This window comes from Oryza glaberrima, chromosome 3, assembly GCF_000147395.1.
Source record: "Oryza glaberrima chromosome 3, OglaRS2, whole genome shotgun sequence".
Lineage (NCBI taxonomy): Eukaryota > Viridiplantae > Streptophyta > Magnoliopsida > Poales > Poaceae > Oryza > Oryza glaberrima.
The window spans coordinates 21,989,127-22,125,424 of NC_068328.1; the positions used below are offsets into that span (position 1 = coordinate 21,989,127).

The 136,298-nt window shown below is 41.6% G+C and overlaps 10 protein-coding genes and 1 non-coding gene across 14 annotated transcripts; 4 read left to right on the forward strand and 7 right to left on the reverse strand.

Annotated features, from left to right (window-relative positions):
• Positions 1–12,043: 12,043 nt before the first annotated feature.
• LOC127766145 (ACT domain-containing protein ACR4-like) lies at positions 12,044–15,022 on the forward strand. 2 transcript variants are annotated; one of them, XM_052291210.1, is made up of 8 exons: positions 12,044–12,346; positions 12,730–12,802; positions 12,920–12,965; positions 13,112–13,222; positions 13,316–13,395; positions 13,491–14,090; positions 14,189–14,293; positions 14,387–15,022. In XM_052291210.1, exons 3-8 carry the CDS (start codon positions 12,941–12,943, stop codon positions 14,717–14,719), a joined length of 1,254 nt encoding a protein of 417 aa, XP_052147170.1. In that variant the 5' UTR covers positions 12,044–12,346; positions 12,730–12,802; positions 12,920–12,940; the 3' UTR covers positions 14,720–15,022. The 2 variants fall into 2 exon arrangements, with proteins under 2 accessions (XP_052147170.1, XP_052147169.1); XM_052291209.1 differs by having other exon boundaries at positions 13,108–13,222; positions 14,387–15,021.
• A 1,062-nt stretch (positions 15,023–16,084) lies between these two features.
• Positions 16,085–22,975, reverse strand: LOC127766144 (uncharacterized). Its single transcript, XM_052291208.1, has 14 exons — positions 22,672–22,975; positions 22,436–22,570; positions 21,960–22,098; positions 21,093–21,175; positions 20,950–21,009; positions 19,913–20,104; positions 19,346–19,474; positions 18,377–19,042; positions 18,044–18,236; positions 17,755–17,948; positions 17,500–17,604; positions 17,278–17,420; positions 16,918–17,196; positions 16,085–16,810 (listed from the first exon to the last, which is right to left on the reverse strand). The coding sequence occupies exons 1-14, from the start codon at positions 22,936–22,938 to the stop codon at positions 16,546–16,548; spliced, it is 2,850 nt and encodes a 949-aa protein (XP_052147168.1). The 5' UTR covers positions 22,939–22,975; the 3' UTR covers positions 16,085–16,545.
• Positions 22,976–28,579: 5,604 nt separating this feature from the next.
• LOC127768337 (uncharacterized) lies at positions 28,580–30,540 on the reverse strand. The gene is made up of 2 exons (XM_052293893.1): positions 29,933–30,540; positions 28,580–29,250 (listed from the first exon to the last, which is right to left on the reverse strand). The coding sequence occupies exons 1-2, from the start codon at positions 30,467–30,469 to the stop codon at positions 28,909–28,911; spliced, it is 879 nt and encodes a 292-aa protein (XP_052149853.1). The 5' UTR covers positions 30,470–30,540; the 3' UTR covers positions 28,580–28,908.
• Positions 30,541–57,400: 26,860 nt separating this feature from the next.
• Positions 57,401–60,413, forward strand: LOC127765976 (E3 ubiquitin-protein ligase At3g02290-like). Its single transcript, XM_052290961.1, has 5 exons — positions 57,401–57,757; positions 57,918–58,196; positions 58,891–59,317; positions 59,725–59,834; positions 59,961–60,413. Exons 2-5 carry the CDS (start codon positions 58,092–58,094, stop codon positions 59,985–59,987), a joined length of 669 nt encoding a protein of 222 aa, XP_052146921.1. The 5' UTR covers positions 57,401–57,757; positions 57,918–58,091; the 3' UTR covers positions 59,988–60,413.
• A 1,448-nt stretch (positions 60,414–61,861) lies between these two features.
• Positions 61,862–63,479, reverse strand: LOC127768982 (60S ribosomal protein L15). The gene is made up of 4 exons (XM_052294655.1): positions 63,377–63,479; positions 63,100–63,266; positions 62,379–62,576; positions 61,862–62,286 (listed from the first exon to the last, which is right to left on the reverse strand). The coding sequence occupies exons 1-4, from the start codon at positions 63,378–63,380 to the stop codon at positions 62,041–62,043; spliced, it is 615 nt and encodes a 204-aa protein (XP_052150615.1). The 5' UTR covers positions 63,381–63,479; the 3' UTR covers positions 61,862–62,040.
• A 2,535-nt stretch (positions 63,480–66,014) lies between these two features.
• On the reverse strand, positions 66,015–70,603 carry LOC127765326 (uncharacterized). Of its 2 annotated transcripts, none has more exons than XM_052290195.1 (8): positions 70,449–70,603; positions 68,300–68,438; positions 68,099–68,221; positions 67,972–68,015; positions 67,774–67,899; positions 66,843–66,927; positions 66,692–66,748; positions 66,015–66,565 (listed from the first exon to the last, which is right to left on the reverse strand). In XM_052290195.1, exons 1-8 carry the CDS (start codon positions 70,574–70,576, stop codon positions 66,476–66,478), a joined length of 792 nt encoding a protein of 263 aa, XP_052146155.1. In that variant the 5' UTR covers positions 70,577–70,603; the 3' UTR covers positions 66,015–66,475. The 2 variants fall into 2 exon arrangements, with proteins under 2 accessions (XP_052146155.1, XP_052146156.1); XM_052290196.1 differs by lacking the exon at positions 70,449–70,603 and adding an exon at positions 68,568–69,174.
• Positions 70,604–72,859: 2,256 nt separating this feature from the next.
• LOC127765550 (putative disease resistance protein RGA3) lies at positions 72,860–79,980 on the reverse strand. 2 transcript variants are annotated; one of them, XM_052290465.1, is made up of 2 exons: positions 79,674–79,980; positions 72,860–75,550 (listed from the first exon to the last, which is right to left on the reverse strand). In XM_052290465.1, exons 1-2 carry the CDS (start codon positions 79,918–79,920, stop codon positions 73,008–73,010), a joined length of 2,790 nt encoding a protein of 929 aa, XP_052146425.1. In that variant the 5' UTR covers positions 79,921–79,980; the 3' UTR covers positions 72,860–73,007. The 2 variants fall into 2 exon arrangements, with proteins under 2 accessions (XP_052146425.1, XP_052146426.1); XM_052290466.1 differs by lacking the exon at positions 79,674–79,980 and adding an exon at positions 79,062–79,650.
• A 14,644-nt stretch (positions 79,981–94,624) lies between these two features.
• Positions 94,625–96,952, reverse strand: LOC127768055 (disease resistance RPP13-like protein 4). Its single transcript, XM_052293565.1, has one exon. The coding sequence runs from the start codon at positions 96,512–96,514 to the stop codon at positions 94,796–94,798; it is 1,719 nt and encodes a 572-aa protein (XP_052149525.1). The 5' UTR covers positions 96,515–96,952; the 3' UTR covers positions 94,625–94,795.
• A 1,541-nt stretch (positions 96,953–98,493) lies between these two features.
• LOC127768679 (ultraviolet-B receptor UVR8) lies at positions 98,494–105,657 on the forward strand. Its single transcript, XM_052294306.1, has 9 exons — positions 98,494–98,868; positions 99,220–99,475; positions 99,985–100,178; positions 100,264–100,311; positions 102,779–102,851; positions 103,112–103,283; positions 104,276–104,707; positions 104,833–105,024; positions 105,322–105,657. Exons 2-9 carry the CDS (start codon positions 99,223–99,225, stop codon positions 105,395–105,397), a joined length of 1,440 nt encoding a protein of 479 aa, XP_052150266.1. The 5' UTR covers positions 98,494–98,868; positions 99,220–99,222; the 3' UTR covers positions 105,398–105,657.
• A 165-nt stretch (positions 105,658–105,822) lies between these two features.
• TRNAD-GUC (transfer RNA aspartic acid (anticodon GUC)) lies at positions 105,823–105,894 on the forward strand. The gene has a single exon. It is a non-coding gene; the product is annotated as a tRNA-Asp (tRNA).
• A 1,036-nt stretch (positions 105,895–106,930) lies between these two features.
• On the reverse strand, positions 106,931–109,415 carry LOC127767421 (UDP-arabinopyranose mutase 1). The gene is made up of 4 exons (XM_052292760.1): positions 108,961–109,415; positions 107,874–108,124; positions 107,612–107,780; positions 106,931–107,484 (listed from the first exon to the last, which is right to left on the reverse strand). The coding sequence occupies exons 1-4, from the start codon at positions 109,300–109,302 to the stop codon at positions 107,152–107,154; spliced, it is 1,095 nt and encodes a 364-aa protein (XP_052148720.1). The 5' UTR covers positions 109,303–109,415; the 3' UTR covers positions 106,931–107,151.
• Between the last annotated feature and the right edge of the window lie 26,883 nt (positions 109,416–136,298).

Here is a 136,298-nt window from a genome sequence, read left to right on the forward strand (position 1 = left end):
AATTTACTCTTTGTGAAATTTATTCTAAAGATTATTATACATGCTCTCATAAAGGAAAAAAATTTAATAAAATATTGTTTATCGATCTTTCTTTCATAAATATACTGGATGTGGATTGATTTGCATAAATATACCATCGAAATCATCATTAGAAAGCGCGATACCGAGGTTCGCAACGGGAAAGTGCGATATCGCCACGGTATCGCATTACCAATGCGCGAGAGCGTGACGGTCTCGCGCGCCGAATGGGCGAGGAGATTTGAGCTGGCGGTGTCGCTTGTTGGCTATGCGATATCGACGTGGTATCGTGTTTTCATAGAGTGAGAGCGCCACGTCGTACCGATTTGGGATGGAGTAGCGCCATCGGTCTCGCTTATTGGTAGCGCGAGAACGGGATCGCTATCGGGTTTAGACGCGCGAGAGCGCGGGCCCGCGGTGTTGCACGCCCGAATCGCGAGAGCACAATCGGTATCGCTCTTTCACAGTGCAATAACAGGTGTGGAGTGGGTCCCACAGGATTTTTTTTAGTTGGGAGATCCGGCAGCCGTGATATCACACGGTGGGAGCGTGAGATTGCTCGGAGAGTCGGAGGGGAGGCGCGGTCTCGCGCGTTGGTTTTGCGAGACCGAAACTGATGTGACACTGACACCCTCCCGTCAAGCATTCACTCACACGCATTATCAATAAGCACACATGCAATCACACTAGCAAAAATGGAACACGTCAATAGTAAACCACTGCATCCGAAAAAGTTTTTCAATTAAGCGGTGTACGAAGATTGTCATGAAATAAGCTGCACACCCCTTAATTACAAATTGCTCACGCGTGATTAATTTATTTTTATACGAAGTTTTCTACGTAATTAACTTAACCTTAACACCATTAGGCGCGCAGTGGGGCTCACCTGACCGCTCTCGTGTTCCTCTAGCGCGAGACCGCGCCGTTGTAGTCAGGGGCCCACCACTCTCGTGTTCCTGTAGCACGAGACCGCATGGGTCGCAGTCGCAGCAGTTATTGGGCCCACCGGCTCGCTCTCGCACTTTTAGGCCATTCACAATGGAAGCACCGGCTATGAGGTACCACACAATGACACCTAGGATGAAGAGCTTTAGAGCCAATTTCTTCATAGTGCAAGCACCGAGTGGGACCCACCGAGTAGGACCCACGGATATCCTTCCCCCCTCTCCCTCCCCTAAAGAATTAAATTTGAAAATATACTGTTCATTCAATTTTTTCTCAGGAATATTCGGGATGCAAAAACTTGTGCAGAAATATACCATCGGTGTCGCACTTCCATTGCGCGAAAATGACGTGGGGATGACATCGCGGACAGTACCGCGCGGCGAAAGCACGAGACCGCACGGTCTCGCGCCTCGCGTAATGGAAGAGCAAGACCGAACGGTCTCGCAGAAGCCAACAGCGACACTGTCCAATGGGATCCATTTGATTAGTGATTAAGTACTTAATTAACAATTAACTAATGATAATTTGTGATTAATTATCCTAATTAGTGATTAATAAATAAATAAATAAATTAATCACTAATCAGGATAATTAACCACTAATTAAATCGGCGAGGCACGGTATCGATCTTTGCTTGAGCAATAGCGTTGATTGCTTGAGTGGTATCGCTGTTTGCTTGCGCGAGATCGTGCGGTCTCGCACTTTCACTACGCGATACCGGTCGCGACGTCATTTCCACGTCATTTTCGCGTAATGATTGTACGAGACCGATAGTATATTTATACAAAAGATTTTGCATCCCGAATATTTAAAAAAAAATTAAATGAACAGTATATTTTCAAATTTAATTCCTCCCCCAAAATCCCCAAATCACTCCCACCAAATCCACCGACGCCGGCTCTCCCCCTCTGTCCCCGGCGGCGACACGGATCCAGCCCCTCGTCTGCCGCGGCCAGCGAGCAGGACGGCGCCACCGACGTCGACTCCCGTCGCGCCATCCCGTCGTCGCTCTCCGTCCCTCCCCGCCACGGCCCAGCTCCTCGTCTGCGCGCGCGGATCCGGAGCGCCGGCGCGGGAGGACAGTGGCGGCGGCGTGGATCCGGAGTGGAGCGGCGACGGCGTCCTCGTGCTCGTGGTCGTCGTCCTCGGAGCGGTGATGGCTTCGGCGGTGGAGGTCCTCGAGGCGATGGCTCAGATCTGGACCTCGGCGGCGGAGGTCCCCGAGGCGAGCGGCAGACCCCCTCCCTCCTCCCTCTCTTTCTCCCGCGGCGTGCAGGAAAGCAGGACAGCGGCGAGCCGCGGAGCTCCTCCCTCCTCCCTCTCTCTGTTCCACGGGGTGGGAGGAGGAGGATGAGGAGGTGGGGGGAGGGGCCGCGCTCCGGGCTCACCTGCTCGTCGACTTCAAGCCGGCGGCGTCGACGGAGGGAGCTGGCGGCATCGACGTCTCCTCGCCGGCGCTGGCGTTGCCCCACCCTCCTCACCGACGATGGCGCCGCACCGTTTCTCCCTCCTCCCCATCCACCGGCGGCGTCCTCCGGGCCGTGCAGCGGCGGCGTCGATTTTGTTGCAATTTTGTTGCGATTTGTTGCCGCCATTTTGTTGATTTGTTCCGCGATTTTAGGGAAAACCTTCCACGGCCGGCGCACCGGCGAGCCTTTCCCCTCCCTCTCTGTCCGCCGCCCCTCCGCTCTAACTCCCCCACTCCATCCCGCCGCCGCCGCCATTTATGTTTCTTGGGAGCCGGCGCCACAGCGCGAGGGAGAGGGCACGGGGTGGCGAAGGCACGCTGCCCACAGCGCGCGTGTCTCGCGATTTCAGCGTCGCCCTCGACAAAGTTTCGCGTCGCTCTGTTTGGTCCCGAGTTTCTCTGTTTGGTCCCGGGTGCAAGCGCCGCATCGACGAAAATCCTAGGTGGCAAAAAGGTTCCGCTGCCACGTCCTTGCACTGTGAAGGGCCTTAGAGTGCGACACCGTGCGCTCTCGCTAATCGGCAAAGCGATATCGTAGCACCGCCTAGGCCACCACGTGCGCTCCGTCCTCGCTGACCGAACGAGCGATACTGTTCTCGTTCTCACGCCTCAATCGTGCGAGACCATGGTCTCGCTCAACGAAACCGTGACGGCGGTATATTTTTGCAAATCGTTACTCGTTCAGTATTTTCTTGTAAATTCTACAGAAAATACGTATATTTCTAAATTTTTTTCCTTATAAAGCTTACTACTTTCTCAATTCCAAATTGATCTACATATAGTTTTTTTAGGTTATTCCTAAATGATCTACATATTTGTGTTCATTTATTAGGTCTATTCGTTATTTGTGCATTGGAGTAAATGGACATTTATGCATGCATCCATGCACACATGTATTTATAACCCACATGCAATATCTTGATTTGCTATTGGCTAGGAAATAGTGGGGATGGTACATGCATTGAGTTTGTTGCTAGAGTAAATATAGTATGAGAGAGTTATTAGCTTTTCTTGGTTTGGTGTACCTATGAAATATGTAGATCAATTTGGAATGGAGGAAATACTCTATAATCAGAATTAATTAAGCTCCTATTAAAAAGGGGAATTAATTAGTCTTACAAATTGACCTGTGTTCACCAGAATTCAAGATGGCCCAGCATCAGAATATATAGTCATTTGAGCCTGCGACTATTCAACTAAAGTCTAGCAGGCACATATACGTTACTCCCTCCATGATAGTTATATTTTATCTTAGCACATAGATCAAAGATAAGTAATTCTACTTATCATACATTTAATCCCTCCATGATAGTTTATATTTTATCTTAGCACACAAACCAAAGATAAGTAATTCTACTTATCATACATTTAAATATGCTACTAGTTATTTCTCGTAAACAAGCGATTCATTAATATTTACATTTCTCGATGCCCATGTAGCCAATCTTGTGTGGAAGAATGGAGAGTCACGCATTAAATCCGAGAAAGTCATTAAGATGATAAGTTGTTGGATTGAAATATGCCTATCAAAAATAAATTTTTCAGATTTAAAAATATGCCTATCAAAAATAGACGGAGGGAGTATTGTTTTATAACACTTTCCTTAAAAGTGAGAAATTAAATTAACCTCTTGCATGTGGATTTCTTTTCTTATTGTTGTTTTCTTTGGTGTACTCCCACAATTAAAGAGCTAGCATAGATCGATGTTGATAGGAAAAAGGAAAAACATCTCGGTAGGGTACTTCCTCCCGTTAAAAATCAGGATAAGACCCGGTGAAACTCTTAAAATTCTAACCACCAATAATTTCTCAAATAGTCAGTTTAAAAATAAAAGAAATAATGTAAGTAAATGTGCCTCGAAAAGTACTGTCACCCCACATATAATATCATAAATTTATTGGAATGTAAAGTTAATTATCTGAATTTTAAAAGCCCGATTTAATCTTATCATAAACATGAAATACTTTTGACAGGGAAGAGCTTTTATTTAAAAAAAGAAGAAGAAGAAGAAGAAGCAGACTTAACAGCTGCAGATCTCAATCATGCAGATTTTTTTGGATAATGGAATATAATATTCCGGCCTTTGCTAAAAAAGAACTACAGCCAATTATTACAAAGATCCACTGCAGAAGAGAGTGTAGTTCAAGACAAGTTGAACACACCAAACAAGAGAAGAGAGGACCCAAATTGAGAAAAGCAAAACAAAATGTGGAGCTAGAAGGCCTTGTCCATGTCTAGGATTGTAGTTCGAAGCCAGTGCATAAACCAATGACAATATCCTTGCACGAAGAGGTTTCTCCAAAGCGGTGCCCCCAAGGAGGATGCGACGTGGATCGCCGCCACCGCTCGTTCGGAACTGAAGTAAGGTTTTCACCCGGAGAATATGGTAGGGAAAGGAAAGGGGTATGCTAAAACAACGCCTCCAAGGAGGGGAACGACGCCAAACGGCGTCGCCGTTGTCAGCCGGCCAAATGGCTCAGCAAGGCTTTCGCTCGCGATTCCCTGTCCAAACCCACACCACCAATTCGCACAAGAAGGATTGTCGTCGGTCAACAACATTGTCCCTTCAGCGATTCGACCAAGGCCACCGTCCACAATTGTTCCCGCTGTCGCTCAATCATGCAGATAGACCAAAGCCAACTTGTGCATTGCAGATGCAGCTATGTGCTCATGGTCATCTCTTACATTTAGTCTCCCAACACAAACTGCGTGCTCGATCTGCTCATGATCCATTTTGTTGCAAGAGTGCATGACCAATTGACCCTGTATATATACATACTCTACTACATGTTCTGTACTTTCTCCGTTTTAAAATATAAGTCATTCTATCATTTTTTATATTTATATTGGTGTTTGAATCTAGACATATATATCTATCTAGATTCATTAATATCAATATGAATGTGGAAAATACTAGAATGACTTATATTGTGAAACGGAGGGAGCAGATAATTACGGATTAAAATATGCCAGGGCGAGTGCATGCATGCAAACTAGATCAGTGGCTTGGTCTATATATATATATATATCAGCTAATTTAACTTAGCTTGGATCGATCCACTTGCACATGTGGCCCAAGTAGCTTTCTCTTTTTCCTCTGCAACATGTGTCAGCTTTAGCACACAGAATGGTGCCTGACAGGATAATTATGCAAAGAAACTAGAAACAAACACAGACACATATTCTTCCAAATCAAGAGAGTGTGCATATGCAATGGGTATGTGCTTTTCTGTCATGGTTCACTCAAAGTTATAAAATTTAAAGTTGTCCACAGCCACAACATGCATGGTATATATATAGTTAGCCATGGTAATAGATATTAATGAAGAATTAGTCATGGCGATATTGGTGATCATGAATGCATGTGTCATTTCAGGGCACATGAGAGCTTATCAACGGGGGTGAAAGGAGTGGTCATCCATGATAACTAGATAAAAATGGTTGAAAACAATATTGTTTAGAAAATTAGTCGGTTGAGAATTTTTCATATTTACCAATTTAATTATTAAGTGGTCATTGCAATACATAGCCGAAACAAATTAGAGAACTCAAATTTTATATATAAGCTAGGATCAGAAATGACCAAAAATAATATCGTTTTTATAAAAACGATGCTCGGTCCGCCAAGAATTTTCATCACCGTTTTCGACACATTAACTTCAGCGTATATGGATTTGACTGGGCATAGCGTTCACTGTGTCTCATTGTTTGGATTATGCTTATACTTATGAGCTAAACTCTAAATTTTAGAATTTAATTTTGAATTTGATTTTTTTCTTCATCGTACTTTATTTTATAATATTTGTTTTTAATTGCTAATGTCACGTATATAAAAGTTACTCATAAATGGTTTTTTATTTGCTAATAAGCAATTCGGATAAACACACATAAATAAGCGAAACAACAAAGGATACATCACTATCTATTCTTCACACGATGACAAGGGAAAGGACATGAACCGACCGGTTAATTTTTCTTTGATGCGCGGATTGGTTGACCGGCCTGCCGATGAAATACGTTTTGGAACACCATTTCCATGTCCAATCATGTCTCAGAGTTCACAAGGGGGTGTTAGTACACACCAAAATTGAAAGTTTGGTTGAAATTGGAACGATGTGACGGAAAAGTTAAAAATTTATGTGTATAGGAAAGTTTTAATGTGATGGAAAAGTTAAAATTTGAAGAATTATTTTGGAACTAAACACGACCTAAGTTCGATCGTGTCTCAAAGTTGACGGTAAGGTATACTAGGGTTGGCATGCAGACTGCCTTAACATATACTTTCTCCGTTTCACAATGTAAGTTATTCTAGCATTTCTCACATTTATATTGGTGTTAATGAATCTGTAAGTCATTCTAGCATTTCACACATTTATATTGATGTTAATGAATGTGTGAAATGCTAAAATGACTTAGTGAAACGGAGGGATTATTTACTTGTGGTTAACTATTCGATCGTGGCCATATCCTGAAGGAGGTATTTGTCAAATTAACCAGCAATGCACTACCGTTGTTAACCACATCAGTGACGGTTAGCTGAGAACTCCCGGGTGCCATGCCATGTGACAAGAATGTTAATATTTGGCAGGTAATCATTTAGAAAATTAAAGAACTCATCAAAAAAGTTTGTATGAACAAGAGTGTAGGGGGGAATATATATAAGTCGGTGACATGACGTCTAGTCTCCATTCTCTATTACTCCCTCCGTCCCATAATATAAGGGATTTTGAGTTTTTACTTGCACTGTTTGACCACTCGTCTTATTAAAAAAATTGTGCAAATATAAAAAACGAAAAGTTGTGCTTAAAGTACTTTGGATAATAAAGCAAGTCACAAAAAAAATAATAATTCCAAAATATTTTGAATAAGACGAGTGGTCAAATAGTGTAAGCAAAAACTCAAAATCCCTTATATTATGGGACGGAGGAAGTAGTTCATCCTTGTACTCTTTCTAGTTTTAATAAATGACCACCATTAACTTTTAAACTCATATTTAATTATTTATATTATTAAAATAAATTGTGCAAATATGTAAAAATATAAGTCATCGCCTTAAAATTGGTGATAAATCAAGTAAAAATAATTATGTAAAATATTTTAGATAAAATGGTAGTCAAATATATATGTATAAAGGTCAAGGATATTATGTATTAAAAATCGAAAGTAGTATATTGTTCGTTTTTGGATATGGACGTCATCTCCCATAATACTGATACATCTTCGATTGTCACTTTTTTAGAATTAGATGATAGGAAGAGTTATTGTTTAATGAATATGCAATGACATGAATATATATAAATTTCCATGATCCACTGAATTGATCTTTTCCATGTGTCATTATCAACAGTAAAAGTTTTTACGGTTTGACCATATATATGTGTTCTAAAACCATATAAACTAAAAAAGGTGCATTTTTAAATATGAAAAATATATATATTGTTTGCTCAGTAGCACATAGTACACGACAAAAGAGTTGATCAGATGTGGAAGTTGGCACGAAACTTCGATCGTGCTGCACCAAAACTGTACTTGTTAAAGTCGAATTTTGCTTGTACCCTTTTTCCTCCAATTGTATTTACTCCTACTAGCTTAGGATTTACTCCTTCCATTCCGAAATAAAGTAAACTTCAACTTTATCTTAAAACAAATTATTATTTATCTATCCATCCACTAATACTACTCCATTCTATAATATTAATTAAAGGTATTTTAGTCTTCTCTTTCTGTTTTGAACTTCACCTTATAGGAAGTCAGGAGTAGGTTTTTTAGGACAAGCAACTAGAAATTCCTAAATGTGGATAATATGAATATATAGATTAATTAGTGGGCTCGGTAACGACAGATAAGATTCTTCATCTATGCATTCTTAAAACCACCATGTCAATAATAGAATAAAAATATTAGAGTCTTATCTTTTCGCTTATGTTTATACTTATGACTTATCAGTCAAAATTTAAATTTTAAACTTTAAATTTGGAGGTAATTTTGAGGTTTCTTTATCGAAGTTTATTTTTTAGCCTTTAATTTTAGGTCGTTAAGAACACGTATATAAAATTTTTATTCACATATTACTTTTCGTTTGGAAACATGACGTTTCACTTATTCCACGAATAAGCAAAACGATGGCTCCGTTAGTTTTCAGGCCTTGCTGTAACTAGTAATAATAGTATACAAGATGGAAATTATCAGATGAAAATATGTATCCATTTTAGTAGATATCGTTTTAAATGATTCCATATTTTACTTAGAAAATAGTTTCTATGACCTTGCTGTATCTAGTAATAGTATAAAAGTAACTATGCTTTGACTACATGTATGCATTTAAAACGACATCTACTAAAAGGGATACATATTTTCTACTAAGAAATACAACTATGTTGTTTGCTTGGTGGCACTGGCGCGCGCTGGCACATATACACACGACAAAAAGTTTTGCTCGTTTTAATGGACCATCTCCCTAATAAATATTTCACACTGCTACAGAAAAGGTTCATTGGTGGTAGTCGGGACTTCTTATATGTGCCGGGTTACCCCCTAGCACAACATTTATAATAAAAAAACAGGTACTGATAACAACTCATCGGTACCGGTTCACAATACTGATGAATAATCCACTCATCAGCACTGATGAGTAGTCATCGGTGTCGGATCTTATTTATACTGGGTATTGACTGTGTTGGATGGGCGAGATACCTCTATCAGTGCCGGATTTTATCAACGGGCACTGATAGAGCGACACTAATGATAAATTTTGTAGTAGTGATATGGTCTCCATCAAAGGAACTTTATGACTTGACCATAGCAAGGTACACGTAATCACCAGTTTATCACAAGTGGAAGTTGAGCAGGAAACTTCGATGCTACGTGCTGCCAGTCCAAAACTCTCAACTTTATACAGTCGAATTTTGCTTGTATCGATCCTTAATTAGTTAGTTGTTCCTCCACTTGTTTAGTTAATTACTGCTTAAGCTTAGTTACAAGAAATGCTTTCGGTGGATGTGCACATCTAGATATTCGTGGGTTTGGTAATGACAGATAAGAATATAAGATCATGCACCTGCATTATGAAAAGCATGCTAATATCCTGAAATTATTGATTTTTATACTATAAGTAATGAGTATGACGTTTTCATATGTGCTACCTAAGTGACGTTTTTGTTTCTCAAATTAAGATGTCGTTTCCGTCGGTCAACAGGGGTTTGACTATTAGTGATGAAAATATAAATGTTTTAATACGAGTGGCACATGTACGTCCTAGGTATAATAGTAAGTTAAAGGAAATTGAAGAACTATTATAGCAAAGATGATATACTCCCTCTATGGCTCCATCCCAAACAGCTTAATTAACACTAGACAACGATGTTATTGTTATCGAGCGACCTTAATTACTACCCTACTGTTTCATTGTTGCTAAACAAATTGTCGAAAAGTCAACCTGAATATTCCTTGGCAAGTACCAAAAGGAAAGAGAGGGATTGAGATGCAACCTTTTGCTGCTAATGATAAGACTGATTACTCCAATGGGCTAGCTGGTCATATGTTTTTTTTTTTGCAAGCTTTCTTTCTTTCTTTTAGAGTAATTTGTCGTGTCGATGTGTCATCAACTTTAATTTGTCATGTACTAGTAATTAAGACTAGCTAGTGAAAGTATCTGAATCATTTCGTTCTCTTTTGATACAGATACTTGTCTTGTTCGGCAATTAGCTGAGCTCACTTGAATCTTCCTTAATTTTGGTGTTGAACGTGAGAGAGATGGCTGACTGCATTCTGACTCAGGTGTTACTCAAAAGATGATAAAGGATTTAACTGCAATTCATCATGACATCTTAAAAAAGATTGCATGCAGTGTACTCCCCCACCGATGATAATTACTCCCTCCGTCCCATAATATAATAACCTAAAACCAGACGAGATATTTTTATAAGATAACGAATATGACCATACGCATGCCCTGGTTCGTTAAACTATGAAATGTCACATCCAGTTCTAGATTGCTATTTTATGGGACGAAGGGAGTAGATATTGTGCATATGTGTCATATATTAATTGACTTGAGAAAATTTCTTAATCTGTACAAATGGTAAGAAAATGCTCACTGTAGTCCTCTAGTTTATTTTTCCCCCTAAAAGAATAATATTTGTGCCTGAAACTATTGTACACGAAAAACAAGTGCATTGATATAGTCAACGACACATGCCATTTACTAGGAAAAAAACATACGTATGTCATCAAATATTCTGTCCTCCCACTTGTTTTGGTTAGCTAGGGAAATGACATTATTTTATTTAATTTGTTAATGTAAGTCGTTTTCGATAGAATATTATAGACTCATTTGCTTGCGGAGGATATGCTGAAATAATAAGAAGAAAACTGGCTTAAATTAGCAGGATTGGAACTAGCGAAATTGACCATTGGATCAGGCTAAACATTGATTTATATATTTGAAAATATATCCAAATTATTTGAAAGAGCATTGACATGGTGGCCCACTTAGGTAAGCTTTCTCGCTCATTGCTCCTTGGCCGATGTACTCCAGTGAGAGACGAGGCAATTTCCTTTTCGTACGACACATCTGGGTGCAAAAAAAGGGGAAAAAACATTCCATCCTTTTCATATTATATGATTATTTGCCTTTTTTTCAAATTAGTTTTAAGTTTGACCAAATTTATTAAAAAAATATTGCAACATTACAAACTCAAAACAAATATACTATTAAATATTAAATGTTAGATTTAATAACATTAATCCTGTGATAGGTTTTGCTCAATTTTTCTATAATCTTAATCAAATTTTAAAAGTTTGACTAAGAAAAAAAATCAAAACGTGTAAAGTTTGAAAAGGGTAGCACATGCATAAAAGGAAGTAAATGGTGCCATGCCTAAAAAAAATGTTGCCGATTTGCCATGTTCGCCGTGCACAGCTGCATGGGCACATTCATTTCCTATTTCCCCCTCAACCTTCCATCTGTTCACCAATGCAATTTTTAGCTCAACATATCATATCTTAGTATAAAATTATGCCCACTAACTTTTAAAGCTCAATATACAACCATGCCATATTATTACCCACTAGCAATAATTACATATTTATTCTTTTTAATTATAGGAAAAAAATTCATTGCGCTCTGCCATTTTGAACTAAAAAGAATCAGAATTATTATTTTTAAAGAAAAAGTTCACAAGAAACAATTCAATCCAATTGCTAAAGAAATTAGACCTTTCAGCCACGATACTGCACGCCAAGAACCAATGTCGTTGTAGAATTTCCCGACCATAGCTATCAAGTTGTCTTGACCAGAAAAAAAAGTTTACATAAATAAAATGCATGAAAGATTACATTTTAAATTTTATTTAAAAGGATCAAAAAATATAAAAAAAACTAGAGAAAAAAAATCGGCGCTCCAAGCACACTGTTTTTGGTACTAGTATCCCCCAGTGTGAACGAAGCAGGCAAAAGACGGACAGCCTCAGAACCAAACAATTCTCCAGATTCTGTCCGTGGTTTGGTGAGCTGGACAGCCGTCCACACGCAAATCCGGAATAACCCAGGGGCGTAGGTGCAAAATGCGCAGGCATGAAAAACAACCCGTAGGCCAATCCCAGCCAAGATTTTGGGGGAACAAGGAGAGAGAGAAGAGGAGAGAAGAGGCCATTCTTCTCTTCTCCACCACCTACTCTCTCTCTCTCTCTCTCTCTATCTCTCTCATCTCCTGCCTTCTCTCTAGGATCGCCGCCATCCACCACATCCCACGCTTTTTACTGCCGCACACATAAGAGCACAGAAGGAGGAGGAGGAAGAAGAAGAGTAGAGAGAGAAAGATAGAGAGAGGAGCAGGAGAAGCATTCGTTCATCCAGGAGAGAGAGATAGAAAGAGAGGCTTCAAGTTCTTGGTCTCCTGCTCTGCCATGTCCATGGGTATCCATCCATCTCTGCTTTCTCTCTCCCTGTTGTGTTGGGCTTTCTTGTTCATGTCCTTGGAATGTAAAGTTTGGTTCTTTTTTTTTTATGGTACCTTTGTCCTTCCTTTCCTCTTGATTTCATTTAGTAACGGTGTTAGGAAGGAAGGATATTCTTTCTGCTCTGTTCTTGATTTTGTTTATCAATTTTCCTTTTTTTATGGCTCACCCTCTTTCAGATATTGCCATATCAGAAATAAAAAAATCTGATTTTTTTCATATATTATTCATCATACTAGTTTTAACCTTTTTTTTGAAAAAAAATATGAGAGAAGAAAAATCAGCATGTTTCTTGCTGTTCATCAGAAGCTGTAGTGAAATTTAATGGCTGCATGTGGACAGATGAAGGGTATGGCCCTACCTGGGACAGCGACGACGAGTACGACAACTTCATACGCAAGATGAACCCGCCAAGGTGCATTCACGTGCTCCTCTGCTCCTGCTTGTCTCAATTTTGGGAGATTACTATCTCATACTGTTATGTTATTAATTCTCGATTCTTCATCCTGCTTGTTTCCTTTATTAACTGTAGGATCGAGATCGATAATGATTCATGCAACGACGCCACGATTGTCAGGGTAATGGCCCTACTATTTTTTTTAAGTGAATAATGGCCCTACTATCATCTGCAGGATATTCCTAATCCACTTGATGAAGATTCTTGATTCATCTCTTTAGTGAGAATAGATACTGATTCGGTTTTGGTGGTAAATTGCATAGGTAGACAGTGCAAATGAGTATGGGATTCTCCTTGAAGTAATCCAAGTTCTGATTGATCTGAATCTTGTGATAAGTAAGGCGTACATAACCTCAGATGGTGGATGGGTCATGGATGGTAATAATAAAGCATATAGTTTACTAACTAGTTTACACCTACATATTCATTTTTTATTTTTTATTTTTTAACTAAATCCCTATTTGGTTTCAGTCTTTAATATAACTGACAAAGAAGGGCAGAAGCTTAAAGATAAGGCTACTATTGCGCGAATTGAAGACTACATTTGTAAGGTATACAAGAATCCTTGGCAATCTTCAGTATGACTACTGAATGATCACCCAAATTGGACTGACAACTAATGCATTTTTCTTCTGAAAATCTACAGTCTTTGGGTGCAGATTCAAGATACATACCTTCTCGCCGGAGATCAGTAGATGTCGCTGCTTCGAGTGATCACAATGTCATTGAGCTGACAGGGACTGACCGGCCAGGCCTCCTCTCTGAAGTCAGTGCAGTTCTTGCAAGCCTCAAGTGCAACGTTGTCAGCGCCGAGATCTGGACCCATAACACCAGGGCTGCCGCCGTGATGCGAGTCACCGATGAGGGCACCGGATCGGCTGTCACGGACGCCGACAGGCTCGAGAGGATCAGGGATAGGCTGTCCTACCTTCTCCGGGGAGGCAACCTCTCGCGCGGCGCGGCCATGGCGGTGTCGACGGGGACCTGCAGCACGCACACCGAGAGGAGGCTGCACCAGATGATGCTGGATGATGGCGACCATGAGCAGCTCCATCGGCATCCTCCGAATCAGTCCCAGAGGCCCAATGTGACGGTGAGCAATTGGAATGACAAGGACTACTCGGTGGTCACCATCCGATGCAAGGACCGGCCGAAGCTTCTCTTCGACACGGTTTGCACCTTGACAGACCTGCATTATGTTGTTTTCCATGCAAATATTGATGCCAAGGATAATCAAGCTTACCAGGTGAATATGCTGAACCAAACATATGTCCTAATTTGCCATATCCATTCTTCATGAGATTCAGTTTGAGAAAACATGTGACATTGGGGGCGTTTTTGTAGGAATTCTATGTGAGGCATGTAAATGGATCTCCAATGCACACTGAAACTGACAGGTTGCGAGTCATCCAGTGCCTTGAAGCTGCTATTGAACGGAGGGTGTCTGAGGTAACAATTGAATGAACTTTTACTGTCTCAACAAAGTAGAAATCAGGACCGGTGTTCACTCGAGAACATCTTCTGAATGTTGGTTGTTTTCAGGGTGTGAAGCTTGAGCTCTGCACAAATGACAAGGTCGGCCTCCTGTCAGAGGTCACCCGAATCTTCCGCGAGAACAGCCTGACTGTCACAAGAGCGGAGGTGAGCACGAGAGGAAGGATGGCTGTCAACACATTCTATGTTCGCGATTCCACAGGAGGGACGGTTGATCAGAAGACAATAGACTCCATCAGGCAAGCCATAGGCCAGAACATTCAGGTGAAAGGCCAGCCTGAGCCATCAGAGCCACAGAAGAAAGAGTCACCCACATGGTTCCTCTTCGCCAACCTGTTTCGACCGAGATCTCTCTACAGTTTCGGGATGTTCATGCGCTGATCTCATGAGCCGATCCCGAAAACCGCACTGAAAATTCTTAGCTGACGAAGAGGCCCAAGAATTCAGGAAGTTACAGAGAGGGCCTTCATTCTGTTCAAGACTTACCAGTGGAGTGGCGCAGGAATGGAATAGTAGTGTAGGGGTTGTTTATAGATCATCATCATTTGTAAATATACTCGAATTCGCCATGTCCACATTGTACATATGTAGATAAATCATGTAAATATAACTGTGGAAGATATTGTTTTATAAGAAATATGTTAGATTAACAAAAAAATATTGCTCCTTAGAAAATTCATTTTAAAAGCAGCAATTTTGGCCATTGCTTTCAAATTATTGTAGCTCACCTCTCACCTGAAGCTGGAATCTTCATGACAGCAATGGCTTCAAATTCTGTGGTGGGGCAAGCAGATGCAAGTCAGTGGACAAAAGCATGCTATTATCTTCTTACCTGAAGCTTTGCTGACAAAGACATATTGCATCAAAGCAATATCACATTAGCCTGATTCTGATAATGATGCATCAAAAGCAAATCAACTTCCTTGACTAACCTGCAACACTGTCATCAATCACATTAGCTGTTATTCGTTAACATGATTCCTCGGTTGATGACATGGCGCTGACGTCTCCGCTGAGCGGCTAAAAAAAAGAGCAGCTGAAATGGGAATCAAGAAATAGGCAGCATGAGAGTTAGTTTGGAATGTCTCTTACCTTTAGGGATCTCTATGACTTTGCCCATCACTTAGTGATGCTTTTTTGGCTCTGGTGATGATTGATTGGATGCACATATTGCTGCTATGATTGGTGACATCTAATCTAGAGAGCAAGTCATGAAAAAGGCAGCAGCAAGCACTGATCAAAAAAAGCAAATAATGCAGGCTTAGGTCAGAACTAGAGCCTTCAGAAGCAGGACATGATCACATTAGCAAACAGTAAAGCAGCTTTTGTTCATGCTTTGCACACACAGAAAAAATGCAAGTGCGTGTATGCATGCATGCGGCTCCATTAGGCGCATGCGCCTAAGCTTCTCCATGAATTGAGTGGGATTGTCTGAATAATGGGCAAAGTGGATGGACACAACACAAGTGGCCTCTCTGATTGATAAGCAATTAGGCAGATGTAAGCATCAAGATCTAGGCAGGTGCTGATGGTGATGTTGCTCTCCACATGGAAGCCATCCCAATTCCCAATTCAAAGCAGGTCAGCATTTGGGCAGATCTAAAGCACCAGCCTAATTTATCTTCTGATGCAGAACACCATCATCACCAACAGCAATAGAGTTAGATGTAATGCTGGTGAACACAATGCTTCCCTTGCAATATGAGCAAATATTTCAGAAACAGTGAACATGGCAAGGAATGGCTATAAAATGGAAGTAATGTTACATTAAGGATTTCATTGGTTTACATTCCAGTACATCTGACGAGTGCAAAAAGGAAAGGGAACACATCAAAAACTCTTGGCTGTGATACATCAAAATTGCTATTGCAGGAGTATAACACAGTAGAGCAATCCATTTCCCGATACAAGAGAAATAAAAAAACCATTGCCATGTTGGTGCTTTGTTGGGGAGATTGCAAAAACATTCTTCCAAGTAGCTTTCATGCAAGTGACGCTCCATCTCCATATTGCTAACAAGGGAGTTCTGACCATCTACTTTTGTATTTCGGTGTGTCCACAAGCTAGAAGTTACAACAGGCAGTTAAAATGGAGCATGCAAAGGCCATTCGCTGTGTCTAAATCTCCAGTACCCAAGAAAGATGGTGAACTGAACAGCATGGGGAATATAATCAATATATTTACACACACTAAATATGGAGAAAATGTTACCGCCTCCTTTTTCTGCCCTTCCCTAGCTGTCCAGATTTAAAAGCATGTTCCTGCTCCTGAAGGAAAGCCATGGCTTTTCCATACTTTTCAGCTCTCTCTTGCTCTTGTTTTATCCTCTCCTTCTCTTTCACAGCAGACAGGAAATAATTATCTTTACGCAGTTCGCGCATTGCACCCTTCTTCTCACTCTTAAGGCGTTTCTTCATTTTCTTCATTTGTGCCCTTTCCCGATCAGGGTCATAATCAAGGCCTTTAATGTAACTGCAGAAAGAGAAGAAATGGAGTCAATAAAGAATGAACAACAGAAAACCCTTCAAGAAGAATACAACATGCTGTTAACACAGAATAGAACACCAAAAAATGCATACTTCTCTTCAAATTTCGGATTCAACTGCCTGATTGGTTCAGGCTTCTGCTTTCGCATTTGGAGTGGCTGCCTTGATGCATGGACTTCATCACTTCTGTTTTTAATCAACTCAATGACTTCATGGAAAATGTATTGTAACAATCCAGGCAAGTCTGATTTATCCATAATTTCTTGCATCAAAGAAGAGATTGGCAGGAAAATTTCGGGGAACGAACATAGTTCTTCGTGTATAATAACAAATCCCCTTAAACATTCAGCCACAGATAGAAGTACACTAGCCCTGTTAGAAAATGTACGAGTGTAAGATTATGTGTTAAGTAAACCAATAATATTCAAAATGCCAGAGAAAACACATCCTCACTTGAAATTATCAGAGGAGAAATAAGGAGCATCAGAATCCATGCATATGACTTCCAGGATATTCGCTGGATTCACCTCGTGCACTTTTTCATGGATATGAAGCCATGGTTTCATTGTCTTGAGCTCCAAAAATTGATCATTGATCTATACAAAGGGTCGCTTGATATCAAGCAGTGAGCAAAAAAAGAAAAAAAAAAGTTCAATGCCTGAAACTAAAAAATACCTTTTTTCGTAGGTCAGATCCCAGGTTTCCTCCCAGAGATGTTACCAAAAGAGATTGCAGAAAAACGACAGCTTCAGGGCAGAATTTCTTAGACTCTTTAGTAGCCTGCAATCAGAGTTATTATTATTGTTATTATTATGCAGAACTGGAAGAAGAGAAAAAAGGAAATTCATGTCGAGTAAGAAATTCAGCTAATAGTTCTTCATCATTCATATAAGAACTTAATGGAACAAGATTTAGAGTTACAGAACATACCACAAGCACCATGGAACACAAGAAAGAACCAACGGCTACATCTCGACCAGATTGTATGGGGCATCGCATCAAATATTCACACATAAGCAAAAGCATTGGAGTTGCTACCACATGGCGGAAGTCAGAGCAGGGAAATATAAGAGACCATAACCGCAGAAGAAGTAATGTTTTCAAACTTGGCCAGCAGCTCTTTCCTATAAGATATATTCAAAAGCAATCACAGTAAATCACACAGTTTATTGATAATAAAACCAATTTCCTACCAAATCCAAGTTCTCAGCTCACAGACCTGAAACCTTTATATCTTCACATAGACGAGTACGTGTGTGGATAAGTCGCTGCCTCGCACAGATGGCAGCAAAATATGGAGTGTCCCCACTCATCTCAATTAAAGGCTTAACAAGGGTGTCAATTAGTTTGAATCTCACTGGACTCTGAGTAGCTAATACTGCAAAGTACTGCAGGAGAACACCATAGAAAACCTGCCAAAAGAGATCACAATACTTGAGGATACATTTAATAAATGCCGTGTGAATTGTAAGATATTTAAGAAAAAAATCAGTAAATATTTGTAGAACTATAAATACGATATTGATCTCAGTAAAAAAAAAAAGTTACATACTTGCATCTTCTTTCTATTTTCAGCTGCAAGCCTTATTGAATTGCATGTACGAATTCGACTAATAATCTCAATTATTTCAGTTTCTGACCAACCATCTAGCAAGGAGCATAGATCTTTCAAGTTACTTGGTGCTTCTATCACAAAAGGAAGATTGTCATCCTTGACTTGCGGTTCTGCATTAGACTCTTTCTTTGAATTTTGTAGATCTTTTTTCACCACTTTGCCACTGATCTTCTGTTCCTTTTGTTTGAGACCTTCCATTTCATCTTCTTCCATGGTAACCTCATCATCGTCACTTTGCTCCCAGTCTCTAGCAGACATATTACCAAAGTCATTATCACTTAAATCCTCTTCTTCATCTTCATCCTCAGCATCATCATCACCATCCTCAGCATCATCATCATCGTCATCACCATCATCATCAGATTCTTCATTGTCTGACCCTTCAGCATCTTCACCAATCTTTTTACCCTCTCTTTCATAAATTTCATCGACCCAGCCCTTTTCCTTTCTTGCTGGCTCATCAGTAGAAAAGGAATCACCAAGATCATCACCAGATATAGGTTTTGAGCTGTCTAGCTTCGTGCTGCGGTCACCCTCCTCGTCATCATCATCATCTTCATCAGAGGACTCAGCAGTTCCAAGCATTCGTTTCTGACGCTCTTTCTAGAAGACCAACCAGCATCAGAGAGATTCAATATCAGTATTTCATACGAAAAGACAACCATGATGTGATAGAATTGCAAGTATAAAATTTAATTAGATGCTTGATTAAATCACAAAACAAATGGTGCACCAGTGTTTGCATAAATAAATTGTTAAAGAATATATGGCATCCAATGACAAAGTTGATGTAAGAAGTTTTAGGTAAGACAATTGCATCCACCAGGAGAATTTGTGGCACTGGGACATTTTAAATAAACAAGAATACAATAACTGCATTCAACCCTGAAATAATATGAAACAAACCTCCAACTTCTCAAGACGTTCTTTTTCCTCCTGAGCTATTTCTTCTGGTGTTTTTGTCCTGTCTGATGGACGAGCACGTTGATCCATAACCATTTCTTTCACTAATTTATCATATGCATCTGGTTTTTCCTGGCAACAACAAATACTGATCAGACTTTACCATCATAACGTCAATAAAAAATACATCAATGTGAATTTCCCCACAGCCAACAATGAAAGTCTGTTGACACAAAAACGGAGCAAAGACAAATGCCTGTAATCTATAGGTACAAAATGAATTTATCCAAAGAAAAATGACTTCATAATGTCATAGTACCATATCCAGGTCCTTAAGGTGAACGAAACATTTAGAAAGTATATTAACAGCTAACAATATTAACCATTAACATAAACCATTTTAATCATTTGTCCATCTCATGGATATGCATGCAAAACCATTTTAACCAACTGTTGCATCCAAGTGACCGGGTGCAAACCCATTCTTCTAATAGAACATGTGTTGAATGAATAACAGTGTGATTATTAACAACATATGTAGAAGCAAGAAGCGTAGCACTAAGAACATACCTTATTAAAAATCTCCTTGGCAGTCAAACCAAATGAATCTTTCTGGACTGTACTTGAATTATATTTATTTGCATCCATTCTAGCTGATCGAGTCAAGGACAACATCGCCTGTGTCTGGGCTAACATTGCAAAGTCACTATCCAACTTGTCTACAAGATGTTCATCCTCTTCCCTCTCCTTGGCCTTTTGGGCCTGCACAAGGAAGAAATTTTGTGTTTTAAGAAACAGCTTCATCCTCTTCATGTCACACACAACTAATAACATTCCAGAAACATGAGACAAAAATACTGCAAGTATAGCGTATGTTAGTCATGTACAGCAACTTAGATCTTTTTTTCTCGAATACGCATGAGAACTGTGTATCTTTGCATTAATAGGAGGAAACGATGCATCCATGACACGGATACATGCTGAAAGAAACAAAAGCCAAAGCGCCCAACAAGGCTCTTACAACATCATAACACACACACCTACATAAGCAGGGTCCATATCAAAGATAGCCCCTTGGCCCCAACCAAATTCCATAGGCGAGCCTCCTCACTTGCTAAAAACGATTGTGTTTTAATGGGGTTTCCTCAAGTATTTCAGCTTGTTTGATTTTAGCAATGTAGATCTAATAATGAGCACGTCCAAAAAGTAACAGGATATAGTGCATATTCCCAAAATACTATAAGACCAACAGAGTATTACTGGAAACATTCAAGAATACTTTATCATTGCTTGCGACGAATACAGGGATAGAAGGTTAAAGCCAGGTTTCACTGGCCTATCTCCGAGAATGGTTCGCAAAAAGCAAGGGCTAAGCAAAAAAACTGTAAGTAGTATGATGGATTAAATCATATTAGCCCCTGGACTGAATTCAGATTATTTTTTTTGTAAAGTTTCATAGTTCAACATATACCAGAAAAACAGCAGAATGACAGTTCGATCGATCTACTTAATATTAAAACAAAATAAGGTCCTAAATGATCACACAAGAACAAAAGGACGGGTACCAAAGTAACACATATGGCATCTAATCACAGAAGATGCTGTACCTTGTAAAATTTGCTCTTTAAAATGATCTCTGACATAACTTCCTTCTTGCTCTTGTGAACCTGCCAACAAGTGTAATTAAATTGAGGTCACAGGAGACGGACTGATTAAATTTGGATCCTAATACCATCCTATCAAAACTTACATTAGTTCCTTCAGGAAGACCAGTTTCTGAAGGAACATCACCACTTTGGAGAGGTATGCGGTTCTTCGAGAGGATCATGTGACCTGAAAATTACAGAGGATTAAGCACGCTGAACAAAATCTAATCATAAATGTTGATTCATGTGGATAGGGACTCTACTTCATTTTGGAGACTACTATGATGCAAGAAAACAATTTCATGTAATAATGTCATCTTAATTTCTCCAATGGTGAAGTTAACAAATAAAATGATGAAAAGAAAACTAAAATTGGTGCATGTTTATGAGCCTATTACAGGTAAGCCATTTATTTATTATAATATGTAGTATATGCAAGAAAAAGGACTCACTTTTTATAGATAATGAACCATTAAAAATATACATACCTACATTCTACACGTAAGGGGGAAAAATCGCTACCTGCCAGTATCAACTAAAACTGAGCCTAAAAAGGGTTACGTCCTCAATTGCACAAATGATCAACAGACAGGATTTTGCAGGCCATCAATAGTTACTGGGCTAGTTTGGGTTGAAGCCTATTTTTGCCCTACTGAAATTTTGACAACTTCAATAGTATGAAATGAATGTTCGGTTTGCTACCATTTTTTGCCCACACAAGCTCAAATTCTATACTACAAAATTTGGTAGGGCAAAATTGGCTCCAAACCAAACAAGCCCACTGTTTCTTTTCAGGAACAACACAACAAATATTTAATACAATCATCATTTGAGGCAGAAAACAGAACGCTAGCTTCAAGAAACCAAAATTTCCATATGAATGTCAGAAAAGGAAGATTCACAGGAATCCAAGAAGAAAATAAGATGATTATATGCCAAGCTAAGACACTAAGACAGAGTATGGAACAAACCTTCTTCATCACTATAATCATCAAGAGGCACTTCTTCATCAAAATCATCTTTTCCTGAGAGAGAGTGAGGCAGGTGAACATCAACCTCATCTTCCTCATCATCAGATAGATTGTATTTGCTTTCTCGTTTCAGCTTTGCCTAGATAGAATTACAAAAGGGAACTCAACAAACTATAGTAATACAAGAAAACACTTATAACGATATCATCCTAAAGTTACTAACCAGAGATAAGAACAATGTGGTTACATTACAAGGCGAATATCACTAGGAACAATTGTAAGCGGAGAACAAATTAATTTTTCCTCATTGAAAAAGCTCTAAGGTTACTTCATTTTTACTAGTAACTACAATCCATCAAGTTTATTCATCTGTCCTGACCAGAGAAATGCTACAGGTGTTGACTGTTCTACGCAAAACATGCATTCTCTCTCAAAAAGAAAATCTCCAACCATGAATCCACAGCGCAGACGCGTACCATGTGCTCACGCTGCTGGCGGAGGATAGCTTTGTCGAACTCGGGCAGCGTCTCGTCCCTCTCCCCGATCCGCCGGTCCTGGAACACGGACGACTTGGCGCTCTGCTCGAACTCCTTGAGCAGAGTGTTCTCCCTCTGCACATCGCCAAAAACCAAAATCATCAGCCGATCGATTCACCCATCTAATCCCGCCCCTTCCACTAGCTGATTGATTGATCGATTGATTGACTGTTTACCTTGTGGATGGCCTCAGAGCGGGCGCGGCCGATGCGGCGCTCCTCCCCCTTGCGCTTCTTGCCCAGCACGTCGAACTTGCGGCGGGACCAGATGGCCTCGAAGGGGTTGTTGCTCCCCGACGCCGCCGCCGCCGCCGCGGCGCCGCGGGCCTTCATCGCGACGGCAGCCGGGCCGTTCTTCCCCTGCTTCTTCTTCTTGCCCTTCCCCTTCTTCTTGTCCGCCGCGGCGGCGGCGGCGGCAGCCGCCATGGGCTTCGTCTTCGCCATGGCCGGGGGACGGGGGGAGGAGAGGAGCAGCGGGGAGGCTAGGGTTTTAGTGGAGGTTTTCTCCAGCCGCTGCCTCCCTAATTTTGCTGTTGTTGATGGGCTGTCGGCTAATGGGCCTATTAGGCCCGTTTGGATTTGGAGGCCCAAAAGCGTTTAGCCCATTGACTGCTGCAGCTGGGATTGCCACTTATCATTTGATCATTTCCTGGTTTCTAATTGATCCATGGATCTTATTTTTAATTTTTATAAGTAAAATTTCATAAAACCCCATTCAAGTTGCACAAAAACCATAGTAATTTTGACACGTGAAAAATAACCTTAGGTATTATGGTCCGAAAGTTTCAGAAAACCACAATGTTAACCAATTTTACATAGTCGTATATCAAACTTTTAAAAAGCTTTAATTTCATGCATGTAATATTTATATGATGGATAAAAGATTATAAATTTAAGATGTGATGGTAGAATTTAAAATTGTGATAGATCAAACTTAAAATAATCAATAGTGCGGTTTTGTGAGACTTTCTAGGGGCTCCTAATCAGCGTGTCGGTGATATGGGCCTGAGGATATCAAGGCTAGAGGGAAGAGGCTGAACCCGGTACTCACGTGGCACTCCTGTTGACTACCAAATTTGGTAAATTGTGAATCAGGTTCGACATTGGGATTAAGACGGATTCGACAAAGAGATCGATTCGAAGAATAGAGTATGCATCGGCTGCGAAGGCATCGACTGGAGTTTACATCGGCTAAGATAGATTAGATAGAGGACAGCCAACACAGCCGATAGAGGTGATGCAGCCGATTCCGATGAAGATGGTTTCAAGGCTGTTTCTGGAATCGATCAAAGTGCTTCACAGGGATTGCCACGATGGAGATAAAGCTCTCAGATAGGCAATTATATCTATTAATTAGGATATTTCATGTAAATTCCATAGAGATATGTTTGGGCAAAAGTTTGCCGCAAAGATTTTATGGTATCTTAAAGTTTGTTAAAGATAAGTGTCGTGTCTGGCAAGGATATATGTTGTATCTTGGGTATAAATAGAGCCCGAAACCATGTAATCAAAACAACAGTTCAATACAATCTCGGCGCATCGCCACCCTTTTTACTTTCGTTTTATTTCGACGAGTTCTTGCTTTCGGGTTGAGCTGCATCGATTCGATCTTCAACTAGAGGTAAAGTTTGTTATGGCGGCTTGCATTCTCGGGGTTAATGCTTCCATCTTTATGACACTTAAATCATGTTCATGTAATCCGTCGAGTTATCATATACACGCTGTAATCTAGATTGGTTGCGCTTTATAACTTGTTATCGGCTGTTCCTTATTGTTGGGAAGTGATCGATAGGGTTATGTTACGTTACTAATCCAGTTTATATGGTGTACCCACCATCTCTTATAGGTTTTCATCATCTTGCCTAGATCTTGTACTTATTTTTATGCTTAATGCTGCATCGGTTGAGTTCGATCTATTAAGTAATATTTATTATTATAATATCTGGCTTGTTTTATGATTGTCGAGAGAGATAGTATCGGGGTTTCAGCCGATCTTACCTGATTTAGCTATTCTATATCTTATATGCTTAATTGATATGCTAGATCTGCCCTTTATATTAAGATCTTATTCGCAATAAAGTATATTAGGCTCCTGTTTGATATATTATATATGTTTTAATATCTTAATATAGAGTGGTATCGGAGTATTAGCCGATACATGCTAGATCTATCTGATCAGCTATGCTATATACGTTTATAGTCCTCATGTTAATGTATATTTTGATCTAAGTGATTTATACTGTCTCGGCATGACGACCGATCTATCCCAATCACTTGGTTTAAATACACATCGATAGAAGGATTGTATATCGTTAATATCTACAGCTGATCGAGTAGATTTAGTCTTATCTTGCTTGTTTACAACTGCTGATCGATTCACATATGACATTGGCTTGAAAATAAATGATATGTTATCGGCGGCTGGCCGATCAGCTATCGTTTATGGATTTAACCGTGGTTTTTCTTGTCTTTGTTTCTTGTTGATTGCAGGATCAAATCAACCGGCATGCTCACGAACCTAAAAGTAAGATTTTGGACCTGCACTGAAGTTAAGCAGATCTTCTAGGCCAGTGTGTGTTTTTCGCATCAACAACTCCCTCGAGGGGGGTCGGGCCCGGGGTAGAGTAGTGGCCTCCCCCTCCATGCCTGGGGGTCGGGCCCCGACCCCCTCTGCAGGACGCCACGTGTACGGAGTTAGGTGGGCGGTCTCAACGCCTACCTAACCGCATTTAAGGCGACCTGAGCGGGCGCGCCATGCCGCACTTAATGCGACGTGCTATGCGCCTGACTGGTCTATGACCAGTCGAGTGACCAATAGTACCGAGATAGTGCGCCTGCGCACTGGTCACATGTCAGGCGGCGTGCCACCTGACATGCCCCATCATGTCATGATGATTAAAGGTTTTTTAGCCTCTCATCCTAGCCGGAGTCAGTTCGTCTGACCTGGTCAACGCGGGGTTTCCGTTTCCCGGCGCGCATGAGGACCCAGAAGTCTTCATCCATTAAATGGTGAATGAAGCGGGCATCCCCCGTGTCAGCCGGTGCGATTTGATGGGCCCCATGCGCGGCGCCCGTGCTTATGGCTTTCAAGTCAAGCGACAAGACATGCATTTAATGTAGAGAATGTCCTCCCTCATCCCTAGGTAGACTTTTGGGCCCATGTGGCAGCCCCTTGAGATATAAAAGGAGGTCCAGGCCTCGTGAGGGAGGGAGAGAAAGAGAAAGATTCTTTGGCTAACTCACACTAGTGTCTCAGAGATTCAAGGGTTGTATGCCATACTCGATCAACCAAACACGTGAGTAGGCAGGGGCACAGCTACAAGGGGTGCCGAAGGGGGCCAACACCCCCCCTATCCGACCCCATGCTTATTGTACTAACTAGCGCATTAGCATGTTAATTAGTCCATTATTAATAAACATGGTATAGAAAATCAATTAATAAGAAAGAGACGGAGAGACGACGCAAATCAACTCCTCGTCATCATTGCTTCGGCTTCACACGTCTCTCTGTCCTCCCATTTCGTCTCGTTATTGAGCATGGTGTCTCAAGTCTCAAACTGTCAAACATCCAATGATACAACTAAAAAGCTAAATTCAAGCTTTTTTATGGCAGAATACATGATGTATTGTTTTATCGTCGGTATTGCTTACCTTGACTTATGACTTGTTCGCCCTGCCCACACCCCCTAGCTATAAATCCTGGCTTCGCCCCTGGGAGTAGAGTGTTACGCTTCTCAGCGGCCCGAACCTGTATAGACCGCTCTTGTCTCATCGTTCTTGAGGGGCCCGACCCCCTCTACATCACACCTTCCACCGAGTCCTCGATTCTCACCCGCTGCCCCCCGCCGAACTAACAAGGGGGGCCTTACTATCCCCCACTTGAGGAATTCACCCTCCGACACAGCGCGTTTGCGGCAGGAGCCGACCTGGTGCGCACATCACGTGCCCACGCGGGCCTAGTTACGCGCTTAGCGTTAATAGCGTTTAACATTAATTATGGTTTTGAATCATTTTTCGTAATAAAGTACTCCCTCCGTTTTTGGTTATAAGATGTTTTGACTTTGGTCAAAGTCAAACTACTTTAACTTTGACCAAGTTTGTAGAGAAAAATAGTAACATTTTCAACCCAAGACAAATTTATTATGAAAATATATGCAACTATTAATTTGATGAAACTAATTTAGTATTATAAATATTACTATATTTGTCTATAAACTTGGTCAAATTTGAAATAGTTTGACTTTAACCAAAGTTAAAACGTCTTATAACCTGAAACGGAGGGAGTAATAAATAAGAAAATCAAGTTAAAAATTTTAAATTATTAGTTGAAAGTATTCATAGCTTAAGTTGAAAGTTTTAGATTTTGAGTTGAAAGTTTCAAAATTTGGGCTGAAAGCTTCAAAATCCGAGTTAGAAGAATTCAAAATTGAGTTGATTTAAAAAAAATAAAATTGAGTTGAAAGTTTTTAAGGCATCGTATGGTATGGTTGTAATAGAATCGTATCATTGAATCCCCATAATATTTATCATTTTGAACTATTCTATTCATTTGCCTGGTCTGTGTCACTGTCCGGCCGCTTGTTATGGTGAGATATGCTTGAACCCTCTCATGTGTCAAATTCTATATGGTTTAACTTAGATCACAATATCACTCATATCTAAGGTCCATACAACTATTAGCGTCTTACAGCGACTGATCAAATTTTACATATGTTGATAGAAGTTAGTAGCAAATCCGGCAATGTGCGAAGTCCAGGAGATGCCTACACCGCTGAAATTAAGCCTAAGACCAGGTAGGTTGCAAAGCCTCGAGCCTTTCCCATCAATCCTAAAATCAAGTTCTAAAAATTTAAAAATATCTTTTGATTATTATCCAAAAACTTTGCCAGGTAAATTTTGAAAATAATGATTATCATTTTTTCCCATGCAAATATGTAAAATTTCATGTTTAGAACGTTCAATTACGCTACTCTACGTAACAGGTACATGACTAATCATCTCTTACTATAAAGTCACATTAACTTTTTAAAGCTTAACGTATAAAGATGACACATCATCATCCACTAATCTCTACTATTATAAAAATTGAAGATGTTTTTACCGATACTTTGGTAATCATCTATGTATGAGTCGATTTTATGTCCGTTCGGTTTTGGAAATACATATCCATATTTGAATCGGTTTTGAAGTTTGTTCACTTTTGAAAATACAAAAAGAGTTGTATAAGAAATCTCTTTAAAAAAAACTCGCATGCTACCTTGAGACGATCATAACTGCAACTCATGATTTTCTAATATATATATATATATATATATATATATATATATATATATATATATATATATATATATATATATATATATATATATCCAAACGAATTCATCCCACATTAAATTTCACTTTAATTAAACAGTATAACAATAATAAGATTAAAATATCCTTCACCAGTTGAATGCACGGATATTTTTTCTAGTAATTATTACATTTAAGTATCATGCAAGCATGATATATTATCTATAATTTAATAATTTATTAAATTTTAGAGATTTAAATATAAACATGTTAAATTCACATAATATATCAATATATCTCCATTATTTTTTTATATCCTATATACCTATATACTTCCTCCGTTTCACAATGTAAATCATTCTAACATTTTCCACATTCATATTGACGTTAATGAATCTACACACACACATATATATATATATATTCATTAATGTCAATATGAATGTGAGAAATGCTATAATGACTTACATTGTGAAACGGAGTGAGTAGTTCATTCTCACTTAGTTCATGCTATTTTTTTCTCTTGTTAAGTCATATCACATCAATTTTTTTAGTCCTTAGATGATTAATCTATGGTTCAAATTATCTTTTTTTTCTTCCCTCATATGGTCTAAATTATCTTCCTTCTTGTGTTCTATCACAAAGACACATTATTTTTCTTTTACATTTAAATCATCACTCTACATACTATTTGAATTTAAATCACATCAACTTATGTAAACTTATGTTTATATAAGTTTATGTTGTTTAAACTATCTTACACTTTTTTTTTCTTGTTGTTATCATAGTTAACTCTCGCAACAACGAGCAGGGTTTCATCGTGTCATATTTTTTGTTTGTAGTTTAACCGTCTCATATTTGGTATGCCAATCACTTATACATTACAGCATACTCCTCGGCTTTTAGTGCGCTTTAACCCCACCGAGTCACTGATATGTGAATTCCACCCTTCTATTACCTCGCATATCAGGGTCTTTAATGGTAGTGCCATTACTATAGAGGATATGAAACCACCCGTAAATAACATCTTCCTTATCCAGCATCATGTGAATCAAATTGACCAGTCTACACAGCAATTAGCTAGTACAAAGCACTAGTAATTAATTAAATTAAATTAATTAATTAAGCGAGGAGCCAGAAGTCCTTGTGGCGCTTGCTGGAGACGAGGTAGCCGCCGGAGCTCCGCCGCCGCACGCCCAGCGCCACGCACGGCGCGTGCTCGATGCAGTACTCCACCGTCGTCGTCGACCTCCGCGCGCCCCTCCGCCGCCAGTATTTGCTCTTCGCCGCCGCCGCCGCCACCGCCGGCCAGAGCGCCAGCTGCAGCCACCGCGCGACCGCCGCCCGCCGCCGCCGCCGCTGGCCCAGCACGAGCAGCGACGCGCCGTGGCGCCTCGCCGCCTCCACCACCGCCGGCGCGCGCTCCCGGCCGGCCGCCTCCATCACGCACACCTCCACCTTCACCTACACACATGCACAACGCCACTTAATTAGCAAATACTAGTAGAATTTCTTATATTTCTAGTAAAATTTGAAGTGTACAAAAATTATGAAAAATATATAAGTCCTTTTGAAATTCTGAATATTATTTTATTGAATTGAAACTCTGAAAAAAATTAAGTTTAGAATGTTCTTTGCTTTGAAAGGGATGGAGGACGATGAAGCAAATATCCGGATCCGGAGGCTGCATGCTTAGCTAGAATAGCTTTTGACGCCTCCATTCCGCGAAATGTGCTAAGTGGATCACTGCCTATAAGGCTATAAAGCTTTGTTTTCTTTTTATTTTTTTTAAAAAACTTTTATTGTAATGCTAATGGTTAGTAGATAATCGACTGAACTACTTATGGCCGCAACGTAAGCCGTCCAATCAACACGTGGCTGAACTGGAGAGACGATTTAATTGCATCTTTGACTTCTAATTACATGTTGGGATCACTGTTTCTTGTCAAATAGGAGTATACTCAACCTCTCAAACTTTGCTGTAACATATTTTTAGAGGACAACTTACTGTAGAAAATGTATTCTGGCATTTTAAAAAGGGGGTCTAATTGAACAGTCAAATCATTTAAGCATAGCACGAATGAACCCAAGGAGATTTAAATTACACAAGTTAACTAAGAAGTTGATGTGTTTGTTAATTAATTACCTCTGGTCTGGCTGATTCACACATGCTCCTCATGGCGTCCAGCTGCTGGTAGCACCTCGTCCTCGATATGTTCACGCAGGACGACTCGCCGCCGCCGCCGCCGCCGTCTGACGACGCGTTCGCCGCCGGCCTGACGACGGCGAGCAGGAGGACTGCGTCGTTGCGCCTGACGGCCTGCGACAGCGCCCACTGCAGCGCGCCGGCCGCCTCCGCGCGCCCGTCCGCCACCACCATCACCCGCCTCCCGCCACCGTCCTTCTTGCCGCCACCGCCACCGCCGCCGGCGCCAGCGACGGCGGCGGCGGCGGCGCCGTCGCCGTACGAGTGGCACCACCCTCCCGCGCATGGCGCGTCAGCGCAACCGCCGCCCAAGCTCGCCTTCGTCGCCACCGCCGGTGGCGGCGGCAGCTTGGAGGCAGCGTGGTAGGCGGCCGCCACCCGCTGCACGCGCTTCCTCACCCTCGTCGTCGTCGTCGCCGCGGCCACCGCCACCGTCCGGCCGCCGCGGCAGAACGCCGGTAGCCTCCTCCCGGCCATTGTCCCAGCTAGCTAGCTATAGCTAAAGTAAGAATTGAAGGAATTGAGAAGAAGCTAGCAGAAGAAGGTAGTGGCTGGAGTGATCTCTGGCTTTTTAGCGCCGGTAGGCGCACACTTATATGCAAGTGCGCGCGCAAATTAGACAATTAGTTATGCTAGAAACATTTAAATTATGCTAAAACACTGACTAATTAATTAATTAACTCAACTTCTCCTTAACACTGCTGTGTCTAAGACGTGCAGGGCGTGAAGAAGAGTTGTTAGGTCGTCGATCACAATACCTACAGAAGTTAGGATGTGCTAACAATCATCTAATTGTGTCGATAATGTTAATTAAAGATCATCAGCTTATCAAAACCCAAGTTTCATTGTTTACGGTCATGATATGGATATTAATTGATTATCGTAATTATATATATATGCATACATTTTGCAATGGCAAGAGGGGCCAATTATAAATACATACATACACCCCGCGTGCGCCTGTTATCTGAATCTCTGAAAATATATAGTGCATGGTGGTATGTCATATACTAGCTGGTAGTGGTACTAGAATTGATTAACATTTGTGCACGTATAGGTCTGGCTAATTGCCAATTGGCCAACCGCCTTTATTCCAGCGCGCATGCACACCGATTTCTCCAGCAACCAACGACCAGCCTGCGTTTAGGTTGTCTCTAGGTGGAAACAATGTTCTACTATTAGATACTACACGTTGCTAAGGAGCAAAAACAAACCCGATACCTGAAACACCCAACTCCGTCCACGTCTTTAGGCTGGAGAGGAAGAGGGTGCATGAGAAGATGAAACCACACTCCCCCTAACCAGCCCATCAACATGGTCATCTTGTAGTGGCTCACCGACACCAAAAGAGACACCAGCATGGAGAGGTTTGAAAGGGAATGGATCTTTTGAAACGACGCATTCAGGAATGTTACAACACCAAGAAAGCCACCATCGTTCGTCTTGAAACTAAGACGTGGTTTTCACTTGAAGAGATCCACCAGAAATAGAAAGAGAGATTACACAACAATGTCCTAGTAGGGTTTGATGAAGAAGTAGGTCGCGATCTTCCTATTGGTATTGGATAAGTCGATTGTGGAGCCTCAACATTGATGATCCCAAGGCTACGACCATATAGATCGAACCCCTCACAATTACTACACCACTCCTCCATTGGCTATCACCTGAGCTGAAACACGGTTAACCTCGCCGATAAGGCTATCTCCTACAAGCAAATCGGGAACACAAGTAAGAGAGTAGAAGATACAATCTGAATATATTGCGGATATAAGATGAATGTCACAAATTGGGGTTCCACAAACCGAACTAGCGACTAATCTGCAATGGCAGAATAATCGAAGCAAAACCCAACCCTAGTTCGACGATGGCTACTGAATAAATATGTTCTAGGATCGACCGATGACCCCTGGATGCGTCCCAAATGGACTCCAACACAATACATGGCCCAATGGGTTTAAAGACAATGGCGCAACACCCGGATAGATTTTGGAGGCTCTCTTGTTCAACATTTCCCATTGACTTAGAAGATGTTTTTGCCGTGAGACCAGACCCTTTAGGAAGGTAGTCCCGTTAGCTTTCAATACATATGTAAAATGTCAAAAAATGAGTTCGGATGAGCTCTGGGCAATGATTTAGTGTGGGCTGGTCCTAGATTTCAGGTTGACTCTAACTTGATATGAATTTGGCCTCCATCTTCTAGCATCTCCAAGTGCTTCCTGATCCCCCCCCTCATATGTATCCAGAGGTGTGATGCCCTCACCAAAGTTACAACGTCCATAAGTGTCGCCATTGTTAGCCTCGAATAGGCTAGACTTTTGCCATAAACCTTCTACCCTCTCATGTCAAAGCACCTTTAGCGTGGAACCATCGTGCCAGCGCCACGCCGCCAACTGACCATTAGGTAGGGCTTGACATTTGCAAGCCACCCTACGCCAAACTCACTTCCCACGTTGTTGCCGCCTTAGGCAAACTAATCGCTTCATCATCACCCCATGATGTTGTTGCCTCTTATTGTGTTGTCCCATGCCATCGCCCGCCCGCCCACCTCCTAGGTCAAGGCTTGCGCCTCTTGGCTCCCGTGTTACAATGGCTTGCCAGCCAATCTCACCAAGACAAGAAGGGGTGAGTCACACCACCATGCTGGGAGGGTCCAACTACACGTAGTCGTCGCCACCTCCCTGTGTGCCATCATCAGTTACAATATCTCTAGCCCGCATCATCGCCACCCTCTCGTCATATCATGGCACCTTGGCCATGCACCGCCACACAGTGGATCTGACCATCACCAAGTTCGCTCTCCCGGTGTCCCAAACCAGTTGCATTGGCTAGATCCTCATTGCCACGACCTCCACTAGTGCACAACCTCTATCCGTGCCACCCTATCTGCCACGTCGCACTAGCTTCATCTATACCCCCCAAGCATTGCACATTCTAGCCCACGCCTCTAGGGTTTTCCCCCCTACTTCCTTCAGAGCTCACGACGCAACTTACTAACGGCTTGCTCTAGTGGTGGCGAGGCCAGAGGTGGATGAGTTGGGGGCACTAGAGGCGGCTAGGGCCCACATGGGGGTGACACAAGTGCGAGGGGAAAAGTTACACAGTAAATAGGGAATTTTCAAACCATTCTTGTTGCCAATGCTTCTCATCGGTTTGTCATCATTACCCTCTCCTATCCTCCTGACTATCGCTTCCCTCCCCCCTCCTCCTCCTCTTTCTACGTATCATTGCCGATTTTATCGTATTAATTTTCCTTTATCTCCTTTTCCATCTCCAATGGTTTTGGCACTAGATATGCCATTGCTGCCTGTCATAAGTTACTCTCGTCTGTTGGTATTGTCCTATTGTCTTTCTTTAGCATATGACTTGGATATGGTACCATCATTTTCTTGCTGCTACTTAGGCCTTAGCAATACCTCTCTAAACCCGTCGTCTCTACCAACCCTACCACCCTCCCGTTCCATCCCTATAACCCTAGTGTGGTAAAGCCATTAGCAAGTCCTTGCTAGCTATCATTATAAGAAAGAGAAGGTGCACACTGGAGTTTATCGGGGTACAAATTTGAGGGTAAACACAACACTAGAATGCTTATTCATGCATATGCACCCTGGGCACACACTTCTGGCCACACCGGCCCAACCCTGGAGACCGATAACCGAACCATTGTTGTCTTCTCGAGTTCTCGCTCTTTCCCAACTTCCTCTCGTTCGACTCCTCATCGCCTTCACACCTTGTTGCGGTCATCGTTCCCGTTGCGCTGCTAGTGCCTGGAGTCGGTGCCCAGCCATGGTCTCCATCCCTCTCATTCTCCCTCATCCTTTCTATTTTATCCGCCCTTAGCTCATCTAGGGGTGGCATTTTCCCTCATCCTTTCTATTTCATCCGCCCTTAGCTCATCTAGGGGTGGCATTTGCCCTGTTGGGGCCGGGGATCCGGCGAGGACCTGCCTCTATGGGACCAAGAGTGGGAGAGAATTTTCACCCACGGGTGAGTAGGGGCGGGGCCCCGACTTCGTGCGTGGCTAGGGCCGAGTCAGCTTCTTCACCCGCTGGTCATACATAGGGGCCCGGAAGTATAGAAACAAGGGTTAATTTGATCCATGCCACTTCGAATTTACCCTATAGAAAAAATACCATTATGATTCATGAAATCTTCTATGTGCCACTAAAATTTTATAAAATTTGAAATGTTCCATTGCCATCAAGATTTCTATGAGCACTCCGTCCAAGTCTCTTCTTTCCCCACCTGCTAGTGGTGTCCACCGATGGCATAGGCAGAGAAGCAAGGAGACGGCGGTGCTATCCTTCCCGTTGCTACCAGTTCGTGGAGTCGTGATGGCCACCAATGGCATCGGCAGAAAAGTTGGGAGGAGCTAGGCCTCGACAGAGGCTTAGGGTCATCCTCACAGAGGAGCCAGACCACTCCTGCCCATCAGCACCCATGCCTATCATATTGGCAGGGCCTTTAGAAGTAGTGCGGGAGCTAGGGTAGGTGCCGGTGTGGCGGTGGGCGTGGCCGGAGCGATGACGAACGGCGAGACGTCCTTGGCCTCCATTTAGTCAGATCTAACGTGCGATGATGTTCTCTATTAGTAGCAGGTTGGTAGTGGTAGTGGTGCAAAAGAAAACAACAAAGAATCGCTTTGACTAGCTCAGCCGGCAAACTGAGCTCATAGGCCATGCCTTTATTTCTTTCGTCCATCTTCTCAACTACACTCTACAAGGCCAGGCGACCACTTGTAAGATTAGCTGCGAATTAAGAAAGAAAACGCTCCCGAATTAAACTACTCCCCTCATAGCATTCAGAACCTGCCGTAGCTGCCGGCCACTTCGTGCTATTCACGCCGGAGTTGGAGAAGAACAAAGGAGAGAGAATGAGGATGTGAAAAGAAAGGACAGTTTGGATATTTTTTTTGCGCTAAGACGGAGATGTTGACAAAAATGTTGACGACAATCGAACGGTTCGAATTTTACAAAATTTCAGTGGCATGTAGAAGATTTCACGAATAGTAATGGTATTTTTGCAATATGACAACTTTGCAATGGCATGGATCAAATTAACCCTAGAAATAATGTTGTCCACTAGCAGTCTAAAGCCCATCGGAAACAACCCATATGTAGTAGCCATAAAAAGCCTAGCAAGTATATCTTGTGCAACCCATTAGAGAAGATAAAATTAAAACACAAAGTAAACCCTAACCCATCTCAACAAATCCACAACGAACGTATTGTTCCCCACGGCGGCGGCTCACCATAGTGCATTAGTGTGACGCTCATATGAAAAAAAAAATCATGCGAGGCTGCAACGAGGGACACATGCGCGTCGCTCATCAGCTTCACCACACCCTGCTAGCGCCCATCGAGGCTCCACGCTGCATTCACATCACCGCTCTCAGTCACAGGCGCTCAGGTGCGTGGCTCCATGCTGCTCCACGTCGTCTCCCCCATCTCGCCGGCCGGCCACTACTCCTTGCGTTGTTCTACTCCCTCTTCCTCCGGTTGTAGGTGCCCCATGCGTTCTCCTCTCCCTCTGGCTGCCACCGGCAACTACCGCTAGCACTGAGTGTGTGGGACCCAGGATGAGTGAGGGCCCCAGAGGGGCCGGGCCGGGGACAAATTTCGCCCCATTCTTCAATCCGGGGCTACAACAGGGTTTACCTGGAACCATAGTTATTAAGACCGGACCGGTAATTGAACCGGTGAGGCTCTCGGTTCAATGGTTCACAGGTTCAAATGGTTGAACCGTTGGCTTAATCCGGTTCAATAACTCTTAAATATATTAAGCATTCTATCTATACACAAGTAACATGATAGTTTGGTGGTTGGGGTGTTTACTTCCTCCCATGTGGTCCTGGGTTCGAATCCCACCCATGCATAGTTTCGCTCATTTTCCCCCCAACAGCACCCATGCGTGTACAGCAGCCGCCAAGCCCGGTTTGAAGCGGTTTTATTCCCCGGTTTAATGGCGGTTTTTCTCCAAAACCGGGCGGTCTAACCGGTTCATTGCCGGTTCGATTGCATGTTGGTCTTTTACCTGGACCGGACCGGTCGGGCCTCTGGTTCCGGTTTTTTCCGGTCCGGTCCGGTCTTAATAACTAGGCCCATGCACATTTTCGCTCGTTTCCCCCCCCAACAGCACCCATGCGCGCGTACAGCAGCCGCCAAGCCCGGTTGGAAGCGGTTTTATTCCCCAGTTTAATGGCGGTTTTTCTCCAAAACCGGGCGGTCTAACCGGTTCATTGCCGGTTCGATTGCATGTCGGTCTTTTACCTGGACCGGACCGGTCGTGGCTCTGGTTCCGGTTTTTTCCGGTCCGACCGTCGGTCCAATCCGGTTTTAATAACTAGGCCTGGAACGAAACGGGGGTAGGGTCGTTCTTGTCCAAACCTAGCCCCGTCCGGCCCCATTGCCAACCCTAAGCTCATTCCACCATGTAGTGGGACACCCTAGCTTCTCAACCCTAGTCCTTGGGGATGCCGCAACTGTGGTGGCAGCTGAGGTTGGGAAGGCGGCAATATGGCAGCAACGACAACGGTGGTTGAGGTTGGGAAGACGGCGAAGTAGCCATGCTGGCGGTGGCAACCAGGATGTTGTGGAAACTGAGGTTGAAGACGAAGATGGATTTGAGTATTTAGATGAAATACTCTATGTCTAAACCGAAAGTTTTGTGGATTTTAGAAGAATGTTTAAGACTTTGCATTGAAAGTTTGTGTGATTTTAGGATGAAAGATTTAGATATTTAATTGAAATTATTTTCCATTTTTGTTATGAAAGTGTTAGACTTGATATAAGAGTTTTAGACTTGAGGAGAAAGGTTTGCTTAACTTAGGATGAAAGTTTTCAGACTTGATTTGAAAGTTTTTGTGATTTAAGATGAAATTTTCATATTGTTAAATTGAAAGTTTGTGATTCTTACATAAAAATTCAGACGACTTATCTTTGATGTATGAATTGAATTCTCATGGCATGAAGCCCAATGGGGAGAATTGTGTGCGCCGCGCACTACTACACAAATGATTTTTCCAGATGAGCACCCCAATAGATTGTAGATGAGCCATAAGTGTCCGTATCTACAAAAATCTACCCGCATTTTTCATATGACTGCTTAAGAGGACCGTATGCAAAAATCAATTTACGCAAACGGACCTCTTGAGAAGGACTGCATTGTGAAAATAAGGGTATTTTCATATGCGGGCCTCATAAGTCACCCGCATGCAAAAATACTCCCTCCTCTTACCATTATTTTTTAATTCTCCCCACCTCCCTCTCTCCCACCGCCTACTCCTCTCCCGTCTCTCTCTCTCTCTCTCGCACCACCCGCTCCTCCTCTCCCTACTCCACCTCTCCCCACCTCCTCTCCCCACTCCTCCTATGCCCACCTCCTCTCCCCTCTCCTCCCTCCCGACGGTAGGCTCCGATAGCGGCTGCGACGTCGAGCAAGGGTGACGGCGATGCGAGGATGACGGTGACGACGGGCGTCCCGGCCTTCCTCCTCTTCTCTCCCACTCCTCATCTCCCCTCTCCTCCCTCCTGAAGGTGATGGATGGCTCGGCAGTGAGGGAGGATGGAGGAGGCACGTGATGGCGGCGACGGCTATCCCCGTCTTCCCTCCCGACAGCGGGCTCCAGCGGTGACGGGCGATGGCGGGTGTCCCGGCCTTCCTCTTTTTCTCCCCCACTCATCTCCCCTCTCCTCCCTCTCAACGGTGGTGGAAGGCTTGGGCGGCGAGGGAGGGCAGAGGTGGCCATCCACCGCACGTATCCGGCGGCATCCACCTTCCCCCCATACGGATCCGGCGGCAGCGGCCCTCCCCTGCACGGTTCTGGTGGCGGCCGCCCTCCCCCGCAACGACGAAGTCCTCGAAAGCGATGATGATGACCTCAACGACGATGGCCTAGGTGGAGGCAGTGGGCTAGGGTTTCGATTGACGGTGGCGACCGGGTGGCGGCGGACCTATGGTTTCGAGGGATTTTTGAAATTTTTGTTATTCTTTATTATTATTATTTTTATTTTCGTAGACCCCTAGGCACAGGTCCACACGCGAAAATCTGTTTTAGTCATCTTGGAAAATTGTTTATGTACTTGTGGCGTGTGCGAGTTATATGTTCACCGCACATGCGCACGAATCAGTAGTTCCAATACAACAAGCAGGAAATATAGAGTACAGAGGGAGAGAAATTTAAGAGATACTGGTACTATGTACTCCTATATCAGTTAGTAGCAATCTGTGCATATAGTTAATTAATATCCATGTGTCAACCACCTGCGCGTACGTACGTAGTAGAGACGCACGACCAATCGTTGGAAATCAGCGTGGTCGATCTCAATTATAATTGCCCACATCTGTACCACCGATCGATCTGCACGTACACGACGATATATCACGAACAGTTTGATCAGTTGGTCAACACCGGCTCTGCAAGTACTACGTACTACAATATTGCAGACATTTAGTTAGTTCAGACAGTGGTGCTGTCTGCTTGGGCCGGATCGATTCACCGGCCGATTATATTGTCGGTCGATCGTTCTCTATTCCGAGTGCACGAAAAAATTGATATCTTTGATGGATGGAAAACGTTGTCAAGCTCTGATCAGAGGTTGAATGTATTGTAACTCACCAAAATGGTGCCAGCCTAACCCTCCCTTATCTCGATGATTAGATTACGCAGAATGAATAGTACGGTACTATAGAAGAATGTTAGCTGGTTTACAATGATAAGTTATGTTTGACATTCCTCCAACCACTTTGTTCCCTTCGTGCTAGCATTTGGTATTGGGCTATTGGCCCCTTCAATCTGATCCTGCAGCCAAGCTTAGCACTGCACATCTATAAATAATGTTGGGTTTAGAATCTCATTTTGGCAATTGATAATGGAAAAGCACAACTAAAGAAAATGGAAACAATGCTTGCGTATCATATTTGTTTTTTAATATGTGTTTGGCTAAAGAGATGTGATGGATCAGGATAAAATGAACCAATTTTCAAGGGTTTGAGGGATGGAATGGTGTAATCTCCGAAGAAGAATACTCCCTTAACATCCCGATAAACTCTCTACCTTAAAAATCCGTAAAATCTAAATCGAGAGCGCTCTTGATTTAGTCATAATGAGCGACCTTATCATCCAATCAGCCGTTGTCCAGATATGTCTTGAAGAATCATACTTTACTATAGTAATAATTGATCAAGCAAGTAGAACAAATATTCCTATCATCTATGCTTCAAATAAAATTTTCTCTTAAATTACTCATCCGATTTATAATCCGATTACACCGTTGTGTTCGTAACAATTAAATCTTTACAACAAGATCTCACATGATTATATTTTGATGAAAAATCACAAATTACTTTTATAATATATCTAAATTACTTTTAGATTTCACTAAGTTACTTCTTAGACATATAAAAGTAATTCAATATAACCTAAAAGTAATTTACATATATTATAGAAGTAACTTATAACAAAAAGAAAGTAACTTCTATAATATATGTTAATTACTTTTAAAACTTTATTGAATTTACTTTTACTTCTATAATATATGTAAATTACTTTTAGGTTATATTGAATTACTTTTATATGTCTAAGAAGTAACTTAGTGAAATCTAAAAGTAATTTAGATATATTACAAAAGTAATTTATATTTTTTCATTAAAATATAATCATGTGAGATCTTGTTATAAAGATTTAATTGTTACAAACACAACGGTGTAATCGGATTGTAAATCGGATGAGTAGTTTAAGAGAAAATTGTATTTGAAGTGTAGGTGGATAGTATTTATCATAGATGGAGTGGTAGCTAGTTTAGACAAATCAGCTACCATAGCTGTGTAGCCATGTCCTTAAAAATCTGTGGACCCATAGGCCACACCGTCTCATCTCTCGTGGCAAACAGTGGCAGGAATTATCTTGTGGAGATTATGGGTACCCCATACCCACACGGCATGGTTATCCGACTGGTTATAAGGGATAACTTATATCTATGGAATATGTAACAGATTATGACTTGGGTATTACGTTTCCTTGTATATTACGGAATGGCCTAAAGTCCTGGTTTGATAATATTGTAAAGTAGATTTAGGAAACCGATACCGTATTGGTTAAGGTTTCTATCTTGTAATCCTGTCCCCCATCCTATATAAGGTGGGCAGGAGGCTCTCTAGGGGGCATGAGACAATTAGATCGTCAGATCTATACATACCCGGCGGATTCAAACCCCCAAACAGGAGTAGGGTATTACCTCTCATTGAGAGGGCCTGAACCTGTCTAAATCCTTTGTCTCCGCATCCATCCACTTTTAGGTTTCGTGCGCTACCCCCTTTTATTATTGCCGAATTCATGTTTCGACAGTTGGCGCGCCAGGTAGGGATGCGTCGAGTTCCTCGTCGAAAAGTGCGATGGAATCAATTTCAGGAGAAACGGCGAGATCAATCTCACCGAATTCAATGGCTTGAACTTTGAACCGGGTTTGTTCGTTCCAATCTAATTTTTATTAGATTATTTTTTCTTTATCATAGATCGATCTTCTGGTATATTTTCTTGTGTCGATCTTGTGTCGGTCGGCGGAGATCAAGCTGAAGCTGTCGACGATGCCCTCATGCATCGAGACTTTCTTCGTGTTTTGCCGACGGACATGTGGTGGCTATCGCTGGTCACAGCTTACCAGGAGAAAACACTGCATGAGTTGATTCAACTGATCAACATACATGCACGATCCAATCAACATGCACATTACATCTACAGAGTTAATTTGTTTACTAGTTGATTCTAACCAGCAATTATTTTGTTGCTATCTGTCTTGCATGTACACCGCCGGCCGTATCTACTGCCGGCTATATCCGTCAGCGCCGACCGGCTTCACCGTCTCCGTAGTTGTTCGCCTCCGAGCTGTTGTCATTAGGCTTTACAGCTGCCCCGGTCGGTCATCTACATGCTGCCGACTCTCCGGGGTCGCAGGGCTGATGATGGCTTCCGCCGGCTACTGCTGATTGCGGCATTGCGACCCAAGCTGATCGACGCGCACGACATCACGACACGGCCGTCATCATCGCCTATTCGGCCACTCGGATGCCCCCAGCCGTGTTCGAGTGCTCTTCTCCTCCCTCTCACGCGGATGCCCATGCATACCATTAGTTGGGCAGAGGAACGCTCGGCCACCAGGAGCAAACACACGACATATATTGATTCAATTGACTTGCCACTGACTAAGACCTTTGCATCGACGGCCAATATGCACACAGGAGCATGCAAGCCGTGGAGGGAGCAAACAAATTAACTTGCTTACCTGCTCCCATAATCAACTACATAGATGCATTAATTCCTATGCTAACATGATCTCCATTATATTTGCTTGCAAGTATATAATCTCCGACGTCCATTATTGCCGCCGAGGACTGGTATTTTCGCCTGCACGGCTGGCCTATTATGCCGTCGCTGTTGGGCGTCTACGACTTCACCGCCGGCCTGCCTCCGTCGCCGCCGACTAGTGTCCTCGCCTATGCGGTTGGTTGGTCACACCACCATTCATGGGCGTCCACGTCTTCACCGACTGGCTGGCCTTCGCCGCCGCCGACTGGTGTTTCCGCCTGCACGGCTGGCCTATTATGCCATCGCTGTTGGGCGTCTACGACTTCACCGCCGGCCTGCCTCCATCGCCGCCGATTGGTGTCCTCGCCTATGCGGTTGGTTGGTCACACCACCGTTCATGGGCGTCCACGTCTTCACCGACTGGCTGGCCTTCGCCGCCGCCGACTGGTGTTTCCGCCTGCACGGCTGGCCTATTATGCCGCCGCTGTTGGGCGTCTACGACTTCACCGCCGGCCTGCCTCCGTCGCCGCCGACTGGTGTCCTCGCCTATACGGTTGGTTGGTCACACCACCGTTCATGGGCGTCCACGTCTTCACCGACCGGCTAGCCTTCGCCGCCGCCGACTGGTGTTTCCGCCTGCACGGCTAGCCTATTATGCCACCGCTGTTGGGCGTCTACGACTTCACCGCCGGCCTGCCTCTGCCGCCACTGACTGGTGTTTTCGCCTATACGGTTGGCGGACTCCACCGCCGTTAATGGGCTTCATCATCTACACCACTGGCTTGGTTCCACTGGCGCCGACTGGTGTTTTTGTCACCATTGATGGACTGCTTCATTCCCACATCGGCTACTTCTGCTATCACCGTGGGAATACGACAAAGCTAAGTCATCATTTATTTTATTCTTTATATGATATTTTGCCTTTTCCTTTGCCTCACTACATCAACTGGTTCACCGTTGACTAGTGAGTCGAGGGCTATAGATGTTATATCATATTTTTTAAAACAATTTTCATAATATTTATCTTGATTGCTTGCGACATAATCTGAGTACAAAAGTGCCTATCGAGTTATGGAGTTCTATCTTCTTATGCTTTCCGTTTGGTTTGTCGATGGATAGTTGCCTTTGAGCCGATTCCTAGCACCCGGGGGCTCGTTGGATGGACCGAGTAACGCAAGGTGCTAAGTATTACTCGGAAGAAATCAAAAGCATAGAGATAATATAATTTATTTTCTGCTCTTAACAATTGCAAAAGTACCCGAGTAGTAAACTCTGATCCGTGAAACTTTGTTCCATTAATGACGAACTCATGTCACTCATATGCATGTTTGGGAAGTGCCTAGGCCGACTCCCGGTGCTTGGGGACTCTGACTAGTCGGGCAGAGTGTTTAAACGCAAGGAGTCATCCGCTCGGGGAAACTGAAATTGACAAGAGGAGAAATACATATTTATAAATATTTTAAAATACTTGAATTTTTCTCGAGTATTATATTTACATCAGATACTACTCATCCTATATGTTCGTTCTGCAGGATCCAGATCCAGATATGCATAAAAGGGATTCATGGCTATAAGCTTATCTCTTACGCTCCAGGAATGGATCAGTCAGAACATCACCACCGGCTTGCCGTCGCCGCCACCGACTGGTGTCTTCGTCTATACGGTTGGTTGGTCACAACACCGTTGATGGGCATCTACGTCTTCACCAACCGACTTGCCTTCGCCGCCGCTGTCTGGTGTTTTCGTCTGCACGGCTAGCCTATTATGCCGCCGTTGATGGGCATCTACGTCTTCACCGACCGGCTTGCCTTCGCCGCCGCTGTCTGGTGTTTTCGTTTGCACGGCTAGCCTATTATGCCGCCGTTGATGGGCATCTACGTCTTCACCGACCAGCTTGCCTTCGCCGCCGCCGACTGGTGTTTTCGTCTGCACGGCCGACCTATTATGCCGCCGTTGTTGGGCGTCATCGACTTCACCGACCGGCCGCCTCGTCTGCCGCCGACTGGAGTTTCCGCCTGCACGGCTGGCCTATTATGCCGCTATTGTTGGGCGTCTACGTCTTCACCAACTGGCCGCCTCGTATGACGCCAACTAGTGCTATCGCCTTCACGGCTGGCCATGTCGCCGCCACCGCTAATAGGCGTTGTCATCTTCAACACAAGCTATCTACGTCTGCCGCCAACTGGTTTCTTCACTTCTATGGCTGCATAATTCTACTACTGTTGATTGGCCTTATCATCCTAATCGCCGGTCATCTCATCTGCTGCTGACTAGTGCCCTTGCCTCTATGGCTAGTTTATGCCGCTACCACTACTGATGGACATAATCGTTTTCCATCGCCGACTGGTTATGCCGCCGCCGACTGGTGCTTTTTTCTTCACAACTACGCGTCTTCGCTACCGGTTTGCTTCTGCCGCCGCTGACTGGTGCTTTTTTCTTCACAACTACGCGTCTTCGCTACCGGTTTGCTTCTGTTGCCGCCGACTTGTGTTTACTTCATCACGATTATGCAACTTTGTCACCATGGTGGAGCGACTTTATCTTCATTGTCTTCTGCACCGGCAAACTCTATTGCCGCTACTTCGCAAGTTTTGCTACTTCACCAGCCACGACGTCTACAAGAGCTTCGACATCTTGGCATGCGTCACCAAATATGATGCCGTGTTATTTTATTACAACAAGTGGTGTTCCAATCTTCAATATTTCTACTCGGACATTTTCAACATGCATCTTCACTCAAGCAATGACTACTCGACGACAAGAAGCTACAGTTCTCGACTCTATGTTCAGTTGTTTCCCAACTAACCAAAGAGTCGGGGGCTATACAAATACAAGACTCTCAAAATTCGACAAGCTTTATGTCAAGATGAAGTAATCAATCAATCAACGAGTCAACTCGAGGAGTCATTATCTTCGTCTTTGCTTCGGAGCAGACGTTTTACTTCAGCAACTTCAATTATTACACCAGCAATTTTGGCTTCTTCACGCCGCCACAATCTACTTCAAATTTCTCAAGTATCATGTTTGAGATTTAATCTACATATTCGGGAGGTTGGAGTTATCAACCAATTAACTCAGATTCAACAAGTTGGACAACAACATCTACTTTCCTTCAAGTGAAGCATCTGCAATAACTATAACACCAAGTTTTACTGTCATCTTTATAAATCAAGGAGCGTTGCATCAGTCTTCGTTATGTACAAGCTCGCATCAAGGAAACTACTCGAGTTTTGATATCTTCTCAACAATTTGATGGATTATTGTCACTGACATCATCACCAGCACCTCTACTTCATCGGCCTTGACGTCTCCGCCGTTGCTAATGGATGGCTACGTTTTCACCTCCGGCTGCTTCTGTCATTGCCGACTAGTTATTTCGCCTTCATAGTTAACCTACTACTCAAATGCTGATGAGCGTCTGTGTCATTATCATTGGCTGCTACACCGCTATAGACTGGGTCACCAGCATCGTCATCATCATCAACATCCTGTCAAGCTTATTTAACATAGCCAACTCTACTGCTATTGGTAGGCAACTTCATCATCATATTCGATCATCTCTGTTGCTGCTAATCGTCATTACCGTCGGTTGCGTTTGTCGTCGCCGACTATTTTCTTCATCTTCATGATTGATGGATTTCGCCATCGCTGTTGGTGTGCGTCTACGTCTTCACTGTCGGCTTGTTCTCATCGTCACCGACTGCTGGCTCGTCTGTCACCGACTGATTATTTCGTCACCATGGCTGTTCAATTTTGTCGCTGTTGCTGGACGCTTTCATCTTCACTGCTGGCTGACTTGTCTGCTGCCGACTGGTTTTTTCGCCTCCACGGCTATGCGACTTCATCACCTTTGATTGGTGTCATTGTCTTTACCACCACCAACATCGTCATCAGCTTTGATGGGTGATATCATCTCCATGTTAGTCATCTTGCTTTCATATCGACTACATCAGCTATTGCCAATGGACAATTTTGACTATGACAGAAGGACAAGCTATATGCTCAGGGGCTCATCAACTCAAGCGTGAGGATTATATCTCCAATTTGGACTTGTTCCGGATACATTTAACATGGATTCATAGTCATGAGTCTATTTTCTATGCTCAAAGACTGGACCAATCATTATACCCCGTAAGGGCTATCAACTGAATATTTGCGCCAGTCGGGATTCAATTTTTACATCTATTTTGGAGTATCCCATAAGGGATAATCACTCAGATCAGAAGCTATTCATATGAGCTACACTTGGTCTATATCACCCGGAAGATTTATTACTCGGGAGCATGTTACATGCGTCATCCTTTAAAGGGTGTCGAAGGCATATTTTTTGGCCTAGGCCTAATATGTCTGCAGCCCATATTTTCAGGTGTGGCCTGTCACGTTCTTTTAGGGACTTAGGCACTTTTTGCTTAGGCCAAAGTGTGCGTGATCAAGTGCCCAATACCTTAAAATCCTTTTATACCGCAGTTACTCAACTTTTTAGGAGTTGGTACAATGCATCTTAAAAGGTGTCTAATCGATGCACCTAACTTTATTTTTCAGCCCTCCATAGTCTTCTGATTTGGTAAAAGTACTCGGGAGACTATGGCAAAGATGATTGAAGCACTCGGCTTTGGAGTAATCTGGTTCGAGAGAAGATTATCTTTTCGATTGTGAAGGTCTCAGGGGCTACTATGGAGATTATGGGTACCCCATACCCACACGGCATGGTTATCCGACTGGTTATAAGGGATAACTTATATCTATGGAATATGTAACAGATTATGACTTGGGTATTACGTTTCCTTGTATATTACGGAACGGCCTAAAGTTCTGGTTTGATAATATTGTAAAGTAGATTTAGGAAACCGATACCGTATTGGTTAAGGTTTCTATCTTGTAATCCTGTCCCCCATCCTATATAAGGTGGGCAGGAGCCTCTCTAGGGGGCATGAGACAACTAGATCGTCAGATCTATACATACTCGGCGGATTCAAACCTCCAAACAGGAGTAGTGTATTACCTCTCATTAAGAGGGTCTGAACCTGTCTAAATCCTTTGTCTCCGTATCCATCCACTTTTAGGTTTCGTGCGCTACCCCTTTTATTATTACTGAATTCATGTTTCGACAAATCTCATTCGGAAAACAAGAATATGCCTACCTATCTTACCTCATCTCCAAACCAAAGTACCGAACACACGCTTAGATTTTGCAGACCCAGAGTTTAAAAATTATACGCCGATTGTAAACTTGTGGAGTAGATCTCGTCCAATGAATGTAACCTGGATAGTTCCCGGGTGATAGATTGGGCTGCCCACTCTCACATATACATTGCTGAACTATATGTCCATATTTTTTTAAGACTATATATATATAATTATATGGCCGTCTGATCCCTACGTCCTTTATGTGAGTGTACAATGTCACGGAAACTATATATTCTCTCTCATCGTACTTCTCTTCCTCGTTCTAATCTCGTTTTCATTCATTTGAAACGGACTACGTTATGGATATGATTCTCTCTTGTCATAATGATGCGATGTGAAATTTTTCAGCAATTAATGTTGACTAGCGAATCTAGCTAATTAATTAACGACGTTATTGGTTGGAAGAGGAGATACTGCAGAAGATTAGTTCACAGGCCCACAATCACGGAGGTGATGAGATGATCTGATTTTAATTGATTTGATCTTCGTTAGACAAATGCTTGGCCTTTTGTTCTCTTTTTCCTTGGCGCTAGTCCTGTCTATCAAGAGGACTTCTATCACCCCATATGAATGATGCATAACCACCAATCATTCGTTCAGAGAAGAAAAATATAACAAAAAAAAACGTAAAATCTATTTGGAGACCTCTCGTTTTTGCCTTAACCAGTGACGCCTAAATATAGAGAAGATGTGGAGCCTACTACATCGTACTCGTACTACATGCATGCATTTTTTTAATAGACATGCATGTATTTTTCCTCTTCAAACAAAGTTTTCTCTCAAATTATTTATCCGATCTACAATCCAATTACACCATTGTGTTCGTTACAATTAAATCTTCGTAACAAGATCTTACATGATTATATTATGATGAAAAAATATTTATATTTATAAATTACTTTTATTATATATGTAAGTTACTTTTATCATGTGTATAAGTTACTTTTAGATTTAACTAAATTACTTCTTAGACATATACAAGTAAATTCAATAAAGTCTAAAAGTAATGCACATATATATTATAAAAGTAACTTAAAAACAAAACGGAAGTAACTTTGTCACGACATTAGAAGTAAATTCGTTGTAGGGATAAAAATATGACTTCACGTCCAATGAAAAAAGGCATTCATTAAAGTTACTTTCTTTTTATTATAAGTTACTTCCATAATATATGTAAATTACTTTTAGGCTTTATTAAATTTACTTTTATATGTCTAAGAAGTAATTTAGTGAAATCTAAAAGTAATTTAGATATATGATAAAAGTAATTTATATTTTTTCATCAAAATATAATCATGTAAGATCTTGTTATAAAGAATTAGTTGTTACAAACACAACGGTGCAATCGGACCGTAGATCGGATGAGTAGTTTAAGAGAAAATTACATTTAAAGTATAAGTGGATAATATCTCTCTTAGATGGAGTGGTAGCTGGCCACCACTAGCCTAGCTGTCTAGTCACGTCCGAAAGAAAAGTATGAGCTGCCGAAATTCCCACGTGCTTTCTAAAATGCACAGCGACGGCGTCTAGGGGGACACGGCAAAATTTCCCATGTTACGGTCTGTCAAAATTAGCTTTCCTTTTTTTAGGATCGTGTGTCGAATTGTTGGCTGATCCAGGCTAACATCTAAGGCCGAGTGCATTTCTCTTCAGTGGACGAGTTATCTAAGTTGGATATGTCTCTGAGTTTCACAGCTGGTACTGTACAAGAGTAGAGAAAAGCCCCATACATAAGGTGATGATGCCTCTGAGTTTCACTTCCCAAAGCCCTAATTCTTAGCTTCAAGATGCCCGAGAACTGCCTCTCCTCCCACCTAAAAAAAAAAAAAAAAGGCCCGAGAACTTCACCTATTATAGAAAGCGCCTCGAAAGAAGAAAACACTAAAATTATGTAGTAATATTAATATTAGAAATCATGTGATTATGTCTTAGGCTAAGGTACATATATAGATAATGAAGTTAGGTCCTACATATATCCCTCTGTTTTTCTAAATATTTGATACCGTTAACTTTTTAGCACATATTTAACGCTCATCTTATTAAAAACTTTTATGAAATATGTAAAACTATATGTATACATATAAGTATATTTAACAATGAATCAAATGATAGGAAAAGAATTAATAATTACTTAATTTTTTAAATAAGACAAACGGTCAAACATATTTAAAAAAGTCAACGGCATCAAATATTTAGAAATATAAAGAGTATAACAAAACTATAACAAATCTTTAATGTACAGTACCGTAAGCATCCACGTCAATATGAGTAGGTAACCCACGAATTTAGTGTGTTAAGGGGGAAGCTACTGCCATCAATATAGTACTACCTTGGTCTACAAAGAAATTGTATTTTTTACTGTTCGTATTTATAGCCATAGCTGAAGAGAGAGAGAGTGGTAATAGTATATATATACTCCCTTCCTCCTAAAAAAGACTCAATTACTAGGTTTTGGTGTTTAATGTTTGACCGTCCGTCTTATATGAAATTTTTTTATGATTAGTATTTTTATTATTGTTAGATGATAAAACATGAATAATACTTTATGCATAATTTATCTTTTTAAATTTTTTTATAATTTTTTATATAAGTCGAACGGTTAAACGTTAGACACAGAAACGAATGAATTGAGTTTTTTTGGACAGAGGGAGTACTCCGTATAAAGCAAAATTCCATGAAACCATCGAATTAAGTTAACCGGCCGCCATCAAAATTAATTGATGAGGGCCCCTTTGTTTTCATGAGGTCAGGTGCCGGGCACGTTGAAGTCTGACTGCCGAAATTGAGTTTTTGTCCTCATCATTAATTAGTACTTTATCCGTTTCACAATGTAAATCATTCTAACATTTTTAACATTTATATTAATGTTAATGAATCTATACATATATATATCTATAGAGATTCGTTAATATCAATATAAATATGGAAAATGTTAGACTGACTTATATTGTGAAACGGAGGAAGTAATAGATCCTAACTCCACAGATGATAGATTGATGTTACGTGCTGCTAATTGTTGTCTGAAAGCTACAGTTTTAATTAACAATTCACTTTGGTTAGTCCAATTCTGATCCACAATTTTCTTGCACGGTCCTACACATCAGTCTAGATAATTCATAATCTAGGATCGGATTGAATGGCATGGCCTGCTGATTTAATTAAGGGGACAACCGGCCGGCAATATTACGATGGTACGTTGTCAAAGAATAGAAATGGATCGTCCCTGCATGCACTGCTTCAGAAAATGATGAGCTTTGTCAAGATCCATTCGTCGTAAACGTTCTTCAATTCACTGCCTACGTATACGTGAGGACTTTTACTGTACGTTTTACTGCATGTATATACTTGCAGTATATAAAAGGGTAGATTTGGTATTTGTTAAAATTTAAAATGAGCCGTTTAGTCATTTGAAATTGAGATTTATTTTCATCAGGAGTAATTGTCCATAGGAAGTAATTGTTTGCTAGCGCTTCTTTTGAATGCATCGTGCATCCCCGGCACCCTTGCCTCCCGTCCCGGCGCCTCCATCCCGATTCCTTCAGGCTAGGAAGCCAGAAGAAGCCGAGCCTCCATGCGCCTGGCGTCTCCTGTGTCCTTGGACCCCGGCGCCTTGCCTCTCCCCCGCATCCAACCTCCCACAACTTATGCGTTCCCCAACCCACGCTGCCTCCCCCCGTCTCACATATCTAGCCTGGCCTCATTGCCCTGCCTGCCCTGACGCCGCCGAGTGTCTACACAAGCTTAGACTTCTGGTAAGACGCGGACCTATATTTGGTATAACTGTAGTGATTAATTTTCGCAATGGTTGTTTTGTTCTGCAATTCAAGGTGTGCTTAACTTTCATGTCGATATGAAAATTTGCTGTCACATTAAGAAAAAGAGGTGGGATTTAATCTTGTTGATTGACTTTGTATTTGGAAGATCTGCCTACGAACACTAGGCTGTCTTTGATGAGAGAAGTAGGATGAAAATCTGTAACTAGAATCGCATTAAACCTAGGTGTATAGCTAGATGAGTGAGCTATGTCAAATTAATGTCACAGAGCTGCAAATTGTGCTACTTAAATTTAGTAAAAATTAAGGTATTATCCATATATGTCATAAAGCTGGTTCCATTGAACGTTTATATATTGCAAGTTGTCATAAATCATTTGTTTTAACATTTGCCAGTAGTTCGTCAAGCCTTTATTACTTTGTAGTTTGTAGGATGTTTTTCACAAAATAATTTTATCATTATTCTTACATCTATTTTTCTATTTGTGATGTGATCTGTGTGTGACACAACTCGTCTTTGTAACTACTTGATTTATGTGAAGACTTGCAAATTTTAATATATTTTTGTAAGTGATGTATGAAACGCAAGATGTTAATTTTATTTTAAAATATGCTGATATGGTTCATCTCTTTGTCTATGATTACTATGTACGTATTGACAGTGGGACACAATGGCTGAGAACGAAGTTAGCTTGAAGGAGATGGAGGAGTATAACATGGTTGCTAGTAAGCATTTTAGAAGCGAGGAAGATGGTTACAAGTTTTACAATGAATATGCAAGGTGTAAAGGTTTTAAAATTAGAAGAGACAAAGTGAAGCGATTTAATAGTACCGAGCTTGTTTTCTGGAGGTGATTTTAGCAAGTATATTTACAATAGTTTGTTGTGAACATTTGTGCGTGTACTGTTTTGTGCAATATACTCTATTATCAGGTAGTCGATCATACCTTCACGCTGCTACTATGAACTCCTATCAACGCCTGACCCATTCGAACTCTCTTAAGGTTTTAGAATTGGTAAAAAAAAGTAAGACGCCCTCTTTTCTATCGTTTCTTCTCTTACATACTCCCTCCGTCCCATAAAAAATCAACTTCTGGCTATGAATCTGGACACACACTACGTCTAGATTCGTAGCCAGAAGTTGGTTTTTTATGGGACGAGGGAATAAGTAGTATTGGTGCGGAAAAGCTAATTGGCGAACAATTGCCCTCCGGCCTCCGCGATCACTTTCTTTACGCATTCTCATTCCATATTCCTTCCGCCACTGGTTCGGACTGAGCATGTTTTCGGCGTTGGAGAGACAAGCCATGTCAGGCTACCCATGCACTTTTTTTTTTTCTTGTTACTTGACTTTTCCATTGCGTGCATGCAAGGTGGACCCACACCATATATTTTTAAGTTTGCATGTAGTTTACAAATACTACTTAACCTACATCTTTCTATTTTTTTTCCATTTAGGGGCATATAGAAAGTTTATATATTCTTTTTACATATTTTTTTATTTTTAAAATTCATTCGTACACTTTTTTAAAAAATCAATATCAAAAAGTTTATATGTGCAAAGTTCATATATAAAAATTTACCACGTATAAAGTTACCATGTGTATAAACTTTCGTGCAGAAAGTTGCAATGTATAAAGTTAGTATATAAAATGTTTATATAGATAAAATTACTATGTATGATAAATTAGTAGTATATGTATTGGGCTATAGTCTAAGCCCACATAAAACATGTACATAGATAAGAGAACTCTGGATGAGAAAGAAAAAAAAAATACTTGAGCTAGTGGGCCTGGAAAGGTTTTTGCACGTGGGCTAGAGAACATGGATTCAGGGGTTGTTGCGTCTGTCATGCGCACACGAAAACGCCAAAAAATGAAATAGCGAGAGAAGCCGACACGTGCAGATGTAATAGGTCTCGACATGTCCGCCGTACTAGACCCACCCATGTTGGTGGGGCTCGGGCCCAATCCCACCTAGGAGTATGTTGTGTTATGATTGTTACTGATTCCAATTATAAGTAAGTCCACTAAACCATGGACAAATTATATTCTCCCTTCTATTTATTTTGGTACCACACAAAAACAATGAATGACAACAAAAGCATGGCATTTTGATTTGATTTAAGGTCACTACATTTTAGCCAAATTGATTAGGATCCACTGACTTTGGAGAATGCTCCAGATCGGTATACCGATCTATCCGGCACTGTAACCAACTAATTATCCTACTGTTTTTCCTACTCAATCCATCCATACATGTATATATTGTTTTTCAAAATATATTTTCTTCTAAATTACTTATCCAATTTACGATACAATTGCACCATTATGCTCATGTTAATTAAATCTTTATGATAGAATATCACATGATTATATTCCGATAAAAGAAAAACATATGTTTTAAACCGTTAAAAGTGAATGTTTCATACATTACAGCTATATGTTGTTTCCGTGTGTTTTTAGCGTGTTTTGAAGTTTACTTAACAACGTCTTTCACTCTCTCTCTCTCTCTCTTGTCTTGTACTATTTGCACACTCTCTCTTTCCACTTTAGATCTTTAAAATATTTTTTCTCCTAAACTACTTATCCAATATGTGATCCAATCACACCATTATATTTGTTGTAGTTAAATCTTTACAATAAGATATCACATGACTATATTCTAATGAACGAAATACATATGTTTTATACCGTTAAGACTTATTGTTTCATACGTGACAGCAGCATGTTTCAATGTGTGTTTTCACTATAGGCTTGGTTTAGTTCCAAACTTTTTTTTCGAACTTCCAACTTTTCCATCACATCAAAACTTTTCTACACACACAACTTCCAACTTTTCCATCACATCGTTCCAATTTCAACTAAACTTCTAATTTTAGCGTGAACTAAACACACCCGTACTTTAAAAAAAATCAATGTTTCAGTTACTAATTTTTTTCACCATGTATAACTTAATGTTTCACCTAATGGTTAAGTGAAGCATTTCACCACCTGATTTAGAGGGAATCGAACGTCCGATTTGGAGTTCACTCCTCAGACTTTTAGTTGAATATAAAGGCATAGGTGAATTAAGTCGAACTTAATTTGGGATATTTTCCGATATCCAATTCACAAGGAATTAATAAGGCCAAACATGCTACAGTACTATTGAACGATGATTATTTTTGCATCATCTACACTGTTGTCACCGTATTTGCACCAAACTCATTTCTGTGTACCTTTGAAAAAGGTCAGAGAATCTGATTCTCATCTGTATCACTACATATTTTCATATTCACAACCTTTCTCAAAGCTAAAGCATAATCGATTTGATGCTAATATGTCAATTTATGGATGCGATTGTCGCCTGTGCCTACTGCCTAGTGTTCAGTAAATTTGCGCTAGAAACAGAAAAGAAAGAAAAATAGTGTCCACGCCAGCATTCTAATTGTATTGTACTCCTGTTTATTTTTATGTTATATGTTTAGTTAAAAAAGAACTAATCAACATCAAACATTTCATAATTAACAGAGAGTATTTCTTTTTTCAAATATGTTCACTGTTTAGCAAGCCCACGCAAGGAGCCAGCAATGATAGTAACATTTGATATTTCAGAGAGACTTCTAAACCATGCACGCATCTAACAAGCTATCGATATACATGCCTCTTTGCGTTAAGGTCAATTAACCCTTTACTTGAATCATACTACACAACATATAATTCTGTCTGCACAGTGTACCTGCTAGTTCATTGATAAAGTAGCTTATCTTAAGCAAGTAAGTATGTTAATTAGTGGCCTGAGAGTTCTAAAACGTAGTGTAACTAACCTCCCTAATAACTTGTCTAGAGTTAATTAATTAGTGGAGACTGTGGGTGGCAGACAAATACCAAGGGAGGAATCTGTGTGGATTATGGGCATGCTGACAAAGACATTCTTCTTTGGTCTTAAGTGGGGAGCAGCATATGTATGTATGTGTAGCTAAGTGTTCATTAATTGCCATGATTGGAGGATATAGTCCACTAAAGACAGTACCAAATGGGGATTAAATTAGGCAACCCAGCACTCCACAAGGACAGTTTTGGTATAGAAGAGTAATTATTATAAGTGGGGGCAAGTTGATCGATCACCAATATAGTCTCAAGAAAATGAAAAGTGTAACATGGAAGCTGCCCCGTGCTTCCAACTTCTTTGTTTGTATCGGGAGACATGGATAATACTATGAAGATTGTTAAGAGTTACATTAGTTACATATCGATTCTTCTTTTAATAGTGGTGATCTTTCAAAAAAATATGATTCTTCTTTTAATGATAGATTAATTGTTGATGCTAGCTTTACCAAAAGTTGCAACATGACTTCGTGCGTGGTGAACAAAAGATATAGCAATGACAGTTGACAAATAATGAATGGGCATCTCGAAAGAACAAACCCAATAGAATCCTCGCCTACATAGCTGATATTTTCCCCGTGGACAAAAGAATTGAGGATGTTATAGGCTCTGTTCTATTCGTTTTTTTTTTCCAGATTTTTACCACAGATTATGTTGCTCCACGCTTATAAAAATACGATTTTTTTTAAAAAAAACTAGTAACCAAATATTCTAAATTACTACTTTGTTCCAGGAAAAATCAAATTCTAGGGCATTGGACAAAACGTACATCTAGATACATCTTTAGGATTTGACAGGGTATTTGTGATTTTTATATGTTGCATCTCTTCACCCGTTTTCCTCTATCCTAGTACAAAATATATATGCTTGGCTCAATTATTATGGTCGTACTTATACATATCATAGGTTGTTTTTTATGAAATTAAATATCACTACTGTTGGACAGCGGCAAATCCTCATTTTTTCCACGACTGAGTGAGATCAAGCTTGATATATATACATTAAACCATGTATTTCGGTTCCTCACAAACCAAAATATAAGTATGTATTTCAGTTGACAAGTCAGTTGGTCCATTTTATACAATCGCTGATGTGGTTAACCAAGCATGACGGGCGATTAGATTGCCATTTTGGCATGTCATTTTCTGAAGCACGACTGTTATATCCGTAGGCCCACTTGCCAGTGACTAGGTTGGTCGAACATCCTGATGGTTCACCCTCAATAAACAGGGCTACGCTATTCATAGTTGGTGGATAGGTCAAAAGAACGATCGATCTGAAAAGCCTGAAAGGTGTGGCTACTAATCAGGGAATTAATTGAACAATTTCAATCCAAGAACTTGTTTAATTAGCAACTAAAACAGGGGTATCACGCAAGCTGATTAATTGTTGATGCTTCTCTTCTTTATATACGGGCCCCCTGTTTTTAAGAAAGAAGGGACTTTGGGAACTTTTTCCATGACTCAATCCCCAGCCTCACTATGCATAAAGTTTTTTTTTCGATACCCCACAAAAAAAGGGTTTTTTTTTGACAATTCATAAACTAGTTGGTTATTCACGTGAATTAAAAAAAATCTAAAGAAAGCTCGAGAGTACAAAATGGTCGTCATATTACATATGTATAAGTTTAAGGTTATTGTAATTTCGATTATTGAGCTAGATTACTATAAGTTGAATTATAATAAGCCGACACAGAATAAACTGTAAGTTGTTTGTTTCTTTATATTATTAGCTGTTTGTTAGCTGTTAGCCACCCAATAATCTAAAAAAGCACAGTTAGAGTGGATTACTAGATTATAGTAATCTAGCTTATAAATTGTAATAAGCTAAATTAAACATGGCCTTAACTGGGTCAGGATACTTCTTTGTTGACCCTTTTTTTTCTCTACTCCTACCTAGCTTGTAGTATTATCTTGTATTCTTGTGATAAATTTTAGAGGTAAGTGAACTAGTGCTGACATTATCTTATTAATGTGCCTAAATTTATGTTGAGTAAATAACTAGCATAAAGATAGTGCATCCTCCAATGTTGGTGCCATGTGCACCCAAATATATGGCTGTTTCAATTTAACCCACACTTCCATTATGCTTAGCAGAAGGTTATCCCATAAATCATTAATCATTTATGTATCCTTAATCAGTTACTATTGTTTGTTATTGCGTTTTTCATGACTTTTTCAGCAGGTTTAGCCGTGATGAGCATAAATTGACCGTACAATGAAAAACCAAACCCAACAGAAAAGAGTCGATTCTCTTGGTTTTCGGTTGGTCCGGTTATTCCAGCTTGGTTTTTGTGTTGTGGTAGATTTTTTTAAAAAAAAACAGTAATGTGGCAATAAAGTACCGTGAGGAGTGAGGACTCATCCCAGTCAACTGACCACGTCACCGGTTGCCGTAGCTTCATTTGAATCCCGGATAAAACAGGAGAGAGAGAAAGATGAAGGGGTGAACGAAAAATGAGGGATAATTTGATTCAAGTTTTTTTATAAATGTATTGAAGAAGGGGTAAGTGGTGATATATTTCACTTTTTATTTAAATATAATAGCATATGCATCCAAATAGGCTAGTAGAAATAATTTCTTTTTAAAAATCGAGGAAGTTGTAATGGCATAGATCCCGTTCGAATCTGCTTAAAAGGATGATTAAATTTTGGATTAAAGTGGCGCGCTTTTCAAACTGCTAACCGGTGTGTTTCGTGCGAAAATTTTCTATATGAAAATTGTCCTTAAATATCATATTGATCCTTTTTCAAGTTTGTAATAATTAAAACTTAATTAATCACACGTTATTACCATCTCGTTTTGCGTGAAACACTTAATCTTTGAAGATTCAAACACCACACTAATTAACCCTAAAACGAAAAGATAATCCAGCTATGGCCCATGAAACATTAGGCCCACCAGCCGCCGGCCCCCACCACCACCACCACTGCCACTCTATTCACTTCACTTCCACCGCGCGGCGGCGAGGCGAGCCTGGCTGCCTGCGCGCCGCCGCCACCGCCCGACGACGCGGCGTGTGTTGGCGAGAGCGAGAAGGCCGCCGGCGAGCAGCCACAGGAGTTCCTCCTCCCCCGCACAATGCGGCCGCCGGCAATGGCGAATCGCCGCCGCCACTTGAGTCCGCCGGAGACCCCGGGGAGCCGTAAAACTCGAGACGAAGAAAATTTCACCGCTTTGTTTTTTTTTCCCCTTCTTTTCTCACCTTACTCTATTCCAACCCTTCCTTTATCACTAAAGTTCTCAACCAAAAAAAAAAACTTCCTTTATTCCTTTTTTTTTCTTCTCTCGCGCTCGATTCGCTTTTGTTTGTTGGGTGCAACAGCAACAAAATAAAAGAAGAAAAAAAAAATCGATCCGCAAATGCGTCGGCGTTGCGTGCGAGCTCCGATCTCCTAAACCTCCTCCAATTCCCTCAACGAAATCTCTCTCTCGATCCGACTCTGCTCTCTATCCGGCCTCGATCACCCCCACCAACATCCTCCTCCGATTCCCTCGCCTTCTCCTTCTCCTCCTCCAACTTCTCGATGACTTCCACTATACTAAGCTAGCTAGCCCCCGCCGATCCCCGCGGGGTTTTAGTTTAGCTCCGCGCCACCCAATCGCCGCAGGTGGTCTTTCCCGGTCAAGAACTCGCGGTAAATTTTTCCCAAATCTTTGCTTGTTTTTACTCGAGTCGAGTCGCAATCGTTAGCAGCAGCACTGGTCGGCCATCGCCGCCGCCGCCGCCTAGTCGCCTTCGCCGATGTTTTTTTTTTCTCTTTTTAAATTCGGTTTGCGACTCGGGCTATCTCGCAGATTCGGGGGCGGATACGGAGGAAGCAAATCTGTGGTGGATTCGGATCGAGCTCTTCGTTTTCTTGCTCTTTGTATAAATTGCGATCAGGGGCGGCGGAAACAAGGGTTCTTCTCTGTCTCTCTTCATTAGCGCCGGCGACGAGGTGAGGTGAGGTGGTGGTGGAGGCGATCGAGATGGGGTCGGTGCTGTGCTGCTTGGCCGACGACGGCCGCCCCGTCTGCTGCTTCTGCCTCCCATGGCCGATCTTCAACGCCGCTCACAACCACAACCACAACTCGGTATGATTCTACCTCTGCTTTTTTTTTTTTGCTTCTTGATTGTTTATTTTGTTATTACTTTTGCGAAATTGCGCTTCTATTTTGTGTTCAGATTGTAAGCAACGATGAGGCGCTGATTCACGATTGAGTTTAGTTTTTTTTTATTAGTTTCTGGTGTCGGTAATGTGTGCTTTGTGATCTTGACTCTTGCACGCGTTAGGTGCTGTGTCCCGGTGTTATTGAGGTCACATTGCTGCTGAGATGAGCTTGGCAAAGTATGTAAAAAAAATGTGGGTTTGAATAGAGTTCGCATTGCATTGGTATGGGAAAGGAAAGAGTGATTGCATTGTAGCTTTGAATAAAGAAAGGGTTGATTCGTGTGTTTGCATGTTAATTTTGTTGGATACTTTCTCTCAGTTTTTGTGCATTACTATTAACTTTAATAATCCAGCAATCGATAAATTGTATGGATATGGGGTACTACTAGTATCAACTCGCTGCTATTTTTAGAAACTGGAATTGCACAACTGTCAACTGGGACTGAATAAGTAAGATGCTGCATGTTCTCAAATAAATATTCCTGCACTAGACTTTTCCTGCAATTTCTACACATCATTTTGTCATCTTTGCTCATTATTTTAGATCTTCTCTCTATGCCTGATCTTTCAACCATGTGCTATCCATACTCACTCTGTTCTAAATGGTTTCTCTACAGGGTTCCATTGCTCGTCCAAGAGCGGATACACGAGTTGCGCCTGATCAAGGAAGAATTAGTCTCACTGCTCCAACACAGCATGATTTGATGGATACTTTCCGCTGCCCGCCAAGGCCCTTTCCTTGGGATGATCCTCGATTCAGCCATCATACAGAGCATCACCCACTAGTAGGAGGACATGACAAAGCTTCAACAACGTTCCACAAATCTGGTAGCCTTGGAGAAAGCAAGAATGCTGATAGCATATCTAATTCCAAAGCTGTCAAGGATGATGGGCCTTCCACAGCTGTGAAGGATGATGGGTCTTCCACAGCTGTGAAGGATGATGGATCATCAGTAAAACACCATTCAGATGGTCTGCACATTGGCAAAGAGCAAGTACATGATCTTTTCGACTTTGAGGACGACTGTCCAATATGCCTAGAAGGTTAGTGAAAACAGTACCACTACTCTTTTGTTCATACATACACTATCTTGTCTTTTTCTCAGCAGATAGTGTTTACTATTTAAATTTCTATAATGCAAAATATTAACAGCAAGAGAAAGGGGGGAGCATTCAAACATTGTTATGCTGTAGCAGAAGATACGTGTTCATGTTGTATAATTCTAGCTAATGAACAGTGTTCATGTTGTATAATTCTAGCTAATGAACAATGCTCAATTGTGGTGGATCACTACATTGTGACCACTCTGCTGCCATAATGTCAGTGCCATCATAAAAGAAAGCTAAATTTCCGTCAAAAAAAATAAAAGAAAGCTAAATCATGCTCAGGTCTATTTGCTTGCATGATTTTGGTGCTTGTGTCGTAAAGATCTTTTTTTTTTTTCTCGCAGAGTATGATTATGAGAATCCAAAGATGACATTACAATGCAACCACAATTTCCATCTTTGTTGTATTTATGAGTGGATGGAGAGAAGTCAAGCTTGCCCAGTCTGCTCAAAGGTACTTGCTTCTACTTCACTTTTAACTTCACCTCAGAAGTGAAGCGTTTAGCTTGACTCCATCGACATGCTATCTTAAGCTGCCAAAAGATCACTTCTCACATTTATGATACCTTTCTCACTACAGGTAATGCTGTTCCATGAGGATTCATGATCATAATGCTGCAACGTTTCTGTGATGTTGGAGAGTGGAGACTCACGGGGACTGGATCACCTAGATTTGTGTACATAGCTTGACGAAAATCAAAGTCGCTAGATTGTTTGCTGAAACTTCCAGCGGCGCAAAGATTTTTTATTATTTTTTTGTTTCTGTAGAGCATATAATTCTTTTCTCATTTTTCAGAAAAAATTGGTAGCTTGTGTCAATCCACATATCACATTTCGATTGGATGTTACAGATGCGCGTATGAGTGATTGCATTTGCTTCTGATGCTGAAATACGAAACTTCTGAAAGCCCTAGCATCTGAACTTGTGCTTCCTGTTTGAGATGACGAGAGATTCTTTGCATTCTTCAGGTCCCATCGTAATAAGCCAAACGGCATATTTGCAAACGAAAAATATTTGTGAATAAAACTTTTATATACGTATTCTTAGTGATCTAAAAGCAAAGGCTGAAAAATAAACTTCAATTAAAAAAAGTTAAAATTAGCTTCAAATTTAAGGTTGAAAATTTAAATTTTGTCTAACAAGTATAAGCATAAACGAAAAGACGAGGCCCGTTCTTGCCATGACTGAGTTAAGTCCAATGAACATTTCTACTATTCCTACTTTGTGGACCTATCTAATATTCCTGCATTTTTCATTACAAAACTATATCACGCCTGCTTGCTCTCTCTCAAAAGAAAAAGGAGGAATAATTGTATTGTTGCAACCACAACAAATAGGAGTACTAATTTTCGTCATTGTAAGCTCGAGTGTTGTTAATTTAGCCAAAAAAAAAGGGAATATTTTGAGCTTTCATGCGGAAAACTGGTCAGGAACTGTTTTAAAATGTCTCAAATAAAGAATAAATTGCAAAGAAAAATTTCCTGCTATGTTACTACCACTTTTCACTTCAAATTTTGTAGATTATACCAAACTGGATTTCAAAATGCCTTCAAACATTTATGGTATTCAAAAGGTTCCAAAAAGGCAACCAATGAAAAACTTATCCGGATTTGGAGCTATAGTCTAAAATCCTATATAATTATTTCCAGAAAGCTCAGCCCAATAGCAACATTTTTTTATTAGCCGCATGCCTAAACCTTTGGTCCATGATTGGTGAAATCGTCCATCATCACACATGTGATGCTTCCAGTCCTTAATATTTCGTTACTTTCTTGTTGTATTGTACTCGAACGGATACTCTTGGAACTTTATAGGACTCTGCTGAACTTTGAATTTTACTATTTCATCACTGCCAATCTGTGAGCAAAGGCATAGCTGCCAATTACGATTGCAGATTTATGCAAATAGAGCATCGCACCATCTATTCTTTAGTACTTCAGTTGCACAGAAGAGGGGTGATTTTTTTTTTTTTTTGAGCTAGGAATGTAAATCGGCACACAAATCATTGCATCACCATTCATATACCGACAATTTTCCGTAATTAGGTAAGTGTTCGCAAGTCCATTAGAATTCGGTTCAGATTTCGTAAAATTCAACCTCTTCAGACCAGGTTAAATACAAAAACCACTAGGTTCAAACTGAATTTTAAATTTTCAAAATTTAATTAGATTCTATCAGCTTATCAACAGATTCCACGAAATCTAATGCAGAGAATTGTGAACCCTGATTAGAACTATTTGAAAATGTACAACAGCATTCAGTCAGATAGTTAATAATACTTTAATAATTTTCAGTAATTAGGTTAGTTTGAAAATGTAAGCATGTAGTAATATAGTTAACACCAACATTACTACTAATAACACATTGAAGCTCGCAGTCAGATTGACTAGCAGATTTATAAACACAATGAAATAGATAACTCAGGAGACTATCATTTAGGAGATATACTTAAAAACTAATAATAACCAGCTCACAGAGCATTCGATAACTGAATCATTTCTTCATCTCATCACAGGCAAATAGAGAACAGCAACATTGCTTCTAGAAGATAGTTCACTGGTTTCAGAACACAAGTACCAAAATTTTAAAGTGCAAACAGATATTATCAAAGTCTGCAAGGGTTGGATTCCACAGTAACGTAACATCAAAGCACATAGGCTTAACGATAACGGCGAAGAGAGACAGTCTGGTTGCGCTTCCAGGTAGCCCTGCGGGACGGCCTGGCCTTGTGGTGAGTGTGACCCTTGCCGCGCAGACCACGGTACTTCTTGCCAGCAGAGGTGAGACCACGGAGCTCACGGTGCTTGTGCACAGGCTTGCAGAGCCAGTTGATCCTTGGGTCATTGCGGATAGCGCTGTGAGCAACATCCACAAGGATGATCTCAAAGTACTTGTAGGTGGAGTCCTGCATTAAACCAAAGAAAACCAAGTCATTAATGGAAGGCAGATACATTGTTGATAATCATCTTTGAAAGATCTCAGTAAAGTGAAACGTACCTCGTTCACCCAGTAGGAGTTGAGCACCCTGAGTCCGCCCAACTTGCGCCCAGCTCTCTCCTCAGCAACTGACCTCTTGTTCCTCTGGAACTTGAGCTGGGTGATACCCTGGTGCTTGGGCTTGCCGTAGACAATACCCTTGGGCACTGGCCTCTTCCTGCCACCACGCCTCACACGGACACGGTAAACCACATAACCCTGAGGAAAGGTAACGACAAATAGTTAAGCACAATATTTTGATTACAGGACAAAATATTCAAATGTGATTATATAAATTGGTAAATAAATGGGAGCACCCGTACAAAATTTTGCTCAGAGTATCAATGACAAACAATGCAATTTAAGTTCAACTACGGCAGCAAACTGCTTTTGCAGTAAGTAACGCACCAAACAACATTACCTATGCCAATTACAAGAAAAGGTCCTCAAGGGATGATACTACAATGGCAAGCATCTACCATCCAATCGAATCTAATGGAGAACACAAGACAAGTGATACTATCCAAGAAAGCACTAAAAACAGATTAACTCAATGTTCTACTAACAGTTAACAAATGGCAGTAACAGGTTCCAACAAATCAACAGCAGAACGGTAACCTAGCAGAGTCTAGATCTAGACACAAAAGTAAGCCTCCATTTCTACAGGACAGATCAATACTTCAAACATTAACACCATCATCAACCGCGGGCACAAGAGAACATCTGGAGGAGGGGAGGTAACCTGCTTGGCCTTGTAGCCGAGGCGGCGGGCCTTGTCGGGGCGGGTGGGGCGGGTGAGGCGGACGATGGCCGGCTGCTGCCTGTACTCCCAGCACCGCACGCGCTGCACGAACCTCATCACGTCCGACTGCTTCCTCCTCCATAGCTCCGACACGTACTTGTACGCACCTGTGCACAGCAAAACGACGGAGGACGGATCAGGAGAGAGATGGAGGTGGAGGGGTGGGAAACTGGAGACGAGAGTGATGGAGGGAGGCGGCGTCGGAGGAGGAGCTCACCCATGGCGGCGGCGGCGGCGGCGAGCGGCGAGAGGCGGCGGCGGGGAGGTGGAGCGGGAGAGGAGACTAGGGTTCGTGCGGAGGCGCGTGGCGAGAGGCTATATAGAAGGAGGCGGGGGCGCGGTGGCCGTCAGATGGGGCTAGGGTTTTTCTCGTGCGGTTGGATGTTGCCCGGGGAAGGAATGGATGGGTTACTGATGATGGGCTTGGCTTGGGCCTTATTAAGTGCAGTGGTGCCGCACAAGACTCAGCCCAGGAGCCAGCCTGCTGCTCTTTCTCAGCCTGATTAAAAAAATAGAGAATCTATTCTATTCCACTGAGTTGGTTCGAGTTCAATAATTTGCCATCAATATTATCACTTTCTATAATATACCGGTGAATTTATCAATTGTTCTACAATACGCTATTGGGCTGGGACTTCTTTTAAAAAGTACCCAAAATACCCTTATGCACAAACAAGGTTAACAATTGATTTATCTTATTAGAAGTTTCAAAAAAAATAAAAACTTTTATGTGGCATCCTTACACAACATGGATATTTATATAGAAGTTTCAATTTTTTTTATTTTTTTAGAAAAATATATAACTTATTTGTTATATGATATATAAAATACTTTTTTATTGTTGTTTTTAATATAAATCATCTTTAATACACTACATAAGATAATTTTTTGCTATTATTTCTTCTATAAAAAAATTATTTTGCATACACCACATAAAAATATTTTTTCTAAAAACTAAATATACCAGAAAAAAATTGAAACTTGTATACAAAATTGCATGTTGTGTAAAGAGGACACATAAAAATTTTCATATTTTTGAAACTTCTGATGAGATAAATTAATTGTTAATCTTGTATGTCTTAAGGGTATTTTGGGTATTTTTGAAAATAAAGCCCAACCCAATGGCATATTGTAGAACAATTAATAAAGTCGCTGGTATATTATAGAAAGAGACAATGTCAATAGCAAATCGTTGAACTCGAACAAACTCAGTGGTATAGAATAGCGCTCTAAAAAACTAAATGATACTAGTAGTTTGTTATTATTCTTTATTATTTATTACGGTCTTGGAGATACAACTTTAACCCCAAATTATATAAGTGTATAAAATTACTTCGAAAGTTATATCTAAGAATATCATTTTTATATTTTCAAACTAATTATTTTATTAAAATTCATTGATACATATTGATATGATCTTATCCAAAGCATCGTATAATTTCCAGTGAAAAGACTAACCACGAAGTTAGTATGAGTAATAGAATGTGTTGGAACAACAACATAGACAATCAATATATTAATAAATTCAGAACACCTTGTTGTTCACATAAAAATTGCTTGATCACTCTAACAATTCTTCTAATAAATTTAAGCCTTTTAATCATATACATGGTGGATATTGAGCTAGCTTAGCTTGGGTTGTTATTCTAACGAGATAAAAGGTTGGGTCAACTTGATCTGTTTGCTAACTCAAGCTGGCAACACATTGGCGTTGGCGACCTCATAAAAACGGCAGGCTCCATAGCACCAGAGCTAGTCAACGAGGACTTTTGTGATGGTGCCAAAGCTCGTCAATTTTTCATTGGAGCATGGAGTTAGACGAGGCGTCGGAGCTCGTCAATATGACTGCTCAGCAATCGGTGAAGAAGATGGCAACTGGAGGAGGAGAGTTAGAAACGGGTCCAAGGAGCTAGGATTTGGGCGGGCAACGGTGAACTAGGGGTCGCTAGTGCTAGCACTGCCATGGCTAAGCAAGGACTTAACCATTTGGCAACAGGCTAGGATTAATGGTGTTGCCGCTGCTACGGACAGCCAAGAAGAGCGAACTGGTGACTAGAGAAGGGGATCATCTGGTGTTGGCGCTGCTATGAATGGGTGGGCGACAAATGAAAGTGATGACGACAACTAGGGTGCGAGGCAGAGATGATTGAGTCATATATAGAGGTGGATATCGAGCTAGCTCGATTCAGTTCCTATAGGAACCGGTATTGTTCATCCATTCAAGAAAAAGGGAGGAAACTTTCCTACCATGCTAATTTGGTAGAAAACTGCGTGAAAAAAAAATCGAGTGCAACATCTTTTTCTGTTCCCATTGCATAGGATCGAGGCAAATGAAGTCTTGATGCCACTAATGCAAGGATTAAGCATCATCAAGCTTCTACTTTATATTATTTAGTACTGTTATTTAGAGATAAGAAGTTAACTCTCTAATCAACTTTGCATGTACCGTTGTTTCCTATGTTTTTCCTATGATTCATCTAGTGCATTTCCAACCTATTCTTATGTGTTTTTTCTATTCATGTGTTTTTTTACTCTACATTCCAAATGAGCTCTTAATAGTTAGCCACTAAATTTGCATTTCTATGTTTCGGCAACATGTCTTTATAAAACCACAGCTAAAACACAGGGGGAGAACTCGGGAGAAAATCGGTGTTCAGGACAAAGTGCTACGTTTCTCAGAAGAGAAAAAAAAAAGGGGGCACAGACGCACAGTGCGTTGCTGCTCCTCTGGCGCTTATAGGGCCTTTGGGGCTTCTTGGGCCATTTGGTTGGTCGTTTTGGTTGCCCAGCCCAACATGATGGTGCTGTGCAGCAGCAGTCAAGTTAGGATAGTTTTAAGTTAGGCAAGTCAAAAATGGTCCAACTCTTTACATATCCTCTTGCAGTTAGAACTTTCTACCATAACCAATTCAACTTATCAACAACAACAACACAAGGTCAGATACCTTGGTCGAAATTATTACAGAAGAGCAAAGATGAGACCTTTTACAGAAGCAAGAAAGATGAGACCTTTTACTTTTACAGCAAGGGCAAGGTGCAACTGGAGCAGCCGTAATTTTCACAGGAGCCAAAAAAAAAAAAAAGCCGGTGCGTGCATACACTTAGGACATGTATTTTCTTCACAGCGTTCTCAATTTTTCATGGCTATATACAGCTGTTAAAAATGTAGAATATTATCATCATCAGATTACAATAGATTCAAGTACCTACCGTGTAGCAACCATATATCAGCAACTCTTATTCTTTCCTGCAAACCAGCTTTTATTCTATTTTGCACATGCTTTAAGTAACCTGTAAGTGTTTCCCACACGCACAATCATTGAGCCCCATCTTTTGCAGCAACATCAAAAGCCCTTGTGAATGCATTTGGTGGCTGGCCGCCGCTGAGCTGAAATTTCCCATTTATCTGGAAAGTAAAGAAAAAAAAACACAGTAGTTTGAATTATCATGGACAAGTATCCAGTCACTGACCAAGTGATAAGATAAAAAGTGCAAGAGATGATAGATATGATCATTTAATTAGTCCTCATACCACAAAGTGAGGAACACCAGAAATTCCAGAGGAATATTTGTTGAGTTCTTCCTTGACCTTTTATCCCCAAAAGAAATGTTAGGATATTTGATTCGATTGCATCTGTCACAAAAAGATTGGTCACTAGAAGTGAACATCGGTGGAAATGTACCTCATCGACTCCTTTGTTAGAATCTTGAAGAAGTTCTTCTGCTCCTTCTATGCCCACCTTTCTTGCAGCATCCAGCAGAACTTGCCTTCAAGCATTTGGAAATTATTCACAAGATTGAATAATATTGTATAAAATCACTTATTGTCAACATAAAAATATATATAGGGAAGCAGGATGGGTAGCTAAGTTGGCAGGTGGACATGTTTGCTGAAGCAAATCAAGAAGATAAAGGGTACTTTTCTTGCCCAAACATCAAAACTCCTACAAAAATTTATCATTGATAGATAGCATGGAATCATTTCTGACTGCAACTTTGCATAAAGAAAAGGTGCCTAAAAAGGGACATCTAGGAAAACACTTCAGCAGTATAGTAAATGCTGAGAAACTATTCACAACCCTTACGCACCAGAACAAAGAAATTGGTTGGTTATTTTCATTTGCCAATACTGAAGCAGCACATGTAACAACGGAAAATGCACAACGTGCTATCTGCTTTGGTTTAACATTCTAAATAACTCGCATCCATAGTAGAATGTGATAATCTAGATAACGATTCCAATATGAAAAGGTCTGACATATTCCTTTTCGGAATTTCATCAGTCATTCTTCATTTTAGCAACATAAAATGAGTATGTTTATTACGAGTTTGTCTCAAGGAGTAATATAGCACAGAAAAGAAAAATGCACGCCCTTCAATGTACCACTACCAACAGGAAAGATGTATTATGCATCTTGCTGAAAGCCTCATACATAGAAAAACGATTAAGTATGGCTGATTTATGTGATTTCTCATGTTGTCCCATTTCTGACATGTTCTAAATCAATAATAGTTTGTCACAAATATATATGACCGAATATGCAGAATTGACAAAGAAAAATAAAGTGCAATAAGATTATAAATCCATTCCTACAATCTTGAATACATACTCACCGATCACCAATAAACTTTCCATGGCAAAAGTAACTTTGGAATAATTCTTCAACAAGAGCACTTTGTTTGTCATAACCTTGGTGCCCAGCAAGAGTTATGAGCCTATGGCTGTCCATTGTATTTCCACTGTATTAAGTATTTGTATCAGCGAACTAGCCAATGATGCATGCTAAAAAGAAATTCAAGACTATAGCTTACGTCAACCCAGACATGTCATATTCCATCCCAAGTCCTCTAAATATCTGCAAAAAGAGCAAATAAAAGGCTGAATATGATATATATGATGTGAACAAACTCTGCCTTTGCATTGTTCAAATGTATTAACCTCTGTCATACGAGCAGTTGCATGCTCAAACTGAATAGGGCCAAACTTCATCCGGTAGTAATCAGATTTCTTGATGCCTTCCTTAGGTGCATTCGGATTTAAAAAGAATGGATGCCAGCGGACCTAATCAGCAAAAAGACATGCTAGTTTTACGCTGTATGACCATGAAGTTGGACAACAATAATTTTGAAGAAGTGAAACCTCGAAATCAAACTTGTCCTTGTTTTGCTCCATAGCTTTCTCGAGGTTCTTTTTCCCGACAAAGCACCATGGGCACACCGTATCAGAGCTCACATCGATCTGAATGAGCTTCTTGCCAGCGTTTGAAGCCATGTAAATCCTGCATGTGTATAATTCACAAAGAAGCTAATCAGAAATCGGATCAAGGCGCCTCATGGATCCGGAAAGCAAGGACTGAAAACAAGTAAATATTTTGAATGATTGCTGGTACAGGCCAAGATCCTAACACCTGTCAAGCTAGTGATCCGAATTTTTCATCGAACACACAAGCTAGTGATCTGCAGATGGCCTCAAAACACGGTTTATTTGCTATGCGATCTGCAACTAGAAACAGCAAAGACATTTGATCTTCAACTGTGTGGGAGAAAATCACCAACCAGAGTGGCTGTCAGAAAATTAAAAGAGTTGGGGATGTGGAAGACCATCTCAATGAAGTTCTCATATACAGTTGGCATATGTGGGAGGAACATGATATGAGGACCTTTCAAAATGAGGAGCTTGAGGCCCATGCGGTGTCATTCTTATTAACGAGAACATTGATAAGTGGAAGTGAGCAATGTAACAGTTTGGTGTAATTTGGTGACTTAATTATTCGATGTTATATCGTCCTCCCATAGCCTCGTAATGGCCCTAGCATTTTCTTTTGGTTTTTGGCCATGGCTACTAGCTGCTTATCCAAGTGTTTGTAACCTAAATTCTATTACATATTAATCTTTAAGAGAGAATCCCTTATATGCCACTAGAATTTGACCAGTTCCCTTATATGCCACTCAAAATTGGCTTCTCCCTTATATGCCACTAGTTTAAGTTTTTTCACCCTTTTATGCCACTCCCACCACTATAGTGTTAGTTGACTGTTAGTCAAAGGTTAGTTTTTTTCGTAAATGACCAATATGCCCTCTCAACTAAAAAATGTGTAAACTTCAAAAAATCATAACTAATTTATTTTAAATCCTTTTTGAGTAAACAAAATTTTATCAGAACCAGTGAAAATGCTCTTTATATTAAAAATATTATTGGAAAACTGCATATTTCATGCTTACATTGAAAATTTATTTGTGATGGTAATGGCTAAAATTGCATGTGATACAGAAAAAAATCAATTTTCATATATTGTATCCAGTAGCTATATTAGTACTAAAATACATATTATTGGTTGTATACTAATTCTCAAGGACAAATGCGTCTTTTTACAATGAAGTTAACGGTCAACTCGCGGTGGACTGGCGGCAATGGCATAAAAGGGATGAGAAACTTGAACCGGTAGCATAAAAAGGAGAAGCCAATTTGAAGTGGTATATAAGGGAGCCGGTTAATTTGGAGTGGCATATAAGGGATTCTCTCTAATCTATAACAGGGTTCCTTCCTTTCTTTGAAAATAGAAATTGGCTAAAAGTTTCCTCTGCAAAAAAAAAAGGCTGTACAAACCGTGATTATGACTCCATGGTTTTGTTATCACTAAGCTCTACGCCAAACAAACAAAAAGCAAAATTGGTTTTAGAAAACAAATAAAAAGGAAAAATAAATTTAAAATAACTGAAAATTGACTTAGGTGCAGAATTGGGGATTAACATGGCTTGTAGAAGATGAAAATGGTAGTTCATCTTCTCCTATCTTTGCTCACTTGCTCTAATTTTTCTCACCAATGTATTAATCTAGCCAACCGGTTGGCAATATCAATGATAAATCGATGATCATCAGTCTTTGGAAGAAAATGTCTTGTGGCATGGCATCAGCATAAATAGCAAGAAACAGCGCCTGTTCTCTGCTATGCCTAGTATAAAGGAGAACTATGAAACACAGAAAGGTAGTAACTATCAAAGTATCAATTGATCAATCAATTAATTAAAGATCAGTTTCCTATTGAAATATAGTAATTGGCAAGTTCCCCTGTTGGTTTAGTAAAGAAAAAAAAACACACAGTAAAGATCAGTTTCTTGCATCCCTAGAGAGCAGTAAACAACTAACAACTGTACTGGAAGAAATTAGAACCGCCTGTTTTCTTGGGATGAACAGAAGAGCAGACAAGAGTATATGCAAGTATGCATCGATGGTTTCATTCAAAGGGGAGAGGGAGAGGATAGGATTGAGCTGGAGGGTTGATCCGAACCTGGTCCAGTTGTGGGGAGGGGATGCGGCTTGCGCGAGGAGACGACTCCAAGAAGAGGAGGGGAGGGAGACCTCTGCCACGGAATTTTGGTAAACTTTGATTTGGGGATTTGATTTGATTTGATTCATGTCCACGTCTCGGTGGCGGTGGGCGGGGACGGGGAGGTAGGTGAAGCTGCCCGGTGGTAGAGGAAGAGGGGAGGTGGGCGTTGGTGAGCTTGGTCTATGGAGACCACACGCTTGAATCACCTCACCGATCGGTGCGTCCTGGACGCGGTCCACAGGACGGCAGTGTGGGTTGGAATAAATGGCCCAGGCCCAATTTAACTCAATTAAAATCTCAAGAGCCCACAAGTAATGTTAGAGACAACAATATTGTCTTGGAAATCTAGGTGGAAGAATCTCAACTTAAATAGGGTGATATTAGAGATTCCTTGTTGACCGGTTGAGGTGATGGTTGTACTGCCACACGCGCGCGCGCGCCGATTCGGCCTCGGCCGTGGGCATGGCGAGGCGAGGCGGCCGACTGAAGCTGAGCCTGCTTGCTGCTCTTTCGTTATGTAACAGATGAGAATAAAGTCACCATTAACAAATGAGAGATTCATTGTGATGTAACCTTCACGACAAATGAGATTTATTTTGTGGTAACCTTCACAACAAATGAGATTTATTTGTGTGGTAATGGAGATCTTTCTCTCTATATATAATGCAAGGCAAAGGCTCTCAAATAACATGTCTTCCTCCTGCTATTGTTCCTTGGTGATACTCTCCTTCTGTTCCTGCGCTGTCTCTCTATTTCCCCGGTTCTGTTCATCCCGCGCGCACGGGTGATCGGAACGAGCGGGTGCCTCCGAAACTCCGTCCGCTTGAGAACCTGCACGGGTAGGCGGGCGATCAAGTTTTTGGGTAACGCTTCAAGCGCGACTGCTCCACATCATCTTCACCAATATGTTGACAACCAGCGACAACAACAACACTGGAGACTTGGGGAGCCTCCCGTCAACACCAACGGAGGCAATACTGCCTCAAACTTCAGTGAAGGGCCATTCTCGAGCTATAATGTTTCACAATTACTGTTCGTTCTTCGTTTCCTACAACTGTCAGTCGCAATATTATTGCGTTCTCTTGTCTATGTTAATGCTTATTCTATATTAAGCATGCTCATGTTGTACACATCTAGCACTGTCACTAGATCTACTCAAATTACAAATGTCATATTTATTGTCTTAATATTTTGGATTAAAATATACCGCATTATGACCAAATTTCGATTAAAATATGCCGAATTATGACCAAATTTTGATTAAAATATACCGAATTATGACCAAATTTTCAACAGTGTGGACATGTGCCGCTGCACATGGCTTGCCGCTGTGTTCAGTTCCCCACTCACACCAACGGCACGCCCCGCCCCGCCCTCGACTTCCAGGCCGCCTGTAGCCATCTCCGGCCTTATCATTTCGGGTATAAGCGATACGGTATATTTGCAAAGAATAGATAACTTGTAAATAAAATTTTTATAAGCGAAAAGATGAGTCCGGATTCTTCGCCGTTCCTGCAAAGTCCGCATCGACGCCGCTACCCGCTATCTCCGTGGCTTTAGCTTTTTTCTTTTTTTTTATAAGAAAATCATGTTCTCTCCATCGGATTTTCGTTTGCTCCGTTTTGGGTTCTGGCTTCTTCACTGTACACTCCATACACAAAGAAGCTTCGCTGATATGTGGACCTGTGAACTATGAAGCTTACATGTAAACCACTCAAATCAAACTCAAAATCAAAGGACAGTAAATAAGAGGATTTGGTTCCTCCATACAGCCATGTTCTTTCTCCAATAGAAGTTGGATAAAGTTTTAGATACTCGTGGCACGCTTTTCAAACTGCTAAACAGTGTATTTTATGCGAAAACTTTCTATATGAAAATTGTTGTAAAATATAATATCAATCCATTTTTTAAGTTTGTAATAATTAAAACTTAATTAATCACATGTTATTACCACTTCGTTTTGTGTAAAACACTTAATTTTCATCTTTATCTTCATCTTGAGATTCAAACACCACCACAATATTGACGACATATGTAACGAGTTTTTTTGGGTGGATAAAAAGGATAAAAATGCTAAACTATATGGGTATATGTGTAGCTTAATTCTCATAGGTAGAGTACGTAGCAAGGCTGGGCGCCTTCTTTTGAAATAAAGAAATAAAAGTAGCAGTACACAATACGTGTATGATCTACACCAAGCTAAGATTTGGTGTAATGGTTGTCGTGAATAGAATAAGAATGTTGATCATAACGCTTTATTAACATCATAGCTTGTCTTCAGTCATTTCTTTCTGACTTCGAAATTTCCTCTATTTATCCATGTCAATGCATTTGCACTTAGATAAAAAAAAATTCTCTTAGTATTGTAAGAAAGATCCAATCTTATTGGGTTTCTTCACAGTGTCCAGCTAAGAAAGTAGTTCTAATTACAGTATACATGACCCCAATGTAAAATAGTTTCTCCAAATGCTACTTTGGATAGTGTACTTACTTTTCTTACAAAATGGGAGCCTAAGGCTAATCTAACCTGCACGATGGACCTTTACTTTTGGACGACGATGGTGCCAGAGAATATAACTGTTGTTTGTTTTGCCCTTCTACAATAAAACATCTGAGCATAGGAACATTTGGAATTGTCACCAACTTTGGACAGTTGATCAATTTCATTTCTTCAAGCACTGGAATTGTGAATACTTCTATCACCTCATCTTCTTGCCACTTTTCCAAGCTTGGCATATCACACAGGATAAGACTCTTCAACCTCCAGAAGAATCGATAATAGCTGACCTCAATGTTGTCCATCGATACATTGTCGCAAAAAAGTGTGAGACTGTCCATTCCTTCAAGATGTAGGACCTCAAGTGATGGAAAATACTGCACAGGAGGAAGCCTCTTACATCTTGCGCAATCTTTGATGGTTAGTTTAACCAGATTAGCAAGAGTTTGACCTGGCCACCAAATTGGAAGTATGCTGCCAGGGTATCGCCAAACCTTGAGTGTCTGTACACACATAGGGGTTCTAAGAGCCTCCATCACTTCCTCAGCATTGTATGCATTTACCTCGTCATCCCTAAACATACCCCAACACAACAACATATTGGACATTCTTGTTTTTAGAGATAAATTTGCGGCCTCGGCTTTTGATTTGTCCCTCACGTTCTTCAGATTATATATTTCAAGCCGCCCACCGAGATCCATGCTCTTGATCTCTTCAATTCCATACCCATCACCATTGCCCACTATGTAAGTTGTCAGTGTTTGAAGGTTCTGCAATTGTCCCATATTTGACGGCATGTTTTCTAATCGGAAGCAGCCATCGATATAAATGTGCCTTAAATTCTCCATAAACCTCATGTTTTCTGGAAGTTGCTTTAGGTAAAAACAATCGGAGAGCCTCAGAGTTTGCAGGTTATAGATCATGAAAAAGTCCTCCGGAAGCGACGTTATCCAACTTCTTGACAGATCAAGGTACCTGAGATGCTTCATATCTTGGCAACTAAATGGAACACTAGCGGACAAGAGACCATGCAGGTCTAACGCTCTCAAGGAGTTGGATTTCCAAAAATCAGGATTAGACACACTTATTCGACATCCTTCTCCTTGTGACAACAGTGTGTGGATACCCCGTGCATTGGGTAGAATCATATCAACATCTAACCCTGAACCAACCACTGACAAGTGATGGAGCTCTGGCATCACTTCTGTAAGTTGGTGGCCTTGATGTAGGATTCGGATCTCTTTTCCAGCAGCTGACGTTGCTATGCCATGAACAAGAGGGTGCATCTTATAGATTGTTACTCCATTGTAAGGTTGACTGACATCTTGAAGAAATGATCTTGACTGTAGCCTATCTAACATCCAAGCCCCCATACCTTCAGTATCGTACCATACCATATCATTAGCCATCCACAGCTGGATCAGCATATCACCATCCACTTCAAAAGCTTCAGGAAATAAAGCACAGAATGCAAAGCACCTCTTGGTGTCTGGTTGCAAGTGCTCATAGCTCATCTGAAGTGCGACCGAGGCTACACCTGCCGTCGTGGTCAGCATATCGCTTTCTGCAAGAGCCAACCATTCATTGGCAGCTTCTATGACACTAGACCATTCATTAGAGGTTCCCTTCTTTCTCAGCAAATCCCCGAGTGTTACAGCAGCTAGAGGAATTCCATGACACTTTTGCACGAGGGATTGACCAACCTGGATGAGCTCGGGTTTGTCATCTAGGCCACATAACATTCGCTGCCTCATTATGGACCATATCTCATCATCACTCATTGGTCCCAGCTCAATGATGCCAGATGCAGGTGCTTCTAAGGTTCTTGCAACACAAAGTTCACGGGTCGTCACAATGACCGTGCTCCCTGATGCTCCAGATGCCAGTGAGGTTCTGAGTTCTTCCCAGCCATTGGTGTTCTCATCACAAACATCATCTAAGACGAGCAAAAACCTTCTTTCATGTAAAATGTTCTGGAGGTAGGATTGCAACTCCTTCTCTTCCTTGTGATCCATTTGTGTCTCCAATGGCTCACAGGTTGCAACCTCAATAATCCGTTTTGTGATTCTCATTGCATCAAATTGGCGAGATACATTCACCCATATGCACAATGAGAAATATTCCTTCACATTGACTTCATCAAAGATTAATTGAACCAAGGCAGTTTTTCCCACTCCTTCAATGCCAACTACACATAGGACCTTGAGGCCTTCATGCTTGTATCTGTCCAGACAGAATAGTTTTTGCTTTATCTCTTGCTTCTCATGCACCCTTCCCACAATATTATTTTGCATTACCAATGGCATGTGGTTGATGAAGCCATTGATCTCTGCACCTAGTGCATTAAGTTGGCCGGTGATCATTTTAAGCTTCCTCTTCATGCTTCGAGGAAGAACTAATGGAATATACATGTTGCGCATCATCCTGTTCCTGTGCCCGTCAACCAAAGCCTTGTTGTGATGAGCCTCCCATCTCAACTCCTCCAGTAGATGCTCAACTTTGAAGGTGAGTAACCTCAACTCAGCCATTGAAAATCTTAGTGTCATATCTTTGTTGTTCTGTCCTGCCAACGATGACCGTTAGCCAAATTAGACATCATTGAGTACAAAAAAAAAAAAAACTCTAGCTTGACATATTATCGTAGACTTGTCACTTGTCACAAGTTAGGCATATTTTAATATCAAAAGCACATCGGTCCATGAATAAATATTAGAAAAATGGCAACAAACTCATAAAACCATGATATGTTCTTTAGGTATATTTGAAGATAGAGAGCACGTCAGTTCAAAGATAAATTAGAAGAAAAAAAAGGTTTTTATAGAGAGGCAACTGCATTATCCCCCTTATTTTCAACTCAAATGATGATTTTACCCCTGCTTTTCTAACTTTGTGATTTTGCCCTCATTTTTTTGAACTGAAGCTTGTGCTTGCCCCCATTCCGTGTCATCTTAACGGTGTCAAAGGAACATATGCTCTTGCAGATTTGCACATACTTTTCTTAATATTTTTGTGATTTTGCCCTTGGTTTGACATCAAGCATTTTGACATGAATTTTTTGCCCGGTTTTTACTTGAATTTTCACATATTCGATTTGAAAAGATGAGGGCAAACACAATCTTCAAATGAATTTTGCCCCTGTTTTTATATGATTTTGGACATTGTTAAGAGGAGACAACAAAATGGGGATAAAGCTCAAGCATTAGTTAAAAAAACAGAGACGGCAAAATCACAAAGTTAGAAAAAGTAGTGGTGGAATCACCATTGGAGTTTAAAGTAGCAGTAAGATCGCAATTGCTACTTTTTAATGGTATACCAAATTTGTCATATTGTTTCTATTTATCCGAGTGTTAATGTTGCTTTCTCATGGGTGGTAAAGTTCATTTATATCTATCTTAATTATTAAGGAAAATGGTATCTATTACTACACTATATTAAGGAAAGAAACATGTTTTTTTTATTATTTTAGTATCAAAATAACTCTCTGAAAATAAGAATAATAATATTATAAAAAGCAATATTTTCTAGTGTGTATATTTACTTGGAGTATCAGAAAACTTTATGAGTATTATAAAAATAAAAAATCTAGCATTTACATAGATAGCATGGATATTAACATAGAACGGATAACTATGTCTTGTTACTACTTTCCCTCTTTCGTGGATGTATTTGTGGAAGAAGGCGATAGGTTTTTATTTAGGAAAAATCGTAAAAAAAATATGGCTGGGATTTTGTGAAAGCTCTAGCTCGAGAGAGGTAGATGAGTCACTTAAAAGAACTAGAAAAAAAAGGCAGCAAATAGAGATAACAAAATAAAAACATGTAATGCATTAATATGAAAACCCTTGTGTAAGAAGCCATGGGCACACAAGTAAAAGATTGGTTACGAGGCGATAAATAAAACAGGGGATTAATGTACCTTTTTATTTATTTAACATTTTCAGATGTATCATTTCATACCTTCAGCATTTCATATTCCTAATTGTCATGTGAAAATGACATTAATAGATCTTTCATGAACATCTTATTATATCATCAATTTTTATGAATGACAAGTAAAAGAACTTCATATACACTAGTTAAAAAACGATTTTCCTGGACGAGGAGCAATTTAGATTACAGACGGACCGTTTTCACGTCCGCCTGCAAAAATCGGCCTCCCATTTTCACGTGCGGACCCTTAAGAGGTCTGCACGCGAAAATCGATTTTCGCGTGCGGGCCTCTTAAAGGCCTACCTACAAGTCTATCCTTACTCCTCTTTCCCTCCTCAACACTTTAAAATTTCATCCTTATTCACCCATCATCATGATCCTTATCCTCTCTTACTCTCTTACCTCTCTCTCACTCCCACACTGTCTCCTCTCTCTCACTCTCTCACTCAGTCGCGGCTCGAGGATGGGCGTGGCCAACGGCATCATGCAGCTCAGCGACAAGCGCGGTCGGCAGCACCGCGCGACTCGGCAGCGGGCGCGGTCATCGGCACCGTGCGGCTTGGCGGCGGGCTCGGCAGCGTGCGCTCGGCGGCCGGCGACCAGGAGCGGACGACCGCCACCCGCTCGGATCCGGCGGAGGCGGCTACCCCTTTCCCGGATCTGGTGGCAGCGGCCGTCCCCCGCCTGGATCCGGCGGGTGGGCGGGCTTGGACGGTGGGGAGGCGGCGGATTCGGCTACCGTGATGGCGACGATGGAGACTGCAACGGCAATGATGACGACGACCGCGAGGAGGGCAGTGGCGTCAACTTTAGGGTTAGGGTTTTGTTTTTTTGGATTTTTTTCGGTTTTTTATTTTCGCGTGCGGGTGACATAGCCACCCCGTAGATTTTTGCGTCCAGATGCGCCACCTGTACGCAACAATAGCGATTTTTACAAATACTTCGTTACAGACGGTTGGAAGATCCGCACGCGAAAATCGCTTTCAACCGCACATAAAAATCGTTATTTTACTATTATTATACCAGTGGCTTCTATGGTTAGAAAAGAAATAGCTGAAGTTGTTTATTGTAAATCATGGTGATGTCCTAAATGACAAGTAGAAAACAACACAAAAAGTAAGGCTATAACTCGTTTCTTTTCTAGATTTTGTTTCTGAAACTTGCCTTTTGTTCTCAAATACTAGATTTCTTATAGGGTTTCAAGCGCTGTTTTTCCCAAATGGGCCGCTTTCAAGGAAGTAAGCACTAAGGACAAGTCAGGAGGCTTTTAATTGAATTGATTAATTAGCATCTTATGTTGCGCTGAAGTCTAAACAGCATCTTAAAAATAAGATGTAGAGTATCCTTAGATGCATATTGTAATTTGTAAGAACTATTAATCCAGAGTAGCCGAATAAGTTGGCCGATTAATTATAGCATATTAATAATGTGACACTGTTTCGCATGATGACTAAGGTGGTGTGTTTGCAAACTACTCCCTCCGTCCTAGAATGTAACAACCTATTTCCATTCTAAGACAATGTATCTAGGCATTGTCCTAGGTTGCTATGTACGTTCTGGGACGAAGGTAGCAGTAGACTTCAGCAATCTGCTGCTGCGCCCTTTTTTTTTTTTTGCATTTCATTCTTTTTCATTTTCCAGGGGGAAAAAGTGATATATTATTCTCTCAATGCATGCATATACTACGGGCATGTTTGTTACAGCTCTAAGTCCTAAATATAACTCCAGAAGTTGAGTCTGGAGTGAAGTTGTAGAGCTGCCTAAACCCAGCTCCACAACTCTAGTACATTTTGTGAGAGAGCTCCACCCAACTCCACTCCCAGTTTTGGTGGAGTTGAAACTGTTTGGCTGAGCTCCAGCTCCAGGAGGGGTGGAGCTGGAGCTGGAGCTGTGCCAATCAGACCCGTACCCTCTGTTTTTTTTAACATATGATGCCCTTGACTTTTTTGACAAACATTTAACCATTCATCTTATTCAAAATTTTTATACAAATATAAAGAATTTAAGTTGTGCTTATTGAACATTTGATGATAAATCAAATCATAATAAAATAAATAATAATTACCTAAATTATTGAATAAGATAAATAGTCAAATGTATATAAAAAGTCAACAGTGTCACATATTAAAACACAGAGAGAGTACCTGCTTATTGGCTTTTCAACAGTACCAGAGGCAACCTGGTTCATGAAGTTTACATCTGTAAACTCAAACCCTCAACACCCCCCACCCTAAAAAAAAAATCCACCAACACCAAATATATGCCTACAGTATCACAGAATAACTATTTGATTGAGCCGCACAGAAACACATGAATCAGATAAGAAAGATAAGCTCAAAGAAAAGTTTCCAAGAGGTTAGAGCTCTTGCTAAATTTTCTCTAAAATATTTATAGTATTGTCCATTCTATGATAATTTCAAAGGATATAATGGGACTTAATCTTGTTTCAAAGGGTTTTATAGGAAATTTTTCCTATAAGATTGAAATCCTCCAATATCCCTACGTTTTTCCTCCAAATTAAAGGAGCCCTAATTGTTGATTGAGCCATAGGAAAAACACAGAAATTGAATAAGAGAAATAGGCTCAAAGAAAATTTTTTTCAAGAGGTTGGAGCTATAAAATTATCCATTTCATATAAATCTATATAATCCTTTGTTTTAAAACTCCTCGTAGAAAATTCTTTTATAGCACTAAAATTCTCTGAAATTTCTATTTTTTCCCAACAAATCAAAGAACCAGAAGGGGTGCATGCATACCAGTTCTTCCAGCGGATTCAGCCGCTTGTCGGAGCATCTGCAGACTTTCGCACAGGGTGGAGTACTCGCGGGCGATCGTGAGGACACCCATGAAACCTCTAAGAAATTTGTCAGATGCCTTCTGTACCAGGCTGTTGAGGATGGCCGTCAGCTGTCCGCCCCCGTCGTTGTCGTCGTCGTCGCCGCCGCTGGTGGCCTTCGTCCGCTGCTTTTCCGGGCGAAAGCCGCCTCTAAAGCAACTCGCCATGGATATTTCCCGTACGTGCTCGACCTCGTTCTCGTGCTTACTAGGATGAATGGCAGGATGTGGGAAGAGGCAAACAGATCGTAGTAGTACATGTGTACTACTCCTATGTATAGTACTACTAGCCCTTACGTCTAGTACCTATGATGGTGTTTGGATCAAGGACTTAACTTTAGTCTCTATATTTAGACACTAATTTAGAATATTAAATATACATTACTTATAAAACTAATTACATAAATGAAAGCGAGATAATTTTTTTAAGCCTAATTAATCCATAATTAGAGAATGTTTACTGTAACATCACATAAGCTAATCATGTATTAATTAGGCTCAATAGATTCATCTCGCGAATTAGTCCAAGATTATGGATGACTTTTATTAATAGTTTACGTTTAATATTTATAATTAGTGTCCAAACATTCGATATAATAGGGACTAAAATTTTACTCCCATTAGTTTTACTCCCATCTAAACAGGTCTAGTTCCTTCTCCCAAAGATCGGAGCAGAAGGCGAAGAAGATGCGAATGCATGTACCAGTACGAATGAAGGCAAATCCAAAAGTCAAATTTTGCTACTTGCTGTTTACACATACTAGTACGAACAGAAGTAAGGCCCGCGGTTTAGTTCCCTCGCAACAAATTTTATACCCTATCATATCGAACAGTTGAACACCTATATAAAATATTAAATGTAGGCTAAAAAAATAATTAATTGTACATATTAGGACTAATTTGCGAGACGAATCTTTTAAGCCTAATTGCTCCATGATTTGATAATATGGTGCTACAGTAAACATTTGCTAATGACGGATTAATTAGATTTAATAAATTCGTATCGCGGTTTACTAACGAACTCTGTAATTAGTTTTTTATTAGTGCCCGAACACCCTCGTGTGATATTCTATATAGTAATACCTGATGTGACACCGGAAATTTACATCCTGGATCTAATTTCGCTAAATCCAAAAGTCAAATTTCGCTAGCTCTAAAAGTCAAATTTATACCCTGGATCTAATTTTTAAACACCCCTAAATCCAAAAGTCAAATTTTGCTAGCTGTTGGTAATCATCACCGACGGAGACCGACCGGCTATCGAGAAGAGATATGATTGCAGCATTTATTTTTCTTTCCTTTCATTCCTTCCAAGATACTTACTCCATCCCACGATATAAAAGATTTTATCTAATCTAGTTGTTTCACGATATAAGAAATTTTACTATACTACTTGTTACATCTATCAACTCTAATTCAAATTTTTATCCATTTTAACCATCAACTACCCACTCACCAATAAGCAAATATCATTTAATAGGGGTATTCTAGTATTTTCTTGTTATCCTTAGACTACCTAAAAATAAATAATCCCTTATATTATAGAATGGAGGGAGTATTGCTATCTTCTTCCTCCATTTAAAATAAGACAACCTATTGAAGGATATGATATTTAGAAAGGGATAAATGATCGTCTAGATTCGTTACATCTCTTGTAGGTTGCTTATTTTTTTTATGTAGAGAGTTCTTCATTCATCTTAGAATATGAGAATTTAAAACCGAATGAGATATTTTCTACTAATACTATAGACCTGGAGAAATAGTTTGTTCTAAACAAAGGATAAACCCGCATGTCGTTATACTACCCACGGTTTATTTTTCTAAGACGGATAGAGTATACATTACTGCTAGTCAACTTTTGCATGCGCAATCTCCAAAATCCTTCAAACTGCAGCGATGTGATGTACACAAGTGCCAACTTAAAAGCTACTACCTCCGTAGTGGGCTAGTGTGTGCTATTGGTCAACACACGGATCACCTGGTCAAGTAGCCAGTGCAATATTTGAAGAGCAAATTTCTTCGGAGAGTTCCTTTGATAACTAATATATGGTTTAGGTGGTGTTTAGATTCAGTGACTTAACTTTAGTCCCTATATTTAGATACTAATTTAGATTATTAAATATAGACTACTTACAAAACTAATTACATAAATGAAAACTAATTCGCGAGATAAATTTTTTAAGCCTAATTAATCCATAATCAAAGAATGTTTACTGTATCATCACATAGACTAATCATGGATTAATTAGGCTCAATAGATTCGTATCATGAATTAGTCCAAGATTATGGATGGGTTTTTACTAATAGTCTATATTTAATATTTATAATTAGTGTCCAAACATTTGATGTGATAGGGACTTAAAAGTTTTAGTTACATCTAAACAGGGTCTTAGTTCCCCAAAATTTTTTTCTCAAAAACGTTATATGAAATCTTTAGACACATACATGGAGTATTAAATATATGCCGGGTTTAGTTCCCAACTTTTTCTTTATACTTCTAACTTTTCCATCACATCAAAACTTTCTTACGCACATAAACTTTCAACTTTTTTCTTCAAACTTTCAATTTTAGTCAAACTTTCAATTTTAGCGTGGAACTAAACATGCCCATAGATTAAAAAAAACTAATTGCACAGTTATGGAGGAAATCGCGAGATGAATCTTTTGAGCCTAATTAGTCCATGATTAGCCATAAATGCTACAGTAACCCTCATGTGCTAATGACAGATTAATTAGATTCAATAGATTCGTCTTGCGATTTCCAGGCGAGTTATGAAATTAGTTTTTTCATTCGTGTCTAAAAACCTCTTTTGACATTTGGTCAAACATCCGATGTGGTATCCAAAAGTTTTCTTTTCATGAACTAAACAGCTCCTAAACAATTGTTCAAAGAACACAAGAAATTTTACAGCATATGATTGAGATTTGAGAAACCGTACGTAGGAATTCTTGTTCCATCATGAGCTTTGATTGTAGGATTGCCTCCAAAATTCCTACTCCCCCATTCTAAAATATAAGCATTTTGAGCACATTGATAAGTCAAATATTTTTAACTTTGACCATTTATGGAAAAAAATCAATCATATTTAATTGACGCCAGACTTGAAAGCGCGGATTACAGAAGCATCGGTGATTTCGGGGATCGTATTTTTGCACTCATTAAAGCGCCGAATATAGTCCCTCAATGACTCGCCCGGATTCTGCGTCAACGCATGTAGGTTGTCCTCGATCGCGTGGCGCTTGTATGTTTCTTGGAAGTTAGTGACGAACTGTTGCCACAGATCTGCCCACGAAGAAATTGAGTAGGGCGGAAGGTGAATCAGCCATGAACGTGCAGATCCCTTCAACACAGCCGGCAAGTAGTTCGCCAATGCGTTGTCGTCTGCTCCGGCAACATAGAGTACTGTGGAATAGACATGAAGAAATTCTTCAGGGTCGGTGCTTCCGTCGTATTTCTCTATTGCTCCCGGTCGAAACTTCTCAGGCCATCAAACATCTCGCAGAGTACGAGTGAAAGCCCTGCACCCGCTGCCAGGGGCAGTAGGTTGTCGGCGATCATACGCTCGTCGCGGATGTCTGTCCGATGAAGATGACGAAGATGATGATGATAATGATGAGTCACTTGGTTCCGGGGCGTGGTTTCGAGGACGACGCTCGGGTTCGTGAGCCTTGCTGTCGCCCATCGTTGTTGTCCCGGCGTCGATCTTCGTCGTCGTCATTGTCACGGCGTCGACCTCGACTGGTATCGCCCGGCACCCGCTGCTCGCGATTAGTATGTTCGCGGCGGTTGTGGCGATCATCACGGTCTCGGTTCTCGCTCGGACGTCCTCCTTGTTTGCCGTTCTCACGATGTCACGAAGAGACGCGATGTCGGGAATGGTTTTCATTATCTTGAGTGAGTCGCGCTTCTCGGCGGCCATTTAGATGGTTGCGGAGATCACTGGTGCCGCAAAGTGGAGGGGTAGCTTGACGCAGTGGCGTCCGCTGATCAGGCTGTTCCCCATTAGCGTCGCCGGTCGGCGTTTGTTCTGGTGGCGCCCTCGCGGCGGCCTCTGCGAATGCGTTACTAAGGTTAGCCACTGATTCCCATAGTCGTTCTACCCATTGATCGAGATCAGCGTTCAGGACGGGATCGAAGGGGCTTTTGCTCAATATCGCATTGAGGGTTCTGATATGTTGGGCCGGCGTCGGCGTAACCGATTGATCCTCCATTCCCGTGTTGCCGCCTCTAGATGTGCTGGTTCCATCGATAGCGTACACGTCGCGTGGTGTACTTGTCGATGATGAGGCCAGATCTTCGAGTAGTTGTAGGACAGATGGCTCGTGGGGATCGATATCGATTACCACGACGAATCGATCTAAAGTAGTCGCCGCACCTTGTTCCTTGTCCGTATCTCTAGGAGAGATTTGTGATTGCTGGACCTTAGGGGGTGACGCCTTCATGGCGCTGAGAAGGACCTTGCAGCTTGAGAGGTCATGAGTCTTTGCCTTATGGATAGGACAATAGACATCACGAGTTGGAGAAATACGTTGAATTCCACGCTCTTTGCAGGCACGGATTTCAGCTTGTACGCTGAGGAAAACCGAGCAAGCTTGCAAGGTGTGCTTGCTAGTCCTATGGAGTGGACACCAAGCTTTAGTCGCCCCGGAAGTTGTCCTTGTAGGCTCGTGCTTCTTGTGGGTAGGACAAGATTTGGCCGCATTAGGATCCTTCTCAGGTTTGGATATTGTCGATGTTCCGTTCTCCGCTTCTGCGCGAAGATCTTTCGACATGGAGTCGACCGGGGTCGTAATCACGCTGTTCTCACTACCGATAATTGCTACGCCAGTCGAGATCGGCATTGTGGTGTAGACCGGGAAGATGATTTCACCGACTTGAGTCCACATCAGCATCGTCGAAGTTGAAACTTCTTGGTCGATGCCGGTGTTGACGTTGTCGTCGAGAAGGCTTGAAATCATAGTAGTAGAACCTTGAGCACCAAGTCTCCCTACTTGGCACGCCACTGTCAACAGTGGATACCCGTAGACCGGATATAGAGGGTATTGGGGTCCGTTGGTACCAGGATCTACGTAGTACGACATCAAGCAAAAAAAGACAAGGATTATACTGGTTCAGGCCCCTTGGTAGGTAATAGCCCTAATCCAGTGGATATGGGATTATATGATGGAAACCACAGATTACACTGGGAATAGCAGAACTCAATGATACCGACAAGACCGTAGTCAAGTTGGTCCAACTAGATCTCACGGCGACTTGGCTCCTGCACGCTCCAACTCCCTAGACTGTGGTGGGTGTGTTGGCAGTAATATTCGATGCCTTAGGTCCTGCCCAGGGGGTCCCTTATATACCGCGGGTCAGTTGATCTCCAAGTAGGACTCGGAGATATCGAACCCCTCACGATATGGTATAGACCCAGTCTCATCTGAGTAGAACTCCTTCCATCCGTAGATTCCGTCTCTATCACGTGATAGATTTCCTTAACGTATACGGAAACTATCCGTATACGCGCGGGTATACCGTATCGGTATTCAACGTACATCCAAGGATAGAGGGTATACCTTATCCGTAACCCTGACAGAAGGTAATATGTAATTGCCATATCTCTTGTATGCAGCATACAAGCTACAAGCATATTTCTATCTCGCATATCTCCTCCACAAGTACGTAATCAATTGTTTCCATCATGATTATCTTATAGAGCTTCGTACTACAAAAGTTATAATGTAGGTACTAAAATTTAAGGGTTAATTTGATATGTGCCATTATAAATATGCATATTCAGATAAATGTCATTACAATTCGTCTATTTATAGTCGTGCCACTCAAATTTTATAAAATTGTAACTATGCCATCGCCATCATGTTTTCTATCTTCTTCATCATTTGCATGTGGGACCCACCCGTCAGATTCATCTTCTTCCTTTCACCCTCCCTTATCATATTCCTCACCATCTCTCTGTACGGCGGACGGGAGGAGCGGACGAGCAGCGAGGTGGCGGCCGTCATTATCGCCGGAATGTTGGAATAAATGGCTAGGCCCAATTTAATTCAATTAAAATCTCAAGGGCCCACAAGAAATGTTAGAGACAATAATACCACCTTAGAGATTAAAAGTGGAGTATCTCAACTTAAAAAATGAGTTATTGGAGATTCCCTGTTGACCGGTTGAGGTGGGGGTCAGACAGCAACACGCGCCGAGCGAGGCTGAGGGCGTGGCAAGGCGAGCGGCCGCTGCTCTCTTAAGTTTTGCAATGGTTGGGAATTTAATCCACCTACGATTATTTCTGTAACGGACGAATCAATTCCTTGATTGATTACGTTGTTACTACAGTAACGGAAGCAAAAGTGACCGAGATTGATTCTTAGCGATCGGGATTGATTCTCTTCCCCTTCCCCTCCTGCTCTCGATCTGGTCGATTTGGTTAACCACACCTTCGCCTGAGTACCTGCACGGGTAGATGATTGATTACGTTGTTACTACAGTAATGGAAGCAGAAGCGATCAGGATTGATTCTCTTCCCCTTCCCCTCCTGCTCTCGATCTGGTCGATTTGGTTAACCACACCTTCGCCTGAGTACCTGCACGGGCAGGCGGGTGATCAGGTTTTTGAGGAGTGCTTCCGCACGACTACTCATGTTTCTTCCTCTATTTGTCGGCGTAAACATCGTCTTCTGCTTCGGTTGTTCAGCGACCATGTCAACGGACAATGCCAACGGCAGTGCACCTGGAGACGGCACCAACGGAGGCAATTCTGCCTCAAACATCAGTGGAGGGCCATTCTCAGGGTATAACACTGCTTTCATCGTGTTTATGTTCTTTTTTTCATATGCTACTGTTAGGAGCAATGGTTTCATTGTATTCTATTGAGATGAATATCTATGCTTATCCTTTACTAAGCATGATCCCAGGTTTACGTTTATTGATCACTAGTTTACTCCCTACAAATATCATACTTATTGTCTTAATATTTTGGATTAAAATATATCAAATTGTGACCATATTTCCAACACGGAAAGTTTGAATCCTCACCTAGACCCATCATTATCGTCAGGGGAGGGAACCGAGACTCGGAGAGCATAGCTACAGCCATGGCGCCGACTCATCACGATGCTTCTCTCGCGCCTCCACCGTCCACCCTGCTGTCGCCGCATCGTTCCCCATGCCACCGTCGCCATAGATTTGCCTCCAGGAGGTCTTGCAGCCGGATTTGCGGCTTGTTTGGTATCTCGAGGGAAGGGGATTGGGAGTTTACACGAGGGAATCGATGATGAGATTAAGATGGGAATTTGATTTTTTTATACCAATATCTTGTTTGGTAGAGGTGATGGAATTGATAGGGAGTTTAGTTGGAGATTAGGTCATTAATAAAAACGGATGGCTGAGATTTGCTTAAATAAATTAAAGGAGGAATTCCCTCCCAATTACCTGCCCCTACCCAGGTATTGAAAAGTAGGGAGTTCTTTCCTTGATTTCCCATCCCCATCCCACCAAAATTCCCATGTCTCCTAACCAAACAAAACACTTAATAGCCTCGTCCCTCTAAACTCCCAATCCCTCCTTAAAAACTTTCTCCAACCAAATGGGCCGTTGGTGTCTGGGACTGACGACAGCAAAAGATTAGGACACCCTCTCTGGTAGGCCTCTCTCTTCCTTCACGGGCTGGCCTATCCCTTATCCGAGCTCTTCTGTAGCCGCAACGCTCAACATGATGACACGAGAAAAAGGTTTGGGTGATGTCGTGTTACTCTGATCCACTCGTTTGGTCTTGTGCAGATTTTTCCTTTCACTGTTTCTTTTTTTTTCATGGTAACTGATTGGCGGAGGATCTTTGAGTGTTCTGTCGAAACAAGAATTCGGCAATAATAAAAAGGTAGTACACGATACCTAAAAGTGGATGAATACAGAGACAAAGAATTTAAACAGGTTCAGGTACTCTCAATGAGAGGTAATACCCTACTCCTGTTTGGAGATTTGAATCCACCGAGTGTAGTATTGATCTGACTATATGAATCCTCTGCTCTAGAAGACCTCCTATCCGTCATATATAGGATGGAGGGTAGGATTACAAGATAGAAACCTTAACCAATACGGTATCGGTTTCCTAAATCTACTTAATAATATTATCAAACCAGGACTTTAGGTCATTCCGTAATATACAAGGAAATGTAATACCTAAGTCATAATTTGTATATTTTTCATAGATATAAGTTATCCCCTATAACTAGTCGGATAACCATGCCGTGTGGGTATGGGGTACCCATAATCTTCACAGTAGCCCCCGAGCCCTTCATAGTTGAAAAGATAATTTTCTCTCGAACTAGATTACTCCAAAGCCGAGTGCTTCAATCATCTTCGCCATGGTCTCCCGAGTACTTTTACCAAATCTGAAGACTGTGGAGGGCTGAAAAATAATTAAATGTAAACTTAGGTGCATCGACTAGATGCACCTAATAGGTGTAGCCCCCAACTATGTGGTTAGTTGAATAAACTAAACATATAGTCAAGGAGTAAATAATCTAACCAACCGAGTGGTTTTGATAATTGTAGTCAACCAAGTGACTTAATATTAATGGTCAAGGCAAAGCATGATCATGAAGCGGGGGTGTCGAAGAGCAAGGAGAAGGGGGCACGTTGCTATAAGTGTCATGAGTTTGGACATATAAGGAGGAATTGCCCGTTACTGAACAAGAGGAAAAGTGCGATTGCAAGTTTAGCAGCTCATGGTGATGATTTAGATAGCAGTAGTCATGAGATTCTCACAGTGTCTGACGAGAAGTCTGAAGAAGCGTGGATGTTAGACTCAGCTAGTTCCTATCATGTGACATCGAAGCGGGAGTGGTTCTCATCATACAAATATGGTGATTTTGGTGTTGTTTACTAGGGCAACGACACGAGTTATCGTGTTGTTGGAGTGGGCGATGTTAAGTTCAAGATGTATGATGGAAACGAGATGCTACTTTCGGATGTGAGACATGTGCCGGGACTAAGGAAGAGTTTGATTTCACTTGGGAGCCTACATGAGACAGGTTGGTTGTATCAGGTGGATTCTGATAGGAAGACCACGAATATCATGAAGGATAGCAAGACTGTTATGACTGGTGAGAGGACAAGCTCATGTTTTGTACAAGTTATAAGGGAGTGATGTTGCAGGTGGAGTCATGGAAGATGGATATACCGGTGTTGATGTTCACAATCCTAAAGGCGGCGAGCCTAGCGTAGGCTCGTCGGGCGGCTCGGCGTGAGCGATGGAAGAACCAACTCAAGTCTTGGTACACGGAGGTTCAAGCAAGTAACAGATTCAAGTTGGCGTGGCATATTCGTCAAGGTGGAGTTTGTTAGAGTTTGTGTCGAATATGTGTACATAATTGGTTACAGTTTAGAACTTAGAGTTGTAATAGGCATTAGGATTAGAGTATGAGTTGGACTCTATCCTAGGATCTCTCATAAATAGAGGGACATGCCTGTTGTAACTGCATGACGACTTAGCATAGCGAGAGGGAGCGGCTGCCGGCAACGTCCGGCCGTGAGTCGTTGTAACTCTCATACGCCATATATGATGGATCGGGGAGGAGCGCCCGTAATAAGTGCCCCAGAGATGTATACTACGGCTGAACTCCGTTACCAAATATCGTGTCTCGGTGTCGTCATCATGTTTGGATCTCCTATGATGTTTTCTTCCGCGTTTAGCTACCGATGTAGATTTCGGGACTGGTTTTATAACAGTACGGTCTACGGATATCCCCGCCGACAATGGTATTCCCTCCGTTTCATATTGTAAGCCATTCTAGCATTGTCCACATTCATATAGATTCATGCTAAAAAGTCTTACATTGTGAAACGGAGGAAGTAGTTTTTATGGGATGAGAATGGTGAATTGAGGGAGAAACTTCCTCCTATTCAATATACACACCTTCTGTCCCATAAAAAACTCAATCCTAACTGGTACGGATATGAACACGTGGGTGCCTAGATTCGTAGTTATGATTGAAAATTTTCTAAGACCAAGGGAATACTTGGTAGGAGGTGATAATTGAGAGAAAATTATTCCTTTACGTCGCCTAAACAGATCAAGTCTCAACCATTCGTACTCCCTCCGTACTCGTAAAGGAAGTCATTTTGGACAGCGACACAGTCTCCAAAACACAACTTTGACTTCTTGTTTCTATAAAAATATTTATTGAAAAGTGATATTGTCAGGGTTATGGATACCACATACCTAATAGTAGTTGACTAAATTTCGGCAGGATCCACCACATACTATGTCTTATACGGAAACTGGCCTCGAGGGAGTTCCGGATAAGGAAAGACAACCAGAGTTCTACATGGAAACGACAAGGACTACTCGGATTGTATCCATATTGGTTTCCCTAGTTCTACTTGGACAAGGGGACACCTATGGATATAAATACAAGATCCCCTAGGAGGAGAGGGGAGGGGGACCATGGAAGACACCCATGACAATCAACGCACGCCCACTAGAAGACACAACATACAAGCTTACATACGCCAAGACACGCCGCCGGATATCGATTTCAGGGATAGGCATGGCTATTCCCCTACGGTGTCTCCGGATAATGTCATGAGATACGAAAGCGCTATCTCTGATCTCGCCGGACACGGATTCGAGGAGGAAGGCTACCCTGTTGTCGACTACAAGTCAGACCTTCAGACCGCCATGTCGACAACAGTTAGATAGGCTACCCCACATATTGTACTGGTGTGATTATGGTGAATAAAAAGCAACATCGGCTCCGGCCAACAGGATGTAGGGCTATTACCTGACTGCTCAGGGACCCGAACCTGTATAAAAATCCATGTCCCCATCTCTTTTACCTCAGTCTCGCATATATCCTAGCACCAACGATCCCCATATTGTCCAAATACCGTAGTCGAGACATCAAGCATCGACAGTGGCGCGCCAGGTAGGGGGATTTTGGTGCTCTAGGATTTCAACGAGATGGGTTTAAGAAGATGGACTCTCCGACAACAAGCTACTCGACGACTTCGGCTATGAGGAGATCTAACCCAACCGGAGTACGTCCCCCGATGAGATCGGAACCATCAACGTCAACAATTTTGATCTGTTGAGATCATCCAACCTTCAAAGATGACGCCGCCGCTGCGGAGGGCATCTGTACGGTATTTCCGACCATTGACGATCTTGAGGATGATGCCGGAAGGGTACAAGACGCCGACACCTCTAGAGACCGAAACCGACTACTACACTCATCGGGTTTAAGTGCGGTTTTGGTCAGACTCGGAGTAACAGGCCGGATATACTTCCTCCGTCTCAAAATAAAGCCATTTTGAGGTTGGCACGGGTATTAAGAAAGTAGGTGAGAATGATTGGAGAAAGTGTGTGATTGGTTGAAAAGAGAAAGTAGGTGAAGAAGAATGGTTGTGATTGGTTGAGACGAGGAGGTAGGTGAAGAAATAGCTTCATTTTGGGACAAGACACTGTGCTAAGAAATAGCTACATTTTGGGACGGAGGGAGTACCACTGTCCGACATCACCATGTACTGATCGCTTCTGACATGTGCACATGCATATGCACAGACTCAATACATGCCCAGGCATGCATTGGTTTGCCGTCATATACATGCACCGAAGACAATTCAACGGCTACTAAGGCTAGTTAAGGTAATTAGTAGATTAATTAATTTAATCAATCTACTAATTCCATAGATATATCCGGCATATATCTACACAGGTACGCAATATTTTATATGCAATTTATCGTATCTATCCAGGTCATGCAGCATTGTCAGATCAATAATTTATTATGTTTACCTAGAGCATGTTTTTTATATAATGTCCGTTGTGCGAGTACTTCCGACGATAGGCCAACTATGGTCTAACGCTGGGGGCTCGCTCTATTTTCTTCTGTATAAATCATGCTTGTTTACGGTTTACATAATGCCTGATATTTAATCTGCTCGTTATATCCTGATAATACTAGAAGATCCATGTAGTTTTTTGAGTACATACTCGATATTATCTGCTATATATCTTGCCTTCTAGAAAATATTTTTCAGGAACAATTGAGCACTCGAGTAGGTTATGGTCGAGTACACTCCATTATCGAGAACATTCTCGACAAATGTGGAGTTATCGCACCCAACCTACCAACAAAGACCGACGACCTATCTCATAGCACCGGCCATGGCTGGACTACTTGAGAAAAGGTTGTTAACAGATAATTCCTCGTGAACGCCGTCAGCTTGATCACCCGACATGATTGCGAACGGACATCCGGATATGCTATAAGTTGGGTACGTGATTCATGCTGGCCACATGAAATACACTTGCAATAAACCAACTCTAGCACTTCCATTGGTGTGCGAGAGATAATTCTGCTCGCTCGCTGGTTCTCGCACTAGTACGCAGCAATCTCTCACACCGCAACGTCCATTGGTGTTCGAGAGATAATTCCGCTCGCTCACTGGTTCTCGCACCAGTACGCAGCAATCTCTTACACCGCAACTTCCATTGATGTTCGAGAGATAATTCTGCTCGCTCACTGGTTCTCGCACCAGTACGTAGCAATCTCTTGCACCTTAACTTCAGATGGTCAAGGTACGACTACGGCAGCGTAGCGGTCCTCGCACCATGACTTCAGATGGTTGAGGAACAGCTACGACTGGTCTTCGACCGGCAGCGTAGCCGTCCTCGTACCACGACTCCAAATGATCGAGAGACGCCTATTCACCGGTTCTTAACCAGTTGATCGTAGTGATCTCTCGTACATTTGCTTCAAGTGGTCGAGTTACGACTACTGCCTGGTCCTCGACCAGCGATGTAGCGTCTCTCCCACCACTTCCACTTTCAGTGGTCGAGTTACGACTACTGCCTGGTCCTCGACCAGCGATGTGGCGTTTCTCTGGCTACTTCGACTTTCAGTGGTCGAGTTACGACTACTGCCTGGTTCTCAACCAGCGATGTAGCGTCTCTCCGGCTACTTCTACTTTAAGTGGTCGAGTTACGGCTACTGCCTGGTCCTCGACCAGCGATGTAGCGTCTCTCCGGCTACTTCTACTTTAAGTGGTCGAGTTACGGCTACTGCCTGGTCCTCGACCAGCGATGTAGCGTCTCTCCGGCTACTTCCACTTTAAGTGGTCGAGTTACGACTACTGCCTGGTTCTCGACCAGCGGTGTAGCGTTTCCCCCACTATTTCCACTTCAAGTGGTCGAGTTACGACTACTCCCTAGTTCTCGACCAGCGGTGTAGCGTTTCTCCCACTATTTCCACTTCAAGTGGTCGAGTTACGACTACTCCCTGGTCCTCGACCAGCGATGTAGCGTTTCTCCCACTATTTCCACTTCTAGTGGTCGAGTTACGACTACTGTCTGGTCCTCGACCAACGGTGTAGCGATTTCTCCCACTACCTCTACTTCAACAAAGTTGGTAGCAGGTACACAATATCGCCAAGTGTTTTACCCAGAGATCCCTTACCACGACGACACCTAGCGTTGAAACCTATCCTATTGTCCCTTTACGCCGTCCTGACAAGGCCTCCGAGGAACCTAAGGGATCTTCGGCTGGGGATGCCCAGAGCTGATAAGACCTTGTCGGATCCTGTAGAGACAAAAGACCATGTAAGATCTGGTCGTGTAAGAGTTCTCGCCGTGCGTATTAACCAAGCCGTGTAATCGGAAATTGACTTTTCCAACTTCACGGCTGGGGGCTAGGATCAGTGCTTATTCAACCAAGGCAGGTCAAGGGTCCAAGAGCCTTATCATCCGAGAACGATTCTCTGACGACAAGGCTGGGGGCTAGGGAGAGTGCATGACTCTACAAACTGACTGATCGAAGTTGTTAAGAGAGAAGACACTCATACACAAAACATTGGTCGGTAAAATTAATTCATTTTTAGTTTTCCATACATATTATAACATGTCACCCTTTGAGCATTCGTTCAGGGGCTATTTCTATTTGATATTCTTTTCTGAGTATTGATTTCAGGAAAATTCTATTTAACATTGACGAAGACTCCATGTCTCTATGGTTCTACACCAAGATCGACTAAGGCGAGTTCGACAAATGTCGACAAAGCTCCATCGCAGACTCTACGCCTTCTCGATCGCTTGAGAACGGTTGCTGGATCTCGACAAGGAATACGGAATGAAGAAATGGTGTACCCGCCGAGATAAAATTTCTTGACTTCAATCCAAATTCTCGATTACAGCAAGACGAGAGACTTAGTCGTACGCTCTGTACTTTCTCGGTCGACATCAGAGATTGACTTAGACAAACCCTTTCGATGCCCGCACGAGGCTGATAAAGGAAGTCTAACGTTATCTCTAAACTCACTGAGAACGGTCACGTGAGCTCGATAATAGTTCCTCCGAAGTCTTCGGTTGAGAATATGAACTCGTTCATTTGCATCGAAGTCGGGGGCTACTATCAAGGTTATGGATACCACATACCTAATAGTAGTTGACTAAATTTCGGCAGGATCCACCACATACTATGTCTTATACGGAAACTGGCCTCGAGGGAGTTCCGGATAAGGAAAGACAACCAGAGTTCTACATGGAAACGACAAGGACTACTCGGATTGTATCCATATTGGTTTCCCTAGTTCTACTTGGACAAGGGGACACCTAAGGATATAAATACAAGACCCCCTAGGAGGAGAGGGGAGGGGGACCATGGAAGACACCCATGACAATCAACGTACGCCCACCAGAAGCCACAACATACAAGCTACATACACCAAGACACGCCGCCAGATATCGACTTCAGGGATAGGCATGGCTATTCCCCTACGGTGTCTCCGGATACTGTCATGAGATACGAAAGCGCTATCTCTGATCTCGCCGAACACGGATTCGAGGAGGAAGGCTACCCTGTTGTCGACTACAAGTCAGACCTTCAGACTAAAAAATAAGAGAGAGCAAAACTAAAAATTATAGCCCCATATTAATCACATCATCAATTTTCTCGTCCAAACTTTCACTCCTCTTGCCAAACAATCCGTAAATAGTTCCTAATCGAATGGTTTTCTCGATAAGGCCGATGGTCGCATTTTGAAAGCTTGCTCAGTTTCGATCGCCTCCGTCGTCTTCTTCCCTTCTCCAGATGCCCTGGGCGTCGCACCGCCATGAGCTGAGCTTGGGACACCGCCGCTTGTCGACGAACCGGAGCTTACCGAACGTGCTCCTCAGCTGCCGCCACTCACAGTCCAGACGCTCCAGGAACCTCACCCGCAACGTCTCCACGACGTCCCACGTCACGTCGTCGCCGAACGCGCGGAGCCTCCCGCCCCGGACGCACAGCTTCCTCAGGCCGCCGCCGCGCGCCGGGTGCACGACCTCCTGCAGCTCCTCCGCCGGCACGCGCCGCAGGTCGAGCTTCGCGAGGCGGGGGAGGAGGGACAGGTCCATCCTCCCGCCGCCGCCGGCGTGGGCTGCGGCGGCGCCCCACCGCACGCTCAGCGACTCCAATGCCGCGCACCCGTGCAGCCGCGGCAGCTCGTCGTCGGGCGCCACGGGAAGCTGGCGCCCCGTGCTGACGCTCAGCTTCCGTAGCAGCGGCAGTGCCGCGAGGTCGGCGAGGCGGCACGGGGGGATCTTCTTGCCACCGGCGGCGCTGGCGACCACGAAGCCCTTTAGGACCTGGAGCCGGTGGAGCTTGCAGACGCCGTGGGGCATTTGGTCGAGCAGGTAGCACTCGGACGCGTCAAGGTACTCGAGCTTCCCCAGCGACGCCATGGACGCCGGCAGGGTCTCGAGGTTGTGGCACGCCCTCAAGTCGAGCACGACGAGGTCGCGGAGGTCGCCGATGGACTCCGGGAGCGACTCGACGAGCGAGATGCCCCGGAGGCTAAGGTACCTGAGGTTCCGGCACGCCGCCGCCGCCGCGGCGCCCAGGACACCACCCGGCCGGACCATCTCGACGTGGTGCTCCGGTGACGTCTGCCATCGCCCGAGCTGGAGAGTCCCCATCCCCCGCTGCTCGCCCAGCCACGCCTCGTCCATCTCCACGTATCGCTGGCTCAGGTTGTACACCGTGACATACTCGCCGCCGCCGCCGCCATGGCGGCTACTACCACGGGTCCTGCACAGAGTGACGCGCCGTGTCGTGCCGGGGAGGCACTCGTCGGTGGGTTCGCCGTCTCGGTCGAAGGCGAAGTAGCTGAAGCTCCGCGCGGCCGCGACGAGGAGGTCCCGGACCGACGGGTGGACCCTGCAGTAGTGCGCCGTGTGGCAGTGCGGGCGGAGCATCGCCGGCTGGAGGAGGCCCCGGGAGAGGAGGTCCTGGAAGCACGCCTTCCCGGCGGCGGCCGACCGCACGATGCCCTCGCCGATCCACCAGTGGATGAGCAGCCTCTTCTTGATAGCCTTGCCGCTCGGGAACACGGCGAGGCAAAGGGCGCACTGCTTCAGCTGCGGGTCCAGGGACTCCAAGACGCTCTTCAGGTGGCCGGAGCCGGAAGGGAACGCCTCGTCGCCGCCGCCGTCGTCGTCTTCGCCGCCGCGGGTGTTGGTCGTCATCCGCATCACCTTCTCCTGCAGAGCTGCTCGCACCAGCTGCACGGCTGATTTGATCTGCTCCATGAAGGAGCAGAGCTCGATGTGGTCCAGATCAAGAACGTCATCCTCATCTTCGCCGTCGCCGTGACCATCGTCATCACCGTCGCCGCCGTACCTGTGCAAGGTCCGAAGATCCATTTGCATCTCTTCGACCATCGTGTCAATCTTCTGCAGCCGGTGTTGGATAGCAGAGAAAACATCGATTGGTTCCCGGCGAGCTAACATGGTTGAGTGTAGACACGAAGGGGAAAATGAGGCAACCTGAATTGTGCTATGCACCTACCACGACCCCTATCACCCTATGATGTTTATAGTCTTTCAAAATTTTGCAAAGGTTGGAGTAGTAGATGTTTATTAGTGTTCTGATTTTTTTTTTAAAAAAACACACAAAATTTGGGATGTTGTTGCCGCGGTGCTGAGAAAGGTCCATGGGCGTGGGGGACGAGCGAGTCCAGGATGGCTCCATAGAGGTTACCAGATAGCAGGTTGAGCCCACGTTCCTCGTCTATCCTAGCGAGAATGGGGTCATCACTGCTGCTGTTGTGCCTGGAAAGGATGGGATCACCATCGCCATTATCGCGCCGAGGGAGGACGAAGTAAGTCGCAGTCATTGTGCTGAGGGACGACGGGTAGCGTCGGCACCGGTGCTATTGAGTGAGTATGAGAAAGGTCGTTGCCGTTACACTGAGAGGCATTCATGGAGACCACCCTTGTCACTGTCAGGGAGGAAGGGGAGCATTGCCACCGTCTCCAGACGAGGAAGGAAGGGGGTCAGGGAAATGACACTACCAATGGGAAATGGTACGGTGGAACAAATATCCACGTCATTTTTGCATTTTCAATCTGTTGCCTTTGTCAGGGCGTCTCTAAAAATTGGAATTTGTAAAGTAGGCAAGGGGCTGCCGTGAAATACTGATGACATGTGTGATGCCTTCACTCTTCAACCTAGACGAATCAAGAGACATGACGAGGGGCAAATAAGGAAATGAACATATCGTTTTGATTGTCTGAATTAGGAGGTTAGCAACTCACTAGTCAATACTTCCTCCGTCCCAATAAAAGGCAAACCCTGAATTTTCTTGTCCAACTTTGACTGCCCGTCTCATATGAAATTTTTTTATAATTCGTATTTTCATTGTTGTTACATGATAAAACATGATTAATATTTTATGCGTGACTTGTCTTTTTAATTTTTTTCATAATTTTTTCAAATAAGACGGACAGTCAAACATTAGGCACGGAAACCAGGGTTTGTCTTTTTTTTTTTTTTGGGGCAGAGGGAGTACTCAGGATGATCAGCCTCACGCTAAGGGCGCAATCGAGGAATGCCCAAACGTGTGGTGGCGAAGCTGCACTTGGGTGCTAGCCAGATGAACCGTCGAGACGTCAGTGCAGGGCATATGCATACAGTCAATGAACCACATAGTCACATGGGCTAGGTGTTACCGTATCAGATGGGTATGATTTGTGAAGGCAGCGCCTTAGCACTCATCAAGCTGGGCCGATGGGTTTTGCTCTCTTCGATTTTGGGCCCCCAAAATTTCTAGGGGCCCTATTCCATCGCTCAGTTGGCTCACCCTCTTCGACAACGATGATCTTTATAGATATTATGAAATCGGTATTTGGGTATCATATTTGGATCGTGGAGTGTCGGCTTACACCGACAAGGTATGGTGTGCAGATGGATACCTGATCTTATCTAATATTGTGATACCATATAAATCCTAAACTACATACGTTGAGAGATATTTTCTCTGTCCCAAGATATAAGTATTCTTATAATAGTGACAAGTTAAACATTTTTAACTTTAACTATTAATTAAAAAATAAAAAAGATCAATCATATAAAATTGATGTAACTAGATTTATCATCAAACAAACTACTATCATACTTCCTCCGTAAAAAAAACTCAATCTAAGATGGGATGAGACATATTCTAGTACACAGAGTTTGTTACATCCCATCGTAGGCTAGGTTTTTTTTATGGAGGGAGTAGTATGCAATTATTTTCATTTAAAATGTTTTATTATTATAGATATTGTTAGTCAAAATAACATCTTGAAGATCGTGTTGAAGTCTAAAAATGGTTATATTTTAGGACGGAGGATCACGAAGGAACTCTCATTTTCTCTGGCTAAAAATAAAAAAAAAAATCTACTCCTAGCTTGGCACGTGACCTAAGCGTGGTCCGCAACCGCTCTCCTATAATCCGCCCTCAACCTCCAAGAGCTCGTGAGTCGAGAAATTTCCGGCGTGGTCGGTGCCCATTTTGGTCAGAATCGCACGAGCAAAGCAACACCCCCACCCCGCCTGAGAAATCCCCACGTCAACGGCAGCAACCCTCCCCCCTCGATCTCCGCCTGTAATCTTCGATTCGTCGCCGGCAACCGCCGCCCGCCGCCCCCCGTCGATCTCCAACCGCAGCCTTCGCCGTCCCGCTAAGTTGGAGAGCAGCACAAGTGCTGCTGGGAGCCGCTTGGGGGAAGCCGGTTCGGGCGACTGAACGCCGGGGAGCGCCGCCGCCACTCGCTAGCTCCGGCCTCCGGGGGCAACGCCGCCGAGCCACGTCGCCGGTCAGGTATATTTCGGTTTTTCTGAATACGGAAATTCCATCAACACCAGTATCCAAGCTTAAGTTAGGCCTCGCAACATCCAGGGATTTGTGTGCCGCATGATAACCTATTAGTATTATTAAACCATCCTTCCATTGCTCTAAAATTTGAGCTCTGTATTGGTCGATGATTCCACGAAAGCTCATTGGAGCCCCCCCAATGACCCATGTTAAATCCACCCCTGATTTTAGTTCATATGCTCCGCTTTAATTTTTAGCTAAAGATGCATCATATGGTAGTTCGTTCGCACTGTAATGTTGCTTCGCCTGCTTGTTTGATTGAGTGGCTCTTCCTGTATGCATGTCCTAAACAAACAGGCAATGGATATGGATGATATGCTCGGTGGCCTGCGTGTTGCCGGAGTGCCGACCAAGAGCGCAATTTACTTATGGGGGTATAACCACAGTGGGCAGACGGCACGGAAGGGCAAGGAGTGCCACTTAAGGATCCCCAAAAGCCTCCCTCCAAAGCTATTCAAATGGCAGGATGGCAAGAACCTCAGGTGGATTGATGTTGCCTGCGGCCGCGGGCACACTGCTGCGGTCGCTTCTGATGGATCGCTCTACACCTGGGGTACATCCTTTATTTTTCCTTCTGTTCTTTAAATAAGACTCGAATAATTTGCTAGGTGAATGGATGAAACTTCAAATGAATTTATTAATACCATTATTGTTTATACTGAACTTTGATAGTTTACTTATTATGTCTCGTGTATTTTTTCCTCAATGTTATGTCAGCACAGGCATTTGCGTCAGTGATAAAAATACTATTATGTCTGCTCACACTATTTATAAGTCGTATCAGTGTTACAACTTTCTGTTTTCTGACATAACCATGTTGTATGTGTAGTTTAGTTAAAATAGCTATATAGTTTCTAAAAGGATCACAGTACTCCCCAAGTGTACCTAATTCAATACTAGGATATAAAGTGCTTAGTTTAGTGAGGGTTAGTTTGCAAAGTCATTTTATCAATTATAGCGCTTGAGCGCCAGAGCTAAGATGAGTTAATTCTGTTGCACCCATAACAGTGGTTTTACTTGTTCCTGAAGAAAATCACTCACATCCAACTTGAAAATATGTAGGGGCGAATGATTTTGGCCAGTTGGGAGACGGGACAGAGGAGAGTGCAAAGGAACCCCAAAAGGTCAAGGCACTGGAGACTGAATTTGTGAAATCAGTGTCCTGTGGAGCACATTGTACAGCTGCTGTTGCTGAACCTCGAGAAAACAATGGCACTATATCAAGAAGTAGGCTCTGGGTCTGGGGACAAAATCAGGTTTGCCCCTCATATGATTACTGTCCAATATGTGTGATCAGCAATTTATTTAATAAAATATTCAGCACTTGCGGTATCCATGCAGGGCTCAGATTACCCTCGCCTATTCTGGGGAGCTTTTGCACCAAATACGGTAAATTTGGATTGCACTGATCTGTTGTTCTTTTTGTGTGTTTCTAGTAGATATTTATGAGATCTAAAGTTTTTACCTAGTCAGACATTGCAGGTCATCGATGCTAGTATTTTTCAAACTCATCATATTTAAGTAATCACCCATAGTCTTCATTTCCTATTTATGTGTTAATCTTTTATCCCTGTTTGCTGTTGATACCTGTTATGCCATGGCCACAATGCTTAGATAGCAGTTCAAATAGATGAACTCTTAATTAGTTGTGTCATGTGTATGTTGATGTACCTTGGGTTAACTGTTACAGAGGTTGTGTACATGCATGCATCCAGGAGTCCAAATTCCATAGCTGTTACTATTCCTAGAGTTGGTTAGTGCCTTAAGATAATTAGGAATAAGAGATAAGATTCTAATTAGGATATATATCATTTGAGTTAATAGAGGCAAGTGAAGATTATAATATTTCTATATCCTTCTTCATGTTGTTCCTGACTTTCTATATGTGACATCCCTGTTGATGTAGTTCCCTGCAACCAGCTGCTGGGAAAAACACGTCCATTGATCTATTGCTACTAGCTTATAAAAGCTACCTTCTCACATTGACCACAAAGTAAACACAATAATGTATACCCGCAGTCTGCATTAAGATAAACCTGTTTAGATTTCAATTGGATTTACTCTGGCATATTGGCATCGTATACCATTGCCTTTATGGTTTGAGTAAATATGATCTAATCCACAAGGTAATGTATTTGAGGAAATAGAATCCAAATTTCCTCACGAAAATTGGTTCTATACCATGGAAGATCTATCTTCAAATTTAACCACCGAAGTTCACTAGTACACTTCAATACCATAAAAAATTGCAATCTATTTATTGTTGTTTACCATTCCTTCATATTGCAAGGATAGAACTGTTAAAAGCTGACATTTACCCTTAAATACACCCTCACTTAACCACTTTATCTGTGCACGCATGAGTTTTGGAATCATCTGTCTTCATTAGCTAAATTGGCAGTGCACAAATGTATTCAGGTGTACAAAACCAATCATCCAACAGTAACAATCACAATTATATGTGAGATTGCACTGGATGGATGCACATAGGCATCGGGTGCAACCGAGCAGTCAACCATCACCTGCGCTTCCAGCCAGTTCCTCAGCCTTCGCTGCTTGAGCCTTGAGGTATCCCTTCCACTATGATTCCCCTCCCAGTACCTCCTAATCCACATCCCTCCCCCATCTCCCTTCCCTCCCGCTCATTGCAGCCATGGCAACCTCAATCTCGATCCCTCTGCAATCATCCAGCAATTCCCCATTTCCAAACTTTCACTCTCTTCTCCTTCCTCTCCTCCCATCCCTTGTTCGTGCAGGCCAAGTAGGGACTGCCCCTTAGACTAGGTGCAGCGCTGTATTGACTGGCAGAGAGAGGTGGCATTAAATGCAGGAGCAGCGCCATAGTCAGGGCAGCAAAGGAGGATTTGATGCTATGGACAGATCGAAACAGGAGGGGAAAAAGCAGTATTCTCATTATTGAATTTGATAAAAGAAAACAAAACAAACATTAGTCCTAACAGAATAAGGTGAAACGATATGAATAAATCTAAAAATTAGGAACTTTGGATGGCATTAAAATGTACCGGTGAACTTTGATGGTAAAAATCTAAAACCAGGATCTTTCAATGGTTTAGAACCAATTTATCAAATTCCTTAATGCCTTTGATGATTCTAAACCCCATTTGAAGCTGAAGTGCTCAACACTGAGAGGGTTAAACATAATGGCCATGTTTCTTTTGCACTAGAATGCAGCCGTTGCTGCCACAGCTGCAGACACGTAATACTGTTCGGGTTGGCTGCACTGCATCTGAAATAAGTGCAGCTGAACAGGGCCAAAGTCTTTGGAGTTACATTTGCTTATTGACCAAGAACTATCCTGTCTGTGCCCCCAATATCCTAATAAGCTAGTAAAAACTCCCGGCATTTGTTAAATAAAACAACAAGCAAAAGTGGATGTGCCTTTTTTGTGCATTCTAGGTTCTGCATTCTATGTGTGCATGCATCTCATGTTTCTCTGTTATTCTAATGTGTACCTGAAAGTGTATTTTTGGTCATTTTTCACTTGTCTTCGTTTCAGCCACAAACTTGTTCACTCATTAATGAAAAGTAGATGCATATGCTTGTTTCTTGGCTCTACAGTCTGCATCTACATGTATCTCCTAGCATTATAAGCTGATCTCTAAAGAAACTGATTGGAAGTAGAAAATCAAAATTGTGTCAGGTGCACATCTACAGTTGGTTTAAGAGAAGTGAACAGGTTGCTATGTGTGCTTAGAATGCCATTTATTTCACTATTTGATATTTTTGTACTTATGAATTGCAATTACTTGTTATTTTCTTAACTTGAGATTTGTGTCATGAATTCATTCTTAAAGATACTGGTTGGATGTACTTAATATCTTCCATATGTACACAGGTGATCCGTCAGGTTTCCTGTGGAGCTGTTCATGTCATGGCCCTATCTGAAGATGGCCTGCTGCAGGCATGGGGTAATGTGCAAAACTAAAACTCATTTCCATCCTCTATACACGTTTTTAAATTGTGAACTTTTTATGCAACTGTGACACTTTGTTAATCTGATGGATAATTGGTCAATCAGTAGTGCTAGATCGTTAGGCTAATGGGATAGCTGGTTACGTGATGATATTTCTTGCAACGCCACACAAACAAGAGGATATACCCCCCAACTTTTTTAGTTGTTTTATTTCTAGCTATTAACAAGATACATGCTACTTTTCTTACTAACCAGGCTACAATGAGTATGGTCAGCTTGGCAGAGGTTGTACTTCTGAAGGGCTACAGGGAGCTTGTGTATTAAATGCTTATGCAAGGTTCCTTGACGAAGCCCCTGAGCTAGTGAAGATTGTTAGAGTATCATGTGGAGAGTACCATACAGCAGCTATATCAGAAAATGGGGAGGTGTAAGTCATCTCAAAGGATGCTGATCTCTGCTGTTGGTGACAGTTATGTGGTTTCTCAGCTGAAAAAAAAAGGATTGATTTATAGTGGCCTAACTATATAGTGCTAACTGTAAAAATAAACAGGCAAATCGTCTCTCTTTCTGTCCTTTTTTTTGGAACATGGCACAGCAGAGGAAGCCCCTGCAGTTTGCTTTTCATTAATAAAAAAGATACTAATTTACAAAGTAGAAGTAAAAGAAATTGAAGTTACAGGGTCATAATACAGTTCAAAAGTTGATCTCTCAAAGTATCATTAATCCTAAAAAAAGAAGATAACAATCCTCCTTGAAAAGCATTGACAAGTCAAACCAACTTTTTTTTTTTCAACTGATGACTTCCTTCACACTCCCTTTGCTGCTTTATTAAGATCACTATGTACGACATAATATATGTGATTTTCTAATTATGTAGACACCTTCTCACCTTCTGTGAACAGAAAATGTGTCATATGCTTATAACAGTTAAATCATGGTATTACTGTACTTAAATGGCTTGTCAGGTGGTTTTGCGAATTATTTGATTTGCTAGTCTATTTTTTTTTATCATATGCTCGCTTTGTTTCCAACTAGATGTCAGATGTCAATTTATAATGCATGCTACCAAACCTTTAAAACTTTGATTAGTAAAATATACAAAAAAAAAGGATCCATTACATGGTAATTGTATTAGTAGACCTGTTAAAATTAATTTCACACCATTGCATTGTCTATACTTTTACAATTTTTACTAATGTATAGCTATAAAAGAACGATCAAGCTGTGTCCATGTAATTTTCTAAAAAAACTATTGGGAACAGAGTGCGCGTTACAAGTATTTTGAGAATTTTGTTCAAATCCTTCATGTGGGTTGTAACAGCTTATTTTATGCGTTCTATTGTGGAACATATGTCTAATAGACTAACAGGAACATGATTGTTTCTTTTTAATTTTTTTAAATATCACCTAATTTTGCAGATATACTTGGGGACTGGGAAGCATGGGACAGCTTGGGCATTGCTCTCTTCAGTCTGGAGATAAGGAGCTGATCCCAAGGCGTGTTGTTGCTCTTGACAGAACAGTAATCAGGGATGTGTCTTGTGGTGGGGTCCACTCTTGTGCTGTAACTGAAGATGGAGCCCTTTATGCTTGGGGTGGAGGACATGTGGGACAACTGGGCCTAGGACCTCAGAGCGGTTTCTTTTCTTGTGCTCTTAATGGATCTGATATGCTTCTTCGCAACATTCCAGTCCTGGTCATACCATCAGGAGTTCAGCTTGTTACTTGTGGTCATTCTCACACCCTTGTATCTATGAAAGACAGCCGCATATATGGTTGGGGCTATAATAGTTATGGCCAAGCCGCTAATGAAAAATCTACTTATGCTTGGTTCCCCTCTCCAGTTGATTGGTATGACTCTCAGAGTAATATTCTTTCATCTGTATTGCTATTTTTGGTAGTTAATTACAATATGAACTTTGAACTTTGCACATTTCGCAACCCTCAGTATTAACCTGTTCTTTTTAATAATATAGGTGTGTTGGAGAGGTAAGGAGACTTGCTGCAGGTGGTGGCCATTCAGCTGTTTTAACTGATGCATGTTCTCTAAAAGAACTGTGTGAGTTCAAGCTAGCAGAGACAGTTAACATGTCCAATGCTCTTCTAATAGAAGATGTTGCATCGCGGACTGGTGGTGATGCCTTGGCACGTCTGTGTGAGAAATTGAGGTATGTACACTGAAATTTGGAGTCACTAATGTTTCTTGTGTTTCATATGGTCAAGTCCTCATGCAATCTGTTCTCCAGGCCAGTGAGAAACATTGGTAACATAAATCATCATAAGTGTGATCTTAGTTCCATGTGAGAGAGTTTCCATGTATCTCGGATATGCATTCTGCATAGTTGTCTCAATTATTGAACGAGCATAAAATCCACAGTACATACTAACTTTGCTTTCGCTGTTTTCATTCATTACATTAGCCTATTAGTTTCTCCTCTCTGCTACTGATTTTGGCATATTTACAGGGAGCATTTGGTTGAGCAAGGAGAGTGTGAGCTGTTGGAAAATCAAATGATTGAAGAGGTGGAGGCTAAAGCCTAAATACTCTAGTGATTCATCGCTCCTTCGTAGGCATTGATTGAAGCATTAATCGTCTTGTTGCACTTCATATGAAGTGTGATTGTAGTGTCTGGACTGAAGGCTCTAATTAATTGTCTATTGGACTGTGAAGTCCCATTGGTGTCTCCAATGTGTATCAAAGAAATGGGGACTACATGTATGTTGTATGTATCATGAGTGACTGTTGTTGTAGAGAACCAAATAACCTTTGGCAACTTGAGAGCTGTGCTTTGTCACTGAAACTAACTGTAAGATTGAGAGTTGCCAGGTCATAGTAGTGTGATTCATGTCTGGTCTCTGTTGTTAACTGTACACGTTGGAACGCTAGACTCCGGTTCATGCTCTCGGCTATGCTGTGGTTTGGTTCTCCGAATATTAAGATTTTCACTAAACTCTCTAACAACAAAGTCGTTGTAGTATAGTGGTGAGTATTCCCGCCTGTCACGCGGGTGACCCGGGTTCGATCCCCGGCAACGGCGATTTCTTTTTCCCTTTCTTTGTTTTTTTGGCTGCTGCTTCCTTTCCCTTGAGATTAACCCACGCATTTCAGTTTCACTACTTCTGTAGTCATCTTTTTTATTAAGTTATTTGAAATTGGGATTAATCCGCATTTCAATTTGACTTTTGTAGTTCATCTGTGCTCTTTACAATGCTTTTCAAAGTTCATTCGGGGCTATGGAGTGTTGGTTAGTCGTGTGATTTCTGTCTCTCCTGAGGATTTGGAGGAGGCCGTTTGGTTTGTGACCCAAAGTGAACCATGCTTAAAACAAATGTCTTCGGGAAAAGAAAAAAGGCATTGTTAAATTGCCACTCCTTCTGTCGTAGAATATATGATAATATATTAACCTGTCAATATCGGTAGTTTTATAATACGTCCAATTATAGATTGCTATATTATGGGAAGGAGGGAGTGTGCCATATTCTCTCGCATTTCTTACTGTCAAACACGCAGCTTTGCCAAAATTTTGATCTCTTTACAGCTCACCAAATAATAGCTTAGCTAATCTCACCAAAATATTGGTAACAGCCTAGCCAGTCTCACCAAACTTTTGACAACAATCCAAACGAACACATTACCAAAGGTGCCCATTCGCTATGAGTTTTTTAACACACCCGATTTTGCAAATTCCAGTTCCAGCTAGATGTTCCAATTGCAGAGACGTGTAGGCATTTCAATGCTGCTGCTCAGAGCCCCATTGGTTTTCCTAATAAATCAAAGCAAAAATTTAAATTTAAGTTTGGAGTTGATCTTAAAATATGTTCACTTTTAAGTCGCTAAAAATACAATTTTTTTATTTATAAACTATTGTTATTCTCTAATAAACAGTTTTGACTTGTTAGAAAATGCAGGCAACCAATGAGGGCCTTGACCATTCGTCCATAATGCCTACGAAATGATTTAGAAATATAATATGGTAGTGCATACAATTCTCAGAACAACCAACAGGTATAGTGATTTGCAAAGGTTATTAAATACAATAACACCATTTAGCAACCAAAGCACGACTATCAAAATTACATGATAAAATTATTATTGTCTTGAATTATGTAAACGATGATAACAAATCCTTTTCCAGCTACAAAAGAACCAGCATAACAACAAAGAATTATAAAGTTGCTTAAGTAATCTCTCCCTTCTTCTCAAAAAAAGCTATATCTAGGGGGCCTAGGCCACAGCAACACTTTCACTTAAAGGGTACTTTCCATCCTGCGACACACAAGCTCCCAGGATCAATCTACTTGGCCTTGCCGTTCTCGACAGCAGCAGTCGAGGGGTTCAGCTCATCCCAGGCCTCGATCCAGGTGACCATGGCATCGGCAAGCTTGACGAAGTAGGGGTCAATCTTGCCGAGCTTCTCCCTGACCTGCTCGGCGAGGGAGAGGTAGCACTTCTGGACGGTGTCGCACTCCTTGGGGATGGTGGCGTTCTGGAAGAAGGGGATGATGTCCTCCTGCCAGAAGATGCCCTTGTATTCCTTCTTCAAGTTCACGAAGGGGTTGCTAGCCTTGCTGTGCCAGATGTACGGCAGTCCAGTCTTCACTCCCAGGCTCAGGTGGTCACAGATGACCTAAAGTTTCAAGAATTAATATTAATTATTATTTTGTGAATGGAATGTTCAACTGTGCAATGAGAAAAGACATATCATGTAATAGATTCATGGTAATGACTTATAACTTTTCGACAGAAACACAAACCTTCATGCACCATCCAGCCCACATGTCGTCGTAGCGACCAATAGGCTGGCCATCACCCATGAGACCAAAGTACATTGCAGGACCGATGAGATCACGGTCAAAAGCAAGGTTCATGCCACACATGGGGAACAAGGTTCCCTTGGGCACAGTCATGACAGCATCAACATACCTGAACAAAACAAAAAAAAACAGGGGTCAGTAAAACTTATTGATGCAAGAGAATTGCTGCTGAATATCAGATCAGTCGAAGAACATGCAGTACCTGGAGTTCCTCTCACGAGGCTTGACCATCTGAGTAGGAGCATCATAGTCAGGGATGTTAAGCCACAGGCCGTGAGAGACAGCAGTCTTGGCTCCCTCCCTGAGGCTGAAGGGGTAACCACGGACAAAGTCAGCGCCTTCGCGGTAGGGATCATACAAGGTGTTGAAGAAGAACGGGGTGGACGGGCTGAGGAGGTTCTTGATGTGCTGCTCAAGAGCATTGATGTCCTTGCCAGATGGGTCCTTGGCAACCTACAATGCCAAGTCATTCAGTTGGTATGAGATCTATAATGCAATGCTACCAATTGAAACATTATTACATCAAGCTAAGCTATTACCATTACCAATAGAATGAATTCGATCGCAGCATTACTAGAAAATGCTACATAAGCTTTGAACTTGAATGGAAGATCAAACTGGTTCTTAATATATTTGATTAAGAAAATGTTGTGGATCTCGCACAGGAGAGAGAGCCAAAATCACATCATTATGTCAATTTCATCAGAAAAGTAAAAAGCCTGAAATTGACCTCAAATGCACCCTCAACTTGGATCAGATCTGAAGCAATTATCCCAGATCTAGCGATACCAAAGCACTCTGATACCGTTTGGTTAATACTTGACAAACTGAACTTGTCACATGTGAAGCAGACAAGACCGCGTAAGCTAGGACGAACTCCCCTAACCAAAATGAAAAGGACCCATCTAATGACAATCATTTAACTAACCAACTAACTGGCAAGATCTAACATCAACTAGAGAAATTGAGGCATGCGTAATTATCATATACTAATAATTTTAACAACACATAAAGCCAGAAACCAAACAAAAGTACTAATCCTTTTCGAACACTGCACCTACCTACCAACCAACCAACCAATGTGATCTACCACACTAGCTGATGCTCACGCTCGGGTGAAGCAAGGGATCAAGATCCGCCGATGCGAGATCCAGATCTGATCAGGCCAGATCTGGCCAATTCCGAACGAACCGGACCCAGATCCCGGGCTTCCCCCACCAGATCCACGCGGAATTCCGCACCAAAACAAACACAGAGAGATCGAGATCGAGATCGAGAGGGGAACTTACGAAGCAGTCGTCGTCGATGGTGAAGACGTACTTCTTCTTGGACACCATGTAGCCGAAGCAGCGGCATGCGGAGTCCTTGAAGGAGATGCAGGAGGCCTTGGGGCCGAGGATCCGGTTGATGTCGTTGCGGTTGTAGAGCTCGTAGTCGAAGCCCTCGGGGACGCGGATGGTCTTGGTCGGGTCGCCGTCCTGCACGATGATGAGGTGGTAGGGCTGGAAGAAGGGCCGCCACATCTCCAGGAAGTCCAGGTTGCGGATCGTCGGGATCACGATGTCCAGCTCGTCCTTGAGCAGCGGCGTCGACGGCACCGACGCCGACGGCACCGTCACCGTCCCCGCCATGATCTCTCCCTCTCCCTCTCCCTGGATCTCGCGCGCGCGGAGGAAGAGGAGGAGGAGGAGGAGGTGATGGTGGTGAGGTGTGAGGTGTGTGGGTTTGGGTGGGTGGGGAGGAGGAAGCGATTTATAGAGCGGGAGCTCCGGGAGGACGACGACTTTGTTATTCGTTTCCTTCTTTGCTTTCCTTCGCTTGCCTTGCTTTTTTTTTAAAAAAAAATTGTGTATAATTAATTAGATAGGAGTATTATATTATTTTGTGCCTATTTTGTTTTGGTTTGCGTCATATGTTTGCCGAATTTTGGGATGCGTCCAAATTTATTTTGGGTTGGATCTGGGAGAGACCTGTCGGTGCATGGAAAGAGAGAACGTGTGTACCAGTGTAGAAGGTTTGAATTTTTATTTTTTTTGGTTTGTTCCAAGCGGTGGATAAAAGATAGGGGTATCTTAATATCGTTTTTATTGGAGATAAGGGGTAAAAGTGTTAAATCAAATGAAATGCACAATAGTGGCAGTGGTTTAAAGCTCTGCTTATCTCAAAATCAATGGAAAGAAACGGCCGTTTCCTAGAATAGAAACAAACAAATACTCCATCCATTTCAGGTTATAAAATGTTTTGACTTTAGTCAAAGTTAAACTGTTTTAAATTTGACTAAACTTATAGACAAATATAGTAATATTTACATTACCAAATTAGTTTTATTAAAATAATAATTAAATATATTTTTATAATAAATTTATCTTGGGTATTACTATTTTTTCTATAAACTTGATTAAACTTGAAGAAGTTTGATTTTGACCAAAGCCAAAACATTTTATAACTCGAAACTGAGGGAGTAAGAAACTTATTTTGTCTATATAATATCACTTCCAATAGATGTTTTTTTAAAGCTTGCAGTTTCAATTGGTTACAGTTTCTCAAAGGTTAAAATTCCTACTTTTATATTAGGTCCGAGGCATTACGCAATATTTGTCTTGATAAAACTAGATATACTCTCTACTATATCTTAAGCCGCTACAAGCGACTCAACATTTACAATCATGAGAACCTAAACCACTATTAACACCTTGTCATTTACTGTTATGGAGAACATGATTACTATTTTATGAACAATTGTTACTAAAATGACAACATATTTATAGTTGCGAGATATACTTACAATCTTTGTGAGGATATATTTTACTATTTTGTATGAATACATTTATGCTCACGAGGGAAGAATGGTACTATTACCTTGAGCTCTACTAAGCACTTACTATTTGCTTATTTGTTTGAGTATGGAATAAAATCGGGTGCAATAGCTATGGTGACTGTAACTTTGATAGTCACAAGTGCATGCAAAATGAATCCAATAACCAACTTTCCGTCTCATGCGAGAAGGTGAATAGCGTCGTCAATGATGACTTCACCAGCACCCGTAACTTCCATCTCTCTACCAGTGTCGACCACCTCCACCGCTACCACGTTCAACACGGAGCACATCTCCACAACCACCGAAGTATCTCCCCGTCGAATTCCAAGTTCTTTGTTTCGTCGTGGAGATTGCTAACTTTTCACGCTCATGTAATCATTTGCACCAAACTTTACAATTAATCGAGCTTTAAAAAATCGGGTGCAGTAGCTATGGCGACTGCAATTTTGGCCAATCACTATGATATAGAGCATGCAAAATGAATCAATGTTATTTTTTAAAGCCCGCAGTTTCAATTGGTTACAAATTTTTTTAAGGTTTAACTTCCCAATTTTATTTTATGTCTGAGGCATTACGCTACATTTGTCATGTTAAAATTAGATCTAATCTCTAGACCTTAAGCCGCTACAAGTGCACCAAGATTTACAATCATCGGAACCTAAATCACTACTAACGCCTCGATATTTAGGATGACCTAATCTAATCTCTGTCGGCTTGGCAGCCTGAATCTCTCACTCGCAGTCTTCGGCTAGCATAGTGATGTGACCATCAAGTATATGCATACAAACAAGCATGAGAAATATAAAACAATGCCAAAGAATATGTCGGATGAATGGAGGATCTACAAGATATTTGAGTCTTATGAGTTTTAGAATCCAGTTCGACCTCCAAAGACAACACTGACTTCAAACAGACCTAGCGCCTTCATGCCAACTCCGATTTGGGTGATCTTAGACTTGATGGAAAGCTTATCTCATCGCCTTTCAAATGTATCCGGTCTCATATCCAAATTCATCTCGAGTCAACAGGAATCGTAAAAACAAGACATTATTGTTGCTGAAACCGAATTTGGGCCTTCTAATAGACTAGCTAGGCCCATCTCGGAAGTGTCTCCCTCCACCTCCACGAATTAGCACTTAACTCTAAATCTATTTTCCTCTGTAAATGTCTATGTACACCCTCTGGAACAATTGGGTTTTTTTAGTTGAATTTTGGCAAGTGCCATTCACCTTGTCTCTAGTGCTCGCTCGATTAATCAGCGAGTATAGATTTAGAGCCCCCAATAGTGGGTGTGTTGATTTGCCGGGTTGATTAGATCTATCACTTCAATCGCAACTATTACTTTGTACTTAATCACCTATTCGCAATATTTAGATTGCATCTTATCTTGTTCTTGCAGTGTTATCTCGTTTGCATTGCAGGGATCATCAACCACGCGCCGCGGTTGGTATGACATCATTTGTGGTGTAGCGATTGCACAGTGTCCTGGATTTGTTCTGGTTGGTAGCCACGTGTTAACAGCGAAATTTGGTAATCGGCAAAGACGTCATCGGCTTAGAATCATTATCGGCTACAGCATCTCGGAATCAGCCGATGGGAGTTATCAAGTCGCCAATAGTCGGATTCCTGCTATATTCGGTTAAGGAAATCAATCTACTAAAGGAAGCTTATCCCTAGGTGACCGAGTTTAAAGAGGATGCGGCATGGCAGTTTATCTATTAATTAGGAATAGTTTGTTAGTTTCCTTTTATCTTTAGGAAAGTGTGTTTAGTGTCCGATAAGGACTTTATATTTTCCTTTTATCTTTAGGTTAGTTTCTTTCTTGTCCGACAAGGACTTGTATCAACCCATGGGTATAAATATGTACACCCGGGGTCTACGTAATTTATCTTCACGATCAATACAATTCGGCGCATCGCCACCTTTTACCTTTTCTACTTTATTTTATCGTCCGGCGGGACTTGGCACCTGACGCGGGGCTGCATCGGTGTTCGATCTTCGGCGAAGGGGTAAGTCCAATGTTCCGTCGGCCCAGGCAATTGTATCGTTTACGTCGGCGTCGTTCAAGGCTGCATCAGTACATTTGACCTCTTGGATTGCTCTGGTTTGGATGATATATTTGCCTACCTATTTATCATATGTCTATGTTAATCTAGTCTTAACATATCAATTTAGCTCTATCGGCTGCTTCTCGTTTGAGGGTTTCTGCCGGTATCGGCTAAATCGTGTTGCTAGATTAGATTAGCTTAGACATCTACCACCCTGAAAACTCAGTCAACGGCTTGATTGTCTAGATATTATGTTTCTTTTTATACTTAGTGCTGCATTAGTTAAGTTTGATCTACTAAGTCGTGCTTAGAACCATAATCTCTAGCCTGCCTCTTGATTGCAATAAGGGTTTCATCGGGGTTTCAGCCGGTGAGTTATCTGGACGTTGCATCGGCTCATAAGGATTGCATATACATATAAGTTGGATTTTAGCCGATGACAACAAAGGTTTCACTGTTTAATCTAATCTTGTGGATTTCATGATATCGGACCTCCAGCCGATGTGTGCTTTAACCCTCGGATCGATGCATATTTATTATATCTTGTTTCTAGCCGATTGGTTTCTACAGGACTATATTGTTATTTTATTATATCATCATCAGCCGATTGCCTTTATATCATTAACTACATTGGACATATAGTCGATTGCTTAAACCCTATCGCTATCGGCTGTTATCGGCATCGGCTGTTATCGGCTATCGGCTGGAACTACTCCATCGGCTTGTCAGCCGATCGGCTGTTTTGATCTACTATTTGCATATCTTGTCAGTTGCAGGATCAAACTGACTGGCACGCCCGCATCTCATAATCTTTGGACCTGCACAGGAGCTAAGAAGATCTTCTAGGCCGGTGTGTTCGATTTTTTCGTCAACACCACGTCGCAAACATCGCACTCGATCAAAGCGAGAGTTATCCCCTTTACCGGAAGATCGGGCCACGAGAGAGTGTCATCACATAGTCTTCTTCCTCGAACATGAACTCAACGAGATTGGAGGTAGTTCTAGATCCCTCGTGTCAGCCTATGTTGCTCCTACATTGGGTTTGTCTAGATCTGTATTGGCTCGTCTTCCATTGGCGCAGCTAGATCTGTCTAGATGTGTTGGCGTGTTGCCTTTGCTCCCTCCTCCTAGGGGGCCTTGTATTTATACCCTCGGATGTCCTCTTGCCCAAGTAAAACTAGTGAGACAAGTATGGATACGATCCGAGTAGTTCTTGTAATGCCAGAGTAGAACCCTGCTTCTCCTTTCCTTATCCAGAACACCTTTCTACTCGATATAAATACCACTTAATTTTCCTCCTTGCGATGGCTCCCAAAGCATAGTGTAACCTATTACTGCTTTCTTCTAATGGAATGGCGTGTTGCGTGCAACCTTTTATGCATTTGTGAAAAAATGTCCTTGCTATAAAAATATCACTTGTAAATGAATCCATAATCCATCGAGGTTATCGATCACATTACGATTGTGTTCTCTCCCTTCTTTCCCAACTCATCTCCCTCTTTTTTCGCGCAAATGCTTTTCAAACGGCTAAACGGTACATTTTTTAATGTTTTATATAGAAAAGTTAGTTTGAAAATAATATTAATCAATTTCTCATTTTAGCCCCCCCCCCCTCCCCCCCGAACTGAACACTGTTCCCAATAATGGGCAGCACTTTTTCGCATGGACGGTGTTGCTGTTTAAGATTCACACAAAAGGGAAGGGAAGGGAAGGGAAGGGAAGGAGGTGGGCTTGGGGTTTCATCAAAGAAGATATGACGTGAATGAAAGCAACGGTAAGCTGGAGCACAATTAATATATGCTCATATATGTATATGGCATATTCCGTTGGAATCTCTTCGTACATAACTTAGCAGGGTGAAAGGGCAGGGCCGGATCGGATCGGATCGGAGCTGGTGCCCATGATTTTGGTGAGCAGTGGAATTCAATTGAGAGCAACAAGGTTTGCCGTACTCAGCCCGGTGAGACGTGAGTAGCAAAGAAGCGACGCAGCTAGCGTGGAATTTGATTTGACCCAGCTTAGCTACTACTACTAGACTACTCCACTGCCTGCCTCGCCTTCACCTCACCTGTGTGATTTGTGAATGTGCTACCGTGACCGTGATGAAGGGAAGCAGTGAGAGGTTGGCCTGGTCAGTGGTCAGCACGTCGGCCACGGGCCGCCAGCTAGCTAGCGCCCAGATCTGTTGGGTTTCTGTACCTACCCGGTAATTGGTGCGCCGCCCGCTCCGCTCGGTTGGGTCGCACTCGCGCACGCGGTTAGGCGCGCCGTATATACCATACACACACGTAGGTGGAGTACGCGGTTAGGCGGCAGCAAGCGAGACCGGGGTGTGGATCGATCACATCGCGCGCGATGGAATCTTGGAATCGGCAAGGGGTCAGGTCAACCAACCATGCGCCTGCGGTAGAGAGACTTGTTCCACTCCACTCTACGACTCGACTTGTTCCACTCAAGCCGGTGTTTCTTTTTCATCCTCTCATAGGAACGACCACATGTACAGATTATTGTAGGCACGCATAGCACACTCGAACAAACGAAGACACTCGCTACTTTTTTTTTTTCTCTTGCACTCTCACTAATTTCCTACTAATAATAATAAATAGGAAAAAAACCAAATTATCCATGAACTATTGGGTGATTACGAATTACTCCCTAGACCCGATAATCGGTCATATTTCATCTTCAACTATTATTAATACAAAATGAAAAAACCCTCAATTTTACGGACGGTTTTGGTTTTACAATCAAAATTTACTTTTAGAAAAAAAAATGATGGGATGAACATGTCAGATTCTACCTACTATCTGCTCTTTCCCCTCCGACGGTCCCACCTTTCTATCTCTCTCTATCCCTGGCCGAGGAGCCGTGGCAGTTGCGAGCCTCTTCTCGCACGTGCCAGTGGTGCCTACGGGGCTCCTCGCACATGCACCGACAGAGGCCGAGGAGGAGAGGCGCGAGCTGACGGAGGCCGAGGAGGAGTAGCGGTGAAAGCTACGAGCCTTTTCACGTATGCGCCGGCGGAGGTTGAGGAGGAGCGGTGGCGGCTACTGGGCTCCTCGTAACGCGCTGGCGGAGGCCGAGGAGGAGCGGTGGCGGCTCCGAGCATCCTTGACCGCGAGAAAGCTCGAGGCAACAGCGGGCTCGTCGCCGCTTGCACGCAATGTCCTACTCCACTGATGTTGCAATCCATGCCGCCTTCTATGGCCCCGTCGGCACCATCCTCATGAATGAGGTCGACGGTGCGAGCGATGGCTCTACACAAATTGCGCCACCGCCACTGGCAACGACCGCCGCTGCATAAAGCATGATTTTGTCCCGGCTGCTCCAATCTCCACCCACGATGACGGTGGCATCGATGTCCTCGAGGCGGAGCTCTGGTGTCTTCAGCACCGGCAGAGCTGTGCCTCCACCACAGACACACACATAGAGAGAGAGAGTACGCTGGGAGGGAGATTGGCTCGTGGGAGATAGATAACAAGTGTACCGTACAATTATTATTATTTTCTTTGTTGACTGGATTTCCATGTTGACGTTATTTGTGCAACATCATGGTCAAACCCGCCCAAAACAGTGTTAGTGGTAATTTATCCGATATTAATAATTGATGGTATAAAATGTCCGGTATTTAAGTTAAGAGGGTAATTCATACTCATTCAATAGTTTTAATAAGGTAATTCATACTTTTTTATTATAAATAATAGAATCAACGATTTAATTCTTTCTATGAACTAAAATTGGGTTGTTCAGCTGTGCTGCACATTGCTGCGTCACAGGTTGATATAATTAATAGTGTGTGTCTAATGTATAAATACTGTGCATAGGACATGTTTAATGGTATACGGAGTACAAGATTATTAAGACCGCGCGTTTTTAGATGAGATGATAAAAACTTAACTATTAAAAAATAACACTCTAATTACTATTATTTCATTTTTCTTTTTCATCATCATACAATGGTTGTTTCCATTTTATAGAGGCAAGAATCGAGCCGTTATTAAGCATAACAACGATGTTTTGTCGTAATTCTTTCTCTTTCTTTCGTGTCAACAAATCCCTTCTTTCTATAAAGTTAAGGCTAAAAGCTCAAACCTCGTGCTTCCACGTCATCATCAAATTGTGAACCGTTGGATGAATATATTAGATCACTTCTCAGACGTTATATGGAATGCAGCATAAAGCCCAACCCATTAGTTACCAGGTAAGTCTCTTCGCCTCCTCAGTGCTAAATGTAGCCTACATGAACACATTGGCCCATCTCCATACACATCTACATGTATCCAACCCGTTAATCCGTATAAAAGAGCTTTATGGCTGAACGTTTCTTCAGTTGACATGTGCTACCTAAATTATCTACAAATTTTGGATAGGGCTGCTAAAAAATATTTCTCCAAGAAAGCTATTTGTTTCTTCTTGAGATTGTACCTCATATCTAATAAATTGATGTTAACCAAGTCCCGCAGCAACACGCGGGGTATCATCTACTATTTCTAATAAGCAAGACTAACAACCCTTTATTAATGATCATTGTACATTTACTTAGCACCCACACAAAGCCTTCGCCCTCTGAAAGTTTTGAACTTTCCACATAGCTTTCTACCATATGTGTATTTTCAATAGAACTTTGAGAGGAAGGCTTTAATAGGAATTATGGCTAGAAACTTAAAGTCTTCCAATGTACAAAACTTGGTTATAAAAATGAAAAGTTCCTCCTGTTCATGGGCATCGTAATTATAGAGTAATTATATGCAAGTTATATTATAGTTATATTTGAAAGATTTATTCTGATACTCCCTCCGTTTTATATTACATGTCGTTTGATTTTTTCGTAGGGAAAATTCTTTATGTTTGGCCAAGATTATAAAAAAAATTAGCAATATCTACAACACCAAATTTTCATGAAATCTAACGTTAAATATGTTTGATTTTGTATTGAAAATGTAAGCATAATTTTTATAAATTTGATCAAATTTAAATAACTTTGATTACGAAAAAAGTCAAACGACTTATAATATGAAACAATATGGAGTAGTAGATTATTCATGAGAAAGACTATCACCAGATTTTTAGATATATCCTATAAAAAAAATCTTGCATGATTTTGGTGCCTAATTGTACAACCTTTCCAAACTACCTTGACTCTGCCTCACCGGACCTAACTACAACATAAATATCCCTTTGACTCATTGCCAAGCCCACGACGTATTGTGTTCTCTCTCTTTAAACCCAAATGAACATCCCTGACCATTTTAACCCAAACACTACATCATGAACCATCATTATTATCGATCAGAGAAGAAGTGGGACGTGGCCGTGGACTTTGTGGTGTGGAGATGAAGAAATCCTATTGAAATGAGAAGTGGAGGCCGTCGAGGACATGAAGGAATATTAAGGCACGCACGTCGTCCGGGAGAGCCGGAGAGGTGGTAATGAACTATACTAGATTTTGAGTTTTTACTTACAATATTTAACCACTTGTCTTATTTAAAAAATTTGTACAAATATAAAAAATGAAAAATTATGTTTAAAGTACATTGGATAATAAAGTAAGTCACAAAGAAAATAAATAATAATTGTAAAATTCTTTTGAATAAAACGAATGGCCAAACAATACAAGCGAAAATTTAAAATCCCTTATATTATAGGACGGAGGGAGTAACTAACAAGGTCACAAGGTGCAATATCAAATGATAGGACTTGCAGCTAATTAAGCTTGCTTCTAGTTTAGCCGACTGATTGATCATGCATCAGTAAGTCGGTATTAGTACCGTGTGGTCCGCTAATCATCATCATCATCATCATCATCATCAGCATCAACAACAACCTTGTACGGAGCTGAATTTATGCATACCAGTAGTAGCTTGTTGACTCTAGCTCGATCGATCACCAATTGAGTCTAATTATTTGATTTTTTTTGTTAATAATAGTAGTTTTATTAAACCCAGCCAAATATATTGTTCTAATAACACTTCAAGCCTCTCCACCGTAACAGTGCAAACAACCAAACACATATCCACACACTAAGAAGATAAAGTCAATAGAAAATCAAGAGCCATCTATTCGTAGGCTAGATCATCACCTATGTGTTGGGGTAAAAAAAAAACTTGTTTACCTGCTTCAATTATAGACAAGACGTAATGACAAAACCCTATAACTGGTTCTCAAGAATAACCCATGATCGGAGGCAATGTGTAATTAGAAAATAATCTACAAAGGAGAATAATCATTTTTTCTTTAAAAAACTCATTATTTCTCGAGAGCCAATTGCACCAATGAGTTGTTGCCACCACAATTAGAATAAGAGATCTAAGCTCTTGAGTTTGTCACCAAGCCTAAATATACGTGGCACATTACTTGGCGAACAAAATGTTCAATGCAACCAAGATTAAAGATCAAACCAACCGGGCTAAATGACATTAAAAAACAAATGTTTTATTATTTCTTTCTTATGATAAATCTTGTTACTTTTCTAATGTTTTATTATTTCTTTCTTATGATAATTCTTATTACCTTTCTAATGTTTTATTGATATATTTCCTTGATGTAAGTACCACAAAAAGTTCTCATTTTGAGAGAGGCTTTAACTTACATATATTTCTGTTAACATTAGGAACACGCGTATGTACCAACACACGCTAATGAGATTTAGCCGAGAATCTCCTATTGGTTGTTAGTTTCTATTTAAATTCATCTTGCTCATGAAACAAAACTTATTAGCGATGCATGTAAAGAGATGATTATGTACTACCAACTTAGAGCCATCAATATCTCAATGCCAAGTGAAGTTAAAAGGGATTGTTTGGAAAACATTTGAGATGGTCGCATGTTTATGTCTTACAACCATGTAGATATGAGGGTACTGTTCTCGTAAAGTTGTATTACCTAATCATTTATCTTCCAAAAAATCGAACTTGAGTGCTATCCTTACCCGTAGAAGAATCGAACTTGCAAACATTAGATTTGGTCCAAAAGCATGAATCCTCATGTTTCCATTATACTTGAAATAGAGTTTGTGATCCCATATATTTGTTGCGCAATATTTATTGTCACACTTCATTAGTTGTAAGTAACTTAAAAACCATTTGAAGAAGGGCTATATTTTTAAGTTCTAAATCATGAATATCCAAAACCCCTTAATCTTTAGGACGACACAAAATGTCCCATCTTGCCAATTGTTGGTATTTGTTATTGTCACAGATAAATCCATAAACATATGGATACCACTACAACACTTCGCCTCAGAGTATTCCAAGGGTATCGAATCACAGGGAACGTGTGTATATCTAAGAATATAATCCAATCCAAGGACAACAACTAATGATAGGCTTAGGTTAGAGAGGATTCATATGGTTTAATTAACTAGACATAAGTTAAAGGTAAAACCCTATCGATTGCTTTGGGCACCGGCTCTCCCCTGGTCTGTCAAGCTGAGTCAGCCTGTAGCTATGTACCCGAACATGTGGAGGGATACAAAGAACGGACATAGCTATTACCACCTGCCGCCTACTTCATTTTTCGTGGATCACACAACAAATGAATGTAACCGCTAACCTAGACACCATGTCTAAGTTATTGATTACAACTCTTGTCTCGCTCAGGAACTTCTTCTTTATCCAAATTCCTAGTACTAGAGCACTTAATATAAATACTAAGTGACGAACCCGCAATGATGAGAATATATCTCACTTAAGAAAATAAATTAAATACCAACAGGAAATCTCAAACACTTACTTTATTAAATAAGCATTCGTCGAGTACAAGAGGAGAATGTTGATAGCTTCGGCACTCTTTCAAACCTTTCCCCCACTATTCTACTTATTTTCTCTACACTACTAAAGTGAGTCTAAAATATAAAAGTGAGTTGTACTCTACTTTATTGTGTGTTGTGAAATGGCTTGAGCTCCTTCTTTTATATGTCCATATGACAGTTGGAATGGCAGTTGTGAAGGCCAGTGCACCCACAACCATCATTAGGAGGTGCACCTGGCCATCCACGTTGAAGGTGGAGATGAGGGGCCCATATGTCAGCCCCTAGAGGAAAGCGGTGGAGACAGGTAGGGCCCACATTTTCGATCGAACCTTAGTTTTTCTTTGTTATTTGATGCCTCTTAGTTTTTCCTTTTGTTTTCTCCCTTCCCTCCTTGGATCAGGCTCCTCTACCTTCAAAATCATTTAACTTTCTCATATAAAGACACGATGCATTTAAAGACAGAGGATCTCGATCCCTCTCGTGACGGTCGACAAACCTAGACCCGCAAAGATAAACACACTGTTGAGTTTACTAGTCCACCGTGCTAGCTAGCTAGGTGTCGCGTTCAACTACTTGTGATGTCTCTGGAGATCATATCGTTAACTGATCAGTACTAACTACAGTATTAACCAATAGCTGCTACTATGTCCTTTTCATATTATAAGTCGCTTGAACTTTTTTCTAAGCAACCGATCAAATTTATAAAAAAATTTAGTAACATCTACACCACTAAATATAACATGTTTCATTAAACATAACATTGAATAACATTGAATAGATATATTTTGTTTTGTATTACAAATTTGATATATTTTTATAAGCTTGATTAAAATTTAAATATATGATAAAGCTACTTATAATACGAAACAGACGAGTAATTAATTACGATATATACATACTCCCTCCATTCTATAATACAAGAGTTTTTGAAGGGATGTGATATTTTCTAGTGCTATGAATCTAGACAGCCTCTTTGTCCAAATTCGTGATACTAAGAAATGTCACATCTTTTTAAAATCTTTTATATTTTGGGATAAATGATGTAGTACATATATAGTAGTGTAGGTGCAAGTTACATTTTCGGTTGAGACAAATATTTGCTGGGATACGTACACTAGTAGTGCTCCTTCTATATATTTTATATTCATCATCACGTAAGTATAAAAATGTCTTTTTAATTGATCCTTATATAACCTGACCCGGTCCTTCACTTAACATGCAGTATTATTATATCTATACATACATGTAATTGGGGTATTAGTTAAGAACTCGTTCCTTGTATATAGGAGAGTTAAAGTCTGCTTGTTTCTTATACTCACATCAAATGAAATACATGGAAGAAGTTAATAGCCCTATCGTTTCGCTTATTCGTGGAATAAGTCAAATGGCATACTTATAAACAAAAAGTAATATGTGAATAAAACTTTTATATACGTTTTCTTAGCGATCTAAAAGCAAATGCTGAAAAATAAATTTCGATGAAAAAACCTTAAAATCAGTCTTAAGCATAAGCGAAAAGATGATGCCTTATGTTTTAAGAAAACTTCGTTACTAAATATATAGTTTTGCGATACTTCACTTTAAATCTATAGTTATATGATAAATTTGGTGCTAAATATATATTTTTTGATACATCACTATAAATATATAGTTTTGTGATAATTTGGTTAACGTATATGTTGTTTTATGAAATTTATTGTAATGATAAATAGTATATAATAGAGAGGCAGTAGTATGCTAAGGGGCGAAGCTATATTGTATTTTGAGGGGTGCACATGAATCCTTCAAATTTATAATTTTTCACTTAAAATCACTAAAATGTATAGTGTTGTACTGAAACTTAAATTTTTTAGATTTTTAATGACAGTGCACCCTCTTGTTTTAATACTAGCTTCGTCCTTATGCAACCAGCCAGGCTGAATGACGCAGCCGTTGAAAGTCAAAAATTAAAGCCTCGTACCCCAGCACAAGCAGCCACGCAGGCATCGAGCAGCGACACATGCAAGTGCATCGCGTTTTCCCCGGCCTTTTTCCAGCACATCCAGCCTGTGCGCGCGCGTCCCTTTGCGTGCCCCATCGGCCATGGCCAGCCCACCACCATCAGCTGCCTGTGCCCAAGAAAAAAAAAGAAGTTTGCACGACTAAACTCGATGGATTGATAAAGGAAGAGTATTAGCTTTTCTTTCCCTTTTTTTCTCGCCTAAGTGTACTTATTATATCTACTGGTAATAGTAGTACGTACGATCGCTAGCCTAACTAATTTGGTTCTACTAATTAAGATCGTTCGGTCGCAGATTTTGTCATGTAGCGCGCGCATCCTGTTTACTGCTTTGTGACCCATGTACAGGGAATTAACGTACAGATCTGCACACAGTCAGTGGATTCCCGCGGCCAAACTATTCCTCCTCTTATTAATAGTCACATGATTTCCCGGATGCCCACCCGCCACCCGCACGCTCGAAGAAATCCCGTCAGAATATATACTCCCACCATATTAATGTATGACGCCATTGACTTTTTAACCAACGTTTGACCACTCGTCTTATTCAAAAATTTTATGCAAATATAAAAATACTTATATCATGCTTAAATAACATTTGATGATAAATCAAGTCACAATAAAATAAATTATAATTACATAAAATTTTTGAATAACACGAAAGATCAAACGTTTGTAAAAAAGTCAACGGCGTCATACATTAAAATACGGAGGGAGTATATTTCTATTCTTTTCTCATAATTAGTTAGGCACAAAATTTTAGAGCGATTTTTCAATTATTAATAAATAGAAACTTACAACTTAAAGTGAGGAGAATTTTTTTGAGAAACACGGTATAATCAGTGACGCTTACAACACGTGCACGCTCATATCTTTATGAACACATATATACACTTTATCCCTATAAACATCTCCCAAAAACTGAACCGGTATGTCATGAGATTGATGAAATCATTATGGATGTCTCGTTGTTAACAGGTACATCATCTACCACCGAAAGAATAATTAGCCGTAAATACGAGCACCGGTGTTAAGTATAGAACTTGAGAATTTTGATTACATGAAAGACGCGCAGAGTTACACTTGCGAATGTGGAGTGCTCCTCCTTAATACGCGCTCGAAGAGACGAAGGCTAGCACAAAAACTTTAGCTTACAAAAATACTATTAAAAGCATGCAAACATGTATTAGTACTTGTAAGTATCACCTACTCCCTTCGTTTCAGGCTATAAGACTTTCTAGCATTATCCATATTCGTATAGATGTTAATAAATCTAAACACACATACATGTCTAGATTTTTTTTGGAATAATCACCGGAAGGGAGAGTTTCCCCACCTGAATCCACTACTACAAAAATCATTTTTTGGTACGAAAAAAATCGTGGCATCAATACTAAAATTGTGGCAATAGATGCATGTTGCCACAATTTTAAAATCGTTGCTAGCCGTAGTAATAAATAGCGTGGTAATAGGTTATTGCAACGATTTTTATTTTGTGGTAATAAATTTAGATGTTGCCACGGAATGGATGTGGCAAAAAGTCATATTGCAACACTTCACATCGTTGTAATAAAAATTATTGCCACCACTCCATATGTGGCATTAGTTTTATGTACCAAACTAAAAGTTCAAATATTAATCTATCATCCTATCTATTTTATCTATTTATTTTTTTGATATTGTGTCTTGGCTAGGATTCGAACCCAAGACCTATCCTTCACGCATGCTCTCCTTTATCAACTCACCTATGCATCAATTCTGTTGAAAATGCATATCGTTCCATTTGAGCCTACGTAACTGAGATTTGAATCATAGATTTGAATATCTAAAAGATTTCAAATGAAAAGGTTATCACCTATAAAATTGTAGATCTCGTCGAGAGCTATAATTTCCATATAAAATTTATCTCAATCCGTGTTCATATGAAAAAATTAAGTTAAATTATGAGACGATAATTTTTTTATTGCAACGAATTTGTTGATCGTGGCAACAAAAAATAGTGAAAAGTACCATGTACTATGTAAATTGCCACAAAAAATAAAATTGTGGCGATAGAACATGTTTTTTGCAACAATACGATTTTTTGTGGCGATATCTCATTTTCTATTGCAACAAAACTACTAAATAAAACAACGATTGTAGATCGTTGCAATAAAATATAATTATTTACCACGGAAAAATTATCATTGCAATAGTACAATATATTGCTACGAATTATTTTTTGTAGTAATAATTTGGTGGCAATAGCTCAATTATCTTGTAGTGATCTTCCATTGCTAAAGAAAGATAGTTCTGAGTTACAGAGATTGGGCTATACCAGCGGCGAACCATTACAGATTAAATAGAAGAAGGGGGGAGGAGAAACTGAGAATAAGAGAGGCCACCACCTTCCCCAAATAGACAACAAATTGATGTTAGGCACCTGCAAAAAAACCAACCAAAAGCCAGAGCAACCTAATGCTAGCACCCAAGCTCATCAACAAACATTTCCTTATGCAGACTTGGAAACACCAGTACTCCTCATCGAAGGGCCTTTCTGCCACAAGGTCAGCTTGGTTTAATAGCGACCAAAAGACTTTGGAAGTCAAAAACCACCCGCATCAAGCCATCAAGAATCCAACTTAAACTTGTTGCTGCTTGTATCAGTGCATGCCGACGCCCTTTGGGGGAAGGAAGCCCCATAGGAGGGAGGGCCACTGAAGGTTGCGGCCATAGGCCGCTCGCATCGAGTCTTCTTCAATCCGGCTATAACAATTTCTTGCAAGTTCCACGCCCTCCAACGCCCTTTTAGGGAAGGAAGCCTCAAAGGAGGAAGGGTCGCTGAACAATGTGGTTGAGGACATGTCAAGGAAAAGAGAGGAGACGAACAGGGAGCTAGACAAGAGAGAAGTGGTAGATGGGGGAATCCAATAGATGGAATTCCAACAACTGCGGCCGCAGGGAAGGGCTCAAGATCAGATGCTAAGCCAGCCGAAAGAGAACCACTAGCTCTAACAACAAGACAAGCCATCAAGCAAGGAGCAAGCCTAAAAGAGATCCAGAGAGAGGTGAGGCACGAGCAACACCTAGATGATGGATGAGAGCCAAGCTGGTCAGGGCAAGGAGTAGCACAGGTTCGGTGGCTAAAGAGACATCACAGTTATAGAGCGCCTCAAAGAGGAGGGAGGACAGGGGAGGGAGGATGTTGCTGGGCAAGGTCACATTTATAGAGCACCGTAGACCACAGCCGTTGAGGCCACAGCCCGCCGCCGGCGCCACAGAGCCGACCATGAGCCGCGGGTCGGCGCACCGCCAGCCGAAACCAGCTACAGTGCACAAGCCGTCGAGGCCAAAGCCTCCACTGCCAGCCGCAGGGGGTGGGGGGGGGGGGGAGACGAGGCCCGCTGTCGGGCGCCACAGCCCCGGCCATCGCAACCTCCGCCCCCACGGCCTCCGCTGTTAGCCTTCGCCACTGCTACCTCCGCCGCCGGTCGCCACTGCGTCTTCCGCGCGCGCCGACCTCCTGTGCCGGCTGCTGCCAGCCGCCGAGTCGCCAGACGCTGCCACCTCCGCCTCCCATTGACGCCGCACAGGAGCAGCTTGCTCCGGCTAGATCCGGCGTGGAGGCGCCGGATCCACCCGTGGGGAGGCCGGATCCGCCGCCTCCACCCCGCGTCATCGGACTCTCCTCCGCGCGCCGGCCCGTCTTCCACGCGCAGAGATGGGACGCCATCGAGTGTTGGCCTCGCCGCCGCCATCCCGGCTGGCCGCACGGAACTCCGACGGCGCGCTCCGGCGGCGGCGAGGGAAGGGAGAGGAGGAGAAAGTGGCGGCGATGGCGCTAGGTTTCCCCCGAGTCGCCCGCGCGTGGGCGACGCGTGGGGCAAGAATCGTAAGGTTTTGTACGTTTCCAGGTACCATATATGTCTAGATTCATTCATATATGTCTAGATTCATTAGCATATATATGAATATGGACAATGTTAGAAAATCTTATAACCTGAAACGGAGGAAGTATATATTTTTGAACTTGGGATGAAGTTCAACGAGGCCACGGCAGAGACGGCTCCACCACTGCTACATTTCCTAAAACCGGATAATTTAAAATTATATTTAATTTATGTTTCAAACTGTTGCAAGACTATCATTTTGTTCCATACAAAACTTAATTTTGCAGAATTTTCATACTAACTATGAATTCTATACAAGTTTACTGTTTTAAACTAGGTATTTTAAAGTCGAACTTTACTGTTCCATTGACTCGTTTTACCATATTTGAGCAAAGGCAACACAAGTGTCTATCGACGTCATGACGTGACCTCCACGGATCTGGTGTTGATCGATGGACTGGATGAGGTAGAGCCAGAGAGCTCGCTATGGAGCTGGCGATTGGAGGGAGAGTAACTTGTTACTAGGGTTGGAGTGGTAAATGGTTTAACCTTTTAGCGTATAAAATTTGAGGATTGGATCTAAAATTTATAACCTATTCATTTGTAACCTAAAGATTATTTTAGTGCTAGACAGGGTTGTGAAAAAAAATCCATGGACCTTAACCCATTACTAACCATGGAGGCACAACTTTTCTGGTTTCTGCTGAGACTATCCGTTACAGTTAGAGCTTAGGATTTTCAAAACATAGCTAGGGATATGAAAAATGTGGGATCAAGTGTGTCATCTCAAATCCTTTATATGAAAAATTACAGGAAAATTGCACGAATAACCATTTGGATGGAGCACAGAAAAAATACGGGAATAAAAAATAGAGATAGATTACAAATGAATTTTTTTAAGGGGTAGAACCTCATGTTAAGAATTCTCCAAAATCTCCTATGATTTGAGGCACTCCTAAGGAATTTCAAAAGAATTAAGGGAAGCCATTTGTTTGTTCCAAATGACCATATAGCAATTTTTTCCTTGAAAAAACAAACCCTCTAAAATTGATTTGTTCCAAGAGAGCCCTTAGGGAAGTCAATGGCATCACTGTATCGTGTTGATTGATGCTAATTATCCAGTAGCTGCGTGAGGATGAAGGGTCAAAGGCTGAGGTATATGGTTCATGGAAAGATACAATAAGTTAAAAAAAAAGATAGTGGGTAACAAGTAGGCCATGTTTTAATATATGTATACAATTTTCTATTTGTATGGGTCGGACTGTAAATTAAGTTATTCGTACTAATATACTCCAACCGTTTCTAAATATTTAACGCCATTGACTTTTTTAAATATATTTAACCATTCGTGTTATTTAAAAAATTTAAGTAATTATTAATTATTTTTCTATCATTTGATTCATTCTTAAATATACTTATATGTATACATATAGTTTTACATATTTTACAAAATATTTTGAATAAGACGAACAGTCAAACATGTGCTAAAAAGTCAACGGTGTCAAATATTTAGAAACGGAGGGAGTATGACACAGGCTAAAAGCGAAAAAAATGAAGTGCTAACCTGAAAAATTTACATGGGCCCATTAGAATCACGTTAGCATTTAAAAACACAGTATTCTTTCATGGTTGATTCGTTTGCTTTTGCCTACGTAGAGGAAGGGCAATACCGCTCGAGGCTTTCCTGCGTTGTAAATGCCTGAGTGCCTACCCAGCTTCCTCCTCCTCCTCTTCTTCTTCTTCTTCTTCTCTCTCTCTCTCTCTCTCTCTCTGGGTTGTCAAGAGAGTGTAGTTTGGGCTACCGTTTGTTGGAAGGCCCTAGCGATTTAGCTCTTTTTAAAAAGTTCTCCCCTACATGTAAGTGAGATGATCACTAACAAACCGTCATATAGAAAGCAAAACCGCCGGGGAGAAAATTATCTCAGGATCGGAGCCCTGTGAACCTTTTTCTGCCGTACGTCACTCACTCAAGAGATTAAAGAAAAGACACTGATTCAATAGTAAACTCCTATATATATGCTATTTTTTTCTTAAAAAAAATTACACTCGTACGCTTGCTCGGTGGTAAAGGCACAAGTTCTTAAACTTGTCTTGACTCTATCATCTATATATATTCTTGAACTCTCAAATATATTTTGGGTTTCCGAACTTTTCGGGGTGCCATCATAAGTCCAAATGGATCTCAACCCACTATGTGTATTAACATGGCATGCCACGCTGGATCCTCCTCCTCTGTGGGGACTTGGTGCTAACATATGGATCCCACGTAAAAGGAGGAACCGACTGACAAGTGTTGCTCACAAACTTATTTTTTCTTCTCCTATTCTTTTCTTTTTCCTTGTCACCTATAGTTCGCCGAAGAGCAGATGCTGTTGTTGACGATGAGTGAAGGACGAAAGTGAGAGATCGATGCCCTCCATTGACGTACTGAGGAGCCGTGGGACAGAACCAGCGGCGACCGCAATCGTGAACTCATTGGTTACGAGGGAGGGAGAGAAAGAAGGGCGAGTGACATGGACATGCTAGCCATGGGCACAGAGTACGGTGCCGGGGATTTCACCTCACCATCTGCAAGTCGTCAAGCCAAAGAGATGGGGGACAACCTCCACCACCGCCAGCCCTCGGAGGCACCATCCTCCTCCATACCTCTCTCCCTCACTCATCTGTGCCACCGTCTTCTAGGAGGGCGATAGGATGGGCGTGTCCCTCCGCGTCGGTAGCACATCGCCTATGTTGTTCAAGATCGAACAGATGGTGCATGCTCGATGCAATCGGCGATGCCGATGAGCTCTGTGCCAAGCAGCTCCGCACCTCCATTCCCTCTCCTATTGATACCTCCATGAATCTCTATGCCTTTTCTCCTCATGTTTTCAACTCCATCACAACATTCCAGTTGACCACAAGTGGAGAGGCGCTCACGTCTAGGCTATTGTCGGGCAACATCTCCTTCTTGTCGAAGCTAATAGCTAGGGCACGGACTTTTGTCGGGCGAGATATCGCCCGGCAGGGGCTTGAGTCCCAAGGACACCACCAAGCTGGAACTTGAGGATGGGAGGCGGGTCCTCACCAAGGTGTGTTCTCGAATGTGAGTGCGATGGCATGAGGGATGGGGAGAGGGAGGCGTGAGGGAGAGACTGACATGTGAAGTCTACCCTTGCGCGGGATCCACATATTACGACCAAGTCCACAAGCATCAGCATGGTATGCCACGTTGGCGCACAGAGCAGGTTGAGATCTATTTGGACTTGTGACGGTGTCCAGGACTGTCACACCCGGAGTTTTCCCTTCCCTTAGGTTCCAAATCACTAATAAATGGCTTCAAGAATTTGCTTTGATTAACCAAGAGAAAACCCCAGTTAACAATAGATTAAATAATCGGAATTGTCCTAGAGATTTTTTTTTTTCGAATTCTCTTTGCTCTGAAAATCACTAACAGGACTTAAAGAGTAAATATCATACCACCGAAGGCAGTGTTGCTAAGTAAAAGTGTCAAGCTAATAATTTCTTCCTTTGCCTTTGGTCGTGAATTATGCCCAATTCACTCCCCTCTCAGTCCGTGGTTTCGTTTTGCATGATGAACCGTATCCGTTTCAGTTCACTGGACCGTTTCCGTTCTTTTCCTAAAACGGCACTGCATTGTTTTTCCTTTTTGGGAAAGTCCTAGTCTCCCCCTTGTTTCCTTTTTCCCTCCCCCTCCCCAGCCGGCCGTGTGCCCCTCCTCCCCCTCTCTCACGCGCACCCCCTCTCCCCCTCCTGTCCGACTCCCTCCCCTCCTCCCAATCCTATTCCTTCTAGGACTCCACCTTTCCAAGTCTAGTCCTCCCCTATATAAGTGATCCCTACCCTGTTTCTTTTCCTTTTCCTCCTCAATAGCGCCACTGCCGCCCTAGCTGCCGCCGCCGCCGTCGTCGCCCTCACGTCGCCGGTAATCCGATTTCCCTCTTAATTGAATTGGTTGAACCCAATGTCAATTATCTCCCCATCTAACCTAGCCCGTTGTGTCCTCTCTAGCGTAGCGGTCGTCGATGATCTCGTGCTTGTCGCCGGACCGCCGCTGCCATCGTCGTGTTCCCTCGCCAGTTTTGCTCTCCGGTGAGAACCTCCCTCTTGTTTTAGGGTTAGTTTTCCCCTCGTTTTAGTTGGTTTGAGTTGTGCTGCTAAACCCTAGCCGTTGCGCCGCGCAGCCCCGCCTAGCCGCCACTGTGCCGCACCGTCTAGCCGAGCCACCGCCATGCCGCGCTGTCTAGCCGAGCCGCCACCGTGCCGAGCCGCCGCGCCGCTATTGTGCCGAGCCGAGCCGCCGCCTAGCCGAGCTGCGCCGCTGCCATGCCAAGCCGCAGCCTAGCCGAGCCGCTTGCCACCGTTGTGCCGCGATCGCGCTTTGCTAGAACCTAGCCGCCGTTTGTCCCGTTGCATGGTAGTTGAGTTGTTTAGCCGCAGGTGCAACCTAGGTTCATACCGGCCTATCGTTTGCCGTACCGGGGCTTTACCATGAATCGTATCTAGCCCGCCGGTTTAGCCGCAGCCGTTGTTGAGTCGTTCGCTCGTTCTTTCGAACGAGGTGTCCCCCATGGATCGTTCGTTCGTCCGTGTTGAGTTGTTCTTTAGTTTAGAGCCGTTCAGAGCCGTCGGTTCCGTTCGCCGGTTTCGGTTGATCATTTGGGTGATCTCGTGTCACGTGAAATTGACTCGTTGAGTCGGTATCTCATGAGTCTCGCTTGCTAGTCAATCTATCCTTTGATCTTATTTTCCTTTTGGGCATTAATCTCAGTCAATTGATTAAGGTTTTTATGTTTTTAGTAATAACGCAGAGCATCTTGTAAAATTCATAACTAAATAATCCGAGCTCTGTTTTAACCCATTCAAATTGCAGTAAATTCGTTAAAATGTCAAGAATCCATGAAAATTGGTTTCTTTTGCTGTTTCAGTAGCTTTTTAGCTTGTATTCATTGTGTGCCTTGTTTGTCGTTTCGACTCCGGCAGTTTCGACGCTCCAGTTTATTTTGAAGTGGTCGCCGAGGTCACGTCAGCTCAAGAGCAAGGCAAGTCATACAAATATCATTGATCACATTGAGCCTATTTGCAAAACCCCTGCTTTTCTCTTAAAATTGCATTATTTTTATAATGTCATGTGGGATGGAATTTACCGTACTCAGTCTTTATTTACCCTGATTCATTGATAGCCTGGGATAATAATTTGACTAGATGATTGGTTTAGGAATGCTTAGACATGCTTAGATCAACTAGCTCACAATGGGATTCACTATAATATAGTCCAAAGTTGGCACCTCGAAAAAAGGTAAGCATACAATAGAGAATTTACCATTAGTCTCTAATTTGACTTCAAATGAGATATCTTTTCATCCATGGATCTGAAGTGGCAAAGAATGTTACATATCCAGCAGTTCGCGAATCTTCGATTTCTTATCAGAAGACACCCAAAGTACCCTTTAGCATATGAACATCAGTTAGCCTCTTTGGCTGGTTGACCCTAGTTTACTGTTAGTACATAATCCATTTGGCCCTATATAATCATGTCTATTGAAGCATCTGTATAAGTTCATTGAGGGTTTCCAATCAATAAAATGGAAAGTGTGCAGCAGAATTTTGACAATCCTCAACTATAAAATTTAGAAATGAGATGGAAATATTTCATGATAAGACAAAATAGTGAATTTATTCTCACAAAAACTTAGAAAGAGTTTATCACATTTTTAAGTGTTTTTAAATGATTTTAATCCTCTTAATGCCATCTATAGATTTCATGGTTTTAATTATAAGTAACACTATCCAAATTCTTATTCCAAATTCATGTAACAACCACTAATAGTAATGACAACTGCAATCTAAATTCTTAGGTTTCTGTTGTTAGTCAGATTTGCCACATGATTATATAGATTTGTGGGGTTTGACTAGTGTAGGCAAAAACTACGTATCAAACAACACGTACAGAGAAAACATGGACTTCTTATTGAGGACATCACCACTGAAAGTCTCATCTAGTGACACTTTGTTTATTGGATCAGCTAGTGACACTTTGTTTGCCAAGGTCATGACCAACTCAACCAAAGAGCAGATGTATGCAGTTGAGTAGTGTTTTGGTAGGTGTATGCAGTTGGACAATGTTTTGGTGTTACTTATATTAGTAATTGTAAGAGGTGTGTCACCAAGGCATTACAGGACATGCAACAAGTAAGTGTTTCAAAGATGGATGCTATGGCATTTTATAGCTTATGTAACCTCAGAATTTCTGGTAAAGATCTTAAGTTCAACATTAGACATGATAATGCTTATTTAGTAAGATGGTTATATTATTTGTTGTTGCTCTGGCTAGATATGCAACATACTTATCATGCTACAGGACGAGAACAGGTAATACGAAATGGATATATAGTATCATATCCACACTCACACAGTTCTTAATTGAGTTAAACCGTTTAGGATGCCAGATTTGTTTGGGATCTAGTCTCTACTCCACATTTTCAAATTTGTTTGGTGATCTAGTCTCTACTCCACATTTTAACATGTCAACATTAGTAGCGACCTGAATATTCTTTGATCTTGTACCCGCTCTCGATGTAACTAGGAGTCTAAGGCTGATCTTCTACCCGCTAAATGTAACTAGGAGGCTAAGGCCCCTATCCCGATATGTGTAAATTGACGGGGGCCAAGGCCCCCCAGTCCCAATCAAAATTAATGTTTAGTGACTCACAGTAATTGTATTTAAATTGATTATACACTGTAGCATAAACATTAAGTCTATTCAGAATTACTGGTGAGTTGTATCTTGTTACATATATAAAAGGTGCAACATATTTCGCCTATTACAATGCTTGGAACATGACAACTAATTAAACAATATGAAAGTGCACTAAGGACTTGTTGATTTCACTGAGTTGAGATAATAAAATTGATATAAAATTAAATTCAAGAAAAAAATATTTTCCCAAGATACGATTTCCTTCCGACAAAACAGCGTTTAGGTTAAATGCACAGATAGCCGGTGATTCGGGTTGTCGAATCTCTGGGCATGACAGGGACAATTTAAAAAATCTAAAAATATATTTTAAGAGTTCGAGAATTTAGGTGATATATATAACAAGTAAATTTAGAAACTGTCCATTCACTTAACTAAAAAGAGTACCTTCCCACAATCGACAGAAAGAATAAACCATTGCGAAATATTTTACCTTACGATAGCTTGTCGGTCGAACAATTTCAGTTTTTCTCGTTAATTATTTGCTCTACTCGTACCGATAATTGCCAGACACGTTTTCCTATTTTCTGTGATTGGTTTCGGTCTCGACGTCATCACTACAGTGTAATTAGGTATATGCATTAGATGTGTCCTCCTCCATCGTGTACGTCCATGATCCACTATGGTGTGGTCTTGACAATTTGATTAGTTATTAAGCGTGTGCACATGTGCATGCTGAAACTGAAGAGCTTTGCACTGTTCACTTCGGTCGTACATTTCTTTTTCGTGCCAAGACAAGCATGCTAGTTAAGCTGGACAATCCACAACACGCATTATATGTGCATATATGTCTGTACAAAAACGGAATTAATTAAGAGCAATCTTGATTCTTGAAACACAAATCATATCAGATCTACCTAAGCTCTCAATGATTAACCACACCTCCCCCTTGCGATGGACAGATATGATGGTTTTGGTCTCTCACATTCACAGGTCATAGCACGTGCCTGCATGACCCTTTCCGTCGAGGCCACGAGCTAAATTACACTGACATGTTACTTCCATTAATCAACCAGCTGTTAGTTAATCAGTGACTAGCTTAGGTAGGTGCTTTGCTACTTTCTCTTTTTTCTCTTTCTTTCGCTTTTCCAGCCATGAGATGTAAAATTAATCCAGCTAGATAGTTAATTAATATAAGCTGCGTGGATCGATGCATGGATGGATGGATCGATTCATCATCCATGGGAATAATCGCAGCTGCAGCTAGCTAGCTAGTTTAGCAGTTGCCATCACATATCGGGATCTGATGCCCAGCTGCCTGAGCTGATGAATCTTTTTGCAGTGGTGTAGCAGCTGAACATGATTGATGGGTAGGTTGCTCGATGCCCACCGACACTGACGACCATCTCGTTTTATATTAACCGACAGCTTGATTAACTCAGCTGATGGGGAGGCTGCATGGAGCCTGTGTAAAGCATAGATCCCCAAATTGTTGTGGCCTGCCTGCTTCACTAGATAGTGCCTGCATAAATATCTAATTAAATATCCCATTTTCTTTTGTTTCCTGCATAAAAGAGTCTCTTGGCATGAGTTTTCTGGAGATTATAATTGATTAGAAGGTACAAATAAATTGTTTCTAAAACAAAGAAGGTACAACAAATAAATTCTACAGGGAAAATTTGATCTCCCATGCATGTGAGTGTGTAGCACCGGCACAATTTTGGTCTGCTTAATCAATTTGATCTGCATCAAGTTGTAGTTGACTCGGAGGATATATAAACCTGCTTACTAGGAGGTTGCTCTAAATGTGCACACGCTTTGTTGGTTCTGAATCTCTGTGTTACAGGATGCCTTGGACCATTGGGTTAATGTCTCACTATGCAAACCTATTGAAGCATTAGTCAACAGGGTTCGGCTATGAATTATTAATTAGTTAGAATTAAATAATATCTGAATGACAATAATAAAGAAGAAAAAAAATAGAAATGACAACACAACAAAATCAGTGATCACAGCTAAAAAGCTTTAGAAAAAAACTTCAATTTTACACTAGTTAGATATTAAGTATTCTATGAAAAGGTGAAGCAAGTTGAAATATGGTTCCCAATTGTACTGTTTTAGAAAATGTCCTGGCGAAAATTTCGTAGAAAATAAATCGTTTTCTTTTAATGTACTTATTTGTTGCATTCAATTGTATTTTTATCATTAGTTTTTGCCATTGAAAATACTTTTATGGTATTATAATTGTATTTGTCAGGGTTATGGATACCACATAACTAATAGTAGTTGACTAAATCTCGGCAGGACCCACTACATACCATGTCCTATACGGAAGCAACCTTCGGATATAGGAGGAGTTCCGGATAAGGAAAGACAACTAGAGTTTTACATGGAAACGACAAAGACTACTCGGATTGTATCCATATTGGTTTCCCTAGTTCTACTTGGACAAGGGGACACCTATGGGTATAAATACAAGCCCCCTTAGGAGGAGAGGGAAGGGGATCAACACCCAACACAATCGATATAGAAGCCACAACATAGAAGCCTATATACGCCAAGACACGCCGCCGGATATCGACTTCAGGGATAAGCACGGCTAGTACCCTACGGTGTCTTCGGATACTGTCAGGAGAGATGAAAGCGCTATCTCTGATCTCGCCGGGCACGGATTCGAGGAGGAAGGCTACCCTGTTGTCGACTACGAGTCAGATCGTCAGACCGCCATGTCGACAACAGTTAGATAGGCTACCCAAATATTGTACTGGTGTGATTATCATGAATAAGAGCTATACCGGCTTCGGCCAACAGGATGTAGGGTTATTACCTGACAATTCAGGGGTCCGAACCTGTATAAAAATCCTTGTCTCCGTCTCTTTTACCTCAGTCTCGCGTATACCCTAATACCAACGATCCCCATACTATTCAAATACCGGAATCGCGACATCAAACATCGACAGTATTATTATAAAAAAATAGAAATGCAATGATGATCAAAGCTGAGTATCAATAACCATAAATCGCGTTTTTAGGGTAAATCTTCAAGTAGTAAAAGTAAAAACAGAGGCACTACTAGTTTATACCTTAACGGTTCATTAATTATCTTTGTGTGAATTATTGTTCTGAACGAAGAAGCACCTACCAGTAGTGCTGCTAGTAGTTGAATCCAATGTCCCATTTTTTTTTTTTTGAAAAAATTAATGTTCCATGATGCGAGCGTGCAGGAAGATGGGATCTATGTTGGCCGAGCATCAAACGACTACTGGTCCTCCAATCTGATGAGGTCCAGACTACTACTCTTGTTTTTGAGATGTCATGATCACAAGTGTACTACCGATCAATACATATTTTTCACTTAAATGGTAATAAGATGGTATGCGGCCCTTTATGCAACTGGTACTGTGGTAGAAATGAATCTACACTTGCCCAGTTTTTTCTTTTCTTTT

Excerpts from the sequence above, each read along its gene's own strand:
- LOC127768982 (XM_052294655.1), bottom strand. Across the intron at positions 62,577-63,099 it reads TCGGCTACAAGGCCAAGCAG|GGTTATGTGGTTTACCGTGT; the intron begins GTTACCTCCCCT and ends ACCTTTCCTCAG. Across the intron at positions 62,287-62,378 it reads ACTCCTACTGGGTGAACGAG|GACTCCACCTACAAGTACTT; the intron begins GTACGTTTCACT and ends GGTTTAATGCAG.
- LOC127766144 (XM_052291208.1), bottom strand. The coding sequence starts at position 22,938 with ATGGCGAAGACGAAGCCCATGGCGGCTGCCGCCGCCGCCGCCGCGGCG. Across the intron at positions 22,571-22,671 it reads GCTCTGAGGCCATCCACAAG|AGGGAGAACACTCTGCTCAA; the intron begins GTAAACAGTCAA and ends GGCGATGTGCAG. Across the intron at positions 17,197-17,277 it reads TTCTCCTCTGATAATTTCAA|GGCTAGTGTACTTCTATCTG; the intron begins GTGAGGATGTGT and ends ATTTTCTAACAG.
- LOC127768055 (XM_052293565.1), bottom strand. The coding sequence starts at position 96,514 with ATGTTAGCTCGCCGGGAACCAATCGATGTTTTCTCTGCTATCCAACAC.
- LOC127765326 (XM_052290195.1), bottom strand. The coding sequence starts at position 70,576 with ATGAATCAAATCAAATCAAATCCCCAAATCAAAGTTTACCAAAATTCC. Across the intron at positions 68,222-68,299 it reads AGGACAAGTTTGATTTCGAG|GTCCGCTGGCATCCATTCTT; the intron begins GTTTCACTTCTT and ends TTTGCTGATTAG. Across the intron at positions 66,749-66,842 it reads CTAACAAAGGAGTCGATGAG|GTCAAGGAAGAACTCAACAA; the intron begins GTACATTTCCAC and ends TGGGGATAAAAG.
- LOC127768337 (XM_052293893.1), bottom strand. The coding sequence starts at position 30,469 with ATGGCCGGGAGGAGGCTACCGGCGTTCTGCCGCGGCGGCCGGACGGTG. Across the intron at positions 29,251-29,932 it reads GTGAATCAGCCAGACCAGAG|GTGAAGGTGGAGGTGTGCGT; the intron begins GTAATTAATTAA and ends GCATGTGTGTAG.
- LOC127768679 (XM_052294306.1), top strand. The coding sequence starts at position 99,223 with ATGGATATGGATGATATGCTCGGTGGCCTGCGTGTTGCCGGAGTGCCG. Across the intron at positions 99,476-99,984 it reads TGGATCGCTCTACACCTGGG|GGGCGAATGATTTTGGCCAG; the intron begins GTACATCCTTTA and ends GAAAATATGTAG. Across the intron at positions 100,312-102,778 it reads GAGCTTTTGCACCAAATACG|GTGATCCGTCAGGTTTCCTG; the intron begins GTAAATTTGGAT and ends ATATGTACACAG.
- LOC127765976 (XM_052290961.1), top strand. The coding sequence starts at position 58,092 with ATGGGGTCGGTGCTGTGCTGCTTGGCCGACGACGGCCGCCCCGTCTGC. Across the intron at positions 59,318-59,724 it reads CTGTCCAATATGCCTAGAAG|AGTATGATTATGAGAATCCA; the intron begins GTTAGTGAAAAC and ends TTTTTCTCGCAG. Across the intron at positions 59,835-59,960 it reads CTTGCCCAGTCTGCTCAAAG|GTAATGCTGTTCCATGAGGA; the intron begins GTACTTGCTTCT and ends TTCTCACTACAG.
- LOC127767421 (XM_052292760.1), bottom strand. The coding sequence starts at position 109,302 with ATGGCGGGGACGGTGACGGTGCCGTCGGCGTCGGTGCCGTCGACGCCG. Across the intron at positions 108,125-108,960 it reads CCATCGACGACGACTGCTTC|GTTGCCAAGGACCCATCTGG; the intron begins GTAAGTTCCCCT and ends TTGGCATTGTAG. Across the intron at positions 107,781-107,873 it reads CCTCGTGAGAGGAACTCCAG|GTATGTTGATGCTGTCATGA; the intron begins GTACTGCATGTT and ends TGTTTTGTTCAG.
- LOC127765550 (XM_052290465.1), bottom strand. The coding sequence starts at position 79,920 with ATGGCGAGTTGCTTTAGAGGCGGCTTTCGCCCGGAAAAGCAGCGGACG. Across the intron at positions 75,551-79,673 it reads TGAATCCGCTGGAAGAACTG|GACAGAACAACAAAGATATG; the intron begins GTATGCATGCAC and ends CATCGTTGGCAG.
- LOC127766145 (XM_052291209.1), top strand. Across the intron at positions 12,966-13,107 it reads ACGACGCCACGATTGTCAGG|GTAGACAGTGCAAATGAGTA; the intron begins GTAATGGCCCTA and ends TAAATTGCATAG. Across the intron at positions 13,223-13,315 it reads TGGTGGATGGGTCATGGATG|TCTTTAATATAACTGACAAA; the intron begins GTAATAATAAAG and ends ATTTGGTTTCAG.